This window comes from Colius striatus, chromosome 6, assembly GCF_028858725.1.
Source record: "Colius striatus isolate bColStr4 chromosome 6, bColStr4.1.hap1, whole genome shotgun sequence".
NCBI classification, from domain to species: domain Eukaryota; kingdom Metazoa; phylum Chordata; class Aves; order Coliiformes; family Coliidae; genus Colius; species Colius striatus.
Window position 1 is genome coordinate 34,615,731 of NC_084764.1, and position 139,251 is coordinate 34,754,981.

General features: G+C 53.5%; 4 protein-coding genes across 10 annotated transcripts in view; 2 read left to right on the forward strand and 2 right to left on the reverse strand.

The window, feature by feature from the left end:
* Positions 1-4,296: 4,296 nt before the first annotated feature.
* On the forward strand, positions 4,297-10,106 carry ABHD12B (abhydrolase domain containing 12B). Its single transcript, XM_061998834.1, has 13 exons — positions 4,297-4,418; positions 5,955-6,082; positions 6,567-6,669; positions 6,753-6,872; positions 7,439-7,469; positions 7,616-7,661; positions 7,766-7,895; positions 8,124-8,164; positions 8,432-8,511; positions 8,599-8,681; positions 9,272-9,350; positions 9,493-9,617; positions 9,987-10,106. The coding sequence occupies exons 1-13, from the start codon at positions 4,297-4,299 to the stop codon at positions 10,006-10,008; spliced, it is 1,110 nt and encodes a 369-aa protein (XP_061854818.1). The 3' UTR covers positions 10,009-10,106.
* Positions 10,107-10,425: 319 nt separating this feature from the next.
* PYGL (glycogen phosphorylase L) lies at positions 10,426-24,645 on the reverse strand. The gene is made up of 21 exons (XM_061998347.1): positions 24,504-24,645; positions 23,707-23,959; positions 22,336-22,437; positions 19,766-19,844; positions 19,434-19,537; positions 18,367-18,498; positions 17,880-17,991; positions 17,256-17,338; positions 16,180-16,323; positions 15,920-16,012; positions 15,523-15,669; positions 14,828-14,991; positions 14,615-14,729; positions 13,588-13,689; positions 13,362-13,509; positions 13,180-13,238; positions 12,798-12,939; positions 12,444-12,651; positions 12,230-12,364; positions 11,603-11,669; positions 10,426-10,825 (listed from the first exon to the last, which is right to left on the reverse strand). Exons 2-21 carry the CDS (start codon positions 23,947-23,949, stop codon positions 10,637-10,639), a joined length of 2,568 nt encoding a protein of 855 aa, XP_061854331.1. The 5' UTR covers positions 23,950-23,959; positions 24,504-24,645; the 3' UTR covers positions 10,426-10,636.
* Positions 24,646-26,977: 2,332 nt separating this feature from the next.
* TRIM9 (tripartite motif containing 9) lies at positions 26,978-95,267 on the reverse strand. Of its 7 annotated transcripts, XM_061997726.1 has the most exons (13): positions 94,381-95,267; positions 56,489-56,584; positions 55,907-56,029; positions 46,390-46,500; positions 45,862-46,015; positions 43,780-43,937; positions 41,696-41,834; positions 35,538-35,726; positions 32,996-33,037; positions 32,342-32,365; positions 31,066-31,369; positions 30,022-30,184; positions 26,978-28,034 (listed from the first exon to the last, which is right to left on the reverse strand). In XM_061997726.1, exons 1-13 carry the CDS (start codon positions 95,194-95,196, stop codon positions 27,972-27,974), a joined length of 2,382 nt encoding a protein of 793 aa, XP_061853710.1. In that variant the 5' UTR covers positions 95,197-95,267; the 3' UTR covers positions 26,978-27,971. The 7 variants fall into 7 exon arrangements, with proteins under 7 accessions (XP_061853710.1, XP_061853711.1, XP_061853705.1 ...); XM_061997727.1 differs by lacking the exons at positions 32,342-32,365; positions 32,996-33,037 and having other exon boundaries at positions 43,780-43,925; XM_061997721.1 differs by lacking the exons at positions 32,342-32,365; positions 32,996-33,037; positions 35,538-35,726 and having other exon boundaries at positions 43,780-43,925.
* Positions 95,268-132,293: 37,026 nt separating this feature from the next.
* TMX1 (thioredoxin related transmembrane protein 1) overlaps positions 132,294-139,251 on the forward strand; it is a 7,026-nt gene continuing 68 nt past the window's right edge. The window contains exons 1-8 of the mRNA XM_061998647.1: positions 132,294-132,478; positions 132,597-132,712; positions 133,457-133,502; positions 133,996-134,124; positions 136,454-136,499; positions 136,582-136,683; positions 138,157-138,226; positions 138,936-139,251. The exon at positions 138,936-139,251 is cut by the window's right edge and continues 68 nt beyond it. Of these exons, the coding sequence (XP_061854631.1) occupies positions 132,321-132,478; positions 132,597-132,712; positions 133,457-133,502; positions 133,996-134,124; positions 136,454-136,499; positions 136,582-136,683; positions 138,157-138,226; positions 138,936-139,114 (846 nt within the window). The 5' untranslated portion in view covers positions 132,294-132,320 and the 3' untranslated portion in view covers positions 139,115-139,251. The remainder of the gene's footprint in view (positions 132,479-132,596; positions 132,713-133,456; positions 133,503-133,995; positions 134,125-136,453; positions 136,500-136,581; positions 136,684-138,156; positions 138,227-138,935) is intronic.

The window sequence follows — 139,251 nt, forward strand, 5'->3', positions numbered from 1 at the left end:
ACAGCACTGTGTCACCCCACTGTCCCCTGCCGTGCGTACACGGCATCCTGTCTCCCTGCCATCCTGGGGCCTGTTGGGTTGGCATCCTCCTCCCGGGGCTCCCTTGCATCGTCGAGGGCCATATGCTGTGCCTCATGGCACTCAGCCCTCTCCTCACCCCAGCACCCACGGCAGCTCAGCACACCGACCCACCTGTGCCCCCCATTTTCTGGATGAGGGACACACAACTGAGGATCAGCCGGGGGGGGGGGGGGGGGGATGCGGGGTGCTGACACACCAACCACGGGCACCAGCAAAACTCAAACCCTTACTTAGACCTCGGCAGCCTCAATTAGAGGCTGGAGCCATCAGCCGCCCACGCTCCTGCTCGGCGCCGGCAGGCACAGCCTGAGTGGCAGGGAGCCAGCAGTCCCCAAGGGTTGTGGCTTCTCTGGTGGCTAACAAGGGGTTCAACTCACTGCAATCTGCTCTCGCACAAGTACTTGGGCTCATTTTGCTGCTCTTTGTGTGTGTGTGTGTGAAAATACTAGGGATGTAATAATTTTTAAGCCCTCTTCCCTTTTTTAAGGAGACTCTGAAATTGGTCTGTAGGTTCAAATTATTTGTGGGGGAGGAGTAAGGCAGACACAAAAGCCCCACAGCCAGATGTACAACGGGTTGCATAAGCCTTCCCTCGACAGCAAGCTGGGCTTAAAACCCCATGAGATCCTGCAGCGGAGACAGGGGCTGATTTGCCCCGCAGTCCCACGGGCTGTGACAGGGACACCCCGGACAGCAGACATGAGCTAAAAAAGTAGAGTAAAATATTCACCCCTCTGCAGCAGCCGGGGTAGCTCTGTCGCCCGAGTGCCCCGGCTCAGCGTGGCACTGCCGGCTGCCTCCGTGCCAGGGCTGTGGCAGAGCTGAGCGAGTCCCTCAGCATCCAGCAAAGCCCCGTTTAGGGATGGAGCCGTGTCCTCAGAACACCAGAGGGGAGGAAAGGTAGTATTAAAGGCAAGGGGGCTTTGGTGAAGAGGTTTTGCTGGACAGATGTTAGCAGCCACGGCTTTGTGCTGAGGGAGAGCTTTTTGTTTGGGGTTTTAACATTTGCCATTTTTCTCCAACGCATTCTTCTGCTCTGACACTCACTGAGGGGTTTTCTTTTCTTTCTCTCTTCCCGCATTTGCTTTTTCAGCCCCGGTTCAAACACTTTTTCACCGTGTATTATGTCAAAGTTGAAACCATCTGGTGCTTTGTTTTGTTTCGAGCTCGGCGAGTGCCAGGACCTTTATCCCCCCACCACCACCCTCCTCCTCGCCGCGACATCACCAGTGCCTCACTAATCCAGGCAACAACCCCGAAAAATCTCCCTTCTCACCCAACAAAGCGACTCGGCGCACGTTCAAAGAATCATAGATTCATAGCCAGGTGGGTGATGGGGACACGCAGCAAGCTCGATGTCCCCACGTCCCCAGCCAGCCCCCCGGGATGTGCAGACCCCCGACTCGGCAGGGCCAGGCTGTATTCCTGCAGCACAAATTCCTGACTCATTTTTAGGAGCGGCTGTTAGCAAAGGCATCCCGATTTTATTTTTTCCCCCCTTTTCCCGTAGGAGGAAAGCGTGTTTCTAGGAGCCACAGAGCCCTGCCAGACATGGATCCCGACAGCCTATTTTTGGAGCCCCCTTCCAGCAAGCAGCTGCATTTGAGGGTGGCATTCGCAGCGAGCGCCTTCCGAGCGAGCTCGGCGGAAGGAAACCTCTGCTCGCCCACACCATCACGTGTGACACACACCAAAATAAAGAGAGACATGTGAGAGAATCTGGGACTGCTGGACATTTAACTGCCTCCCACTGCCGGGCCGGGGGCTGCCCCAGAGCCACCCAAAAATGGGGTCAGCGGCCGCAGGCGCCTGCGCAGGCAGGGGGTGACCCGTCTGTGAGGCCATGGGTGCCCGATCCCTGCAGAAACACCGTCCTGGCGCGGCTCTCGCTGCCCTGTCACGCTTTCCTTCCCTTTTTCCCATGCACAATGGGGGGCTTTGTTCTGCCGGGCGAGGAAAGGTCTGTGCAGGAAAGGTCCGGCTGCAGTCTGGGGAGCTGGAGGGGGGGGAACCGAAGGCCGTTTCTGCCTCCTGCGGGTCTCCTGCTGCGCTGTGCCGGGCGAGACACCCTTAAGCCCGGCGACTGGCCGGGCCGGGGAAAAGCAAAGCCAGAAACCAGCATAAAAATTAGCCAAAAAAGCAACGAAACCATAAAAAACCAAAAATCAAAACAAAAAAACAAAGGGAGCATTCAGGACAAGACGCCTTAGGAAAAATCACCCGGAAAAATCCCCTCCTCTCTCAGCAGGGGAGGGGAGAAGTTTGTCCTGAAATAAGCCCAAACTTTGACATATTTCTGGTGAGACAATGGCGAGCGCAGTGACGTCGCAGCCGTGCGGTGCCTCCGGGCTGCGGCTCGCGTCTGCCACCGCACGTCCAGCCCTCGCTCTGCAAGTCGCGTTCCCGTCACCGCCGCTCGGGCCTGATCCTGCGCTCCCACCCTTTCGCCTCCAGGACTTTCCCCTCAAGCCCAGAGGACTCTCCTATTTGCGATGTTTGCTGCGCCGGCTCCTTACTGCAAGACGTATTTGCGCACCTGCTCCGTCCCGGTAGGCACACGGCATCGCGGATGCGTCTGCTGTAACTCTGTACCGACGCCCTCCGAGGCCAACTGTCGCCGAAAATCGTAACCAAGACTCTTCAAACCAAATGGTCAAAGTCTTCAAACCAAACTCTCCAAGCCAAGACAGTTTAAAAAGCTGCCATTGGTTTATTGCCGCGCTGGATGCGTGGGGGATCCCTCATTATATACACGAAGAAAATGAATATTCATAGGAACCAGATGCTAATACATCGCGAAACGCCTCCACGCAAGGGTACTGCATTTGGGGAAAGGTCTCTGGTGGTCGTTTGAGGTAGGCTTTAACTCAGTTTGTCCACACATGGTCACAACTCACATGCAATTGGTGCAGTTTGTGCCGTTCTCTCTCGGTCGGCAGCAGCAGGACGCTCAGCACTGGCTGGCACCCACCCACATTGCCAGACTTGCTTATCCTGCTTGCACAAAATTAACACCAACGGGGTCTTTCCTTCCTTTCCTTGTATAGTAACTACACAACAGGGGTCTGTTTCTCATGAAGAACTGCTTATGTGTCAAAGGGGATCTGTTCTCCCATTCTTTGTGTCTTTGCAACCATCACCGCTGAATCCCACAGGCAGCGTGGGCTGCACCTTGATCATCCCTCTGGGCAGCAAAGCAGAGGCTCTGGGGACCATCTCTCCCAACGTCTTCATGGCAACACACTGCTGTGTGCCCTGTCACCAGCACCCAGTGGGAGCAGGGCAAAAATAGGAATGGAAAACCTGACCGATCTGCCGGTGGCTTCTGCTGTCCCCCTGCCCCTGTGGCATGAGAAGAGCAGTCTCCGGGTGGCTTGTGTCACCTTATTGCAACATCTGCTGACGGGGAACGTGCAAGCTGCTCGCTCACAGCCCCGGTTTGACAGGACCTGTTTGAATTTGCATGCGGGGCGGGCACAGACCCAATCTGCATTCAGCACAGCGATTCACGTAGGTGCACGGGAGCGTCCTGCCAGATCAAACACCCACCATGTGTGCTGGAGGGGTGCAGAACCACATACCCAGCTCCTGTCTTGTGCAAGCAGCTCCATGTTCTGCCTTGCCTGGCCCTGGGGCTCGGCTAAAATGGAAAGGGCTCAAGAAAAGAGTAGTGAAGGTCGTGCTTTGGGGGGCGGGTGAAGTAAGAGCAGCTCAAAACGCCAGCGTGGGATGAGAGGGCTCGCTCCAGTCCCTCCCATAGAGCCCTTGCAGGCCCCGTTGGCAAACAGGGCATCGCATGCGATGGCCCAGCCGCGTGTGCTCACATGCAAGCAGCACGTCCCCCTGCGCCTGGGCGAGTTTCACGGGGAAATGCCGGTGCAACGGGGATATCCCTTTCCCGGTGGGAAGTTTCAGCCTGGAAAGTCCCCCCCGCCGCAGCCGCAGATGGAGGGAGGGGAGCGGGGACGCCCCAGCAGGTTCCGCCCTCGCAGCTGAAGCCAAGCGCCGGGTTTAAACCTTTTCTCTGTGATTTGTGAGTTGTTGTTTTGCACACACACACGGACACCCCCCACAGCCCCCGCACCGGCGGCCCCCGAGACGGAGCGGGGTGGGCGTGGCTTGCCGGAGCGGGGCGCTGCTATTGGCGGGCGTGGGGCGGGGCGGGGCCTGGCGGGGCGGGCGCGGCGGCGGCGGCGGCGGCGGGCGGCGGTGGCCATGCGGCGGCGCGGCGAGCGGGGCGGCGGCGGCGATGGCCAGGGCCGCGGCGATGGCCAGGGCCGCGGCGATGGCGGCAGTGGCCGAGCGGAGGGCAAGCCCGGTGCGGCCCAGCGGGAGCGGTGAGTGAGCACCCACGGCTGCAGCTCGCAGGGCCGCGGTCGCCGGGGCCGTGTCCCCATCCCTCTGCGGTGTCCGAGACCCCCGTCCCCCCTGCCGTGGCCACGCTGTGTCCCCCGGCCGTGGCTCCTGGCTCGCTGCGTCACCGCCGGTGCCGGGGCCGTGCGTCCCTGCCGAGCCGTCATCCCGCCTGTGCCCCGGTCCCCACGCCGTGGCTTCGGCACCTTGCCGGGGCTGTGACCCGTGCGTGTCCCCTCCCCGGCCCCGGCCGTGCCATCCTGCCACAGCCTTGATCCTCTACCACAGCCGTGTCTCCGTGTCACCCTGCCACAGTTGTGATCCGACACCACGGCCGTGTCTCCCACCCCCAGTCACGATTCTGTGGCTGTGTCCCTGTCACCTTGCTGTCCCCACGAAGACGTGCTGGCTGGCAGAGGTGCCCCTTGATGGGCACATCTGCTGGCCCAGCCAGTAGTGCTCACCTGCAGCAGGCATTGTGCAAGCGAGTGTGAGCCATGCACCCCTGCACTTCAATATTTAGGTGTAGGCCAAGAGCAGCACCTAATAATTACCTGTGGCATTACTCCTGGTGTACAGCGGGACTGCTCAGACCAGTGTCTCAGGGGGTAACGGGTTCAAAGAGCTCCCTGTGGCCCCAGCATGGCTTGTGCCACCCTGCACCTCCTGGCTGCCTTGGCATCCCCTGTGCAGCCCTTTCGCAGCACTCTCCAGGGCAGGCAACAAACTAAATCCACTTCTGCAGGAGTGACGGGTGATACCCAGCACAGGCTGGCAGGGAGTGAGCAGTACCTGGATCCCTGTCAGAAACCTCTGCCCTAAATCCCTCACCACCCAAACTAGTTTCCGCATCACCCGATACTGTCAGCTCATGAGAGACATTGGTGCAGGGCAATCTGCAGCTCTGGGCTTTCCCTTCTCCCTTGGAGGCTGGGGCTGGCCAGTGGGCAGAGAGCAGGGGCTGGCTGCATGCATCCTCCAGCCCTTTGGAGCAGGATGCTGTCAGAGGTGGTACACTCCCCACCCTGTGCTGGTGGCTGTAGGGACATCACTCTGGGGACCAGTTTCTCCTGTGGTGCTGTTGGGTCCCCAAGCCCCTTTCCCAGCTTTCCTCCTTGCCCCACAGGCTTGGGACACTTCCCATGCCTGTGTCCCGTCAGCTCAGGGTGTTGCCACAGAGTATCGCTTGCTCCTTATTGCCGGTTTGGCTTGCAGCTCCCGGCCCTGGCGCGTGCCCTGCCCTTTGCTGCCTGTCAGCATCCCGTGGGAGGCTGCGGGGTAATCGGATTGTGGCCTCTCCTGCTGTTGTGTCACCCTGGGGCTCCTCTGACACCTCGGCTCCATTCCCAAAACCCAGATATGACTCCGGTGTGGGGAACCAGTTGCTGATCCCAGGGAGACACAACTGGCAGCTGCAGGGGAAAAGCTACTGAATCCAGCCATCATGATGAGGCTGGAAATGGGGACCCCAAAGCCCTTGAGGTGGGAGGGCATGTGCTAAGGAGGTGCTTTCCTTGCAGGAGCTGGCTGGCCTGGTGCCCTGGCTTGCGCACACTCTTCCTGGAGCTGCTCCTCCTCTACTTCTCCGTGCCCTTCTTCATCCGCCTCTTCCCAGTCCTGCTCAACAAATTCGTCTTCCTGAATTTCTGTGAGTGCCCTGAGGCTGTTCCAACCAGGAGAGCCTCCCCAGTAGGGATTCAGCAGGCAGGGGGCTGGTGGGGGGGGATGATGTCCCAAAATGCGTGTGAGGCTGCAGCCAGCACCTGAGTGGCACCAGGACAGCACCCATCCAACCTCTTCCTCTTGCTGTGGGCCTGCAGAGGAGCCATGAGGACCTTTCCCGCTGGCGCCTCGCATTTTGCAAGCTGTAGTAACACCAGCCCTACTTACTGCCTGAAGTTGCAACACATCTGGGCATGCACAGCGTCAGCAGGGCTAGAAATCTGGGTGGGAGGAGGTGGCAGAGGGGTGTGCTCACCCCCCAGCTCCCCCAGCCTGCTGCAGCACGGCCCTTGGCTTCTGGGGAAATCGTTTAAAAACCCCACAAACGTGTTGCTTTGGAGAAGTGGATAAAAGCAGCTGGGGCTGAGGGTTCTGGGGTTGCCCCGTGTGATGGCTGCGATTTCTATCAGTGGCCTTCCCCTTCTTCGTGGACCTACGGCGGCCAGAGCTGCTGCTGAACAACACCATCAGCCTGTACCTCAACACCGAGCCGGACGTCACCGTCGGCATCTGGTAAGCGGGGCAGCCCCGGGGGGCACAGCTGCACTGAACCCTGTGGAACTCCCCCAGGGTAACCCCTCTCTGCCCCTCCCCAGGCACATGGTGCCAGGCAGCAGAGCGGCTGAGGCGCAGGGCAAGGACCAGCTCTGGTACGAGGAGGCACTTGCTGACGCTCACCCTGTGATCATCTACCTGCACGGCAACGGGGGCACCAGGCGAGTACCCATGGCTGCTGCTGCAGGACTGGGGCCACACAATCACAGAATCATTTTGACTGGAAAAGCCCTTTAAGCTCCTGGAGTCCAAGCCCTCCCCTCACCCTGCCCAACCCACCACTAACCCATGGCCTCAGCACCTCAGCTCCACGGCTTTGCAATAGCTCCAGGGATGGGGACTCCCCCACCTCCCTGGGCAGCCTGGCATAGGGGCTGACAACCCTCCCAGGGATAAAGCTCTTCCTCAGCTCCAATTTAAACCTGCCCTGGGGCAACTTGAGCCCATTTCCCCTTGTCCTTGCATGTGTGTACCTTTCTAGGGGAGAGAGCTGGCAAACTGTGCAGCAGCCAGCAGTGCTGCAGGGCCAGGGCTGCTGCAGCAGTGTCTGACCCCATGGATGGAGGAAACATTGAGTTTAAGGCGAATGTGAAACCTCACCCAGCACAGACCATACAGCTCACCCCTCCTGGGAAAAGTCCACCCTGGTCCCTCGCCTGAGCCAGTGCAGGGGGGGAGGGTTCCTTTGGGGTCCCTCCCTGAGCTCTAACCTTGTTTTTCCCATCAGAGCTGCGAGCCACCGCATCCAGTTCTTGAAGGTAAGTGATCTGCAGGGAGGCCAAGACTTGCCAGCAGGAGTGAGGCTCACACTGGCTTACTGTGGGCAGAGTGAGCCTGGCCACACTGGGGGACCAGAGGTACCTCCCTTACCCCAGGATGTAACGCAGTGCCACTTCTCTGACAGGCCATGGGAGCTGCTGACTTCCACATCCTGGCCCTCGACTACAGAGGTAAAGTCTGCCCCTTGCTGAGTGACCCCCCTGAGACCAGCACCCCCCCGCCCTGGGACCAGTGTCCCCCTGCAGGTCACGACACTGAGCCACGTGCCCTGCAGGCTACGGGGACTCCAGTGGGTACCCCACGGAGAGCGGCTTCACCACGGACGTCCTGGCACTCTATGACTGGGCCAAAGCACGGAGTGGGAACAGCAGCATCCTCTTCTGGGGACACTCATTAGGGACAGGGTAGGTGTGGGGTTGGGTGAGGGGAGAATGCCCTGTGAGTGCCTACTCCAGAGCTCACAGCCGTTCCTGAGGCCGCTGCTACCCAGGGATGGACCAAAGGGTTGGGGCAGTTCCTTGGTGGAGGCACCTGCAAAGCAAAACCCAGCAGACAAGGGTGGTCTGAGGGTGCTGTGCCCCCAGTGGAGACATTGTGGTTGCTCCCCCTCACTGTCACCTCTCTTCTGGCAGGATTGCCACGAACGTGGCAAGGAAATTGCAGGAGGAACGAGGTAAGGGTGGCCCCATGCAGAGTCTTCCCAGGGCTCTGCACGTCCTTGGACAGATTTGGGGGGCCACAGAGGAGCTGAGGAGCCCCAAACGCTCTCTACTCGAGCATCAGGCTTGAGCCCTACAGTGGGAACAAGCATCTGTCCTCATCCCCCTTAGTGGGATGGGGACATCTTGGCTGCTGCCTGGGCAGGGAGCGAGGCAGCAGCTCCAGGCAGGAAGGGACAGTCCCTCTTCAGCCATTCCTGCTCCCTCCACTCTACCCTCAGGGGTCCAAGTTGATGCTGTCATCCTGGAATCCCCCTACACCAACATCCGTGAGGCGGCCGCTCACGTCCCTGTCACCAAGGTGAGCCCAGGGGCTGTCCCCTGTCAGCAGAAGGGTGCAGCAATCAAAGTCACTGCTTACCACCCTCACAAACTTTGTCCTTGGCAGATTTACCGGCAGCTCCCAGGTTTTGAGTACCTCATCTTGGACTCACTAGCCCATGCCAACATGTTCTTCACCAGTGATGAGAAGTGAGTGCCTGTAGGGAAGGGGCGCAGCTGTCCACATGGGGCTGGGGGCTGATGCTGGCACCGCCTGGCTCAGGAGGGACGGGTTGGATATGTGCAATCCCTGTGCCTTTAGCTGTGTTTGCCCAGCTTACTCATGCTTTAAAAGTCTTTTTTATGTGCAGAACTTCAGATACCAATATTCCTACTGAGCAAAGTCCACAAGCCAACATCCTTTTGGTTTTGGAGGGAGTCCCGCCTGTGCTGCGATGGGGGCGGGGGGGTGGTCCTTCCCCTTCCCTCTTTGTGGGTGCCTTTGCTAAAGCCACCTGGATCATGGGTGCTTTTGGAGCCTGAGCACTCTGTGTCAGGGGTTTAAGGTTATTGGTCCTTCCCTATCCCTCTTTGTGGGTGCCTTTGCTGAAAGGCAGCTGGTGCTTTTGAAGCCTGAGCAAGTAGCATGGGTATCACCCTGGGTCAGTTCAGCTGCCCTTTGCCATTGCTGGGCTGAGCTGGGGTCAGGGTTGCTGGTAGGAGATTAGGAGCACCCAGGGAGGCTTCTGCAGGTCTGTCAGCTCCAGGTGGACCCTTGACCCTGTGCTTGCTGCCCGCAGTGTGAAGGTGCTGAGCTGCCCGCTCCTCATCCTGCATGCGGAAGATGATGCTGTGCTGCCTGTGCACATGGGCCGTAAGGTGGGAACCCATCCACCCCTGCTGGTCTTTAAGGGAGGTGGGCACTGGTTTAGCACGTTTGGGGGGAAGGGGAGGGAGGGGGGTTGGCTGGTCCCAGGGGTGCCCTGGGCATGCCACTAACCACACTCTCACCCTGTGGCAGCTGTTTGAGGTGGCACACAATGCCTACAAGGACAAAACCAAGGTGAAGCTGATTACCTTTCCTGAAAAGCTTGGCCTGGGCCATGACTACATCTCATTCAACCCAGAGCTGCCCACCCTGGTGAAGTAAGTGCCGCTCTGCAGAAATGGGGCGGGTGGGCACAAAATGAGCCTTGTCCTCTTCTTCCACGGGGCATCCTCCCCTGCTGCAACCATGCAGGTGCCTTCCCCTTACTGTTTCCCCTCCCTCTGGTGCTTGCTGGCATCAAGGTTTGAGGTCCAGCTGCTCCTCTGCTCCCAAGCCTGCCCTCAACCCAGGTGTCACAGGGAGGCGGCCCTAGGGACAGCCCCCGGCTCCTCTTTGCCCTGGTTGCAGAGGTGCAGCTTTTCTCTGATCCCAGCTCAGACCCACACATGCAGGGATCAGAAATCAGGCTCAGGCAGCACAGGAGGGTCAGTGAGACAGCGTTAAGGGTTTATTGTGTCTTGTTGCAGAGACTTCCTGAACATGAAGTGACAGCAGCTGCTGAGAGCAGCAACCAGGAGCACCAGGACTACCCCTCGTGGCACTGAACTAGTAAAGTAAGAAAGTAATAAAAACTACTGAGAAACGTTCTAATTGGCTCCCTGGCTTGAGGATTCTGCAGGTGCCTTGGGGGATGGAGACACTGCTGCAATCCAGGTGCTGCTCCTGGGCTGCCACCACACAAGTTGTGACCAGAGGCATCAACTGGGGCAGGGGTGGGGGCACAAACTGCAAACACCCCGTACTCCCGCCTAGTTTACCCCAGCACTGATGCTACAGGACTGGCACGCGCTGCACCCCAAGTCCCGCTTCAGCACGGCCTGCAAGGGCTGCCCACCCTGTCCCACACCCAGCCCCCTCTCTCTGCATCAGCCTTGCTGCAAGCGAGCCCAGTCCCTAATTTTAGGCTTCAGCAAGTAGCCCCTTGGACTCCAAGGGCACTTTTATTTTTAGCACCTATGCAAACCACAGCGTGCCGTGGTGGTGGTTTCACTTTCTGCACAACGCTCAGGTGATAAAAATCCCTCCCCCCCTTCTCCCCATGGATAGGAAAGGCAGCAGCAGCACCACAGAGGCCGCAGAGCAGAGCCAGTTGCCCCATGCCCTTGGCGCCGTGGCCCTAGGCCGCGGAGCCGTTGGGGGTCGTGTCCTCGGCCACGTCGCGGGGCTCGTTGGGTGGCGGGATCTTCAGGTCGGAGGGTTCCACGTGCCAGATGTCCCGCGCGTACTCCTTGATGGTGCGGTCGCTGGAGAACTTGCCGGCCGCCGCGATGTTCCTGATCACCATCTTGGTCCAGGCCTTGGAGTTCTGTGGAGAGAAGGGTGGGATGGTGTGGCTAGAGGCTCGTGCCCATGGGCGCCAAGGTGGTGGGGAAGGCTGCTTCCAACCAGGGGCCCTCTGCAGAAGCAGAGCCTGGAGCCTCCTCAGCAGGAGCAGGGCAGGGATTGTCCCCCTGTGCTGGGCCCTGGTGAGGCTGCAGCTCGAGTGCTGTGTTCAGTGTTGGGCCCCTCACTGCCAGAGGGACACTGAGGGGCTGCAGCGTGTCCAGAGCCGGGCAGCGGAGCTGGGGAAGGGGCTGGAGCACAAGTGTGCTGGGGAGCAGCTGAGGGAATGGGGGTGTTCAGCCTGGAGAAGAGGAGGCTGAGGACAGACATGAGCACTCTCTGCAACTCCCTGGAAGGGAGCTGTAGTGAGGTGGGGATCAGTCTCTATTCCCCACAAGTGACAGGATAAGAGGAAATGGGCTCAAGTTGCCCCAGGGGAGGTTTAGATTGGAGCTGAGGAAGAACTTTTTCCCTGAGAGGGTTGTCAGCCCCTGTGCCAGGCTGCCCAGGGAGGTGGGGGAGTCCCCATCCCTGCAGCTATTGCACAGCCATGGAGCTGAGGTGCTGAGGGCCATGGGTGGGCTGGGCAGGGTGTGGGGAGGGCTTGGACTCCAGCTTCTTAAAGGGCTTTTCCAACCAAAACGATTCTATGATTCTATGAACCCATCTGTGCACAGAACCATCAGGCCCCTTCTCTGGGATGACGGGATGTTGTGGCCTCAGCACAGCTCCCCTTCCTCGTCCCCAGGCTGCCACTCACCAGGTACAGCTCGCTGACCTTCTCCTGGCATTTGACGTAAGCCTCGTAGTCTGCAAAAACTTTAAACCTGTAGCAGTGAAAAAAGGGGGAGTCAGTGGCACCAGAAATAGGTGGCAGTGGCTGTGGCTCACGGGGCTCGGGCTGCCAAATTTGGGACTTCCTTCAACACAAACACTGCAGACATTCATCCTCCCCCAGCCCTATTGATACAGAGCCCTGCAAGCGCATGGGTGCTGGCTGGGTGCCCTGGGAGGGCAGTTCTGCATCATCTCCCCAGGAAAACATTTCCCCAGTGCAAAACCCCATAGCCCTTGGCTGCTCTGGCCAGGAAAAACCCTTGAGATCCATAAAAGCATATATCATCTGGCAAGGCCAAGCACTCAAACGTGGCCCGGCCTTAATGTAACCCCAGGGTTTAATGCAGTGAGCATGGTGTGCTGCGTGTGGAGAGCGTTTTGTACTCGTGGAGCATCAGTTGCTCAGCCCCGTGCATGACACCAAGGCCAGAAACTGGGCTCTGATCAGCTAAAGGGTGGGTGGCTGGTGCAAGGGGGCTAGAGTTTGATGGAGAGACCCAACCCAGGGGATGGCTGGCATCCCAGGCCTCACCAGCATCCCAGGCCTCACCGGTCATGGTGGAAGAGCATGTTGATCACATCTTTGAAGAGGTCAGGCTCATTGGGGGAGAAGAAACCACTCTTGATCTGGTCAATGGCTTGCTTCAGCTCAGGGAGTCGCTCATAGAACTCCTGGGCATTGTATCTGGCAGGGAGAGGTTGAGGTGAGCTGGTGCTGCTCCAGCTGCCTGCAGTGGTACCCCTGCAGCACCTCCAGCCCTCACCCTTCCCTGTCCAGCTCCGTGACATCCTCCACCCTCATGCCAAAGATGAACAGGTTCTCCTCTCCAGCCTCCTCAGCCATTTCCACGTTGGCTCCATCCATGGTGCCGATGGTCAGGGCCCCGTTCAGCATGAACTTCATGTTCCCTGTGCCCGACGCCTCGGTGCCCGCTGTGGAGATCTGCTCCGACAGGTCGGTAGCGGGGATCACTGCCAACAAAACATGGACATGAGGGGCTCGTGGTGCACAGCTCTGGGTCTGCAGCGTGCCAAAGGATGCCAGATCTGCTGGCTCACAGCGATGGAGACATGGGCTGGTGGTGTCCCCTCCCCAGAGCAGGGCCCTCATGGGCTACCTTTCTCTGCCAGCGAGACCCTGTAGTTCTCCAGGAAGATGACCTTCAGCTTGCTCCCCACAGCTGGGTCGTTGTTCACCACCTGAGCCACAGCATTAATGAGCTTGATGATCATTTTAGCCATGTGATATCCTGGGGCAGCCTAGGAAAAAGGCCACGGTTGAGCCTGGAGGTGGCAGGGGCAGGCGAGGAGCACTCACTCTGCCCTGCTCCCATCACCTCACCCAACTCATGTGCTGTGCCACCAAGTTTCTGGGGGCTTGCGTGACCATAGGCAAGAACCGCTACCTCAGGGCTTCCCAGAGGGTTTTGGGGACACACCTACACCCAAGTCTCCTGGGGCATTTTCAAGGACTTCCTCAAAGTGCTTGACCCAACCTACCTTGCCCCCAATGATCACCGTTCTCGGCACAAACAGCCTCATGGGATCCCTCCTGATGCCTGCAGAAGACAGCAGTGGGGTGTCACCCTCAGTGTGGTGTCACAGAGCTGCAGTCCCAGGGCACTGGGATGCTGGTGTCCCCCCAGGGCAGCCCTGTGCCCTGGGGGCAAGCAGTGCCTTACGGTTGTACATGGTGATGATGTGCAGGCAGTTCATCAGCTGACGCTTGTACTCGTGGATCCTCTTCACGTGCACGTCGAACATGGAGGAAGGGTTGATCTTCACTTTGTACTCCTTCTCCAGGTACAGCGCGAACTTCACCTTGTTCTCCTGGGTGGGGGCAGGGAGTGTGTCAGCCCCCAGCCCCTGCTCCCCTTGACCACCCCTCACCCTGCCACCACCCCTCACCTGCTTCACTTTGGCAACCTCCCGGATGAACAGGTCGTCGTCCACAAACTCGTGCAGCTTTGTCAGTTGGCTCAGGTCCCGCACATAGTCCTCCCCTATTTTCTGCAACAGGAGCACAGGCAGGAGCTGACCCTGGGCCAGGGGTGGCTGCTGTCCTCAGGCATTCTGTGCCCACTCAGCAAAGCCAATGGTGCCCGGCGCAGGAGCAGAGTGCTCGAGTGAGATGCAAACACGAGCTTGAAGGCCAGGGTCACACCAACCCCAGGCAACGCTCCAGCCTGGGCCAGAGGGGCTGGAAAGCTTCCCATTGGAAAGGACCTGGGGGTGTTGGTGACAGTGGCTGAACATGAGCCAGCAGTGCACCCAGGTGGCCAAGCAGGCCAATGGCATCCTGGCTTGTGTCAGCACTGGTGTGGCAGCAGGCCCAGGGCAGTGACTGTCCCGCTGTGCTGGGCCCTGGGCAGGCTGCAGCTCGAGTGCTGTGTTGAGTGTTGGGCCCCTCACTGCCGGAGGGACACTGAGGGGCTGCAGCGTGTCCAGAGCCGGGCATAGAGCTGGGGAAGGGGCTGGAGCACAAGTGTGATGGGGAGCAGCTGAGGGAGCTGCCTGGAGAAGAGGAGGCTGAGGGGAGACATGAGCACTCCCTGCAACTCCCTGAAAGGGAGCTGTAGTGAGGTGGGGGTTGAGTGACCAAATGAAAGGAAATGGGCGCAAGTTGCCCCAGGGGAGGTTTAGATTGGAGCTGAGGAAGAGCTTTTTCCCTGAGAGGGTTGTCAGCCCCTGTGCCAGGCTGCCCAGGGAGGTGGGGGAGTCCCCATCCCTGGAGCTATTGCAGAGCCGTGGAGCTGAGGTGCTGAGGGCCGTGGGTTAGTGGTGGGCTGGGCAGGGTGTGGGGAGGGCTTGGATTAAAAAGGCCTTTTCCAGACGAAATGATTGTGATTCTGTGATTTAGAGGATGCAGACAGGTGAGGCTGGAACAACATCCCTGGGGCTGCCTCCCAGGCAGCAGCTCCCCCCACGCCGTTACCTCTGCAATGAGCTCTGCCAGCCCTGGGTTGCAGAGCAGGAGCCAGCGCCGTGGGGTGATGCCGTTGGTCTTGTTCTGAAACTTCTCTGGCTCCAGCGCTGCGAAGTCCTTGAAGCTGTGAGGATGAGGAGGGGACAGCTTCAGGCTCAGTTACCCAACACCTCTGCATGCCGAGGCCGAGCCTCCCTCGCCCACCTCCCTCCTCACGCTTACACCTGAGTCTTGACTATCTCGGAGTGGATCTTGGCCACGCCGTTGATGGCGTGGGAGCCCACGATGCAGAGATGGGCCATGTTGATCCTCTTGCTGCCTCCTTCCTCTATCAGGGACATCCTCCGCAGCCGGTCCACGTCGTCAGGGAAGAGGGAGGCGATGTGCTGTGGGCAGAGACGGGAGAGGTGGTGGGCCCTGACAGCACTGAGGGGTGTCCCACCCGATGGCTCCCAGCAAGGGGACCGCTGCATTCAACACCAGCCAGAGCTGTGGCTTTTACCCTATTGACAGTGCAACCCCCCTCTAAAGGGTCTCTTTCCCCAGCACGGATGGGGACAGGAGCCCAGGCCCTGGTGGAGAGGGGCTGTGGGCACATACTTGGCCAGTGGAGCCATTTCAGTGAAAGCCTCATGCTGCCAGAGCAGCAGACCAAACCACCACCTCCTGTCCTGTCTCCAATCTCATCCTTTTCCAGGATGAATCTAGCACTTAGGGAGCAAGGAAATGCCAGCAGGCAAGTCCCTGGAGCAATGGGTGAAGTCTTTGAAGTAGCCACCAACTGCAGGATGGCAACAGATCGATGGGAAGGGCTTTCCCACACACCAGCCTCCCAAAATAGTGGCCAGAACTACTAACGCATGCCATCCCCATCCTCCTCTCCAGAGAGGGCTCCTGCGCTGCCCCAAGGCACTTACATCCAGGTGTTTCTGGTTGATCTCATAGATGATCTGCAGGTGTCTGGGCAGCAGCTTCTCCACCAGGTCCACGGGCCAACGCTCCAGGGCCTCGGGGAGCACGGTGTGGTTGGTGTAGGCGAAGGTTCGCTTGGTGATGTCCCAGGCCTGTTGGGGGGAGAGGCTGCAGGTAGCCCTGGGTGGCTGCCTGCACCCACAAATGGTCCTCCCACCGTGATCAGTAGCACCCTGGTGCAGCACAGCCCAGCTGGCTCCTCCAAGTCCGCGCTGGTTAAACCCAACCTGACTGCTCCACTCCTCCCAGCTACAAAACTTGTCCCCCAGCTCCTCTGCAGCGGGTCAACGGGATGGTGGGTGCGAGCAGAGGGGACCCAGGGGCCAGGTCAGACGTCCCTACCTTGTTCCACGGCAGCTTCTCGATGTCCACAAAAATCCTCATCAGCTCTGGGATGGCCATGGCAGGGTGAGTGTCGTTGAGCTGGATGGCAACCTGTGTGGCACAGGGGGACGTGTGGAGACACATGGGCATCCCACTGCCTGAGCCAGCCCGGCACAGGGCCCCCCAAAGCCCCACGGGACCCTTCCAGCCCTGGGTGTGCATCTGGGAGACAGCAAAACGAGCTCTGTGGTGCACATCAGAGCAACCCTGGCTTGTACCTGGTCTGGGAAGGAATCGAACACGGTCCGGACACTTTCCATGCTCCCGAATTTGGACGCTTTGAAGCGGCGTATGATGTCCTGGAGGGTGGCAGCCACCACAAAGTACTCCTGCTTCAGCCGTAGCTCCTTCCCCTCAAAGAACTGCAAACAGAGGAGCAGCAGGATCACCCCGTGCTGCCCAGGCACGCGGGGGCCAGAGGAGCCGCACCTGCCCGGGGCTCCACAGCGGCACACGGCCCCCACACAGCACAGCCTGAGCCCCTGGTGCCTCCCTCTTTGGCAACAGCACAAACCCTGACATCTCACTTCCCAACTTTCAGCCCAGGGGGCTTGAGATGTGCTCCTCCTGAGCACTGCAGAAAGCTGCTCTCCCCAGTGCCCTGGTTTGAAAATTTTGGCTGCAAAAAACAAAGATGCTGGGGCAATGGGAAGAAAGGCCAGAGGGGCTGATCAGCTGTTTCTAAGACAAAAATGAAAAGCATTTGTTTGTGTAGCACAGAAACATCAACCCACTGGCACGTGAGAGAGGGTCTGCAACCTCACCACTGCAGGTGGGGTGCTCCCAGGTTCGCTCTCCAAGCTGGCATAGGATCAAATGGGGAAAAACCCATCAGGGCCTGCCCAAAACAGGCTGCAGAGTAAGGAGAGACACCCTTCATCACCTCTCCCAGCTCCACGGCTCGTTTGTGGCTGGGGAAGAGCTGCATGTCCCACTGTGCTGCAGCACAGCAAGGACACCCCCAGCAAGAGGTCGGGATGCCAAGGGCCATGTGAGGCACAGTCTCTGGTGCTGGGCTGCAGGGGACAAGCAGGACAATGCTAGCAGTGTTCACCAGTTTGCATTCCTATTATATCTGGCAACTCAAGGAACATTTCTGCAGCAGGATGTGCTCATTCCCACTCCCTCCTCTTTACCCTGCTGAACAGATTTGCCCAGGGCAGACTCATCCGTGCTGCAGCCCCAAGAACAGGCAGCAACCCCCATCCAAGCACTACAGGCAGCTTAAAACACAACTACAGGATCTCTGCAGCTTCTCAAAAACAGGGCCAGCCCCAAGTGCCTCGTGCCTTACATTGTCATTGGGGTACAGAACACGGGAGATGTTCTCTGCCAGGTTCCTGTCCAGCACGGCCTGGATGTAGTCTCCAACATTGACTGGGGAGAAACACAGAATCATAAATAATAGAATCACAGGATCATTTCAGTTGGAAAAGCCCTTTAAACTCCTGGAGTCCAAGCCCTCCCCTCACCCCGCCCAACCCACCACTAACCCATGGCCCTCAGCACCTCAGCTCCACGGCTGTGCAACAGCTCCAGGGATGGGGACTCTCCCAGCTCCCTGGGCAGCCTGGCACAGGGGCTGACAACCCTCTCAGGGAAAAAGTTCTTCCTCAGCTCCACTCTAAACCTCCCCTGGGGCAACTTGAGGTTGTTTCCTCTTGTCCTGTCACTTGTTACTGGGGAGGGGAGAAGAGATCAACCCCTGTCCTAGACACTGCCTCCTGTCAGGGACTTCAGAGAGTGCTCATGTCTCCCCTCAGCCTCCTCTTCTCGGGCTGAACACCCTCAGCTCCCTCAGCTGCTCCCCATCACACTTGTGCTCCAGCCCCCTCCCCAGCTTCACGGAGCTGAGGGAGGTGAGCATGGGCCTCCCCTCTGCCCTGTGCCACTCAGCACCCCGCCAGCAGCCACTTACAGTCCCGCAGGTTGAAGTCATTGGGTGCCCGGGCTGACCACAGGCGCATGGTGTTGACGGTGTTGTTCATGTACCCGGGCACAGGGGTATCGTAGGGCAGCGCCAGCACCACCTGGGACAGCGGGAGGGCAGCTGGAGCCGGGCCGTGCCCTGGCTGCTGTCCCCCTGCCCTCCCATCCCACAGACCCTCCCACTCAGGGTACATCCACCTTCACAGAGGGGCACACATGGGGATGTGCTCAGCACCCCCAGCCCCTGCCTCAGAGACCCCAGCTCTGTCAGGGGATGGAAAAAGGCTTGTGAGGGTCAGGAGCAGCTTAATTTAAGCGGCCATGCCGGGGTGTGCATTGCACACAGACCTGCTAGAGGGGCTTCTGGGTATTTCATAAGGTCAGCTGTAGAACTGGAGCAGCAAAACCTGTCCCCAGCCCAGCAAGAGCCTCCTGGGTGATGGGACAGGCAGAACAAGGGGGCTCCCAGCCCGTACCTGGGTGTCGACCCACTTGGTGCCAGTGTCCGTGTGCTCCACTCGGCCGTAGAAGTGGACGGGCAGCATGTACTCGGGCCGGGCCTTCTCCCAGGGGTTGCCGTGCCGCAGCCAGTCATCAGCTTCTTCCACCTACCAGAGGGTGACAGCAGTGAGGGGGCCACCGAGCCCCAGAGACCTCCCCCAGCCATGAGAGGCTCTGGCTGCTCAGAATCACAGCATCCCAGCACAGTGTGGGTGGAAAGGGCCCTGCAGAGCTCATCCAGCCCAACCCCCTGCTAAAGCAGCTTCCCCTCCATCAGGGGGCACAGGAACGTGTCCAGGCTGGTTTGGAAACCTCCTGAGAAGGAGCCTCCACACCCTCCCTGGGCAGCCTGGGCTCCCTCACCTCAACAACAAAGGAGTTTCTCCTTGTGTTAAAGCAGAACTTTTTGTGTTCCAGCTTGTGTTCATCACCCCTTCTCCTGTCACTGGGCACCACAGAACAAAGACTGGCCCCATCCTCTTGACACCCACCCTTTAGGTGTTTGCGTTGGTCCCTCTGGGTATTTGGGGTTATCTCCCACCAAGGGTTTTGCTGACACACACTACATTTTCCACTACATTTCCAAAGCAGCCTCTTCCCCATTGTTGCAACCCAGGTGTCAAGCAGCAGCTGGGGGCTGGGGGTCTGGACCTGCCCACACCATCCCCAGACCACTTCAGTGACATCACCCCTAGTCTGCAGGGACATGACCTCCCAAGGAGAGCATCTGTGAACCTCTGCAAGGGACTGCTGGGGCACAGGGTGCCAGAGAGGTGGAAGCACTGACCTCTGCTCCTCCAGCAGCCCAGAAGGGGGCCCTGCTGCCAGCGGGGATAGGGCTCCGCTCCCCTCCCAGTCAACCCTTACACCAGGCTGGCTCCCACAGCCAGGAGGGAGGAGGAGCACGGCTCTGGCTCCAGCATTCTCCAAGCTGAGAGAGTGTCCCTGCACCCTGACCTGGGCCTGATGTGAGGTAGGGGGTGACGCTGGGGGCTGCTGCTGTGCTGAGGGGAGGTGAGGGGCCACGTGTCTCCATCTGTACCTGCCACCCATCCCGGATCTTCTGGTTGAAGATGCCGTACTCATAGCGGATGCCATAGCCGTAAGCTGCCAGCCCCAGCGTGGCCATCGAGTCGAGGAAGCAGGCTGCCGGGGACAGAGGAGGAGGGCAGTGAGCTCCACAAGCAGCCAGCCTGCAGGGACACGAGCCAGGGCTGGCAGCCACTGCTCGCTCCCTGGCCACCCAGCACCTCTCACCCTGTGCCAGAAAGACTGAGGCAACAACCCCCTCCCCAGGGTTTAGATACCCCTGCAGTGGATGCGAAGCTGTGCCGCACCACCTAGGCAATCAGACTGTTTGGGGGGCTCACTCACCAGCCAGCCTGCCCAGCCCGCCGTTGCCGAGTCCTGCATCCTCCTCGATCTCCTCCAGCTCTTCCATGTCCAGCCCCAGCTACAGAGGAGGAAAAGGTGATGGGCTGGAGGCTGTGGGGGTGCCCAGAGCTAGCACACATACCCCAGGGATGCTGCCTGTGCCCCCCACTGCTGTCCTCCAGGCAGGTAGGCTCCAGGAGAGGTGGAAAGGCACCCAACTCTGCAAGACCCACCCCTGCGGGTGAGACGTGGCGATTTGTACCCTCTGCCTCTCCACTGCTGCTCCACAGCACGGCAGGGACTGGCTCTGGCATTGAAAGTCACTCTACCAGCCCTTAGAAGGAACACTCGTGCCCTTGATCTTGCCCTACACAAGCTCCTGGGGATGGGGGACACCCAGCCATAACCAGGGTGCTGCTCTTGTGGTCCTGGTGTTCATTACTGGGCCCGTTCCCTCTCTCCATGCACCAGCCCCATGGCTGCAGCCCCACAGGGGCTGGTCCCATCTCCCAGCACTCCCATCCCTCCGGCTCCAGGCATCAACAGAGACGCCCAGAGAAGCAGCTACATCACTTTTACAAGGAAATTTAAAGTTTCCAGCCTGGAAGGCTGTGGGAGGAAGAAATTTTGTCTATGCAAAACTCCTCGGGAAGCTCAGCAGAAAGGACAGTGCCTTGCCAGGGCTGAGCCATCGTCTCCCATGGAAACCTCTTGGTTCAGTGTCCCCCTGACTCCCATGGCCACGGTAAGCAGGGACAACCCTGGTGCCTCAGCTCTCAATTGCACTGGCAGCCCTGAATGCCTACAGAAATATTTTAAGTGTTTTAAAGCATTATTTATAAATAACCTCATGCCTTCTGCACCCCAAGCCTACAACCAGGCAGCAGAGAATCCCAGAATGGTGGGGGTTGGAAGGGCCCTGCAGAGCTCATCCAGCTAAAGCAGGTTTCCCTCGATCGGGGGGCACAGGAACGTGTCCAGATGGTTTTGGAAACCTCCTGAGAAGGAGCCTACAGATCCTCCCTGGACAGTCTGGGCCAGGGCTCCCTCACCTCAACAACAAAGGGGTTTCTTCTCCTGTTCCAGTGGAACTTCCTCTGTTCCAGCTTGTGCCCATTACTCCTTGTCCTGTCACTAGACACTGTAGAAAACAGTGTCACCCCATCCTCTTGACACCCACCCTTTAGGTACTTTTAAGTATTGTTGAGATCCCCCTCAGCTTTCTCCAGGCTGAGCAGCCCCATGTCCTGCAGCCTTTCCTCATCACAGAGACGTTCCAGTCCTCTAATCACCTCGGTAGCCCTGAGGCAACTCAGGTGCTTCCCCTTCCCTCCCCGCTGAGCTGCTGTCCTCATTGCAAGGTCAACAGATAAAAAATTGAAAAAATCACCCCAAACCCTAAAAATAAGTTCCTCTCCTCTGAATGTGTTTGCTCGAGAGCTGCTGTGGCTGTTGCGCAACCGCGTGCGATGGTGTCGGTCACGAGCGCAGTGAGTGCGGGGTGAGAGGGGAAGGAGGCACCCAAAAACCTCTGACGACCTGAGTGCCACGCAGTGCCAGCACCAGGCTGGGGTTGAGTTAGGCCAAGGTTATATTCCCCTCTGCTATTAATGGCTTCATATACAGAACCAGGAGCTTCCTGGCTGGACCCTTCATCCCATCGACGTTCAGCAACGATGTGCTGCAGCCCTCAGACAGCCCAGACTGGCTGCCAGCACTGGCTGTGGCCTTGGGCCTGATGAGAGCAGGTTCTGGAGTAGCATTTATCCACTAAGGCATTGTCTGCAGCTCAAAGAGCAGTTTGCTGCCAGTGTGGTAAAACAGAGTCATCTCCACAAGCCAGAGGGCCCTCCCTATACGGATCCTCATATGCCCCCTGGAATCACAGCATCCCATCATGGTGGGGGTTGGAAGGGCCCTGCAGAGCTCATCCAGCCCAACCCTCTGCTAAAGCAGGTTCCCCTCCATCAGGTGGGTTTGGAAACCTCTCAAACATGCCCAGGTAGGTTTGGAAACCTCCCAAGAAGGAGCCTCCACACCCTCCCCGGGCAGCCTGGGCCAGGGCTCCCTCACCTCAACACCAAACAAGTTTCTCCTTGTGTTTAAGTGGAACTTTTTGTATTCCAGCTTGTGTTCATTACTTCTTGTTTTGCCACTGGGCACTACAGAAAAAAGTGTTGCCTCATCCTCCTGACATTCTCACTTTAAGTACTTGTGTGTGTGGTTGCTCCTCAGCCTTCTCTTCTCCAGACTGAACAGCACCGTTTCTGCAGCCTTTCTTCATAAGGTAGATGTTTCAGTCCCCTGATCATCTTGGTGGCCCTGTGCTGGCCTCTCTCCAGCAGTTCCCTGTCTCTCTTGAGCTGGGGAGCCCAGAACTGGACTCCAGATGAGGCCTCACCAGGGCAGAGGGGAAGGAGAACCTGCCTCAACCTGCTGCCCACACTCTTATTGATGTATCCCTGTATGACATTGGTCTTCTTGCCCACGAGGGCACATTGCTGGCTCGTGTTCAGTTTGTTATCAACCAGGACTCCCCGATCTCCCTCCACAGAAGGTGGGATGCTCACCTGGTAAACAGCTTCATCGCAGGCATTCTGCAGCCCCAGGTTAATCATGGTGTTCTGCAGCGTCCGCCCCATATAAAACTCTAAGGAGAGGTAGTAAATCCTCTGAAAGAGAAAAGCACCTGGGGTCACCTTATCTGGGGCCAGAGAAGGTTCCCCAGCACCCCAGAAGCTGCTATCAGGTGTTATCTCGAAGCAAGAGGGGAAAAAAACCCTGACTCTGAACAGAGCAGGGTGGTTTGCGTTGGGGATTGGGGTGGGGGCTCCTTGGGGCCCTGCAGCCCCCCTCCATGGCCATTTCCCAAGCTGGGACGAACGCAGCGCTGAGGTTTGGTTTGGACAAGCCCCAGCGCCCGGTCCGGGAGCGGGGACAGCTCCAGGAAGCTCACCCCGAGCACGCGGGTGGCTGCAGCGGTACAAAGTTAAACTTTACAGAGCAGACGTTTGCTCACGTCACCCCGAGCTGCCGAGCCACCGCAAAACCCAACGAGCAGCCAGGGCCACGGCAGCCACGGGGACACCGGCTTCCTCTGCCCTCCCCGGGGAGCCTGCGTGTGCTGCCTGGCTCCCAGCAGAGCTGGCAGCGGACGGCACCCGGCACGGCTCGGCCGTCGAGCAGAGTGCCCAGACCCGAGCCCTGCAAGAGCCTCATCGGGTTTTTTTCCCTCATCCCTGCACAACACGGACAGGGAGGGTTGTTTAGCTATCGGGGGCTGGCACGGTTCCAGCGAGGTGCTGACAGAGCCACCCTGGGCAGGGAGCAAATTGGAAGCGACAAGGCTGCCCAGGTGTCAGGAGGGGATTACGGCTTAACCCGCAGCCGCAGCCCCGCGCCGCCGCGAGCCGGTGCAGGCAGCCGGCGCCACGCACACTCCCGCACTAACCAGCTCTTCCGCGCTCGGCATCGCCCAGTTTACTCTAAACAAGCCCTGCCTTCGGGTTCGTTTCAGCCCATCGGCTAACTCACCCTAGAAGGCTACGCAGCTGCTTTTGGCAGCGCCCACGCCAGCGCCGCGGGACAACAATCGCCGTTCCCATGCCCCGCGCTCAGCTCCCGGCCCCGCCGCGCTCTGTTTGTTTTGCAAAGCAAAGGACAGTGGCCTCCTTTGGTAAAGTCCAGTCCCTCCGCCCGGCAAAGTGTGGGGGAACATCCCTAAACCCGAGAAAAAAAACCAGCCCCCACTTCTCTACATTCTTCTGGCGCAGTCGCGGAGGGAGGGTTTGCAGCCCGGGGGTTACGACGGCCGCACACGTCCCCCCTCTCCCACGCCGGCTGTAACGTGGGACCCACTGCGGGAGAGCCGAGGGGAGGGTCCCAGCGCCCTCCACCCCCATCCCGCACGATGGGGTCCTCCCCGCACCCCTCGCTCTCACCTTGGGGTCCTTCTCGTAGTAGTACTGCTGGGTGCGGATCCAGCGTCCCACCAAGTGGTCCCGCACCGTGTGGGCCAGGGCGAAGTAGTAGTCGCGGGGGGTGGCCACGTTGCGGTCCTTGACCAGGGTGAAGTGCAGGTGGCGGTTGAAGCCCCGCTTCAGCTCGGCCACGCTCTCGGCACCCACGATCCCGCGGATGCTGATCTGCTTCCGACGCTCCTGGTCCGACAGCGGCCGCGACATGCCGGCGGGGCTGCGGAACGGCGAGGGGACGGCAGTGCCAACGCCGCGGCTGTCCCCGGACACCCCCCGGCCGCCACGGCCGCGGCGGGGCCGAGCGCCGGCCCCGGGCTCCGCCTCCGCGCCGCCCCACGCGGGGCCCCTCCCGCACGGGGCCGGGGCGACCGGCGCAAATGGCGGCTGCGTGGCCGACGGGGAAAGTGACCCCGGGCCCCAGCGCACCCCGCACCCACCCTCCCCTGCGCCCCCTCTCCGGCACCTTCCCCGGCACCCTCTCCCTTGCACCCCCGCGCACGCCCTCCTCTTGCATCCCCTCCCCCGCAACCCCTCCCTTCACCCCTTCACCTCCTCCCCTGCACCCTTTCTCCTACTCCCCCCTTTCCTCCGCACCTCCTCACCCACATCCCTTCTCCTACACCCCTACACGCTCCCCTCTCCTGCACCCCCCCCGCACTCCCTCCCCTGCAACACCCCTCTTAACCCCTTCACTGCCTCCCCTGCACCCTCCTGCTCCCCCGCTGCCCTCCCCCTTCAGCCGTGTCCTCTCGCTTCCTCACTTTTCCCTGCCCGCTCCGCAGTCCCTCTGGAAATGGCGTGGGATCTCCGCCGGTGGCTCGCTGGTGGCTTGCTGCCTGTTCGCCCGGCCCTGCCGTGCCCTGCCCTGCCTCCTGCCTCTGGTTCCTCCCCAGGGCGAGAGGAGCTGATCTGAGCGTACAACGCAACAGCTCTTCCTCTTCCTCCAGCCGTGCCTGCGCTGCTTTGCCAGACGTGCCTTCTCCCTGCCCGCCTCTACGGAGCTAAAGCAGATGCAGCCGAAGGGCAGGACAGCCCCGAGGGTAGATGGGCCACCCGTGCTCCTGGAGTTGCCACCCGCACTGTCACCCTGGCTGCGGTCGAGCAGGATCAGGCCCCAGGCTCAGCCGGGTCTGGGCAAAGGGCTGCAGTGGCTCCCCAGAGGCTCAGGAGACAGCTCAAACAGCACATGTGCAATGTGAGGGAAAAACCAAATGGGAGTATGACCCATCTTCCTGATCTTTGACAGGGTAAATAGTAGGATTAGTCTCTGGGTGAAAGCCTGGGCATGGTTTCCTTGACAGCAGATGGCAGACAGAGCAGAGAGGGGCTCGGTGCCTAGAATCATAGAGTCATTTCAGTTGGAAAAGCCCTTTGAGCTCCTTGAGTCCAAGCACTCCCCTCACCCTGCCCAGCCCACCACTAACCCATGGCCTCAGCACCTCAGCTCCACGGCTGTGCAATAGCTCCAGGGATGGGGACTCCCCCACCTCCCTGGGCAGCCTGGCACAGGGGCTGACAACCCTCTCAGGGAAAAAGCTCTTCCTCAGCTCCAATCTAAACCTGCCCTGGGGCACAAACGGAGTCCTAGAGCAGGTATTTCATGTGCAAGATCCTGCAGGTGGAAATAGCGGCCGTGTGAGTGCTCCATGCCAAGTGCTCAGAGGCCACGGCGTGTGGGGCAGAGCCCCGGGAGTTTGGGCAGCGCGAGGCCTCCAGGGCGATTAGGGGTGAGGTGCAGCAGCCGAGCAGCTCTGCTCTCACCCCTGGGGCCTGTCCTCAGGTGGTGAGTGTCCCCCAGCCCTGGGTTGTTGCCTCTTCCCATCTGCATGGCTGCGAGGCTGGATTTTATGTGCTATAGAGGATGCAATTTCCAGTGTCCCGGGTTCCCTGGGCACGTCCCCTCTCAGGAAAGGACGAGCATCGATCGTTTTGAGGCACAAATGCGCTCAGTGCAGCGCATTAGCGCTTGTGCTTTAGCTCTGGACCTGGGCCCATGCTGAGCTCAGAGGCTCCTGAAGCACTCTGAGAAAAGGAGGAACAGGTGCCAATATCCCAACAGCCAGCCCTTCCCGGGCCCCTGGCAGCACCATCCCTGCCTTCCCCTTGGAAATGGCCCCGTCATCACTCATCGCTTAAGTGTTTGCCTCTACTTCTGGACGAAAGATTCCCCCAGCGGATTTTAATATTGCCAGTGCCGAGCTTTTTCCCTCCTTGCCATCTCCTGATTTCCCTCATTTTCTCTCTCATCCCCACCTGGTCCTGGCCACCATCTCATCCCAGCTGGGGCTCTGGGCAGGGGGCTGATGTTGGAGTGGCTGTGCTGGGCTGGAAGCAGTGGCTTGTCCTCCTGCGGAGATACTCTGTATGCATTCCTCCCTCCCACCAGACGCCATCTCTCCTTCCTTACCTCTCATCTCCTCGGCACCCATGACTATCCCTCAGCCCCCACAGCTCCCCTGATGACGGCTGCAGGCCCCCATGTTTCCAGGGCCTGGAAAAAGGCCAGGCTCTTGCTTCCAGTGATGGGGACAGCGAGGGCTGTGCAGCTGTGCGAGTGCAGTGACCCGCAGCGGGGGGATGAGCTGGGAGCCGAGGGAAGCGGCCGTGGCGGCGCAGAGATGCTCCGGAAGCTCTGCTTTTCTCTCATAAAAGTCCTTTATTAGAACAGCAAACATGACACTTCTCTTCAGTACAGCGGCCGTATGCAGCTACCATCGCGGCACGGGGGGACGATGTCTTACAATCACTGGGAGGCTAATAAGCACCATGGACATCCTAAAGAAGGTGGTGGGAAGGGCAGAGAGGGGAGCCCCGGGTGAGCCGGCCACGGGGGCTCCTCGAGGATTCACCAAGGAGCTGCTCGGCGTTGGCCCGCAACGCGGCTCTCCTGCAGCGGAGAGAAGCTCCTCGGGGGGAGTCAACGAGATAGCACCCATCCAATAAATTAGGTAAACTTCATACTAGAGCAACGAGGGAAGGAACGGAACCGTCCTAAGAGGAGGGCACGCTGGGAGGGAACGGGCTATTTACACTTGGCTTCCTGCTGGTCCGGCTCTCCTGCGGCATCCCACCCGTGGCAGCCCACAGCGGGGGCCAGGAGCCGCGGCTCTGGGGCCGGGCCTGGCCCGCTGGCGTTGGCCCCAGCCCCACGGATACCCCCAGCCCCGCCGGTGCCCTCCACTCTGCCGACGATGCCCCCAGCCCCGGCAGGCGCGCCAGGAGACGGCGAGGGGCGGAAAAGCCAAGCGTGGGGACGCGCACATGCAGGTGCCCTCGGCACAGGAACAGGGCCTCCCACTCCCATCCGCCTCTGAATCACCAGCCAGCCCGGGCGGGGGGTGGGAGCCGAGGGAGGGGGAACCGCTGCCAGCAGCAGCCGCCTGTTCCTGAGTGCGTGGCGGGGCTGTGGGCAGCTCTCCTTCATCCCCATCATCCTCATCCCGTCCATCCGCGGGCTCCCCGTCAGACCCTCGCTGCAGGGTGAGTTCCCCGGTGCAGGGAAGGACGCTATGGGGCGGTAGTTAAGGCTAAGCTTTGTACGACGACTCTACAAAAATAAACACTCATCTCCAAGGAGCTGGGCGAGGGCTCTCGGCGTATGGCTGTGGCTGTGAGGGTCTGGGGGCGAGCACTCAGCACCTCGGCACCAGGCCAAGCACCCAGGGACAGGGTGACCGGCCCCGTGCCCCACCGCCCCGCCACGGAAATGCCTCAGGGAGACAGGGCACAGGGCCAGGCGTTTTGGTAGGGACGTGGAGACTGACTGGTAATCCAGGACCCACCTCTACACGCCACTGAGGACGCTCTGCAAGAAAGGCCACGGGGGAAAGAAATATCCTGCGAAGTAATGGGGCTGGTGGGGGGGAAAGCTTTCCCCACGGCGGGCGTCCCTCCTGGGCAGGCCCCGCGGGAGGGGAAAGCGCTCTGACACAACTGCCCTCCGCCCCAAAGCCCAACCCAAATCGGGAAACCCAAACCTAAAAGCGGACACAGAGGAACATCTCAGGCTACCTAGGTACTTCATCAGCCAAAAAGAGCTAAACAGCGAAGCGCACACACACGGGACAGCGCGGGAGGGCCCCGAGCCGGGCCCTGCCTCCCTGCTTTGCCTCCCCGTCCCTGGGCGGTGGCCAGGCAGGGGCCGCTGGCCCGGCGGCCGCCCCGGCCCGCGGCAGGGAACGGGCTGGCTCCCCTCGGCCACAGAAGAGGCGGCTGCTGCAGGAGGAGCCTCAGGGCATGGCGGAGCGTGAGGCGTAGAACTCGGGGACAGGCAGTCCGGTGTGCAGGGTCACCTGCAATGAGAGACACAGGGCTCAGGCTGCGGACAGCCCACGGCACGGCAGCAGCCATGCTGTGCCCGAGCAGGGCAAAAACAGTGCCTGGGGAGGGGCGGGAGAGATGCTGTGGGGAGCCCATTGCTCCTCCTGCCCCACTGTGCGTTCCTCCACCACAGCAGGGCCTGGCAGAGGCTGTAGCCAGGACCATGGTGGTGAATCAGAGAATCACTTTGGTTGGAAAAGCCCTTTAAGCTCCTGGAGTCCAAGCCCTCCCCTCACCCTGCCAAGCCCACCACTAACCCATGGCCCTCAGCACCTCAGCTCCATGGCTTTGCAATAGCCCCAGGGATGGGGACTCCCCCACCTCCCCGGGCAGCCTGGCAGAAGGGCTGACAACCCTCTCAGGGAAAAAGCTCTTCCTCAGCTCCAATCTAAGCCTCCCCTGGGGCAACTTGAGCCCATTTCCTCTTGTCCCATCACTCATTACTTGGGAAAAGTGCAAGGTGCTGGAGCAGGGCCATGCTATGGTACGCAGGAGTGCTCAAGTGCAACCTTTAATGGTCCCTTCTGCCCGAGCCATGTTGGTTCTACAAACATGGGGAGTGAGGCAACACAGGGACAAAGGGAAAGTGAAAGTAATACTGGAGACTTGGTGCTCACTGGGTCAGAGAAAGCCATGGGATAGGGGCAGGTGCTACTTGTACAGAATGTCAGGGCAAGAACGGGCTGGTCCTGCAAACACTGACTGTGAGGTGCACATGGGGGGGTCCGGTCCCCTCCATAGGTACTTTAGGAGGAAAGCACAATCCCTTATTTTACTGGAAGAGCAGTATTTTCCCCTTCCAATACAGATTTATACAAAACTTTGTCTGAAATGTGATTATTTCCCTCCTGTTTTTTAGTGACTTGCACCTTTGAAGAAGGATCATGAATGGCTTGCACTCATTAGCAGCCTTTTGTCAGCATCCCACAAGACTTCTGTGTTGTTGGGGGATTTAAGCTCTGCCTTGCCCAGAGAACTGTCAGAAAGCTGAGAGGCTCTAGAGACACACTTGTCTGTTAGGGCTGCGTGGAAGATTGTGGTGAGAATTAATCCCAGAACAGGATGTTTTCACCACACCAAATGAATATAGCAACCTCTAAACCCAGCGCAGACAAGATGTGCTTCTTGAATGTTTCCTAATTAGACACCGGGACGCTCTGGGTTTGGGACGGTACCGACCAACCTCTGCTCCAGTGCTGTTGGAAAACTGGTCACCAGCTTGGTCCTGGAGCACAGCACATCCTAATGCATGTTCTCTAATTTACAGAGGCCACTTAGTGCCTCTGCCCTTGCTCAGAGGTGATGCCTTTGGCACCCACTGCAGAAGACCACCTGAGGTCACTTGTTACGTGCCACAGGTCTGAGGATGTGCCTGGGCACCTGTGCAGTGCTGGAGGTGCAAGCGGTGCTGGATGTGCCAAAGGCAGGCCTGGGCAATGTGGGAGAGTCACTGAGGGAGAGGAGAGCGAGGAAGGGATGAGTGAGAAGATGAAAATACCAGCTAGGCCCAGGGAGCCACTGCTTAGTGATGGTCAGGAGAGCTGAGAGCTTGGGAGAGAGGGAGAGAAGAGGGGTTTTTAACACCCCAGAGGAAAACTGGCTTGAAAAGGTGCCCTTCTCCCCGGTGAGGCTCCTGTCTGGGTCCTGGGAGAGCTCTAAGAGCTGGTGGGGCTCTTGCGGGGCAGCACTGCGACAGGGAGTTGTCAGAGCCCATCAGGCAGGGAGGGCTGGAGAACCCCAGCGTGTTCCGAGGGAGGAACCTGGGCTGAGGAGCCAGCGCCAGTAGCCGTGGCTGCAGGAAGGGTTTACGGACTTATAGGTGGTTTAGGGTGCAAGTTCAGCTCTTTCCCTGTGGCATGAGAGCCCTCTCTGCTCCACAAAGTCCCCGTGCTTCTGAGCAGCCACACATACCACAGTGGCAGCAGCTTCAGAGCGGGTCTGCCTCGTCAAAGCACATACCTGCACGTTCCTGTTGAGGCTGACGGCGGGGAAGAAGAGACCCTCCAGGTTCTCAAAGGCGACAGGCCCTTGCTGGTCCTCGTTGATGGAGAATGTCAAGGTCCTCCTGGTCAAATCCAGCAGCACTCCCACCGTGGCACCTTTTGTTATCCCGCCCTCGGTTCTGCGGGGGAGTGAAAAGATCAGAGCATCTCTGGGGCTCTGTCCCTCCTGCTCCTGGCTCAGGGTTCAGGCTGTGACCTGCACTCATCCCAACCATGCTCAAGAGTCCCCAGGCACCTCCTCCTCAAGAGCTGCTCTCTGCTGGCTGTGATGTTCCCAAAGCCAAAGTTACCTGACAGAGCAGCCACAGCAACACAGCCACAGGGCAATGCAAGGGGCTTGGGGAGCAAAAGGTCCACTTCAAAACAGGACACGGGGTAATGGCTATTTGAAATGCCCCAGAGGAAAGAGGGTGCATTTAGATGAAATGTAAGGAAGTTCTTCCCTGTGAGGGAAGACGCTGCCCAACGCAAGTTAGATCCCATGGGCAGGTTAGATGGGGCTTGGAGCAACCTGGTCTGGTGGAAAGTGTCCCTGCACATAGCAGGAGGTTGGAAGGAGGTGAGCTTTAAGGTCCCTTCCAACCTGAACCATTCTGGGATTCTATGAAAACCTGCTGACCTATCAGGGAATGGCCTTTGAAGTGGCAGGAAAGTGGCACCAGGCTCTCCCCAAACCACCAAAACCTTGAAAGCTGCCAGCTCTGTTGGCCTCCAGGGAAAGCAAGCAGCAGCTGTGGCACAGGGATAAAGGCAAACACTTATTTTCTTGTTGCACGAGCTGCAAGGCCTCAGATGTCACGGGAAGTGCAGATAAAGAGTGGGAAGGGTCAGCACAGAAAGAGCTGGGAAACGCCGGAGCCAGGTAGAACTGGGGAGGCAGGGACTGTCTGGGGCAAGGGCACATCCTCCGACAGAGGCGATAAGGTGGGTGTCTGCAGTGCCACTGCAAAAGCCACGGGCTGTGGTCTCTGAGGGGAAGGCCCTGCTCCAGACCACGTACCTGTTGGTGTGCGAATTGTTGTGCATGAACCAGCTCCGGTTATTGTCCACGTACATGGCCCAGGCCTTGTCGTCCTTGCCCAGCATGGCATCCTTGAGGACATCAATGCGTGCCACGCCGAAGGCCGGGTCGGGGTGGTTATCGTAACGATCGATCGACAGCTCCCAGTAATGGAGCCCTTTGGAAAAGCCCGTTTTCCCCAGCACAACCCTGTCATCATAGCTGTTGCAGGTGACAGTCAGGTTGTCATTAGAAAAGATGATGTCAGCGTGGGCAGAGGAAGGATCGAAAGAAAACCAAGCAACTGGAACACACAAACAACAGGGGGTTAGTGTGGCCGGAGCACGGCCGGCGGCGAGCAGCGAGGCCAGCGCATGCCGCATGCAGGGCCGAGGCACGGCGGGGTCGGGCTGGGGCAGCACGGGGCGGGCAGGCAGCGCGGCCCAGGGGCTGATGGCTCATGGAGGTGGGCACCTTCCAGCACGGAGGGATGCTGCTGCCACAGCCTGCCAGCCTGGCGCGGGTTTACGGACGGGATTCGGAGGAGTTTTGCTCTCGCTGCTCCCTGCTGCCTGTCTGTGTCCATCCCTCCCACCGTCTGAGCTCAGGAGCCCACGGGATCCTCACAATCCCTGGCCCCAGCCGCAGGGGACATGCGATCCCGGCCAGGCCTCCGGGCTCTAGCGAACATCGCTCACTTTTACGACTAAGGGTTACTCATGCAAGCAACACACTGCAGGCTCAGGCCCAGCGCGGGGAAGGGGACGGAGGATTAGCAGCTACACTCTGTGTGCGCGTCTGAGGGCGGGCAGTCCTGGGAACCAAAAGCACACACTAAGGCCTACATCGGCACAGATGCCACGTCGCACCGAGAGACCTCCCTGCGGAGCAGCCAGCCAGACGTAAGACAAGAGCTAACTCGTGGGAAGGCTGGAACAGGGCCCCAAAACCTCCACGACTCGCGACGGCTGCTGCTTTCAACACACGGCACTCGGTTACTGCGAATCTGACAGACACAGCGGCACGTCCTCGACAACACAGAGGCTTTCACAAGCCACCAGCCCGGTTCCCCAGGTGGTTTTCTCCAGCGGTCACTGACAACGTGAAGTGACACATCCACAACAACACCACTCTGCCACGCCTGCGGGAGGAGACTCGGCTTGAAAAACGAAACACTCGGGTGAGCTTTGTCGATGGATTTATTGGAGGGTTCCACGAGACAGCTCACATGCACGCGGGCGCCCGCTGCCGCCGCCCGGAGCGGCTGCTTCCGTACCTGCCACCATTTTTTTAATGTCAACTGTGGTCATTCCCAGGGCAAGGCATGCAGGAGAGAAAACAGCACGTGAAGGTGGGTAAAGAAAGGAAGGAGAGACGATTATCTGCTCGCCCGCTTCTCTGGCGAGCGCACGGGCCTTTTGGGGTGTGGTGGAAAAGTGGGGAGAGGCTGGGTGTGAGCATGAGGTGGGAGCTGCCCTCAGGGGGGAACCCCACAGGGATGGGCTCAGGGATCCTTCTCCCAGGGGCCTTGTGGTCAGTCTGATGGGGGTGAGCCAGCAGGTCCCACCAGTTAGTTGCCGAGGGGCTAATCACTCCCTCGACATTTGGAGCAGCTTTAACAAACTGGGATATATATTGCTTTGAGAAGGAGGATCGATTCTTAATTACAGGGACAATTCCAGAGCACTGAGTTCGGGCTTCTCTTTAAAACCATCCAGGGGAGAAAACCTGAAAATGCCTTTACATCATATGGCAACCACCATTCCTCCTCCGAGTTTGCTTACTGCTGTGACAGCCGAGAGCCCTGCAAGGAGGGTACGTGCAAGAAATGCTGCTCAGCCACCAAAGAAAAGGTAAGGACTCAAATACAGAAGAACAAAGGATGAGCATCGTGGAAAAGGTGCCAGTTAATGGTAATAAAGATACTTGCCTAATTGAGAGTAAGGCGTTCCTTGTGTCTCAAAATTGCATCCTACAAAGAGATACTACATTTCACACATCACAGCTAAGACATAGCAACCACCTGACAAAGACTGAGGAGCACTGACCCATTCCCTAAGCATCCAGCCAGGCACGGGAGGCCTGATTCATTAACAGCCAGGGAGCATGGAGAGGGGACACAGATACAACCCATGACTTTGAGGGCCATTTGGTGAGTCTCACCTCTGGGATGCGTGGAGTATCTGCTCTTTTCTGGACAGAGCATCAAATCTGGTTCCGAACTGCTTCTGATGCCAAATCATTGCACTTTCCTCCAGAAAACACTGGGAATTTTACCCTTGGGGGAATTTCTAGGCTGCTTGGTAAATATGCTCTAGATTGACCCTCAGATGCCCAGTGAACAGGGAGTGACTCGGTCTCTTTAGGATCAACAACCCCAGTTGCTACAGCCTGGTGCCCTTTGGGTGCTGGGGAGTGTCTGAGGGGGTGACATGAGCACTCTGCAACTCCCTGACAGGAGGTTGTAGCAAGGTAGTGGTCAGTCTCTTCTCTACAGCAATGAATGCTAGGACATGAGGAAATGGGCTCAAGTTGCCCCAGGGGAGGCTTAGATTGGAGCTGAGGAAGAACTTTTTCCCTGAGAGGGTTGTCAGCCCTGTGCCAGGCTGCCCAGGGAGGTGGGGGAGTCCCCATCCCTGCAGCTATTGCACAGCCGTGGAGCTGAGGTGCTGAGGGCCATGGGTTAGTGGTGGGCTGGGCAGGGTGAGGGGAGGGCTTGGACTCCAGGAGCTTAAAGGGCTTTTCCAACCAAAACGATTCTATGATCCTATGCTTTGAATGTAGCTGCACAGGCAGAGTGTGTTGGGGTGCCCTTCATCCTCCTGTGACCAGGCTGTGCCTGACTACTGCCCACAAACACCTCCTGGGAGCTCGACTGCGGCCAGACACTGATCTGGGAGCTTATCCTGATCCAGGAGCTTATCCTTAGACAGGAGCTTGTCCTTGCCAGGAGGACAGGGCAACATGTTGGCACTGCACGGGAGGGCATTTGTCAAGGGTGCTGCATTTTAAGGAAACCCCTGTCTAACTCTGTGACTGGTTTTCAGCTCTCCTCTGGCGAGGGAGCAGGTTTTTTGCGCTGCTGACATGTGTGCTGATGGGAAAGCAACCCATGATGCTCCATGCACCTCCCCAGGCTGTTTTAATGAATCACACCACGTGCCCCTCTTCAAAAAAGTGTCTTTCAAAGTCTCTGCACATCACTGTGAAGCAAGTTCACCAGACTGCAAACAGCACGGACACACGGGCACGGCCAGGCCCCCGTTTTGCCCTGTCCCCCCCAACCCTAAGCACAGGGGTCTGTACTGCACACACAGGTCCTGCTCACGGCCAGGGTGGTAGGTCTGGGACTGGACACAACGTTAAGAAACACCCGTCACAAAACAGAGTAGAAGCCATTAGTGCACAGCGGTACGATGGGAAAGAAAGCCATAAAAAGCAGAAAGAAACGAAAGTTGCAGGGCCCTCAGTTATTGTGGCACAGGTCATGCTGCAGCATTCCTCATGCCAGGGTTAGGGGATGGAAACCAAACAATCGGGGGCCCCCATTCTTCCTGGGCTTACACCAGAGGAATTACTCCACTGGAGCCCAAAGAGTGGTGTAAATCCAGAGCGGCGGAAGAATCAGGGCCCAGGATCTTTAGCAACAAAGGATGTGCAAAGATTGGTTAGAAAACAGCTCTGGGAGACGCACTGTGCCAGTGGCTGCCTGACACTGCCTGTGGCCCACCGTGGCCCGCCAGGACCGGGCACGAGGAGCCCGGTGAAGCGCCTGCAGGCACTGCCCAGCAGCAGGGGCAGCACGGGAGGGCTGTCCTCTGCCCTGCCCTGCAGAAAACCAGGCCTCCAGATGGTCACGTCTGGTCTGCCAAAAAAGCCAAGCCCCATGCTCAAAGCTGAGCCCACATGGTCAGGGGCTTCGGGAGCCAGACTGTGAGGGGTCTGTGAGCTGGCCTGGCCGGGGCCGTGCTCGCAGCGAGACTCGCTTTGTTCTTCAGAGGGGTCTGAATGGAGCAAAGTGATTTCACAGAACAAACCTCACAGCAGAGGTTTCTGGTTCTGTGTTTACTGGTCATATTGGGGCAGCAAACCATTGAGATGTCCCCATAGGTTTCTCCCAGGGAGGGTCTGTTCTTCCGACTGGACACGAGATCAATGCAAACGAGAGACGGGGGATCCGCTCGGAATGGTTCAGCTGTGCCAGGAGCAGCATCCACATAAGGAGTTACTGTGCTGCTCTGTCACCCCACACCTAAAGCGACCCAGGCTGGCACGTACAGATGGAAACAACACGAGAACTGCACCAACCAAAGTCCCTCTGCGGCAGGAGCAGGGCACTGACAGACAGAAGGAGCTCCCTCTGCCACCCGCATGTCATGGGCAAAACAAACACAGCGGAACAAAACAAACAGAGACTTTGGAGATGCCCAGAAGCACAGATCAAGAGGCAATGCCAGAGGCACTCGGCTCACCGGCTGAATTCAGGGACTGTAAAGAAGAATGCAAGCTGAGCTGGTGGGCCGAAGATCTTAGCTCAAAGTAGGATCTCCCCGAGAAGCTGGGTTGTAGGTTAAGGGTGGAGGAGAAAGGACTCATTCTACGAAGCTGCGATCTTTCCAAAGGCACTGGAAAAGGGAGGCTCTGTTCTTCTGACTGCGTGTCTAAACGTAAGATCAATGCAAACTAGAGATCAGAACTGGGGGTGTGCTGGCTGCCATCGCTCCGGGGCCCGAGCCCAGACTGCGGCGCAGAGCGCAGATCCATGCTGGCCTGCACGACGCAGAGCTGCCTGGAGCCGTGCAGCCCAGAGAAGCCCCTCTGGGACAGCCTCAGGGGACACCTTTGCATCTTCCAGAACGTGCCTGTGCCAGCTCGACAGGTCCAAACTGCTTTTTGTCTTTCCAGCGAGTGCTGCACCTCTGCATGGGAGCGCGCCTGGACAAAGGCACACAGTCCCACGCACACTCCCCAGCCTCCTTCCTGCACTCTCATCCCTGGCTGGTCCTTGTGCACAGTGATTAGTGTAAAACAACTGTGTGCAGTAATTATTGTGCACAATGATTAGGGGAGTAAAAAACAGGTGTTTGGTAACGCTGGCAGGCATTTTGCGGGGCTGGACTAAGCTCTATCACCCTAAGGACCACCAAGCACCCACCTTACTCAAAGGTTGTTCGGGATGTTGTGTTCTTGGTGTCCCTTTGTACCTGTCAAAACACATCTGAGCCTTACAGTAAGAATTTAACTCATGTGATTCACAGCAACACGTCAGAGTAGAGGGAACCTCTCGAGCCATTGGTTCCCTGCTGTCACAGACGGTCACCTCCTGCAACCTCCTCCCTGGCCTTGTCAAGGGATATGTTGGCAGGGAAATGTAGGATCCACCATCCTCCACACATTCAAATCAGATAAACTGCAGCCCCAGCCTTTGTGCCTCAGCTGTGAGTGCAAACTGAGCTGGAAAGCACGTTAACACAGATCAAAGGGAGCCTTTCTTTGCACAGGGGGTTGTAACTTCTGCACTTCGTTGCTGCATGAGGCTGTGGAAGGAAAGAGCGTCAGTGGGTTCAGGCACAGCTTAAACTATTGCACAACAGCTCCACACACTCAGCTCACAGTTAGGGAGGGATGTGCCCATCTACCACAAGTGAGAGGAACTATTACCAAGAGTAGCCAGGCTCCCAGCTCTCCTTGACTGGCATCTTATGTTCCTATAGCTCCTTGTAGCCTGTCTCCCCTTGTGCTGTTCACCCAGCCCTGGCTGCTGCTGAGGGTCATTCCATGGCTAGTAAGGAGCCCCAGATGAAGAATTGGGCGTGCAAGAAGAGAAAAGCTTCTGGTGCTGGAGTAAGCTGGGGAAGGTGGTGCCCAAGCCCCTTTGCCTCATCCCCAGGGTGGCAAAGGTGGGCTGGCAGCAGCTGCTTGTGGTGTTGGCAGAGTTGGACAAGTTACCGTGGGAGAGGGGAAAGGAGGGCACAGAGTGTGAAAATGCATGTGTCCCACCCTTATCCTCTGATCCTAGGCTGTGTCTCACCAAGGAAACAAGAAGCACAAAGCAGACTTGCCTTGAAACTCTGCAGCCACTTCTAAAACTGGAGACTCAGTGGAGACTGAGAAGGAGGAGCAGAGACACAGCTCTTCCCCTGCACTGGCTCTTGGTGCCTGGCTGCAGGCATCCAGGAGAGCATGGCTGAAGGCATGAAGCAGCCCAAAGGAAGGGCAGACAGACACCTGGGGAAGGGTGAGAAAGAAGCAGCAGGTTTTGGCAGGAGGAAGGTCGAACCTCTGCACCAGCCAGGAGAGCAGACCTGGGCCTGGGGAGTAGGCAGGGATAGCGCCCTCCAGCACTGCTGAGCTCCTCCATCTCCATCTGGAGAGAGATGGCCCCTCATCCTTCCATCCAGCCTGCTGGAGAGCCCATGGAAGCAAACAACACTGGAGGGACTTGGAAGACATTTCAGAGATTAGAGGACTGCAGCATCTCTCTGAGGAGGAAAGGTTGCAAGCCCTGAGGCTATTTAGCCTGGAGAAGAGAGGGCTGATGGGGGACCTCACCAATGCTGAGAAATACCCAAAGGGTGGGTGTCAGGAGGATGGGGCCAGTCTTTGTTCTGTGGTGCCCAGTGCCAGGACAAGGAGTAAAAGGCACAAGCTGAGACACAGAAAGTTCCACTTAAACACAAGGAAAAGCTTCTTTGGTTCTGAGGTGAGGGAGCCCTGGCCCAGGCTGCCCAGGGAGGGTGTGGAGGCTCCTTCTCAGGAGGTTTCCCAACCTGCCTGGACATGTTCCTGTGCCCCCTATCGAGAGGAATCTGCTTTAGCAGGGCTGGATGAGCTCTGCAGGGCCCTTCCAATCCCCACCATTCGGGGATTCTGTGAAAAGCAACCCAGCAGCCACTCACAGAATCACAGAAAGTTAAGGGTTGGAAGGGACCTTGAAAGATCATCCAGTCCAACCCTGTTGCCAGAGCAGGCCACCTCGAGTAGGTCACACGGGAACTTGTCCAGATGGGAGGTCTTCTCCTCTGATCCTTCCAATCCTGTGTTAGGTGTCACTTCCTGGGAGCAGCTGTCTGCATGGGAGTGTGACTGTTGGAGTAGAGTCTTTGCAAAGCCTCTCAGAGGCTGCTCTTGCTGCAGCAAGGCTGTGGGTAAGGAGAGGTGGCAATGTGCTGGGAGGAAAACAAGACAGGGTCCTGCAGTCAGCACAAGATTGGCCAGAAAACCTGCTGGATGAAGAAAGAGGAAGAGAGATGGAGCTGCCCAGCCCAGGGAGGAGGAGGCTGGGGGACCCTGAGGTCTCCCAGGGGTGAGGACAGATAAGTGGTGCTGCCACTGGCCAAGGTTTTTAAGCTGCCTGTGCCTTGGGACAGGGTCTTTCTTCCAGACTGATTTCCAAGCCTTCAGCTGAACTTCATGCAGGTGCTGAAGAGACAGAGAGATTAAGACAGGCCATGCCTGGCAGTGCCTTGGAGCCTGCAGTAATGGCCCTGGAACACACTGTCTAAGGTGTGACAGGGCAAGAGGTACTCCCAGTGCTGCTGTGAAACAGCCTGACCCCAGCTAGGGAGAGGGCCCAGTCCAGTTAATTGCAAGGGCTGCAATGGACATAAGATGTGTTCCAGCTAATGTACATTACCCCTTGTCTTATCACTGGACACCACAGAAAAAAAGGGATGCCCCATCCTCCTGACATTCACCCTTAGGTACTTATAAGTGTTGATGAGATCCCCTCTCAGCCTTCTCTTTTCCAGGCTGAAGTCTCAGGTCCTGCAGCCTTTCCTCATAAGGATGATGCTCCAGTCCCCTGATCATCTTGGTAGCCCTGCACTGGACTCTCTCCAGCAGTTCCCTGCCTCACCAGGGCAGAGTAGAGGGGGAGCAGAACCTCCCTTGACCTGCTGCCCACACTCTTAATTACTCCCAGAATGCCAAAGGCAGAAGCAAGATCTCAGTTAACTTCCACAGACTGTGGATAAGCATCTCTATGCCATGACTAGCACCCAGCTTTTAACTCACATCCTCTAAGCAGAATTCCTCATACCCAGTGATAGCAGGACAGCCATGTTCACAGAGGTGTTCTCTTCATATCGAGCTCATCTCTTCTTTTGTCCTCTCTTCTTGCACAAACACTTTGCAGCAAGCTGCAGAACATGGCTGATGGGCAAAGCTGAGCCTGCTTCACACAAAACAGCCCTTAAAGGCCTGATGCTGCTGGAAGGGCCAGAAATAAAAGCTGTGATGTGCAAGGCAGACGTATTCAACAAGTCACTCAGATATCTGGAAGCTGCACAGAGATGTAATTTATTTCACTTTTGAGTCCAAGAGCTCAGACAGTCTCAAAGAGCAGAAAATGCTCCAGGCCTATTTCTTCCTTTCCTTTGTGCTGGGATAATAAATGTAAAAGCCCACTCAGTGAAAAGGCTGAATGCAGCAAACTTCCAGCCGATGGCAGAAGAGTGAAAGGTCTGTTTGCTGGCACGGAGAGAGGCACCAGCCCCAAGTACAGCCTGGCCTGATGCTTCCTCAGCTATGTTCTCCCAGGTTCCTTCGTATTTGGCAGCTGTGCAATAGCTGAGCTTGGCTTGACAGTGAGAAGACCTATGAGACGAAAGCAGAGCTGGAAAGATCATAGTGTTCCTGGTTGGGATGATTTAAAGCCCAACTGGTTTTGGTGAGGAAACTGCACCTCAAATGGGGCTTAGGAGACACAAATGTGAGGAGAAGTCAAAGCTCTGCTAGCTCCTGCAAAGGCTGGTGATGTGGGGAGGTGATGTGGGTGAGAACTGTTGTCCTTCAGGCTTTGGGGATGGCCCTGCCCACCCAGTGTGGGGCTGGATCTGGGGTGTCCCATCTCTGCATCTCCAGAGGAATGCTGCAGCTTCCTCAGTGCTGGTGCCCAGCTTTGTAAACAGGCACATAGCCCTCAGATGGATGTGTCAAGGCCTCTGTGGCTTGTGATTTGAAGTTTCTTCCTCTTGTAAGAGAAAGATTTACCATAGGTTTGCTCTTCACTCTACCTGTCACATGTGAATCTTATTCCTTACCACCCTTCTCCTGCCCACACATCCACACCTGCTACATGCTCTTTCTGAGCTGGAACAGTTATTTCCTGCAGATGTGTGCAGGCAAGCAAGTGAAAACACCCTGAATGGCCTTGCTCAGCTTTTGACTTCTATTATTTCAACAGAGCCCCCTTTTCCTTCCTGCTTGAGCAAAGCCACCAGAGGTGCTCTGTGGTGAGAAGGCTCTCACCCTCCTTCTGCCTCACCAGCAGCCCCACGAGCTGAGTGTGTTCCCTCCTGACCCTAGACTGCAGCTGCTGGCAGCAGCTGTGGCTGCAGGAACATGCTGCTGTTCTCCAGCATGGCTTGGAAAGAGAGATTTTAGTCTAGGAGCAAGGAAAAGGGATTCCACAGAGCATGGTAAACTCCCCAGGAGGGATTTCTGTCTTGGGTGACAGGTGTGCTGGTGGGGGCTGATCTCTTCCTCCACAGCTGCTGCTTCTGACTCCCGCCTTGGTCCTCAGAGCTGGCCTTGGTCCTCTCGCCTGCATGTCAGAAGCAAACTATTTTTCCATGACAGATTAAGTGCCTGGTGTGACAAATGTACTTAAAGTCAGGGGGGAGGCTCAACCTGCAAGGGGGTGTTTAATATTCTACCTGAGCGTCTGCCAGTGCAGGAGGGGTGATGCAGATGATGTGCTGCGGCTGCTGCACACTCCTGGGCCTGCAAGGACAGCCCTGGGGCTCCACACTCCCTCTGCTCTCCATTGGGCACTGCCAGGGGCTGGAGGACATGTGGTGTGGCCATGGTGTTGTGTAGCCATGCACAGCCCTCAGCACATTTGCTTTTAAGTGGAATTAATGAAAAAACACCTTGGCTTCCCTTTTTGTCACACAAAACCCTGCTGCAACCACATTTTAAATACCTCTCTGCAGGCTGCCTCTGACTGTACCTCCCCAAAGAACACCTTCTGCAAAGGAAAGGGGTGAGTGAGAGATTCTGGCACTGGTCAAGGGTCATGAGATGCCATCCACCCACCCACCAGCACTGCAGGGACTGCTGAGGCACTGGAGGAGCAGGGGGGCAGTTCCCTGCTGCAGGGACTGCTGAGGCACTGGAGGAGCAGGGGGGCAGCTCCCTGCTGCAGGGACTGCTGAGGCACTGGAGGAGCAGGGGGGCAGCTCCCTGCTGCAGGGACTGCTGAGGCACTGGAGGAGCAGGGGGGCAGCTCCCTGCTGCAGGGACTGCTGAGGCACTGGAGGAGCAGGGGGGCAGCTCCCTGCTGCAGGGACTGCTGAGGCACTGGAGGAGCAGGGGGGCAGCTCCCTGCTGCAGGGACTGCTGAGGCACTGGAGGAGCAGGGGGGCAGCTCCCTGCTGCAGGGACTGCTGAGGCACTGGAGGAGCAGGGGGGCAGCTCCCTGCTGCAGGGACTGCTGAGGCACTGGAGGAGCAGGGGGGCAGCTCCCTGCTGCAGGGACTGCTGAGGCACTGGAGGAGCAGGGGGGCAGCTCCCTGCTGCAGGGACTGCTGAGGCACTGGAGGAGCAGGGGGGCAGCTCCCTGCTGCTGTGCTAAGCTGGGGGGCCCCAGGCTGCCACGAGTGCTTGGGGCCGTGCTGCTCCTTACCCTCGGATGTCTGCAGGACCAGGGTCTTGCTGTAGGGGCTGACTCCTGATTTGTTGAAGGCTTTGACACGGGCGCTGTACGTGCTGTTGAAGTGAAGCCCATCCACCGTGCACATGGTCTCCTTGCCCACATACACCTCCTGCAAAGCAAAGACCAATCAGTGCCCAGAGCACTGCCAGGGGAGGGAGAGCAGCTCCTGGTGTTGTGACACACAGGGTCCAGCCACGCTCACAGGGCACACTTATGGGCACTGAGCATAGTCAGAGCAGAGCAAAATGACCCTTTGACTTGCTCCCTGATGATACTCTGGGCTGCATCAAAAGCAGCGTGGCCAGTAGGTCAAAGGAGATTCTCTCTCTCTACTCTGCTCTGGTGAGACCCAACCTGGAGTGCTGCATCCAGCTCTGGGACCCTTAGCACAGGGATGACCTGTGCTGGTTGGAATGAGTCCAGAGGAGGCCATGAAGATGACCTGAGGGCTGGAGCCCCTCTCCTGTGCAGACAGGCTGAGAGAGTTGGGCTTGTTCAGCCTGGAGAAGAGAAGACTCTGTAAGATCTTACTGCAGTCCTTCAGTACCTAAAAGGGGGACAGACTTTTTAGCAGGGCCTGTAGTGATAGGACAAGAGGTATTAATTTAAAACTAAAGAAGGGTTGATTCAGACTAGATAGAAGGAAGATATTTTTCACAATGAGGGTGGTGAGGCCCTGGCACATCCCAGCCCCTTCCCACTGCTGGCAGGATAAGACTGGTGGGCTGGGGAGTTGCCTTCACCTTACTGGAGTGGCTGTGCTGAGCCTTGCTTTCCCTAAAACCAACCTCCTGCTCCCTTCTCTCTCCAGATCCCATGAATGTCACCTCCTTCTGCCTTGACTCTGTGCTGGCTCCTGCCTGCCTGTGTTTCCTTGTGGCTGCACTCAGGCAATGCAGTGGGCTGGTGCCTGTGCCTGCTCTCGGTGGCTGTGAACACGCCACGATAACGATCAGCATGCCGAGTCGGAGAAAAAGCATGTTTAATTGTGTCATTACAGCAATTTAAAGTCCCTCAGGCCTTAAACACCTCTGCTTGCTGGCAGCTGGCAAACCCATGAGTCTTTCATGGCAATTAGCATACCTTGCATGAAATGTTTAGCCACCTAAAATGATGGAGCTCCAAAAGTGTTCTTTGCATTTGCCAGTCCTATTGGTGACTGCAAAGGAATTTCCATTCCCTCAAATAACTCCTCCTTCAGAAGAGCCTGCAGCTTGTATGCACCATCAGCTTCCCTGGGCACCTCAGCAGTGAGTCTCTTGTCTCCAGGGAAAGAGAGGACTTGGGGATGTGTGGCTGGAAAGCTGTCCAGTGAAAAGTGAGGGTGTTAATTGACAATGGCTGAACATGAGCCAGCAGTGTGCCCAGGTGGCCAAGAAGGCCAATGGCATCCTGGCTTGTGTCAGCACTGGTGTGGCAGCAGGAGCAGGCCAGGGATTGTCCCCCTGTGCTGGGCCCTGGTGAGGACAGAAACTCGAGTGCTGTGTTCAGGGTTGGGCCCCTCACTGCCAGAGGGACACTGAGGGGCTGCAGTGTGTCCAGAGCCAGGCAGCGGAGCTGGGGAAGGGGCTGGAGCACAAGTGTGATGGGGAGCAGCTGAGGGAATGGGGGTGTTCAGCCTGGAGAAGAGGAGGCTGAGAGGAGACAGGAGCACTCTCTGCAACTATGTGACAGGAGGCTGTGGTGAGGTGGGAGTTAGTCTCTTCTCCCAAGTAATGAATGATAGGACAAGAGGAAATGGGCTCAAGTTGCCTCAGGGGAGGTTTAGATTGGAGCTGAGGAAGAGCTTTTTCCCTGAGAGGGCTGTCAGCCCCTGTGCCAGGCTGCCCAGGGAGGTAGGGGAGTCCCCATCCCTGGAGCTATTACAAAGCCGTGGAGCTGAGGTGCTGAGGGCCATGGGTTAGTGGTGGGCTGGGCAGGGTGAGAGGAGGGCTTGGATTCAATGTGAATGTCTTTTCCAGCCAATGCTTCTCTGATTATATGACTTGCAGAATGTCTGGGCTGCCAGGGGTAACACCCTGCTGCCAGGACTGGTTTTATGCCCCTGAACCTACCCGGAACTGGCCGCCGTTGCCATCATCGAGCTCCAGGATGTAGCCTTCCACCTGCACCGTTGACAAGGGGGGCTGCTTCCAGGACAGGGTGGCACTGTTGTTGTGGGTGCAACACTCCTCGAGCTGCAGGATCGGGGGGGCCGGCACTGGGGACGAAACTAAACACAAGTTAGTGTAACCCTGGCTGCCAGCACCAGAGAGGAGGAGTGGGAGGAAGGCCACAGCACACACGCTTCAGCCAGAGCATTTCTTGCCTTCCCTGCAAAGCCAGTGTGGCACGAGGGATGAAACTGTCATCTTGTGGGTGTGAGGTAGGGAAGAAGCACCACCAAACTGGCCCAGGCTGCCCAGAGAGGTGGTGGAGTCAAACCAAAACCCTGGAGAGTGTTAACAATAAGAGACAGAGCAAATCCCAATCGCTGTTCTGCACCGAAGAAAAGTAAACCCAGGCAGACTTATTTCTGGTTACCCTTGTTGTTTTCAAGAAGCTAGCAAGCAATGAAACAAACAAACAAACAAATCAGTTATTTGAACTTTGAACTGGAATTACCTCACAAGCAGCAAGGTCTGTGCTTTGGGGTTTTCAGGAGTGCAATACAGATGCAGCGGCTTCAGTAGTGAACAGCCCAAGTCCATGTACTTTCAACCCACAAACAGGATCAGTTTGAGGTAAAAGATCTCACTAGTTCCCTGTGCTACCCAGCCTTGCTCATTTATTCTTTCTCAAAACATCAGGGTTCATCACTGGTGGGGTTGTTCCCAGCCCTGGAGGGATCCCAAAGCCGTGCAGCTGAGGGTCGTGGGTTAGTGGTGGGCTGGGCAGGGTGAGGGGAGGGCCTGGACTCCAGGAGCATAAAAAGGCTTTTCCAACTAAAATGACTCTATGACATTCCTCCACCCCACAGCCTGGTGAAGCTGAGATTTCCCCAGAGCTTTTCTACTTTCTTCCTGTTTTCTAATGAATTTTGGTGAACTACAGCAGCACAACAATGTACTGCTACAAATCCTTCTGGACTCTTCCCAGCAGCCAGTCCCAAGCCTGGGACACCCTCCCACACTCTCTGCAGAGCTGCCTCCAGCAGTGAGCCTGCAGCCCTTATCTCCAAGCCAGTAGCATGCACACTTTTCCATCCAACAAATCCACTGCAACAAAACAAATGATGCTGGAGCATCAGAGACGAGCCTTGGGGTCTCAACAAGGAGTGTCTCATCTTTTTGCCATGTCTGTCCTCAAAGGGGAAGCACAAACTGTGAGACCTGATGAAGAGATGAGTGTGTGTCTCAACAATGCTAAGTGTCATGGAATGATTGCCCTTGACCTGCCAAAAAAGACTCAGGGTCCTTCCACACTGTTCCAAGCAGAGCATCCACTCTGGGCTTCCTGTGGGACCCCAGGGCTGCCCCTCCATCAGCTCAGCCAGCAAACAGCCCTTGCTGCTGAACATCTCCCAGGGAGGCACAAGCACATTGCAGAGAGGTCCCCAAAGAAGAACCAGACATTCCTTGTTCTCAGCCCCTGCATGCTGCTGGAGCTGAGGCTGGGAGGCCATGCACCCTACAGCCTCCCACAGAGGAGACATGAAGGACTGGCAGCACTTTTTCTGCTCCCACTGCTGTATTTGGGCATCCACAGGTGTGTAATGCAGCCTTCTCCTGCTCTGATAGGCATGGAGAGGTGACAGCATGACTAACACATCCCCTGAGCAGGGATAGCCCTCCCAAACCTCAGCAGAGCTGCTCATCCTCCATCCTCAGCTTCACTGCCCAAAGTCTGACAAGAGCTAGTGAAAACCAAAAACAGTCCCCATCTCTGGAGCTCCTGGAGAGCTGTGCAGCTGAGGGCCATGGGTTAGTGGTGGGCTGGGCAGGGTGAGGGAAGGGCTTGGATTCAATGAGCTTGAAGAGTTTTTCTAATCAAAATGATTCTCTGATTCTAAAGCAGTGTTAGTCAAAAGCAAGCACCTGGCACCTTGATCTGGCATGCAGCTGCCCAGGGAGGCAGATAGGGTTCCAGACACACAGCAACAGGCATACCCCAGCAGGAGCAGAGAGGCTTTTGGAAGGCACTGGAAATACCCTTACCTTTCATCTGCACAAAGTCGAGCTGGTGGATGGACTGCAGCAGAGGGGCATTGTCGAGGTTCAGATCGAAGTCTGTGGTCATCCGGGGTGTGAGTGTCCCCTTTCCCCACTGGTCCTCAGTCAGGTGCACTCTCCTGATGAGAGCATCTGAGATCTGGTGGGAAGGAGCAGCCTCAGTTGTTAGATGGGCTGTGTGCTGTGCTCTGTCCCTACCCTGCCTTCCTCCTGCCCTCTGCCCCCCGGCTGCCCCTGACCGCCGAGCGCTGGGACATCACCCTGCTTCACAGCATCGTCCCCTGCTGCAGCCTCAGAGCGGCTCCCCAGCACCTTTGGGGAGTAAGACACACCCCTGGCCTGGTTCTGCCTCTGTCTTGCTGAGACTTGAGAGGCTGGTCCTGGATTTTATGGCTGGAAAAGCTGGAGCCACCATCCTCAGTGTAACTGCCCTGACCTGTTACCCCAGGGCCCTGGGCTCTGCAGTGCCCTCCCGCTCTCCTGGGAGCCCTGACGTGATGAGCTCTCACCAACCTGCAGGAAGCCACTGGGGTCGTTCTCCTTGATGACCTCCAGGCAATACTCCATCAGCCCCGTGGTCTGGCGCAGCTTGACCGTGCAGTGAGAGATCTGGTCCCGCACCACCTGCAACACAACAAGGAGAGCACCGTGCCTCAGAGTTTTGAGAGGCAGCACAGGGACAGGGGCAGGGCAACAAGAAAGCTGACAAAGACTCAAGGGAAGAGAAAAAGGCAGAACTGGCCAAGACTGCTACACCGAATTCCAGACCCTTGAAAACCTGGAGAACAGTAAGAATCCCAGAATCATTTCTGTTGGAAAAGGTCTTTAAATTCATTGAGTCCAAGCCCTCCACTCACCCTGCCCAGCCCACCACTAACCCATGGCCCTCAGCACCTCAGCTCCACGGCTTTGCAATAGCTCCAGGGATGGGGACTCCCCCACCTCCCTGGGCAGCCTGGCACAGGGCTGACAACCCTCTCAGGGAAAAAGTTCCTCCCAATCTGCAGTCTAACCATGAGCCAGCAATGTGCCCTTGTGGGCAAGAAGGCCAATGGCATCCTGGGAGGCATCAAGAAGAGTGAGTAGCAGGTCGAGGGAGGTTCTGTTCCATCTCAACTCTTCACTGGTGAGGCCTCATCTGGAGTCCCATGTCCAGTTCTGGGCTCCCCAGATCAAGAGAGGCAGGGAACTGCTGGAGAGAAGCCAGTGCAGGGCTACCAAGATGATAAATGGGCTGGAGCATCTTTCCTATGAGGAAAGGCTGAAGGAATTGGGGCTGTTCAGCCTGGAGAAGAGAAAGCTGAGGGAGGAGCTCAACACAATTATCTAAAGGGTGGGTGTCAGGAGGTTGGGTCAGCACTTTTTTCTGTTTTATCTAGTGACAGGACAAGGGGGAATGGGATGAAGCTGGAACACAAAAGGTTTCATTTAAACATAAGAAAAAACTACTTCCCTGTGGAGGTGAGGGAGCCCTGGCACAGGCTGCCCAGGGAGGGTGTGGAGGCTCCTTCTCTAGAGGTCTTCAAAACCCGCCTGGACATGTTCCTGTGTGATCTGATCTAGGTGGACCTGCTGTGACAGGGGGTTGGACTGGATGATCTCTAAAGGTCCCTTCCAACCCCTGCCATTCTGTGATTCTATGATTCTGTGAATCTAAACCTTCCCCAGTGCAACTTGAGGCCATTTCTTCTTGTCCTGTCATCCATTACTTGGGAGCAGAGACCAACTCCCTCCTCACCACAGCCTCCTGCCAGGGAGTTGCAGAGAGTGCTCCCGTCTCCCCTCAGCCTCCTCTTCTCTGGGAATCTCTCAGAAGCAGACAGTGCAGGTCTGCACCTGGTGCCAGCAGGATTTCTGTCCCAGGAGACTGGCAGAGCTGCTCAGGAAGAGGGATTTGATGCTTTAGAAGAATGTGTTCATGGCAGATAATTATTTTTCTCTGGAAGAGCTCTAAAGCTGTGGAAAGTCGTTCAGTAGGAGGAACAAAGCTGTTCAGCTCTACAGACCAAAGCCATTCAGCATATTACAGACAGGAAAGATGAGCTTTGCCTCAGCATCCGCAGCTGCAGCCCGATGGGAAGAGCTGCAGTAAGCAGCAATTGACAGTTCTGAAAGCTCCATTGTGCCCTCAGCACTGCAGCCAGTGAATCCCAGCATCCATGTGCCCACCACTCCATGGGCACAGCAGTGGAATGACCATCCTGGGCAGGGGAGCACCTCCTCTTCAGAGCATCCCTATGGGTTTGAGGGATAGGGAGGATGAAGCATGTGTCAGTCTCCTGCCATGAATGAAGCCAGGTTTCAAAGGGGGCAATGACTCCTGCAGAGCAAGCAATCACATCATGTGTTCTTTAATGATAATTTAATCATCTGTACTTAATCATCTAACTGCAGGTTGTAGTGAGGTGGGGGTTGGTTTCTTCTTCCCTCCCCAGTAATGAATGACAGGACAAGAAAAAATGGGCTCAAACTGCCCCAGGGGAGGTTTACATTGGAGCTGAGGAAGAACTTTTTCCCTGAGGGGGTTGTCAGCCCCTGTGCCAGGCTGCCCAGGGAGGTGGGGGAGTCCCCATCCCTGGAGCTATTGCAAAGCCGTGGAGCTGAGGTGCTGAGGGCCATGGGTGGGCTGGGCAGGGTGAGGGGAGGGCTTGGACTCCATGATCTCAAAGGTCAACTGAAATAAACAATTTTATGAGCCCATGGTTTCCAGGCTGTGGCAGAAGGAGGCTGAAGCAAGGCTGGGGCTGGAGAGAGGGCTGCAGGCAGCACACCCCATCTGCAGGGTGGAAAGGCAGCAGAGGGAGCTCCTGTATTGCTCCATGATCTGCAGAGGCTTGCAGAGATACTAGATGGCTCTGAGCCAGGGCTAGTGAGCAGCATGATTGGCACACACTGGTTTTGGCCTCAAAAGCTGTCATTAGAGGGAAGAGCTCATTCAATGCCAGTTTCTAACACTTGAGTGCACAGGAATGGCTCTGCACAGGGATGGAGCAGAGGCAACAGCTAGTCCTGGAGATGTGACTCCCATGCTGACCTTTTCTGAAAGTGTGGGCCAGCCCCTGAGCTTCCTCTCTTTGGGGACAGTTGGTCCTTCTGGGTGGGCAAAGCCTTGCAGCAACCTGCAGCTCTTGCCATGCAACACAAAGCAGCCCCTTGCATTCATATCATCCCTTCTGCCTACAGAGAGAGTGCTGGGGTTTGCTCTGCCCTTGCAAGGGCTGTGTGGGTGGTTTGGTCTCTCAGCTGCAGACCATGGTGTAACACTGAGTGTGAGATGAGCCCTAACCATGCTGGTAGAGCATATCCCAACTGCAGTGGCCAGGCCAGAGCAATGTTTTGCATTCCTTGCCTGCTGGGCTACTGATGGGCAAGTGGGTATCCCACCCTGAACTCCCACAGAGGCAACCCCCTTATTTCATGTGACACCCCCCTCTGGGGAAATGCACATACTGCCAGGAAGACAGTAAAGATGGGATTGGTAAAACAATCTTCTTATCTTCTTTGTAGCTTAAGCCTAAGTCTGGTTTGCCCAGGATAATGAATTTGAGCCCCTCCCTGCCCCAGTGATGCTTTTGAAGTATTACCAGCAGAGCTGCCATCTGCTCCTGCCAGCCAGACATGAGCCTCCAAGAAACAGCATTTTCTCAGTGAAGACAGCAGGGTGTCCCAGGACAACCCTGGACATGTTCCTGCTTCACCCAGCACCCTCTTGGCCAAGGGACGAGGCTACCAGCGAGGCAAGGGGACCTGCCACCACTCCTCCAGTGTCCATGGGACATCTGTGGGGCTTCCTGGCACTGCCTGGGAGGAGAGAGGTGGAGCAGAGAGATGCCACCTTGGCTTTGCCCCTCTACCCTGCCGGCTCCCTGGCAGCAGGGTGAGGCACAGCAGCTCCAGGCTGATTAATTACCAGGCTTCCTGCCTGATTATCCCTGCTAATAAAGGCTTGGTAGGGAGTGGAAGTGCTTGCTGCAGGCTGCCACTGAGGCTACACAAATCTTTATGCACGTGAGTGCTGAGATAGAAGAAATTACATTTAAATACAAGCTTTTTTCCTCCCCCATAAAGGTGGTGAAACATCAGAGCACAGAGGCTGTGCAGGGTGCAAGCCATTCAAACCCTGACTGGAAACAGCCCAGGCCAGCCTGCTCTAGGTGCTCTGAAGCTCCACCCAAAGCAGGGGCTGCAGCTCTGCCCTGGCCCACACCTTCAGCCCCAGCAATCCTGCCCTTCTGTAACTTCTCCTAGGATCCCCTTCAGGGCTCCAGCACCTATTCATCTGGAGAGCTAGAGCATGAAACAGGAGCTTGATTGCAGCATTTAGACAGCAAGCAAGCCAACAGCAGAAATCCACAACAAACACCAACAAACTTTACCACCAACAAACTTTTTTCAAGGCAAGAGGAGGAATCTCTAGTTGGGATCTTATGGAGCTCTGTGGCTTTACACCTTCTGCACTCCACACAAATGAGAGGCAGAAAGGAACAGTGAGATCCCATGAACTGCTTTGATTGGGGAAATGAAGGATGTTAAAAACAAGACATAAACATGCCCCACACCTTTGAAGGCAAGGGCTAAATCCAGCAGGGCCAGTGAAGCCAATTCCATTTGGCCTCCATAAGCCTCCTGCAGTTCTCATGAGGCATCAGGGATTTCCTGGGGTGCCTCAGCTCCCTCTTACCCCCAAACCCAAGAATGTTTTGATCAACCATGGAATTATCATAGAATGATTTGGGCAGGGACACGTTTCACCAGACCAGGTTGCTCCAAGCCTCATCCAATCCACCCTTGAACACTTCCAGGGATGGGGCAGCCATGAAGAGAGCTGAAAGAAATCAGGGAACTCCACAAGCCCATGCAAGCAAACAAGGCTGTGCTGGGCTGAGGGACAGCCTCAGGAGGCCTCAAAGGACTTGCAGCATCCACCAGATTGCCAGGAAAACCAGGCTGCCGTGAATTCTGCATGGAGGTAGACAGTTTACAAACCTCTCCTGGAACCATGTAGGTAACACGAAGTGGTGGCTTCTGATGGGTAAAAAGGCTATTGGGACAGCACGCTGGCTGAGCTGGCAAGAGGACTTGGGCAGCTCCAGGCATTTTGTTTGTGGTCATTTTTATCAAATGCTTCCCCCCCCCCCCCCCGCCACTTTTAGGTGCCAAAGGAGGTGACAGCCAGAATCTGGCTGCTAATTACAGCCTATAAAAAGGACTTCTGCTGTGCAAGCACAGCAGCTCATTACTACCTTAAAATAGGAGAGTTATTTCAAGAGCTTTTCTTCCCTGTAAGATGACATTAGCTGTAATTTGCATTTTAATGCCACTCCTAGAAGGCAGCAACATCTGCACTCATCTCTACTTTAATGTCTTCCTCACCTTCCTCCTCCTTTTCCTACTTGGCTGGAGAACTGGCTTTCCAGGCACTCAACCTCACCTGAACCCTGGCTCCTCAGCCCCATGAAGGGGGGTGTTATGGGGAGCAGCACTGCCAACCCAGAAGGAAAAATGCTGGGTGGAAAGATCTCTGGGTGAGATGCCAATGATTTGACTGTGCTCAATTCCACAAGCATGTCCTCTGAGCAGAGCACTTCCAGGTGCATGTTTCCATGGTGATTTGCTTTTTGCTATTGGGAGAGGAGACTCAGGCAGGTGCTGGGAAAAGCAGAGTGATGCTGGTGGTGGCACACACTGGAGTGGCACATGCTCCTTCTGATTAAAAGCTCCAGCAAGCATGGGAAGGTGTGATATGAAGCCCTGGTCTCCAGCACAGAGAGAAGCACTGGAGAATGGGGCATGTGGACAGATGCTACAGAGGACAGACTTGATCCAGCTCTTCAATAAACAAGTGGAAAAAAGGAAACTCCACACAAGAGAAACAGGATGCAGACAGGAACAGTGAGACCCCATGAACTGCTTTGATTGGGGAAATGAAAGATGTTAAAAACAAGACATAAACATGCCCCACACCTTTGAAGGCAATGGCTAAATCCAGTGGGGCCAGTGAAGCCAATTCCATTTGGCCTCCATAAGCCTCCTGCAGTTCTCATGAGGCATCAGGGATTTCCGGGGGTGCCTCAGCTCCCTCTTACCCCCAAAACCAAGAATGTTTTGATCAATCATGGAATTATCATAGAATGATTTGGGCAGGGACAGACCAGGTTGCTCCAAGCCTCATCCAATCCACCCTTGAACACTCCCAGGGATGGGGCAGCCATGAAGAAGGCTGAAAGAAATCAGGGAACTCCTCAAACCTTTGACTCATACAAGCAAACAAGGCTGGGCTGGGCTGAGGGGCAGCCTCAGGAGGCCTCAAAGGACTTGCAAGCATTCACCAGATTGCCAGGAAAACCAGGCTGCCATGAATTCTGCATGGACAAAATACAAGGCATTCCCTGCAGCTGAACCCCAGCTCTGCAGAGCTCCTCATCCTCAGTGCCCAGCTCCAGTGCTGACACCATTCCCAAGGCTGTCAAACACCATGGCGGGGGAAAACCACGGCAGAGCGTGGAGGGATTTGGATGAGAAAGCAGCAGTCTGGTATCTGCATCTTTAGGAAACAGTGCACCTCATGATGAGCTGATCTGACCTGTGTATCCTGTCTGGACTATGTGTGCAGAAATGATCCTGTTTCTCATCCTTTCACCAGTGACCTAATCCAACAGGGGACACCTGTTCCCTCAGGCCTCCTGGAAAACCCTGGCTGCAACTAAAGAAGAGGCAAGGACCAGCTTTCATCTCTGAAGATCTGGATAGTAGCCCTTGGTGAGTGCTTCCTACATCATCAGCTCCCCTGGGAAATGTGAGAACCACTGTTTGACTGCAAGGGCTCTGCAGCCAAATCACCATGCTGAAATCACAAAGACAGCCTGTGACCTGAAGGCCAGAAGAAGGCCAGAATTGTCCACCACACTGCTGAGAGCTTAAAGGAGGTGCTTAGGACTGAGGAGAGACTTATTCCTGGGACAACACTGCAGGGAAGCCCCTATGTCCCCTGCTCAAACTGTCCTGTGCCATAGAGCATGGTAGACCAAGAGAGGTTCTCCTCCCCCTCTATTCTGCGCTGATCTGGAGTCCTGTGTCCAGTTGTGGGCTCCCCAGCTCAAGAGAGACAGGGAACTGCTGGAGAGAGGCCAGCGCAGGGCCACCAAGATGCTGAGGAGACTGGAGCATCTTCCTTATGAGGAAAGGCTGCAGGATGTGGGGCTGTTCAGCCTGGAGAAGAGAAGGCTGATGGGGCAACCTCATCAACACTCACAAATACCCAAAGGGTGGGTGTCAGGAGGATGAGGTAATACCTTTTTTTCCCTGTAGTGCCCAGTGCCAGGACAAAGGGTAACGGGCACAAGCTGGAACACAAGAAGTTCCACTTAAACACAAAGAGAAACTCCTTTGTTGTTGAGGTGAGGGAGCCCTGGCCCAGGCTGCCCAGGGAGGGTGTGGAGGCTCCTTCTCAGGAGGTTTCCAAACCCACCTGGACACGTTCCTGTGCCCCCTGATGGAGGGGAACCTGCTTTAGTAGGGGGTTGGGCTGGATGAGCTCTGCAGGGCCCTTCCCACCCCCAGAATTCTATGATTCTATGATCTTCCCTTGGGGAAGGCCATATTGGTCCTTTGAAACCCAGGGCCAGCAATGAGAAGCAGGACAGAGAGGTGTGGAGCAGGCAGCTGGCCCCACTGCTCCTGCAGATACTATTTTGTAAAGCCTGGGTACTAAATCTGAATCCAAGAGCAGGGGGAGAGAAATGTAAGAAATGTGTCCTCCCCGCTCTGGAGTAATTAGTGTTGGCCCACAGGCCAGCCCTGGATTTGTGCCTGCCTCCATGAAATATGTGTCAAGCCAAAGTAGGTCAGTCTGAAAGCCAAGTGGAGCCGAACTCCGGGCGCCACAGGGAATGGGAACCCGGGCTCTCTGCTGAAAGGTGCCTGTGGCCTTGTGCCAGCAGCAGCCTCTGTCCTCTGTGCCATGGCCTCGCTCCCACGGTGCCACAGGGTGCCATGATGGCCGACCTCCCAGCAGGCCGGAGGGGCAGCCACGGGGAGATGGGCTGCAGCCAGGGCACCGTGGCTCCATGCTGGCACCACAGCCACTCTATGGATCTGAAAGGACTCTGGGGTGGCACAGCTAAGCCTCCTCAGTACTCTGTCTGCTCATCTCCTCAGCTGATTTGCTCTGGGGACATGGCAGTGCCAAGAGGATGTGCAGGCCAGCCTAGCAGGCTCTGGACTGGTCTCTTGTGGGAAGGGGTGAAGCTGTCACCACAAGCCAGCAGCCAACATTGTCTTGTCCAAATGGGACCACTGTGGCCCCCTGGCCCTGCAGCAGGACGCACCATTGCTCCAAATTTGGTGCAGAGTGTGTGCCAGGGCTGGCACCAGGCAGGAGGAGTGGGGAGGTGAACCCTCTGCTGCAATCTCACATCCTGCACACCATCCTTCCCAACACTCTGGAAGGATTCCTGCTCCCACTGCAACACTTCCAGTGCTCCAGGGCCTTTGAGCAAGAGCTGGGGCCTTTGTTATCCTCCCTCAACCAGCCCCAAACTCAGGCAGCTGGGGGAATGTCCCAGCTGCTCTGGGCAGGACACTGCTCCTTTTCCATGGAGCTGCAGCTGCTGCCTTTGTCTGGGAGGGTGCAGCCCATGCAGCCGTGACCCAGGCAGCCCCTTCCCCTGGGGGATGGGACACAGGGGCACTGCTGGGGAAGGGGGCATCTGCCAGAGCCCTTCCTGCCCCTGCAGCTCCCTTACACTGGCATGGGGAGCTAAGAGCTCAGTCCTTTGGGGAGGGAAGCTCAAGGGCTGAAAGCCAAAAGCTGATTCTTCTTTTAAGTGCTGGGCCTGCCTAATGACACAGCCCAGCTGGTAAGAAGTGCAGGTGGGATGTACATGTGTTAAGGGGACAGGCTAGGATGTGGTAAGAGCAAGCTGTGGGATGTGGGTCCCTTCCTCCAGCCAAAAAGTGAAAGGCCTCTTGGGGTTGTGCTGAGCAGGGAAATTGCTTTGTGCTGCCTGGCTTTGTGGGAGCTTAATTAAGCATGCCCTAAAGGGGGAAAGAGAGCCCACCAGGCAGTGGGAGTCCTCTCTGTGCCTGGGAGCCAGGCAAGCAGCATGGCATGCCTGCTTGGGGTTGGGCTTTGTTGTAGGACCCTGACCACTGATGGGCTCTGTCTCACAAAGCTCCTATTGTCCATCTCCTGATGGAAAAAACTCACCAGCCCTCACACTGCCTCAGTCTGCAGGCAGGCTGCAGACTAGTGGCCTCCTCTCTCATTTTAGGCAGGCCCAGGGATCCCTTCAGGAGCCTCCCGGGTGGCCCAAGGCAAGACTAGGGGTGATGCAAGATGAGTCAGAGAAGAGACATAGTTGTTTCTATCAGAACACTGAAAGGTCCTTGGAAGAGGGACTCTGGAAGCACAAAGGGATGTTGGTGTGAACTGCCTCAACTGGTCCCTATCAGTGATGACCAGGGTGTAGATGCCTTGTCCAACAGATCCTGGGCACTGCTATACTCTCCTCACAGCTCCCAGGGGAGATTTGGCCCTTTGCTTCCCTTCTCAGCTCCAAAACAGCTGAAAAGACACAGTCCACTGACTGCAGGAATAATACAAGCCAGGAGCCCCTTTTCACAGCTGATCTCAATGCTCAGGTTGAGATCTGCACCTCAACTCCCCTAATGCCACCAATTCACCTCCCAGTGCAGCCACCACCCTGAGGCCATGAGGTGCTCAGTAAACAGTGAAAACTGAGCAATTCTTCCTGCCTGGTGACAAAAGTGGCATCCCATGACATCAGGTGTCCCAGAAGCTGAAGCCAGCAGAAGTTACAGGCACTCAGCATCCTGCAGGACCATGCTAGTAGTTTGGAAGCAACACGGGACATCGACAATGTGAAAAGCAAGAAGAGGGTCTCTCCAGTGACCTCCCTGTTCCTGCTGCAGCTTTATCCCAACAAAGAGCATCTCAGCCCTCATGCCCATCTGGTGCCTAGCCTGTACAAAGCCTTCTGACCACCTTAGTCAGTGGGTAAGGGCTCACCTTCAGCTTGTGCTCATGCTCCTTGTTGACCCGGGACAGCAGCTGAGCTTTCCTTCTGTTGAGGGCGTCGATGAGGGCATCACACTGGGCCACCAGACAGGCCTCAAACTCCACACTGTTCTCCTGTGGGGCAGAGCAGAGGAGGTCAGATCAGATCATCACAGCCTGGGGCACGTCTGCATTTCAGTTGGGAAACCTGATTTTCTTTAATGATCCCACCTGGGCCAATTTTATCCTTGCAGCTGCACCACTGCAACTCACAAACCCATTGTATTAGCATGTGGGACGCTTAAGCCCTTGGCTTGTGGCAAATGTGGTGGTGGCAGGTGAAGAACAAGTTTGCTCTCATCCTTGGATCTACCTTTGGCAGACATGGCTGGGCTCTGCTGTTCCCTCTATGATACAGGCAGCTTGGGAACAGCAGTTTTTGAGGAAGGCTGCAGGAGGGTAATGTGAAAAGTCAGGTGTAGGCTCCTTTGGGAGAGCACCCATGAAACCAAGGTGGGGAGATGGGACAGAGGATTGCAGAGAGCAGCTCATCCTGGTGGGAAGGGGCTGCTTCTCAGCCATGAGACACAGTACCTGGATCTGCTGCACCATATTGCGGAGCTGGACCAGGAACTCTTTTGCTTCCTTGGCTCTGTCTGACAACCCGTTCAGGGCCTGGGAAAGCTGGCTCTGCAGGGAGAGAAAGAGAGAGGTCATCTCCATATCCTGGACTCGTTCTTGTGCGGGAGGAGCTGATGTGTGTGTGACTGGGGCTGGGGCTGGACTGCAGCCCAGCACTGCCTTCCTGGGGTGTGCAGCCTTCAGCAACACACTGAGGTGTCCTTCTGCCCCTGCTGCCCCAAATGCAAGCAGAGGAAAAGGACGGTTAGCCATCATCACTCATGCCTTCACCTCCTCCCCAGGCTTCCCTCAATGATGAGGGACAAGCAACATCCACCCTGGGTCTCAAAGTGAACCTGTCACTGCCTCCTCTGGATCTGTGCTCTCTAGGGAGCCAGACACCTGACCCATGGCTGCTGAGGATGATCAGCAAAAGGGCACAGGTCAGGCCACCCAAATCAGACTGAAAATCTCCCAATCCCTTCTGAAAGCTCAGGTACATCAGGGTCCCTCATCACTACACCAAAATCTGACTGCTCCTCCCTGCTCTGGTGCTGGGGCGGGAGCGCACACCCCATCCTGCTCCAGCCTGTGCTGAGCTGAGCAGCATGACATGGCAATAATAATGACGATGGCTCGTGCTTTTGCATTTGCATGGCACTTTCCAAACATTAATGCTTCCTCTTTTGCTGTGATTTCAGTGAAGAGTTATTATCTCAAGAGCTGGGCAGATCACGCACGACAATTTGCCCCTTGGAGAGACTTTGCCTCTTTTGTGGGCTGTAAAATGCCAGCAAACACTGTGCAGGTTCTTTGCAGCAGACACAGAAGGGAGCCCAGAAGATGCTTGATGTCCCCAAGCCTCCAAAAAAACTAATGTGACCATCCCTCCTGTGATCAGGACATTGGCACTGAGCTGGCACCTGCCCTGCCATGCCATGCTCCCTCAGAGAGCAGAGTGAGGAGGGGCAGGAGTTGGGATGGGGAAGGGGGGGATGGTGCTGAGGGAGGTGAGGTTGCTGGAGCACAGCACCTGCTGAGATGGTGCTGGGCTGAAATCAAGGAAAACTAGAATTGCTATGGAAGATCCGAGGTGGCAAAGGAAGGGTGACCATTTAATGGCCCAGAAAACGACCCCACTGCTGCTTCCCCTGGAGATGTTAATGTAACCTGAGTGATTCCTGCATTTCCTTTGTCGTTTATCACTCTGGAGTCATTATGATGTGGAGCTAATCAGTGAATACATCTCTCACAAAAATGGGATTGCTAAGTCAGCTCAGCAGGTCTCCTCATCTCCCCTCCCTCCGCTCTCCAAGCCAGGGCTGGAGGAGAGCCAGGGCCAGAGCCCGAGTTGCTCCCCACGGTAGCCCCACACACCAAAGGGACACAATCACAGAAGCACAGACAGATGCCAGATTCTATGATTCTATGCCAGCCCAGCCCTGCCTCAGCCTCTCCACTGTGCCCCTGCAAAGCTCCCACTGCCCTGTCCCACACTCACCCTCTCCAGCGCACGCAAGGCTCCAGGCCTCCCAGACTTAGGAAGATGTCTGAAGCCCAGCAAGGTGGTTTGCTGAGAAATGAGCACCGTGGGGCCTTGGACTTCAATAATGCAGGTAATTAACAGAGAAAACCAGCAGGAATTTGTTGTGTTTAAAAGCTCCTCATCAAAATTGCTTACTCTGCCCTGGTGAAGCCTCATCTGGAGTCCTGTGTCATGTTCTGGGCTCCTCAGCTCAAAAGGGACAGGGAACTGCTGGAGAGAGGCCAGCACAGGGCCACCAAGATGATGAATGGACTGGAGCATCTTCCTTATGAGGAAAGGCTGCGGGATGTGGGGCTGTTCAGCCTGGAGAAGAGAAGGCTGAGGGGACACTTATAAATACTAAGGGTGAGTGTCAGCAGGATTGGGCAACACTTCTGTAGTGTCCAGTGCCAGGACGAGGGGTAATGGATGTAAGCTGGAACACAAAAAGTTCCACTTAAATACAAGGAGAAACTTGTTTGGTGTTGAGGTGAGGGAGCCCTGGCCCAGGCTGCCCAGGGAGGGTGTGGATGCTCCTTCTCAGGAGGTTTCCAAACCAGCCTGGACATGTTCCTGTGATGGAGGGGAACCTGCTTTAGCAGGGGCTGGGCTGGGTGAACTCTGGAGGTCCCTTCCCACCCCCACCATGCTGGGATCCTAAAAAATTGCAGCATGGTGGGTTTTTCCCTTTAATAAAGACTTTGGAAAGCTTTTTTTCCCCTATCGACATACATTTCAGAAAGAGGATCTTTATATCAGTATCACTCATTAATGTCTATAAATACATAAGGGGCAGGTGTCAGGAGGATGGAGCCAGGCTGTTCTCAGTGATGGCCAATGACAGGACAAGGGGCAATGGGTACAAGCTGGAATATAAGAGGTTCCAAAGAAACATAGGAAGAATTGCTTCCCTGTGAGGGTGAGGGAGCCCTGGCACAGGCTGCCCAGATGGGTTGTGGAGGCTCCTTCTCTGCAGACATTCCAAACCCACCTGGACGAGTTTCTGTGTGACCTACTCTAGGTGGCCCTGCTCTGGCAGGGGGGTTGCACTGGATGATCTTTTGAGGTTCCTTCCAACTCTTAACATTCTGTGTCTCTGTGATCACTCTTCTGAGGCTTCCCTAAGGGGAAAGCATTTTACATGTACACATAAAATCGAAGAAGAGCTCTGCAATGCCAGTGTGTACTGTTCACATGCAGCTCCTTCCCCCCTGACACCCCCAGACTCCCAGCACACTGGCACAGCAAGCTCTGGGCCTGTCCACAACAGCAAAAAGACAGTCCATCACTTTCAGAGCATCCTTACCCTCCCTCTTATGCTGCACTTCCCTGCTCAGCCCCAGCTGTTCTCAAGACCACCAATGCCTGCAGGTAAGGGGCATGAACTAGTCAGGAAACTATATTTTGACACAATGGCAAGGTTGGTGAAGTGCACACCCTGCCCCATCCTTGTCCCTGACATGGAGAATGGGGTGCTAACACCACTGTGCCCAGCTCACAGTGATTCAGAGTGAGAGCCAGCACTGCCTGTGCAAAGCTGCAGATGCCAGTTCCTATGTAAGGGTGGCCACAGGCTCCTCACTGGACACGGGAGCTCACAGGTTTGGTTTCCCATCAGCATGGGCTCTGTGCCCAGTTCCAGGAAGGATCCCCATCACGCTGAGCCCCTCCCAGAGAGGAGACACATTCCTGGACACATCTCCTTTGAAACAAACATCTGCCCAGACTCTTATGGCAAGAGTCATCTCCTGGCCATCCCAGCCAGCCCATTAAGCAAGGTTAATTAATGCTGTCTGACAGCAGAGCATGTAAGGGAATGTCAAGTGTATGTGCAGAGGGCAGAGACAGGATTCACAACCCTGTGCCACAGAAAAACAAAGTCCTCCTGGCTTCCTTTGTAATGTTAATATGTCAGAGGCTGCAGAGAGAAATTAAATGAGGGATTGGGTCTGTAAATTCTACAGGTACCTTCCACGACCCTTGGAGCAAACCCAGTCTGTCACCTTGGAGAAGGGTTTTAATCACCAGACCCAGAAGGCAGAGGCACAGGTTTCCCACAAGTGTGTGACCTACGTGGAGGGAGCAGGAGATGGGGGCTTGGGAGCAAGGAGTCAGGACCCCAAGCCTTGCCTCCAGATTGCAGGAAATAAGATGCAGATAATATTTCTGGCACAGCCTGGAGGGATTTCCCCTCCTGTGAAAATCTGAAATACTCCACTTGGCATCTCCATGTGGAAGCAAAATCTTTGGGGCCTCTTGGGGCTCGGAACCCCAGTCTGGGGACCACTGTTCCCCCTTTGCAGAGAAGGGGGTGGTGGATGGTGACCCAGCATCTTGCAGTGTGCAGTGGGCCAGCCAGCTTGCCATGCTGGCCCAAAGCAGAGTGTCCCCCTACTCAGCCAGCAAAGACAGGGGAATTAATGTGTGAAATGGAGAAAAATCCCATTTACAGCTGTCTAAAAACCAAGTGAATTTGTCCTTTGCAGCAAGCTGGCCTCTTTTTCAATGCTCTTTTTTCAAGGCAGTAAGAAGAGACCTCTGTAATTCACATTAGCATTAATGAGAGCTGAGCATTTAAATCTCTGTCCCCAGAGCACTTAGGAGAGAATCCATCCCCTCTTTGTGCTCACTAATAGCTCTGTAACCCTCCCTCTCTGGCACAGCTGACAAAGGGATTTCTATCACTCTGATTCTCCCAGAGCAGGGATGAGAGCACTTGGTGCAGAAAGCTGGTGCCTCAGTAGGGCTGAGCAGGCTCCAAGAAGCAGAGAAAAGCACCATTTTAAACTCTCCATCATCTCTCAGATGGAGCTGGTCTGGTTCTCCTCCTGTATGACCCAGCTGCCAGCAATGCAGCTCCTCTGGATCTACCCTGAGGTGAGGAGGGAGCTGGGCCTGTTACTTTTGGAGGTCCAACACATTTCAGCTCAGGAACCTTAAGAGTTTGGCATGGCTTTTGTGCAGGCTGTAAAACCCTCTCAGATTGCTCTTCCATAGAACTCTCCTGTCTCTTCATGGATCAACATATGGAAGATTTTACCATCCCCAAGGTCCTGCAGCAAAGAGCCATAGCTCTCTCACCCTGTGAAAGCCACCTCCTCTGGGCTGCTGCAGGCTATGCCAGCTTCAAAGGCCATTTGCACCTAAGATTTCAGGAGACTGCACCTCCTTACCTGTCACAGATTGATCAGGGGCTCCCTGTCACTCCAGGATTGTAACCTGACCTAAAAACAGCTCTCAGCCTTACACTGAGAGCCCTCCACCTGCTCTGACATCCTGAGTGTTGCAACAAGCCCATATCTTCTTCCAATCAAGACATCGTCCAACCAGTTCCTCTGCTCCATATGTCACCTTATGGAGGTAAAAAAAGAAGGGGAATAAACTTCAACAGGAAAAGATGCTGATCTCAGCTGTTCTGTTTGTTTAGTGGTGAGGCCCTGGCACAGGCTGCACACAGAGGCTGTGGCTGCCTCCTCCCTGGAAGTGTTGGGTGGGGCTTGGAGCAGCCTGGTCTGGTAGAAAGTATCCCTGCCCATGGCACAGGGGCTGGAACAAGATGAGCTTTAAGATCATTTCCAATCCAAACCATTCCATGATTCTATCCTTGAAAGGATGTGGAGCTGCCACAGATGCTGAAGTCATGTGCTTCTTTTAATTAAAACATAGGACCTACAGCCCTTGAATCTTGAGGTGAGCTTGCTGTATGTGATGCCTGACTAATTAAAATGGGATGTTTAATTAAAGCTTGCTTTCAGTCAGGAAGTTGATGAAGCTGAACTGCTGCTAATGGGCTTTCGGCTCCAGTCACAAGAACCTGACTTCTGGATTCAACACTGTCTCTGAGAAGAGAAACTGGGAGCTTTGCCTGGAGCTGCAGCCTGGGCTGAACCTGCCCCTTGAGACTCGAACCTGCACAGTGGGGTGAGAGGAGACAAGAGTGGGCAGTGCCATGTCCTGAGGTCCTGCAGGGGCTGGTCATCCTGGGAGATGGGCTACCATGGAGGGCTGGCTGTGCCCTGTGCTGCAAAGGAGCCCTGGAGAGGCTCCTCCGTAAGCCTGCACTCAGTAAGCATAAATGCCAAAATGAAATCGTGTCCTCACCCTGCTCCTTGCTCCTCCTTTGCCCACCTGACAATCACTCACTTGGCTTGGCATCTCTGCTATGGGCTGACTGCTAAAAACTGTAGGCACTGGAGCTGGTGAAGGGGCTGGAGAACAAGTGTGATGGGGAGCAGCTGAGGGAATGGAGGTGTTCAGCCTGGAGAAGAGGAGGCTGAGGGGAGACACGAGGACTCTCCAACTCCCTGACAGGAGGCTGTGGTGAGGTCAGAGTTTGTCTCTTCTCCCAAGTAATGAATGACAGGACAAGAGGGAATGAGCTCAAGTTGCCCCAAGGGATGTTTAGATTGGGGCTGAGGCAAGAACTTTTTCCCTGAGAGGGTTGTCAGCCCCTGTGCCAGGCTGCCCAGGGAGGTGGGGGAGTTCCCATCCCTGGGGTTATTGCAAAGCTGTGGAGCTGAGGTGCTGAGGACCGTGGGTTAGTGGTGGGCTGGGCAGGGTGAGGGGAGAGCTTGGACTCCATGAGCTTGAAGGGCTTTTCCAACCAAAATGATTCTGTGATTCTGTGAATTACCTTCCTCCCCAAACACTGTGCCGTGCTGCTGTTATGCCTTTGGCAGCAGTTCAGCTCAGGTTTTCCTGGCTTCCCATGAGAAGGACGTGCTCTCTGCAAATAATTTCACTGACTGAAGAGCCTCCACTGCTTGTGAGCAGGAGACACACACACAGAAGGAGCCAGGTTTGGGAGCAAAGCTCCTTGGTGCAAAGTGCAGGCTAGAAATGAAGCCCTAGGAACAGCTCCAGACACGAGGGGAAGCAAGGGATGGGAAAATGTAAACCATGAAGATCCAGCAGCCCCTGGGAAAGGAGCTGCATGCAGGGAGCAGCTGGGCTCTGTGATGCAGCTGCTCCTCTGCACCTGCGCAGCGGGCAGGCATCCGCACACAGCACTATCTCTGGGGCCATTCGTACAACCGAGTTCATCCCAGGGCCCCCGTGTCTCTGGAAGAGGCGGAGATGCCACTACACCTGCTGCTATTGACCCCAGAGCCTGCTGGCTCCCCCCAGGGGAAGCACACAGCTCTGTGCCACTGTGATGCCAGGAAGATCCCAGCCAGGGCCCGAGGAGGGAGAACACCTGAGATGGGGATGCTCCCACCTCCACAGGCCTGACACCCACCTGCAGCCCCAGAAGGATCCCCAGCCCTGGATAGAGCAGGGGTGAGTTACAGCCTTTTCAGTGCAAACTGGGAGGGACATGGGTGGATCTGGAATGCCCCTGGGTCCAAGCTGTCCTGGCTATATCAATCTGTGTGGAGCAGCAGAGCACCCAGCCCTTGATCCTCCTGCAGTGCTGAGAGTGCTCAGTGCCCAGGAGACACAAGACTGCTTTGTGCACAGGGAATTTTCCTCCTTCAGCTCCTCCTTTCTCTCATCTCCCACCCTTTTCCCTGTTCAGCAACACAGCAGCTTCACCTGTGCCACCCAAAGCTGGCAGGAGGAAGCCCCTCTCCAGAAGGGACTGTGGACCAGGACAGGATGGAGGCAGTGCAGAATTCAGCTGGGAGGGAAACCTCATGTCCCTTCTACCAGGCAGGCTGGCTATCTGCAGCCCTCCCACTAGCTGGGGGTGGCAATGCAGTAGATTTTGCCCCAGGCCAAGCCCCAAAGCAGGACTGCTGCTTGTCAGCTGGTAGGATTTTGCTAAAGCCACTTATTTTATGTTAGTGTTGATAACAGAACAGCAAAATGCAGCAATCACTGCTGCTCCCAGCAGTGTCAGAGCTGAAGCCCTTATCAGCTCAGCCAGGTTGTTCTTATTTATTCCTGCTCATCCCAAGTCATTGCCTATCAAAGTGAAATCTTGCCCATGGACACACAATAAGGAGCTGCTGCAGGGTTATGGGTGTTTGGTGGGTTTGGGGAGGGCTGGGCACGTCTGAGTCCCCAGGAGTAGCACCTGGGATGTTTCCATGGAGGGCAAAGCCCTAGGAGCTCAGCTTGGCTGCTGCAGACACAGGTGCCCCTGGGAGCCTGGCTGTGCCCAGGGTGGCTGCCTGCTGTGGCACTGCAAGTGTCTGCACCCCTTCATAGGCCCCAGGCTGTGGCTGTGGGATTGCTTGCCTCCTCAGGATCCCCATCCTACCACATCCTCTCCCCTGTGCTCCCTGGGAGATCATGATGGCAACAATCAGCCAGAGCTCAATCCCCTGAGCCCTGATGTGCTGTCACTGGGGTGCACAGATGGCCCCGGCTGCTGCCTTTGTTCACACAGACACTGGGGTAGTGTATTTCCTCAGCAGGCAGAAGTGATTCAAAGCCTCCAGCCTGGAAATGAAACAAGGATATATTCTTTTCAAGTGTGACCTTGCTAAAAACCCTTTCATTGCTTCCTACGTGTCTCTGGGATGCCCTGGCCTCAGGCAGGCAGGCTGCTTTGCCTCCTCCCAGCCTTGCTGTGGGCAATGCTGAATTCCTGCTGAGCTTAGAATCCCAGAACAGTGGGGTTGGAAGGGCCCTGCAGAGCTCATCCAGCTCAACCCCTTGCTAAAGTAGCCTCCCTTCCATCAGGGGGCACAGGGATGTGTCCAGGCAGGTTTGGAAACCTCTGAAGAAGGAGCCTCCACACCCTCCCTGGGCAGCCTGGGCCAGGGCTCCCTCACCTCAACAGTGAAAGAAATTTTTCCTTATGTTTAAATGGAACATCATTTCTATTATGTTTAAATGTTACATCACTGGATGTAACAGAAAAAAAGTGCTGCCCCAACTTCCTGACACCCACCACTTAGATATTTTTAAATATTAATGAGATTGCCCTGCAGTCTCCTCCAGGCTGAACAGCTGCAGTTCCTGCAGTCTTTCCTCATAAGGAAGATGCTCCAGTCCCCTGACCATCTTGGTGGCCCTGCACTGGCCTCTCTCCAGCCCTGTCTCTTTTGAACTGAGGAGCCCAGAACAGGACACAGGACTCCAGATGAGGTCTCACCAGGGCAGAGTAGAGGGGGAGCAGAACCTCCCTCGACTTGCTGCCCACACTCTTCTTGATGCCCCCCATGATGCCATTGGCCTTCTTGCCCATATTGATTTCTCACAGCCTGACAAGGGCCAGTTTTGCACACAGGTGTGGATCAGTTAATGTGTGGCAACATGCCTGCCTGTCTCTAGTCCTTGTAAACAAATACAAGAGCTATGTGATGTCCTGGGCTGCTCCTTGCTGACAGCTCCTTGCTGTGAGGAAGTGTTGAAGGTGCTCTGTCTTTGCTTTCATATAGGATATAGTCCTTGATTTGATTTTTAGGGAGAAGAAACGTAAGAGCCTAATAATAACCCTTTGATATTGTCCAATTAATTCCTGTTTTGCTTCATTAACACTCAACAACAAATCATGTTAGCTTTTCACTGGCAAAACCTAACACATATCCCTTTGAAATCAGAGACTGAAGCGCCAGCTCTATTGCAGAGATGCTGAGAAAAACATGACCTAAGCAAAGGTCTGCTGCCTGCCCACAGGCACACAGAGCTTGGGAAACAAGGTAAAGGTGAGAAACTATTTTTAAAAGGCCAGATATTGTGAGCTGATTGGTGTGGGTCTGCAGAGTGACTTGATGCTGAGGTCCACTCTCTCTATATTGCAGGGGGAGAGACACTTTGGACTCACTGTTGCCTGGACCTGCTCTAGCTGCACTGTATTAGGTGTGTTCCTGGAGTGCATCTTCCAGGCTGTGTCCCTGAGAGCAGCCCAGGTCCTGCAGCACACAGACCTCAGGGTGGAAATGCAGGTTGAGAGTATTGCAAAATCTGTGCTGCTGTCTTCACTGCAGACTGTTTCTGAGCTGAGCCATTCCCATGTCCTGGTCTGCCCAGGGAGGAGGGGAGTCCCCATCCCTGGAGCTATTGCAAAGCTGTGGAGCTGAGGGCCATGGGTTAGTGGTGGGTTGGGCAGGGTGAGGGGAGGGGTTGGACTCCATGAGCTTAAAGGGCTTTTGTAGCTCTAATGATTCTGTGATACTGATTGAGTCTGGCTTCCTCTGGGATCTGAAGGCTGTCAAGGCCATCAGCTTTGCTAGTGACTGGTTCATGCAAGTGAGACTGGAATAAATTCCTCCCCATTGTCCCTCATGGGGCAGCTCAGGGTGTGGCAGGCAGCAGAAACTGAGCTCCCAGTTCTAAAGCCTACAGCTAGTTGAGGCCCAAATGAGACCCTCTGGACACATCTCTTCCCCTCTGGAGCACTCACAGGGCGAAATTGGCACAGCCAGGCCTGCTGTAGATCTAAGGTCCGTCTTTTGGCATCAGTGCTCTCAGGAGCAGTATCTTGCCAACAGTGAAGGGTGGTGAAGCTGCACACTGGCCCTTGTGTTTTTATCGGTGCCTCTGCAACTCTGGGTCACTTTGCTGCTTCTACAATTGACAATCACCATCCCCAGCAAGTCTGAAGTAGCCCAGAACAGACACAAAGGGCAAAGCTACACATCTTTGCTGTGAGATGGCACTGAATTTGTAAAGCAATTGGAAAGAAGGCATCAACTAAAAGCAGTCTTTGTTCACTGTCTTCATCAGATACACGAACCCTGTCGCTGCTGGAGGCCAAGATGAGAGCTCAGGGAAGAGAGTTCCCCTCCTGTCTGCATTAGTGATGCTCAAGGCTTGACATAAGGCTGACTTCAGGCATCTGCACAGCCTGACTGCCCCAACAGCGAGGGCTCTGCCAAGGACAGGACCACCATCACCGTTCATCAGTGCTCTGGAGATCCTCCCACACACAGTTAAACAGCTCCCAGGGACACAACATGGGATTGGGCTCATTTCCAGCCTCACAGGTGTGTGCTAAGGAAGTGCTCTTTGGGCTGAGGTGATGAGCAGACATGATGGATGCAGACACCAGTGTGACACGTGGCTCTGTGTGGGATGTAATGAGGCTGATGGGAGGATGCAGAGATGCTTTGGCTGGAACTGAGGATCCTGGTGCAAGCCAGCCCATCAAGCAACAGCAGCACGTAGCTCCCTGTAATGACTGCTGCTGAGGAGTGCAATGGCTGATTGCTGTCCCCTGTAACCCAGCTGGGAGCACACTGATCCACACCTGCTACTGTGTGCCTGTGGCATTCCCACACTGCTCTGGAAGCACAGGGCTCATTTACTGTGTGTCAGTGCTGCTTCTGGAGATGAATGAGGCCGATGAGGGGCAGAGGACAGCTCACATCTGAGCAATGGCTGCTCCAGGCTCCCTGCCCTCCCCTGCAAGGCAGGTTCAGCAACATGCAGTGCTCTGACAAGGTGTGGAGGCTCCTTCTCTGGAGGCTTTCAAAACCCACCTGAACATTCCTGTATCCCTTGATGGAGGGGAACCTGCTTTGTCAGGAGGCTGGATGAGCTCTGGAGGGCCCTTCCCAGCCTCACCATTCTGTGATTCTATGAGAGTGTGGAAATGGCTGTAGCTGCCCCAGACCAGCACTTACAGCCATGTGTCCAGGCACATGGGCTGCCTCTTTGCTAGAGATGTAATTTACAGGCAGAAGTTGCACACAACTACACCCAGAGGAGATGGGAACACACCAGCTTAAATGACAGGACAAGAGCTAACGGGCACAAGCTGGAACACAGGAAGTTCCATTGGAAACTCCTTTGTTGCTGAGGTGAGGGAGCCCTGGCCCAGGCTGCCCAGGGAGGGTGTGGAGGCTCCTTCTCAGGCGGTTTCCAAACCCACCTGGACACGTTCCTGTGCCCCCTGATGGAGGGAACGTGCTTTAGCAGGGGGTTGGGCTGGATGAGCTCTGCAGGGCCCTTCCCACCCCCACCATGCTGGGATTCCATGATTTTATGATCTTGCACACGCTCTTCCTCTATTTGTGGAAAAGGAAGTTTAAGCACCTCTTGCTGTTGCTCAGCCCTTGGAGGAGGTGGAACAAACCCCTCTGTGGCAAAGGGCAGCCTTGTGAGCACTGTCACTGTGTCCACCAAGGCTGTTCCATGGGCTTCCACTGCACAACACACAGTGCCTGGGCCATGCCCTGCTCCTCTGGGGCTCACACCCACTAGAGACTAGAGCCCATTTCCCTCCTAGCTGGAGGAGCTGGGGGGGGTCAGCACGCATCCCCATGCCCTGGGCTGCCTCCTCTCCTCATCTGCAGAGGGGCATTGCCACCGGGCACGGCTTCCGCCCGCAGCTGCTGTGAGCACGGGCAGCGAGATGAAACGGGCAGAGCTGAATCCAATTACAGACATCCGGAAACAGGAGAGGAGATGGGAACGTGTCCAGGTTGCTGAGAGCTCTGGGTGCCCTCGTGCCAAGAGAAGAGAATCACAGAGGAGCAGGACAGCATGCATGGTCCTTGCACAGGGATCCTTTGGCCAAACAGTGGTGTCAGAATCTCCAGGTGAGAGCTGAGCACGATAGCAAGCAGCAGGGCTCAGCATCACACCACAGCCCTGTTAGCATGCCCAGGGCTTCGGCTCATTGCCCTGAGTGCGGCTCTGTGCTGTGTCTGTAGGAGCTCTCAAATGACAGAACAGAGCTGCACTGTGGCCTCCTGCTTGAGATCAGCAGATTGGGGATGAGCCCAGGTGGCAAAGGTCTTCCTTGGACAGAAATCAGTCAGAGGAAAGTTTTAGAGTACGTTTGTTGACCTCCTAACGTCCGTGGGGCTGTCTGCTGGAATCAGGCCTGTCCTGGACCAAGCCACAGATTTCCTTTCCCAAGAGATGACAAAGGGCACGACACATTGGAGACAGACTACTAAGTAAAAATAACCAGAAGATGAGGCTGTGCTGAAGGGAAACTGCAACAATTTGGCTTCTTGGTCCCTTGGAAAGTGAGATGCATGTCACCTAGAGCTGCTGTTCATGCTGCTTTCCTTTGCTACCTGTACCAGTGTAGAACCAGCTCTAAACGAGTACCCAGGAGGGAAACAGAGAGAGATGCCTTATTGACAGTTACCCACTGGTCTGCTGCACAGCCATCAAGGAAGTCACTGCACAGCAAATACTGAGAGTGATAACATTTGGCAGTGCAAGGTCATCAAGACAAACAACCTAGTTACAACCAGCCTCAGCAAGCACAGAGTTCAGCTTCTAGAGGAGCAGTCTGCAGGTCAGAAGCAACTGGCTCATCAGATGAAATTTTCCACTTCTTGGGCAACCACTGAAATAGCATTATTGTTGTTTTTAAAAGCAATAAACGAATGGCACAGCCTTCATTAAAGAGAAAGGCAATTAACAGAACCAGCCACTGCATTTCCTGAGAACGCCGCTTAGCAGCTCACCTCTAGGGCAGCTGACCCCTCCTTAGATCACTGCTTCTTGTGGCACTTTCCCTTTGCTCTGAATACGACTCTGAGCCCTGGATTCCCCTTCCCACTGTGCAGAAGATGTAAGGGAACAGGTGTTAGGTGCTCAACTTGTGTCCTGAGCTCCTGTAGTCTCCTCTTGACATTGGCCTGTTATCCCAAGTGCTGTCCTCTGAGAGGCAGTGGTCATGTCTCTAAATCATCCTCCCAGCAGCAGTAGAGCCCCACATCTCAAAGGAATGCTGGGCCAGTGAAGTGACACAGAGGTAAATTCCCAAGCAGATAGCTCCAGGGACAAACCAGTGCACATCAGAGGGACAAGAGGCCTGGAATTAAATAGGGAGCAGTGAAGGAGGCAGAACAAGAAAAAAAGGCAAATGGCTCAGGGGGAATGAACCCTGGGAGAGCATGGGCTCTCTTTAGGAGCTTTCAGGCATGCTGCAAAAGTAGGAGAACCGGGAGAAATGGGCTTAAACCCAGTATTTTAGTGAGTGATAAAGGAGCGTGCTGGCGTTGCATCCATTATGTTCTCCACTCTGTGCTGTGTGCAGGGAAGAGTGGGTCATGGCAGCTCCCCAGGCAATAGCTTGCTGACACATGGTGTTATCCTTAACAGAAGTGCTCTTGCTTGGCCTCATGTTGGCTGGAGGACTGGGCCAAACATCACTTACTTTCTCCATGAAGAAGAAACAAATCCTCTGGCTGTTGCTGTCTCACCAAAGAAAATCCCCACTACTCAGCACAGACAGAACCTGAGATACTCAAAACTAACTTACAAGAGCAGAAGTTGCTGAAAGGTGAAAGCCTGGCCATAGAACCCACAACACTGCTGTGACCAAGAGCAGCCTCCATTCTCTGAGAAAACTACTTTGGGATGTACAGGACTGCACCAGTAATCCCCTTCAAGAGAAGGTGCTTCTGTGCTCATCCCACAAGCTAATGGAAGGCCTCAGGAGAGGTATCAGAACCTCTTACGGAACTGAAGGCCACACATCCATCACAGGATTAGAGGTACAATCACTGTGTGATCAAGATGTGACTGTTGCTGTCCTGTGAGCTTGGCAGGCCAGGCATACATCAAGGCAAGGCCCCGTTTTCATAAACGGGAGGGAAAAGGCTCATTCAAGCCATGTGGCAAATGCAATGCTGGTTGTGGGAAAGGCTGGGGGGTGCTATGAACTGCCACCAAAGCTTTAGAGACAGAGAGGCAGTCTCTCTGCTTGATGGCAAACATCAAAGCAGGCCTCTGCATAATGCTCAGGGAACATCAAGCTATGGGCAAGCTTGTCAGCTGTTCCCAAGGACTCCCACGTGCCCATGACATGAAGAGCAGCGTGTCAAACAGTGATGGTGTCATGGCCAGTGTTAATCCTATACATGAAGCAGCAAAACCATCCTCCTCACAGTTTCTTTTACAACTCACTGCTGCAAAAGCATGAGTCAATCACCAGGGCTGCATCCTCCCTGAGACAAACCTCTCCAATTTTGGTCTGCATTTTCCTGGCAAGATCCTCTTGTATTTCTTGCAGAATTCCTTAACTCCCTCCTGTACACTATGAAAACATCCAGCAAACAGCCCATTTCCCACAGGCTGGACTCAGGTTTGTTGGCAGAGCCATTAGGATGGAGGTTCATTATCTTTCACAACAAAAAAGCAATGCAGCAGCAACCTGCTGCCATCCACCCAGCAAACACCCCCCAGGCCCACGCTCCACTTAAGTGCCACAGGGCTTGAGTCCATCCAGAAGAAAATGAGCTCCTGAGGAATGGCTACAAAATGCTCTTACTTATGCAGAACAAACAAACACCACGGGAAGGGCTGCCAGAAAAGATCAAGGAGCTTTAAACCACTTCCAATCAGGTCAGTAACAGTGAAAGGTTTGGGTCTGGTGAGGTTGGAACAGCACAAACTACCACTGCATTCTTACACTGAAAAACTCTGGGGGAACATGCCTGTAAAGGGTGAGGAAAGTCCCCCCAGGTAAACCCTGTCTCCTTAGATGCCATTTTTTTCCACGGTGCATGGAAAAACATGTAAGCAAAGACTCTAATTGTGATCTCATGGGCCAAGATCTGTGTCCTGTAGAGAACAAATCAGAACAGATCTGCCTGTAGTATGGATGCACAGGTGTGCAAAGCAAACAAGATGAGCAGCCTGCAGATCAAGCTGCCAGGGGATCAGTGCACCCGCTTTTTGGGGTACAGGCAGCAGGAGAGCACAGGGATGCTAGGCCACTGCTGTGTGTGAGCACCAAGCCTCTTCCCCTACGCAGTCATCCAGGCAGCACACGTAGTCCTGCCTTTCCCCAATACCCAGGAAGCTGCACACTGCAGATCTTACGCCTTCTGCCTTAAAACTGCGCTTCATCTCCCTTCCATCCAGTTTCTGCCTTCCCACTCAAACTGCCTCTGTGGCTCCTCCATCTCATTATTGCATTAAGTCTTTAAATCTGATTATTTTGTTTGGAGTTCAATTTAAACCCGATTAACTGCATAAACAGTGATTTCGAGCAGTCCCAGCCCAAACATAGGAGAAAGCAGGTGGAAAGCCCCATGGGGCAATGACTCCTTCTCCAGTGAGTGTACTGACCATGCTTTTGTCTTGTCCTACAGCCTTTAATAACCATCTGTGTGCTGTAGTCTGGCACAGTGGTAAACAGGCTTGACAGCTAGCCAACATCTTGACTTTGCTTTGACATTTAATTGCCCAGAAATGCAAACTGTATTGCACTCTGCAGCTCTGAGCTGTACTCACTGAGGCACTGAGGTAAAGGGATATACCTCATGGCTGGAGGAGAGCAGCAGCAGTCCCACCACAGAGGGAAGCTCAACGAAACTCCCTTCCTACTGAATGTGGACCTTATAAGGTGTCCAGGAGGCCGGGAGTCTGAGCCCTGCCCTACAACAGCTGACCAGAGCGGTGCTGGGCAAGTCCACATCTCCCATCTCCTGCCAGAGTAGATCAGAAAGCTCTGGGGCAGTTGAGTGGGTGAGTGCTTGGTCTAAAGAGGCCTCATGTGCTTCATACAAAGGTAATAGCACAACTTTCGACCAGCAGCAGCGTGAAGGCTGACACTAGAGAGGTCAGGCAGGCTTCTCAGGCCCTGTGTGTAGTCAGTCCTGTGCAGTACCTCACCGGCCACCTGAACCCAGCTGGCAGCACACCCTGCCCTTCAGAGATCCTAGGCCTCTGCCTCAGCAGCTGATTCTCATTTCACAGCCCTTTGCCTCCTTGGCTGCTGATCAAAACTGGGATTTTACAGAACATCAGCAAGCACTCCTGGGCTGAGCTGAAGGGAGGTTTTCAAAGGCACAGATGGAAAAAGGCACTGCAATCCCTCTGGCTACCTACCAACACATGGGCCTTCCCTCTAAGGGCGGGGAGGCACATCTAACCCCTCCCAGCCCCTCTGCAAAGCAGGGCTGCATCATGGCCTTGCAGCCAACCCATCTGCTGGCATTTCGTAATGAATCCTCCATGCTACAGCTTCTGAGGATTGGCTGGTGTACCTAAAACCTTCTCAGCTCTGGGCCCCTCACTGCCAGGGGGACACTGAGGGGCTGCAGCGTGTCCAGAGCCGGGCAGCGGAGCTGGGGAAGGGGCTGGAGCACAAGTGTGATGGGGAGCAGCTGAGGGAATGGGGGTGTTCAGCCTGGAGAAGAGGAGGCTGAGGGGAGACAGGAGCACTCTCTGCACCTCCCTGACAGGAGGTTGTGGTGGGGTCGGTGTCAGCCTCTGCTCCCCGAATACAAGTGACAGGACAAGAGGAAATGGGCTCAAGTTGCCCCAGGGCAGGTTTAGATTGGAGCTGAGGAAGAGCTTTTTCCCTGAGAGGGTTGTCAGCCCCTGTGCCAGGCTGCCCAGGGAGGTGGGGGAGTCCCCATCCCTGGAGCTATTGCAAAGCCATGGAGCTGAGGTGCTGAGGGCCATGGGTTAGTGGTGGGCTGGGCAGGGTGAGGAGAGGGCTTGGACTCCATAAACTTAAAGGGCTTTTCCAATCCTAATGATTCTGTGATTCTATGACTTATCTGCCCTTCCCAACAGAATTAGTGTAACAAAAGATATCTCCTCTCCCACTTAAATCTTACCTTGGGCACAGACAAGTCCTACAAAACTACAAAACTTGCTTTTCTGTGAATATTCCTTCTGGCTACTTGCTCTTAATCATCTGCCCCCGTGGAAAAGCAAGCTGCCGTGTACTGAAGTTAAACAACATCAAGGGTTGGACTAGATGACCTCTAAAGGTCCCTTCCAACCCAAAGCATTCTATGATTTGATGACTACAGCTCACAGTTGGTCTTTTCCATCATTCTCTCAAATTAAAACACTCTCAACCTCAGGTCTCTTTCCCAATCTGATACTCCCTGATGGGATACTGGCTAGTACATATTGAAGGAGATGGTATTTGGGGCTGTTAGCATTTATTCAGGTCATTGCCCATATGCCAAAACTCCCAACCATAAAGCCCACTCTGGGAGAAGCTACCCTTTAACCACCTTTCCATGGCTACAATTTCAGTGCCAAACTTCTTGCTGCATTCATGGAAATACAAAGCTTGCAGCAGCCTACTATAGGCTTTAAGACCATCACAATCTCCCTCTCCAACCTCCTCTTCTCCTCTCTGTGTATGCCCAGCAGCCATCCCAGCCACTCCCTGCCTGCTACCACAAAGGTTTGCCTCATGCCTGGGTGCCCCCCTCCATCCCTACCCTCCAGCTGACCTTCCCCTACATGCAGGATAGCTGACAGCATCCTTTTGGAGTGCTTCTTGGGCTTTCCTCTGAGGTCTTTGATCGACCATGCTGTGTACAGGACTCGACCAAACAAATCATTGTACATTATCATCTCTTTGGGGAAATACAGCACTACTTACTTAACCTGAGAATACACAGCAAACTCCTCTCTGCTCCTCTGATACAGTTTTAAGAGAATGTGGGTTTTTTTCTCAATGTTGCTCTTGGCTAGTGCTTCAAAGCTCATGTTTAACGCTGAGTGCCTGATGAGCACAGAAGCGAAACGCCGACTCTCCCGAGACGTTCTGTGTAACAAGGATGCCCAGACCCACCACTGAAACACACTTCAGGGATCTCAGCATTTCCAGCAGCAGTCCTGAGCTCTCCTTCACATCTCAGCAACGAACTGAGCCTCAGGCAATCCCTCCAAATGGCAGTGTCCTGTCACTGAAGTCAGCTTCACCCTAACACACTGTAGTAAGTGGGCTTCACCTTAACACACCAGGCTGCAAGGTGTGACTGCTGAGGAGCCATTCTGTCAGCATCCCTGAGCCCTTGCAGCAGAGCAGCTTTCCTAGGGACACTCAGAGGGCACAGCCAAAAAAGCCCACCTGACTTACCTGTTCTGTCCATGCCACCACTGCCTGCTCAGCACAGGCAGTGCCAGCGCTGCAGGATCTCTGCTTTGCTAGCAGTCACTGGCAGACAAGACTTCACTAGCAACAGAACATCAGCAAATTATTACTAATGTTATGCTTTCTGCTTTTACTAAGATTGTTGGTATCATGCTGCAGCAGGAAGAGGAGAGGGAAATGGAATCAAGATGCATATGTATTGATTGGGCCTTTCTGCTTCATTCCCTCCATCTCCAACATGATGGGAAACTGCTCTCTGGAGGCCACCACTTTGGCTGTTTACTTTCAGCCACGAGCCTCCTGCAGACTCCAGTCAGCACAGGTGAAACACAAGAAGCTTTGGGCAGTACCGAAGCATTTATGGGAAGCTGCAGGGAGTGGCAGCTGTAGGTCTGGCACTGCTACTTCTTGTCTCTAAAAAAGCAGAGGCCAGAGGAACTTGCCCCATGCTGAGTTTACTAGAGAAACTGTCTCCTTCAGTTATGGCTGCTTCTTCTGGGCAGAAGGCTGGACCCAAGCTCTCTGGGGTCACTTCCAATCTCAAGTTTTCTATGACCAAAACTGTATTGCTACTACAGAAAGAGCTTTTGCCTGTTGTGGACATCTCTGCCTGAGCAGAGATTGCTCCCACCTAAGTCACCTACCCTAGTCAGGTTTCAGTGTGGAGGCAAAGCAGCTCCAGGCTCTTCAGCAGAGCAAAGCCATGGGCAAATCTACCTCTATGTATCTGATTTCTTCAAGAGCAGCTCCTCTTTCCCCTATGGACAGAGGGAAGGCTCTGCAGGTAAGCACTATACTCCTGCTCTTTTAAACCTAAGACTGTTGCTGTAAGGGAGGGCTCCTTCTGCCCTTCAGGGAGAAGAGCAGGGGTGGGTGCAACAGAGATCAAAGGGCAGGTCCAAGGATCAGTATTTCTTATTTTCTTTGAAGCACCACTTTAGAAATCCTTCCCATCACCATGGATACTGGACAGCTGGGAAGGCACCACGCACCATGGCAGCAGCAGAGATGCTCGGGTGGATGCTGCCAGGAAAGCACTTAGAACAGAGCAAGGAAGCTCAGACCTCACCTCCAATGCAGGAAAAACCTCAGTGAATCCAGCCTTTCTCCTTTGTTAACTCCTTCCTCCAGGCACTGGAGTCTGAGCCCCTACATCTGGATCTAAGCTGGAAAGGGTTGGATTGGGGATTACTCCCAAACTGTGACTGTAATCAGATTGTATTTGGTGCTGCAGACACTCAGAAGGCCAATCTAGATTACAGTCTTCCAAACATGGAGGCAACAGGACTTATGGGGAAGGACAGAGATGGGAAAAGCATCTCATTCCTCGACTAAAAATAACCAAAAGTCCTGCTTCAGACAGGGAGCAGACCATGTATGTGTTAGACAGTCTATCCCTATCCTGTCTGTGCACAGGAGGCATTTCACAGGCCCCTTGTCTTCCTCTGTCTAGGTGCCAGAGATGATGGCCTGAGGCAAACAAGCTTGGCAATCCTCAGGCTCGCTAGAAGCCATTTGCTCCCAGCAGCAAGGCCAGACTGGTCAGCATTTCTCCAGTAAGCTCAGGACATGTTCCAGTGGCTACAGCACTTTGCTCCAGAGTCCATCAACTCAATCCCTTGGGACACACCATACTTTTTTACCTCTGGAGATGCCGAGCAGGAAGCAACTCTGGCACCAAGACATAGAAATCATCACCCCGAGGTTCCCAGGTCTCTACAGAGGATGCCATGGCAAAACAGCAGCTCTGTGGCTGTCCTGTTTGCTCAGGAGCAACAAAGAGGTAATGAGAGGCAGAAGATCCAGCCCTCTGGTCTCACTCGTTGGCTTGCAGGCCTATAATCCCTTTTGGAAGCAGGGTGATGTGGCAGAGCAAATGGCAAGGAGGAAGAACCAGCTGGTGGAAATGGTTTCATACCAAGTCCTCCAGTAAGTAGCCTGCCAAAGTGGTGGCCAGAGTGAAGGGCAGAGCAGCATGAATTCAGCAAGTGCAGGGATCTAAAATCTCTGAAGATTTCAACTTCCATCTCTCCCAACGCTCTCCAGGAACCAGCCCTTTGCAAACCCCACTCCCTTGAGCAAAGAAGGCATGCTTGAAGTGGCCTCTTGAGAGCCCACACTGAGGTTTTCATGGAAGATATACCAGAGAGGCAGAGCCTGACAAAAGCACTTGAAGGCAGTGTGAGATTACGAAGGGCGTAGGCAAGGCTGAGAGCCCTTACAGGGAGGGCTAAGCAAATGAACTGGATGGATGATGAGAAGATTGTAGGCCCATTAATAATAAAGGTGGAAGAATAAATCAATAATTCTGGAAGAGCTGAGATAATGAGTGCCTTTTAAAAACTCATTCTTTAATAAGAAAGGACGTGTGGCTAATTAGGAAGTAATGAAGAACTTGTCTGTGTGTCTACAGAGAGCGAGGAGGAGAGGGGGCTCCAGACCCAGAACTGAAGGATCTCCGAATCGCTGGGGCTGAGCAATACATCTCAGTGTCACCAGGAGAGCAGTTAATGGCCTCACTGAATCATTCATCATTATTTATGAAGAAGTGAAGAATCCAGGAAGTATTGGGATGGACTGGGAGGGGGGAATCATTCACATTTATTTCAGTAACAGTTTGGGGGTTTTTTTTAGAGGAAAGAAAGAAGTGCTCCCAAGATCTCAAAGAAAAACCAGCCTAAGGAGAAAAGGAGATACACACACAGTTGACCCAAGCCTTGCCAACCTCGTGCTCTGGAGGGCCTCAAGAGACTTGGCTTCTGTACGGACTTCAGATGTGTGGCTGGGATCCAAGCAGAGCCAGGTGGATGGAAAGCCAAGCCAGGGAGCTCACAGCAGTCAAAAGCAACAAAATCACACCGTGTGAAGGAGGAAATATCCCTGGATCAGCAAATGAGGCATTAGGAGTGGGAATCTAAACATCTCTAAGGTGTTTTTCAGGCCATAAAAGTGGATGAGAAATAGATGAGAGCTCCAGCCAAGAAGAACATGGGAAGACTCACATAGCAACCTCCTCCAACCAGCATGAAATGAAAAAGGAGGATTGGAAAATAGCAAAATGAGAAAAAACCTGAGGTGTGCAAGAGAGAGCTGTGCTTCTGCAGCATGGATCCAGCTCCCCTGCACACTGACAGGTACCTTTCAGCTGGGGTGAGAAGGGGCAACGACCACCAGAGAAACTGGGAGAGAGGGAGCCTGGCAGAGACAGGATAGAGGAGTGGGGGAATCTGGAGAGGGCAGGAAAATCAGGGTGACAGCAAGAGAGGGAAGTGAAGCCTCAGGGAAGACCAACAACCATGTTACTGCACAAGACTGGTTATGTGCTCACCATGTACAGTTTCCTTCAGCTGACAAGGACATCTTAAAAATCCAGATAAGCCTCACACTTGCTTCTGTGCTCGCTCTGCCCCAACAGACATCAGTCCTTTATCTTAAGCAGTGGCTGTGACCACTTTGCAGCTCCCTCATTCTGCTACTAAAATACAAACAGGTTTAATGTGGAATGAGAACTTGTTTAAACCCTTATAGACACACACGGGAATGAGGTAACTGATGTGCTGAGAAGCTTAAAAATCAGAGAACCTGCAGAGAAGAAAATGATGCTGAGGAATGGGGCCTCAAGATAAGAGCTGCCTCTCTCCTCCTCCACTCACTTTGTAGGAAAGGAGCTTCTAGGAGGCCAGGGAAGTAATCATAAACTCATAGAATGGTGGCGGGACTTTTAGACCTCATCCAGCCCAACCCCCTGCTAAAGCAGGTTCCCCTCCATCAGGGGGCACAGGAACGTGTCCAGGCGGGTTTGGAAACCTCCTGAGAAGGAGCCTCCACACCCTCCCTGGGCAGCCTGGGCCAGGGCTCCTCATCTCAACTGTAAAATAGTTTTTCCTTATGTTTAAGTGGAACTTTTTTTGTTTCAGCTTCTTTCCATTGCCCCTGGACCTGTCACTAGATACAACACAAAAAAGTGATGCCTCAACCTCCTGACATCCACCATTAATGTGGGAAATGCAGAAAGGCCTGAGAATATCAAGCAGCTTGTGAGAGCAAAATGACGGTCAGGAGTGACACAGACTGATGGTGCTGTCTCCTTGGGCTGTGACAGTCAAAGGAAGCCATGGGCTCCAAGGGGAAGGGCCAATTCCAAGCTGGTATCCCAGTCACAGGCAGGGCAGGAGGGATGCAGTATGGAAGATGCTGTGTCACCTCCAAACTGGGCCTCCTGGGGTCACTGGCCTTCAGGCTGCGTCACTCACCTGAGTGCTGACCTGCTTCTCTGTGTACCCCAAGGTAAATCAGCAAGGAAGACATGGGATGTGCATCCACACCTTGGGCTCTGACTTGCTGCTGTTGCTAGCTGTGGTAATGAAACCCAAATTTAGCTTGAGAGTTATCAAGGTAAAGGAGAAGGCATCCTAATTTAAATATGTAAGCAGAGATGGGGCAGGAGGGGAAATGAGAGACAGGTTGAGTTCACAGAAGGCACATCAAATGATCATCTTAAGTTGTAAGGTACCTTGTAAAGAGCAGCAGCTGAGATTAGCAGGAGGTATCTCCAATCTCAGACAAGGCTGTGCAGTATTTATACACACAAAAGCCCTTTTATGCCACAGAAGCACAAACACAGTTGCAAGTGATAAAATTTCATCTCTTCTATGGCAAAATCCTTCTTCCTTTAAGAAAAAGTCTCGGGAGACTTTGTGCAGTCTGTATTTGACAGGCAGTTGAGACCCCTCTCATCTGGCAGTGAGCAAAAGCCCTACTCTTTCCATTGAAGTGGTTTGCTTAAGACATTGGTTTAGCTTATGGGAAAAAGAAGTCTCCAGCAGCATGCCTGCCGAGGGTTTGAGACCCCTGGGGAGATGGCTGCTTTGCTAATATTTATCAGCTTAGCTTCAAGCCCAACGTTGAGCTGGCCAGTTTGCAGTAATGGTCCACAGCATCTCAAGATCTCTGTTATTCCAATCTCTAGCTCTTCATGAACTCCAACAAACATTAACGAGAGTGGGAGAGGATCACCTGGGTGTGGAAAGCAAACACACCACCACATGCTGGCAGGGGCTGGAAGCAGCTTCTTAAAATGCTCTTTGCTATCCCTGCTGCTGGGCTATGTGGAGGACCAACAGGAGAAGCAAATGTCAGGTGGGTTTCACTCCTCCTGCTACTTACTTCTGGTTTGATGCAGGAAAGGCCTCATCTGTAAGCAAAGAGTATCTGCTCAGGAGAAGGGGGCCCTGAGCAGCATCCTCTACATCTAGCACAGGGACTTCACCTAGCATGACAGTGCTTCAAGGTGCTCTGGCAGAAATTGGTTTAATCAGGTATGTTAATGTGGTGCTGGGGCTCCCATGGGTGTCTGAACATGTTCACCCCCTAGAGATGTATGAACAACAGACCTACTCTAGTGAGATTAGCCTAGTGCTCTGCCTGAGCTCATTAGCCCCGACTCCTAATTAGCTCCCAGGCAGTCAGCTTCAGTGTCCCTGCCTTGACCTCTCAGTTCCACAATCCATATGGTTAGGAGGAGCCTGGGTTTGTCCCACAGCCACTCCATGCTCTCCAGCCTGTCTCTACCCCCTAAAATCCTCACAGAGCAGCATGTCTGCTTGCCTTCACCTCTAGCACTGCTGGCTTCAAAGCACTAGCAAAGGGCTGTGATGGCTTCTCAGGACATCTTAGAAGGAATAAAGGACAAAGTCTCTGAACATAAATGTTACAGAAGACCAGCGTTTCTCATATAACGCTACAATGTGAAGTTTGGGCTTTTTCCAGTGGTACATTGAAAGGCAAGGAGGTGAGGGCCACAGCCTGTTCCTTTGGCTTGCAGCTTTGATCCTTGAAGATTTTGACTTACTGACTTACTTAAACATGTTTCTATTTAAACTTACAACCAATTTTGACTACAGAAGGGAAACTCAGCTTATTAAGCAAAGCTTGCCCAGGCCTGTCATCCCTTCTCTCAAGCACAGAAAGTGGGTTCACAAGGCTCTCAGCAAAGCAGCAGCAAAATGCAGTACCAGGAGCAAAGAGCATCATGGGCTCTGGAGCCATCACTGGGGTAAAGCCACCAAAGAGATATCTGTGTGCCACAGGACAAGCCCTTCAGAGGAGGGGTGTGCAGAGCTGGGGCCAAAATGCTTCTCAGTGGAATAAAAGACCCTTCTCCCCACCATCCACTCCTCCTCTGCCTGCCACATTCATATCCTATCATCTCCACATCCCTTGTCCAGGGCCAGGGATGTTACTAGTATTGAATTATGGACTGTATTACTTGCCACTCTGAACACATATGTTAAAAATAATCATCTCCATATCAACTCTGTCTCGGAACAAATCCCAGTGCTTTATTGCAGAGCTGTGCAGCCCTTGAAGCTATCTGCCTTTTAAAATACTCTCAGTAACAAAGAGGTAGATGAATGTATTTATGCACAGGCAGAACTGGGGATGTGGTAAGTTGTTACATAAACTGTTACATAAATTACCTAACAACGGCACATACATTTTCAGAGTCAAATCCCACCAACCTCAGGCGGAAGGAATAAATCACTTCAAGCTACCATGGTTATTCCTGAGAGCAGGGACCACTCTGCACAAATGAAAGAGGCAGAATCTGACCTCGAATTACACACTCCACACACGTTTGTGACATTACTTGCATTCAGAGATCTCTTGGCGCCTTCAAACTGGAACTGCAAATCAACTTGGAGACCCCAAACCACGTGAAACTGTCGTCCATTTAAACAAAATGACAGCACTGTAATATTGATTTAGTAAACATTTTGCCGAGGTTAAAAGCACTTCACAGAGATGGTCAGTAGGCACATCACTCTGCTCTGGATCCCTGGGAAGCACATTTATTAATAGGTGGTATATTATAGTGGAGTCTCACGCAGTGTAAACGAGCACAGCTCCCCCAAATGCGATGCTGCAGCACACACCTTGAACACACAGGACATCGGTCCTCTAAGCTTCCTTACATTTGATTTAAATCAAACCTATTTTGGAGCACATACAAGGCAAGTGGCTGTTTCCCTGGGTTCAGGAATCCTGCTGTGATGTCAGCTCTTCTGGAATGGATTACCCACTGGTGACTGTGTAAATACAGACTCTACTTCAATGTTTTTGGTTCTGGAAACCACATTCACCAGAAGGAAACTGTTCCGTGGCCTACCTGAATACAACTTTGAATAAATCACACTGCCTGGCACCCTTCAAATAGCCTTGGTGATCTCTGCTGGAAACCACCAGTCCACATGCTGGGTGAGGAAAAACTCCTGTATCTCACCCCTCCAATCCCAGCCTCTTGATTAGATTCATAAAATGGTTTTAGATGGAAGCTCAACTCATCTGTTTCCGGGCTAGCACCTTCTCTCTCATTTGATTGCTTTCTGCAGAAGGGAATTGCCACCAGTAAAACCCCAAAGAGCCCTGGCAGGGCTGGGATGATGAATCCCTCAGACGTGTGCTCCTGGCACATGGACTTCATTGGGTGGTGGGGTGGACCACTGCAGCGGTTTGGATCCGAGCGCTGGTCACAACGTGTGTCTGGAGCTGGGCAACCATCAAACCCTCCAGTTTGCAAGAGTATGTAGGTCAATCATTGGGTTTCTGTCAGCTCTCATCATAAGAAAAGAAAGGAGAGGAGACAAATCACTGTGGTCAATGGCATAATCTACACAAGGCATTAGCTGTTAACTTCTGCACATGTTGCCATTCCAGATCCATCTGGCATAAAACTGCTCAACCATTCTACAATCATAGAAACACAGAATGGTTTGGGTTGGAAAGGACCTTAAAAGGCCATGCAATGAGCAGGGACACTTTCCACCAGACCAGGTTGCTCCAAGCTTTATCCAACCGGCCCTTGAACACTTCCAGGGACGGGGCAGCCACAGCCTCTGTGGGCAGCCTGTGCCAGGACCTCACCATCCTCACTGTAAAAAAAAAAGCACCACTGCTCCTTGTCCGATTGCTACAGGCACTGCTAAAAAGTCTGTCCCTCCCTCCCAGATCTCTCTGAGGCCACAGGCTGGTTTGTAAACCCCAAAGCTCTCAGGCCTGACATGACTCATGACAACTGTAATGATTCACAGCTTTACTGAAGCCAGATCTGAGGCATATGGCAGGAAGGGCTTTTATCCTTCCATACACAGCCTGCTGCAGTCATGACATAAATTATTCCCCTAACTTTCCTTTTGATGCATCACAAGACAAACTGAGATGCCAAATGCTGAGAGCATGTGCTCCTGCAGAAAGACGATCTGTGCTAATTGCCACCGATGACCTTGCGCACCCTCATTCTCCTGATGCTGCCTCTGCTGAGCTGCAAATGACCCCAGGAACTGAAATGGCTCCATAAAGGTGTCCCACTCATCCTACTCCACAGAAGAAACATCATGTAATTGCAGGAGGTACTCCCTCAGGTCACAGTAGTGTCTGAGGTGGCTGTCTATTCCTCTCATCTCTAGAGGAGTCACAGGGAAAGGATCATGCTCAGGGAGGAAGACGTTGAAGTCAATGAATCTCTGTTGATTTACTCGGGTGCAAAACAGAGAAGGAACCTGGGGTAAAGAGCACTTTCTTACAAATCTGATCTCACCACTTCCAGTGCTTTCTGAGATCCTGAGCACAGCCAGACTTCACTTCCCAACAGTGCCCAGTCTCAGGTGAAGACTGACCTTGCAGCTACCAGCACTTAGGCAGCTACAAGACCCTGAAATCAAACCTGTGAGGCACGGGCTAAAAGCCAGCTAAAGCACAACACAGACAGCTCCACCAGCTTGGACATTTTTCCCATCACAATCTACTCATGTAGCTTTCAGGGTATCACCAAGGAGATGTAACTTGCCTCTTCCTGCTGAACTGCACCATGCTCATGCTCTCTATGCACCAAGAACAGCCCTATAACTGAACTAAATTTGTGTCCAGTTCTGAGCTCCTCAGCTCAAGAAAGACAGGGAACTGCTGGAGAGAGGCTGGAGGGGGGACTGGAGCATCTCTGTGAGGAGGAAAGGCTGCAGGACATGGGGCTGTACAGCCTGGAGAAGAGAGGGCTGAGGGGGAATCTCATTAACACTTACAAGTACCTAAAAGGTAGTTGACAGGAGGATGGGGCCAGCCTTTTTTGTGTTGTGCCCAGTGATAGGACAAGGGGTAATGGGCACAAGCTGAAAGAGAGTTCCACTTGAACATGAGTTAAAACATATTTGTTGTTGAGGTGAGGGAGCCCTGGCCCAGGCTGCACAGGGAGGGTGTGGAGGCTCCTTCTCAGGTGGTTTCCAAACCCACCTGGACACGTTCCTGTGCCCCCTGATCGAGGGGAATCTGCTTTAGTAGGGGGTTGGGCTGGATGAGCTCTGCAGGACCCTTCCCACCATGCTGGGATTCCTTGAAAATATGTTTTGCTCAAGCACAAATAGAGTTGTTTCAAAACAAAATCCACCTGCACTGGTTCTCACCTGGAACCAGGTGACTCACTTGAATCATAAAATGGCTCTAGCTCAATCACAAAGAGTGACCAAATGAGGCCTCAGGCTCATCAGGCAGAGCTCCTTACACTCCCTCCATCACTAGGGGAAGGAGGCATAGACCCAGACTCCTGAGAACAGTGAGGAAAGGAGTCAGACTGAGCCCTACTAAATAGCACTCTACTGTGCCTGGACATGGGAAAAGAGAATGCAGCAAAGAGCATGGGGTGGGATCCTACCTCTTCTCCCTGCCCTCCTCTCCCCTTTCTTCCCTGCAACAGATGCTTTCCTCCAGGCTTCACACAACCATGAGGCATCTCAGCAGCAGAGCAGTGTGGTGGCCTTCCTCTGCCACCTACTAACCACTGACAGCTCGGCAAGGGATTGTGCATCAGGCCAACCAACCACATCTGGCACCTCTACCTAAAGCAAATACTTGGAGCACGGCAACACGAGCCAGATACCCACTGCAGCAGGCAGGTGGTCAGCTTGCAACTTGGCAGGGTCTGCCCAGAGACATGGTTAAGTCACCTGCCAGCCAGAAACGGAGGAAGGATCCTCCTCAAAGCTGCTCAGTGTGTTCTTCGCCATCTGACAACCTGGCGCCACGGTGGGAAATCAATAGAGAGCCCAAACATTGTCCAAGTCACAGATGGATCGACTGCTGGGTCATCTGCTTGGTAGCTCCAGAGCCACAGCACGACACACATAGTCAATACGATCAAATAACCTTCTTGCCCTTTGATCTGGGCTGTCATCTGTCATTAGGAGAGCAGAGGGGGAGGTGCAGTGCTCAGCTCCCCTCCATCCTGCCGAGCAGCTAGAGGGCAAAATTTGACACAAAACCACAACTGTTTGTGGTTACAGGATTGATTTTTTTTTAGCCAGTAACAAATTTTAACTGCTGTGTTCTGGGGGAGGTGAGAAATCATCTCATAGGTGAGAAACTGTGTCTGTGCGCTTGCTGTGATTCACTGAGCTGTGGGCTGGTGGTGGCACAGACCTAAGCAGATGCCCTCAGGTCCTCAATCCCACAGAATTCAATGTCAAGATGGAAGAAATGTTGCTACAGGATGGATACAGGACAACATCAGCCACATCTAAGCTGCAGAGCTGAGTGGGCTTTATGGAACAGTGCAACTTGAACCACTACTGCTGCTCCTCCTAGAAAAGTCCCTCACAAAGAGCTGGCTGGATTAAAAATGGCCTAAGAAATCACAGAATCATTTTGGTTGGAAAAGCTCTCTAAACTCCTCGAGTCCAAGCCCTCCCCTCACCCTGCCCAGCCCACCACTAACCCATGGCCCTCAGCACCTCAGCTCCATGGCTTTGCAATAGCTCCAGGGATGGGGACACCCCCACCTCCCTGGGCAGTCTGTTCCAGCACTTAACAGCCCTTTCAGTGTAAAAAAGATCCTCCTAAAAAGAAAGACAGAGGCAGTCAACTGAACTACAAAGGAGCACCAACTGAACTACAAAGGAGCACCAATTCCGGGACATGCAGAGGCATTCTGACTGCATCTTCAGACAACACGACTAGAGACTTCAGCAGCTTTGCCATGAACGTAGAAGCTTGTTTGACATTTCTACCTTGTGCTGAGCCAAAGAAAGAGTGCTGTGTTCCAGGGCACCAGTGGCATCTGTCCCCGAGCCAAGGGCTGCCACCGGCTCTCACCCAACACACAGTTAATCCGACGCCGTTTGCACACTGAGGGCTCCTGCGGGTTTACCACTTGAGATGCCTCAACTCAAGAAAGCATTTCAGTCATGCCACTAAATCTCTGTGACTTCAATTTAAGCCTGAGCATGTCTGGAAGTGCTTTCCCAGGGAGGGAAGCTGATGCTCTCATTCTGCCCTTGATGGGATTTCGCCCAACCCTGACACAGTTACCCCTCTGCATTGTTGGAAGCTCTCAGCACATCCCCACCTGGAGCATGGTCATGAATTTGTGTTGCTGGGCTGGAGGCAGGGAGCTGGGCTAAACATGCATTTCTAAGAGGCAGCTTTGGACAAGCTAGGGCAGAGCGAGGCAGGGCAAAGAACAGAATTATTTGCTCAGGAGTATGAGGCAAATCCATAGCATGCAGAACTTATCCTCAGTCACAGCCATGAGCACACCTCTTCTTTTTCCAGCATCCCTGGGGAAATGCTGCCGTAGCTCCCTTCCTCACTGCAGTGTAAACAGCCTGAGCTACACTTGTAGCATCTTCCCACTCCTCCCCTGCTTCAGGCTGAATCACAGGGTGCTTTGGCTAACACAGCCTGGCTCTGCCAGGAGTAGGGGGCAAAGTAACACCAGCTCTGACCCCAAAGCAGTACGTCTGTGTCTTGAAATCAATAAACACACCTTGTAAGAAACAATCCACTTCAAAGCTTGACATGACTACCCCCTCCTCCCAGCTTTACATACTCCAAAAGACAGATCATGGCATACAATTAGAGCAACCTGTTTGAAAAGGTATGCTTTCCTAACAACACCCTGGAGTCAAAACCAGACTTTCGAGTCTGCCTTTACAGACAGAAAGGTCTTTCCCAAGCAGAAAGTCCACTGGCACAGCAAAGCCCCAGAGACACTGGGCAGTCAATATAGTGATTGTGGGGCCAGAAGCAGCAATTCTTTTCATCACAGAGTCGTTGATCATGCCTGCAAAGGTCAAGAGGTGAAGTGCAGGGAGGAGGGAAGTGGTGAAGTTAAAAGAATGAGTGAATTAATGCCTCTTGAATCGAGGAACATTGGTTATCTCGGAGGACAGAGGGATTTCATCAGAGAAGACCCTGAGAGCTGCAGGTGGAAAGCAGCTGCAGTTCCACAGCAAAGGCTTAAACAAGCAATGCTATGGATGCATTATGCACCCTCCAGCTAACAGCACAGCCATAAGCCCTTGCTAATTCACACACATGAAATAATCCTGCCACAGGGCACCACAAGAAGGGAACTGACAGCACAAGTCCAGACAGGCCAGCCAGGGCAATGGGGAAAAATGGAACTAAACACAAGGGTCTGACCCCCAGAAAAGAAGAAAAAGGGATCACTGATTGAAAGACAGGCCACGGTTCCAGGCTGCAAGCAAATAACTGATATTTGTTTAGGTATTACACCTCTTCTCTAAGCCTAGAGCATCAGCCCCAGTGTGGGCAGCCAGGCTGGGATCTCCACATGAGGCAAACCAAGCTGCAAACACCATCTTCCACTCAAATAGCTCAGTGTTGCTGCCTCTGCTTCAGCAGAGCCCTGCTCATTCACATCAGCTGGGGATCCAGCCCCGGCTCCAGCCCACAGCACTTCAGGCAACCAACTGCATGCCTTATTAACATCCTGTTTCCATCATTTTCAAATCTATCAACCAATATAAGGTTAGTATAGGGGAAGGGGTAATTAACACTGATGGGAAATCCTTCCACTGTTAGGTCCCTTCCACTGTTAGAATCCCTTCTGTGCTACAGCACTGAGTGTGCACCTAATAATACCCCAGTATTTCTGGAACACAGGGAATTTAATGGACAATCAAATGCAAAAAAGGTAACCCAAAACCTAGTCCACGCTGTGCTGTGGTTTGGCATCACCCCCCAGAACCAAGGATCTCACTTTCTCTTGCCTGTTGCTACAGCCAGGTGCTGGCTCATAAAAACGTCAAGATCTCAGACAGAGACTCTGCTCTTAGCAGAAGAGTTGAGCCTCCATCGAGCTCTTCCAGTCAGCTCCAGGTCAGGCTGTCCCCAAAAGCTGCACCCATTTCTGAAGGCAAAATGCCTGTTAGTTCAAACTGTCAACACTTTCCTTTGAACAGGAAAGCTTTGACATGCTGTTCTCAGCTCTGGTCTCTGTTGCATTACAAACATGTTTACTCCTTGCATTCACCAGGGAGGTGCCCCTGGTATGGTGAGAGTTAGGCCCAATTTCTGTATACATACATCTATCTCCTCATTAGAATACCTTTCCCTCTCATGATTTCCCTCTGATGCCTCATTCAATATGCCACCCCTCAACAGCAGTCCCAGAGCACCAGGATACCAAACCATCCATCCTGTTTTCACAGGCTTTTCAATTACAGCTTGAATTGTCCAAAAGAAACCTGGAAACTTTCATCCTGAGAGCTTTAGTACCATTGCTTTGCTCTTTGCAGTAACTGGGCTTCTGCCACATCAGCCTTTGCAGGTCCTTCTAGGACACCACCTGAGCTAAGGTCACCAGAGATTTATACCAGGAGCTCTCTTTGGCTTACACACTTGCTCTAAATAGGTATTTATCCAATTCTTCCCGGTAGGAAGATCTGAATGAACAGGGAATGAGCTGGCTTATTTATAAGCCAATTTAACAGGTAAAACGTGCACCACAGCCACACAGAACATCTCATCCCAAGAACAAACAAAGCGGGCACCAAGGCTGTCAGAAGAGCTGCTTTGAGAATTGGGGAGTTGCAGTGATTCAACTGTTGGTTTGGGGTTGTTTTTTAATTATGCTTTGATACAGCTGGGAAGAGCACATGCAATTCAAAAGCACTCTGCTTTAAATGAATATGGCTGTGAACCACACAAGTTAATCAAGGGCTGCAGAAAATTCCTTCAAACCTCAGGAAAGAAAAGGAAAAACATCTCCAAACAGCACATGTTGGAACTCTATGAAGTACACTGCAAGAATCCCCAATGGGATTTTTGTGGTCATATACCAACAGCTTCTGGAAAGTAACACCAAGCAAAGTCTTCCCTCTAAAACCATGAAGTTTTGGGTGGTGGTCTCTTTAGAAGAGTGGGAATAAGCAACAGAGAGCAACCCCATAAGACTCTTGAGAACGTGCTCCGCACAAAGATCCACCCTGCACTGCTGTCAGCATCCCCAGTGCATCTTGTGAAACCTGGTAAACAAACAGCACTGCTTTTCTCTCACCCTCATGTCATTTACTTAATACCAGCTGCAGTGTTTGCTCTGCTTGATGATTTTCCTGGGTTTTTTTTTAAGCTATGGATGTGGTGACAGAAGAATCTCTGGGAGACAAACTGCTACCTGCTGAAATTCCCACAAAAGAGAGACAAGGCTAGTCTGTGGGCTAATTTTTCTCCCATCTCAGCTATGATGTTTCTCCCCTGCACCACAGTAAACGCAGCCAGAAATACCAAGGCTGCAGGATCCTTCATTCATAAAGCAGCCAAGAGAAGAAAAAAAATGACCTGATACAACTGTGTGGGGAGAATAGAAAAGGATTGATAATTACAGAGTGCAGGAACCTTCTGGATGAAGACAGATCCTGCCAGACACCAGTCTGCATGTTGAGATGCTTCGAAAGGCTTTGGAGAGGCTGAACACAGATAGTGCAAGGCAGCCTTGCCCTGTCTGGTTGGTGTATTTTTGGCCTTCCTGCTGGATCTGATGAAGCTGCAGTGATTTACACTTGCTCCAAGATGGCCCTGGGCCCATTTCCATTCATAGATAACTAAGAGGAGATCTCCTGGCATCAAGTGCCACACAGGCTCCAAGAATGCCTCGTAGAACTTGCTGTACTGCACCACCTTTGATTAACATGAGATCCGTGGTTGGTCCTTAACTGCATGAAGTGCAGAGGAAAGAGCCACCTGACAGAAAGTTGGTTTGGAAATAACTGAATACGAGAAGGCAGCAGCATCTCTGGATCCTGGGCAGACACAAGCTGGTGTAAATCCATGGACTTCAGTGTCATTTCTTTGCTTATTCTAACTTCGAAGCATCTCAGTCTGTTTGCTACTCTCAGGTTTTGGCCACAGAAAAAATGGAGTGACAGGGAAGGCTGTTGGGCATTGCCAGAGAAGGACAGGCGAGACCCTGCTGCTGCAGATGGCAGTGAGATTTGGGAGGCCATTGAACCGAGGCTTGGGAAGGAACACTGCCTGCAGCAGGAAAAGACCAAAGATCATCCCTGCTTCTGGTTTTAGCAGCAAGTATTTTTCTTTGGAAATGTAAACTGACGTCTGTCCTACAGCAACTCCCTGGATACCTCTCCGGGCACCCTGGGCTGCAGGGCTTCCCACGGGCCCAACGGCTGCACAGTCACAAGGCCTCACGAAAATGACTCTCCACAGAAGTTTCTCTAGCAGCTACTAGGAAGGCTCAGCCAAGTGAGCTAATGAACAATGCTCTCTGCTGGTCCCTGTCTTGGCTCTGATACTCGCTGTCCCTAGGCAGAAGCTAAGAGGAACTAGCTGTGTTTTCAAGCCCCTATTCCACCCCTGACATTCAAGCCAACCAGAACAAAGTCATGCCTAGTGCACAGAAATCTTTGATTCTTAAAAGAAGAATCCCTCATCCCATCTGTGCTAGTGGCAGTCTGGATGAGCTGGGGTTTTGATAATACCTCTGCCAATTAGTCATTACAGCTGATTCAACAGAGCAATGTCAGTGCACAGGGTTGGTCTCTACTGCAGTCTGCAGATGCCTCAGGTGTTTGCAATCTGATGGCAGTTTGTGCCTTCAGCCTGGGCAATCCCATCCTGAGCAGTTAAATCCCACGTCAAAATATAACTGAGAGCACCTTCCACTGAAGTCAAGATCTATTTCTGCTTCACTACACAGGGAACTGGCCGCCCAAGCTGCTCTCTTTTCAGTGTCAAAGCAAAGCAGACAGTGGTCCCACCTCAATGTCTTGGTTTAAGGCGAAAGGAACATGAAAGAAACGTTTGTGGAGAAGAGAGGCAAAGCCCCATGAGCCCCTGTAAAGGAAACCCATGATCCCAACCCAAAGCAGAGGGAAGTTTCTTGCTCAATTGCCCAAAAAAGAGAGAAGAAGCTTGCACCAACATTCGCTGTGAGACCACCAAACCTCTTCAGCCTCTTCCCTTCTACAGTAAATCCAGGTTAATGTTTGCTCCAGTCAGGATACTGATCTCAAAGACATAAGGCATGACCCTTGCCAGGGAGTATGTCCAGCTACAGAGTGAGAAGTATCAGAGACTCTGCAGAGGACAACCAGGTACAACAGCGCTGGGCAATAACCCAACACCCTACAATAGATGGGCAGGGATAACCACCTACATCCCTGTCTCTCCACTGCCTACCCAGAAAGCTTTCAAACCTGCTTAAAAGCTACTACCAGAAACCATGAGCTTCTAGGAGGCCTTTCCAATGTGCACTGGAAAGGGTGAAATGTTTTTAAGCCAGAGCTTGATTAGCTGATGGATGGGATTTCAGACCGGGTTGCCTGACCCTGGAGGTCCTTTCCAGGCTGTTTGTATATGTATGTATGTATCTATCTACCTTTAAAAAACAGTTAGCAAGCTGCTGAGCCTACACTCACCACACATTTCCCAGCAAAGGCAAGGAGGACTTGAATGCACAAAGAATAAATGATTCAGCTCCATCTTGTGTTTCTGCTTTTGACATGCCAAGCAGCACTCCAGCTCGTCAGGATAAAATCCAGGCAGCTGCAATATATGAACAAAACTGGGGCAACTCAGATTAAAAAAAAACCCCAAACACTTTGCTCTATGTGTCTCTGAATATCTGCCCCTCTCCCAACTGCTGTCCTGAAAGGAAGATCGGAAGGAAGTGGATTTCCCACGATCTGTGTCCTAACTCTCTGAATTATGCTTGATTGTGCCTCAGCACAGATTATCTGCGAGAGCCACACAATCAGTGCTCTGTCAGAGGAAAGCAGGAATTGGGGCAGTTCCCAAAGAGGTCTGTAAAAAGCCCTTTGGTGTCCTTTCCCCAGCGAAGCCCTGCTGTACTTAGCAGCCATTGCCTGGGGCCCAGCAATCACCTACTGACGCGTGAATGCTGCTTTCCAGAACAACAGCTCATCAAGGCACTCTGGGGTCACCACAGACTGCAAGGAGAATCACAGCCTCTTGGGGTCAGAAACAAAGAGCACAAATGTATCCCAAAGAGTATTTTGCATTGACAGGTGTAATCATGGAGAAGTCAAAAGCTGACAGCTCTCTCCTTCCCTAGGACCTGCAGGTACTCATTGCAACCACTCACCACAGCAAAGAGACCAGGCAAAAAGGGAGAGTTATCCTTCCTGCGTTTGCCTTGCTACCAGAAGCCTGGCCCCTCAAAAAGTGACACCCAGATGCTTTTGCAAGAGGTTCACTTCTCAAATCCACAAGTGGTTTGTCTGCTAATGGTCAGCCCCAACCAGGATGAAGCCCGCAATGTCAGTAGCCTCTCCCCTTGATTCAGATTCCCCTTGGCATCTGCAGCAGTGCTTCTGAAATCCTTCCTTCAATTCAACCACACTGCTGCAAGTGACTCAGGCTCTTTTCCCTCCCCTAACAGCAAACATGAGCAAACAGCACCAACTCCCTGTGTTATGGTACTCCAAAAGCCATTTTGGCTACCTGCAGAAACGCAGGCACACTCCAGGCAGGTGTGACTTCACTCTCTGATTTCCAGACTTTTAGAGAATTGCATGAAAATGATCATTTCAAACCATGTTACAGTTGCCTGCCTGTTAGCTACACCTATGAAATACTGCATTGCTAAAGCTCTCCCCTATTCAAAGGTGCTTTGGAAGAATAGCTAAGCATTCAAGCAAGAATGAGCTGTCCTAATCAAGAACACAAGGACTGAACCTGAAGTATGTGACTACTTCAAGTTGTTCAAGGTGCTCATGTATGTACCTAAGTGCATGCCTTGCTGTACCTGCATCGAAGCAGGAAGGGGAAGCTAAAACCTTATGAAAAGGCTTGATACTCATTAGATTTCTCCTGTTTTGGAGAACATTGAGGGATGGTTCCAGCTCTGCTCCTGCTCTGTGTCAGCACAGACCAAATGGGTTCATCCCCCACCAAGAGCTGAGCCAGGAGGACCAGACTCTGGAGAAGAGGCTGCTCTTCCTGGATTTTGTAACAGACAAGAGGAGTAAGATGCTCACAGCATCCGACAGCTCCTGCCATTCTCACATGCCAGTGAAGAAGAGCCTCCATGCTCATGCAAGCACAACAGCAGTTACCTGTGCCACGGGGCACCCTAGCAGCCCAGCACCTGCTAGGAGCAATGACTGTACCCCACGTGTAAGGACAGGGGCATGAAGCACCAAAACTGCTCTAGCACGTGGGCTTTATAAGAGCACGGGAAAGCTAGGGAATTGCTCCTGCTCCTTCAAAAAGGGGGCAGGGCAAACCTTTTCCAGCAGCAACAGGCATCACTGTACCCTTTTACCTCACACTGCAACATAAAGTGGTTGCCGCTCTTCTCCCAGTCCTCTCAAGAGGTGTCATGACACATGACGGCCAGTCCCTGCACTCACTCGCTGACCCAACACAGAGCCATGTGCCACCATGCGTCCCCACAGAGCACAACACGGACCACAAAACGTGACGTTCCTAGAAAGCCCCTTTCGAAACGTGGGTCACACACCTCCCCAGCATCTTGCCACAAGTCTCCTCACCTGCTCCTGCCTGCTGGAGCAGGGGATAATTATTTCAATGCCCATCCCCTTGTGCCCTGTCTGCCCACGTCCCATTCACTTCTGCCCCAGTTCCTTCGGTGAGGAGGTCAGTGGCACAAGGAGGGAGGCAGCGGGGCGGATGGAGTTAGCCTGAAGCTAATGACAGCTGCCTCCGTGCCTCAAGCGCTGGGACTCTCTCCTCCAGCGAGGACGCGTTTGGGAGTGAGTACGCTGCCGAGGAGCTGATCAGTATTCAGCGAAAGGCTCAGCTACTGCGCTGCGGTCCCGCCTCCTCCCAGTGACTCGGTGTGCAGGAGGCAGCCGCCTTTCCTCAGCACCCCGCGCCGCGGCCCCGGCCGCCCGCACGGCGCATTTCACGCCTCCCTCCAGCCAAAAGCCTCGCTGCCCGTCGCTCGCCCGGCTCCGCAGCGCGGGTGTCCCTGCGCCAATCCACCCCAGGTCGCCACCCGCAGGCCCCGCCAGCTCCTCCGGCACAGCCTTGGCTCACGGGGGCCAGCCGCCACGACTTGAGGACCCACGGGGAGCACCACCTGCCCCATGGCAGCCTCCCCACGCCACAGGAGCAACTCTCCTCCCAAGCTAAGGGAGGAGCCCCGGTGTGGGTGCGGGCGGGTGGCGATGCTCCCACCCTGCCCAGCGTGACAACTCACAAGCAAGGGTGCAAAATGCAGCCCAGGCGCAGGTGGGGGTGGGTGGCGACGCTCCCACCCTGCCAGCTGCGTGCAGGACACTGTGCTGGACGAGTGACTCGCCACAGCCTTCCCCCGAATGCGGGTCTCACCTTATGGAGCTTCCACATGGCACCCAGCGCCTTGACTTCGTGGCTGGAGTGCTTGCCCTCCTCCAGGCACTGGTAGCAGACGGGGCTCTTGCACTGCACGCAGTACATGCTGTGGTTCTCCAGCTCGTGGTCGGTGCAGGTGGAGATCTTGCGGGGGCTGAGGCGGCGGCTGACGCGGCCCTGGGCCGGCGGGACCAGGCGGTGCTTGGCCAGCGGTCCCCGCGGCGGGTGGCACCGCAGGCGGCACGGATCGCAGTAGAAGACATCGCACTGTTCGCACATGACGGCCGCTTCCTTGGGCGCCTTCTCGCAGAGCTGGCAGCGCAGGGCCGCCGCCCGGCCTTGCTGGTAGCGGTCGATGACCCCTTCCAGCAGGCGGTTGCGGGGGAAGCCCCGCAGCCCGCGCTCGTCCAGCACCAGGCTGCGGTGGCACTGCGGGCAGGTGAGGCAGGCGTTGCGCGGCGGCGGCGGCGGCGCCAGGGCGGCGGGAGGCGGCGGGGCGGCCGGCGGGAAGACGCGGACGCCGTTCGGGGACTTCTGGCAAGGGGTGGTGGGAGCGCTGGCGAAGCCGCCGTAAGAACCGTAGCCGCTGTCCGCCTCGCTGTACAGGCTCATCTTGTCCAGGTCCAGGTAGTCATAGTCGGAGACGGCCGAGCCCGAGGCGCGGCGGCTCTGCGGCGATTCCGACTCCGGCGTCTGCACCAGGATGTTGCGGGCGCACGCCTGGCACAGGTTGTGGGAGCAGGGCAGGATGATGGGCTCCCGGTAAAAGGAGCCGCACACCGGGCATTTCAGCTCCTCTTCCATCTCTTCCATAAGGGAGGGAAGGCGGCGGAGCGGCGGCGGCCGCGGCAGAGCCAGAGGAGCCACCCGCACCGCACGGCACCGCAGCTCCCCGCTCCGACTGCCGCCCGCCCGCCGCCGCTGCGCCCCGCCCCGCGCCTCGCCATTGGCCCGCCGCCGCGGGGGAGGCGGGATGCGCCTTGTGATTGGCTCCGTCGCCTGCCCGTCTGCCCCGGCTCCGCCCCCCTCCCGCCCCCGTTCCCGCCGGCGGCGTTGCGGGGGTCGATGCTCAGGGCTGAGGCGGGGGGCTGCGGGTTGGTGCCGGAGCGCGGATCTGCCCTCGCAACTGCCCCGGCTGCCCCGCCGTGGTTTCCCGCAGCCTCGGCTGGCACCGGGGTACGTCCCCATTGCCGCCGGCTTCCTTCCCGGGCAGCCTGCCCCAGCCCCGAGGGTGCCCCCCAAGATGGCGGCGACCCTCGAGCCCGCCGCCCGGCCGTGTCCGCAGGACCGCAGCTTGGCCGTGCGGGGCCTCGCTGCCGGCAGGAGGAGGCCTGGTGGTGTCCGTCTGTGGGAGTCCCGCGAGGTCGGCGGCCGCAGGGTGGTTTGCAGCCGCTCTCCTGTTGGGCTTTTCGGGGGAGTCAGTGAGAGAGGCTCAGCTGCCCTGAGGCTGGATGGAGTTCCGAGTCCAACATGAGAGTATTTGAGCGTTTTGCAGAGGATGAGTGTGGCACAGGCTTGAGGGGACTCCACTGCAGTTGCCTCTCTGATGGCACAGGCAGGTGATCTGCCGAGGGTCTGGGTCATGAGGCCGTAGGGGTAATTGTTGGAACAACCACATGTACCACATGCATTTATTAATGCAGCAGATTAACAGTCATATGGCTTCCTATTAACCACAACAAGAAGGCAACTGCCTTGCTACACAGGCTCTCAGGAGTCCCTGAGCCTGGGACTCCCCCGTGGAGTGCTGCTTCCCCATGGGACAGCGGGGAGGGAGCCCAGCATGTGTCCCAAGGCTGGGCTTGTCACCCTGGCTCTGCTTCAAAGGTCGTCTAAGGTCTCCGAAATATCCTGGCAACTTGCAGTACAGCACAGCAGTTCCTTTTCACCCAGTGGGAAAATGACTTGGAATGTGTGTGTAGTTTCTCTCCCTTCCCTCTCTCTGTGCAGGCGTTTGGGGCTGCCCCTTGGTGCAGTTGCACTGTGCCTCCCACAGCCGTGTCCTGTGGGAGGGAAGCCGTGAATGTGGGAGCCTAGAGGCAGAGGGTCCAGCTTAGGGTTTGAAACTGGAGCTGAGAGGGGTCTAAAGAGCGATGGCTTCCAGTCCTCTATGTGGGACACTGGGCCCTAGCCCAAAGGAAAGAATGAGCCCTTGTCACCATAAACAGACACTCACTAAGGGTGTGAGGAGAGTGACGTGGGGATCCTGATGCTCAGCAGCTGAGCCGTGGTGTGACACAGAGGGGCTTGGTAGCAAAAGTGAGGAAACTGAGGCAGGTTCACAGCAACCTCCCAGTAACTGTGGGAGAGCAAGGGCTGGGTGCTGACAGGCCACTATGAGAGTCTGGCTAGTCTGGGGTCAAGCTTAAGCTGGAGCTCCAAGGGCTTAGGCAGAGGCGTGGCAGAGCCCCCAGGGAGGCTCATCAGGGCTATGAAGTGCCTTCAGAGCCCTGACACAGCATGTGTCAGTCCCCACTGGTGGGGATAATCTCTGCAGTGCCTGGACAACAAGGGACAGTCACTGGTGTGCCCTGCTCTGCCTGCCTGGACGTGCACATCCAGATTGCAGGGGGCCGATGTGGGTCCTCCTACCCCAGAAGTCAACGTATTCATCTGAAGTCACAGAATCAGAGAATCACAGAACGGTGGAGGTTGGAAGGGCCCAGAGATCATCTAATCCAACTCCTCTGCTAAAGCAGGTTCCTCTCCATCGGAGGCACAGGAATGTGTCCATTGGGGGCTTTGGAAACCTCTCGAGAAGGAGCCTCCACACCCTCCCTGGGCAGCCTGAGCCAGGGCTCCCTCACCTCAACAGGGAAATAGTTCTTCCTTGTGTGCCAGTGGTACTTCTTGTGTTCCAGCCTGTGTCTGTTAGCCCTTGTCTTGTCACTGGACATTACAGAAAAAAAGCGTTGCCCCATCCTTTTGCCATGCAGCTTTTAAACACTTGTAAGTGCTGATGAAGTTCCCCCTCAGCCTTCTCTTCTCCAGGCTGAACAGCCCCAGGTCTCACAGCCCTTCCTCATAAGAAGAAGAGATAGCCAAGGCACATATGCATGGAAATGTCTGTCTGTCCCCTACTTGGGGACTGTATGCCCTGACACAGGGCTACCTGCTCACTTCTTGAGGAGCTGTTTGTGGCTGAGCTACACTGTTTGTCTGAGTGCTGGGCAGATGAAAGGGATGTGGTGGCAGTGGCTGCATGCTGAGCCTGTCCCTCTGTGGGGCCAGGGGTGAGTGCTGAGCCTGAGCTGCGGTGTTGTGGAGATGGGAAGCGGGACCCTGTGGGAGCAGAGCACCGCTCCTAAAGTGCTGTTTGTCAGGTCCTGGAGAGGTTCAGGTGGGATTTATCAGCCTGAGCCCCAAAAGGCCCAACTCTTCCAGGCATAACTCTGGGCAGGGGCACTGAGGGGCTCAGTCCTTCCCAGAATCCCCAAGCAGGTATGATTTCAAGCCCCCACATTGGTATTCAGAAGGGAGAGAAGCCTAAGAGCTGAGACACAGAGGAAGGCACCACCATTTCTCAGCCTGATAAGGAGGGACAAGTGATAAGAAGAGGACTTTCTGATTGTTTCTCTCTCCTATTCCATGCAGGGGGTGCTTTATACTTCCCTTTCTGCTTCTCCAGGCTCCTGCTGGCCTCATATCAATCACTGACACCGTGCCTTCCCCTGGACTCTGCTCAGAGTCCCTCATTTGCTCCCTTTCAGCGTCTGCTCAGAGTTGGTCATTTTTTTCCCTGCTCTCATTCCTCTTGTTGCCCTTCTGCCGAAGAAAAGCCATCATTCCTTGCGTGCCCTACCTCGTTTCCCGTGGCCATTTTTCACTCTGACAGCTCTATGACGCCCTTTCTGCCGTTAGTGATATGCTGATCATGTCAATAAGCAGAAAGAGGGAAAAGCCCCACAAAGAGGAAGGCAGCCAGTGCATTTGGAAGCAGCCCTCAGTCATAAACATTTAGGGGTTTTCTCCTTGGCGTGGCAGCTTACAGCTTTGCTCTCATCTCAGCCAGAGGTGAGCATCCCTGTGCTCTGCCTGGGCATTATTTACAGTTGTCAGCCCAGTTGCTGCCCTGAGAGCTCTGCAGCCACCAACCTGTAATAATTACCTGACCCAGCTTCGACATTCATTTGTGTGATGTTGCTATGATCAGCGATTACAAGTTAAAAGCCATCTTGTTCTAAGCTGGCTCTTGCTTTCCTCACCTGCCTCTTGCTAGGAGCCTCAGCTTTTGAAAGCAGCCCCAGCTCTTGCTGCAGGAACCTCTGTTTCTGCTCTGGGGGATGTGGAAGGCACCGCTGGGCTGAGATAAAGGAAAGTTGTTGAGACTCCGTGTAAGTGCTGTTGCATCATTTTGGTGATTCCTAGTAATAACTAAGACTGTTATCAACCATCACCAGCAGATACCGACAGGAGAGAAGTGGGGTGGTGAGTGATGCTGTTTGAGTTGCCTGTGGTGTGTCACCCCCCAAAAAAAAGATCACCACACCACTGCAGTTCTGTTAAACTGGTCAGAGAACTGTGGGAACTGGGGTGTGACACAAGGGTTGGAGGTAGCTTGTGGTTTGGGACCCGCTCCCACATCTCTCAGCAGCCTCCATCCCAGGCACCTCCTTTGCTTCATGGTCTGTGTCTGCTGCGTGGCATCGCTGAGTTGATCCTTGAGAAATAAGATTATGGGGAAAGAGAAGATGCGAAGATGTCACGAGGGCCACAAGGGACCAGAAGTCAAAAGCAGAGGAAGGGTGGAGAGCACAGGAGCCCCCAGCTCCCCTGTTCCCTGGCAGGATGGAGGAAAGGATTGGGGTAACAGCACTGGGGGCTGGGGGGATGAATCAGGTGCAACGTTCTGGAGTTATCTTGGGGAAGGGAAAATCCTCATCACAAACCAGGACAAAACATCTGAACCTCTGCATTTCCCCATGGCAATTCTGCAGTGTTTTGTTTTGTGAACTGCCCATGTGAGGAAGCTGTGGGTGATGGTGACACAAAGGTAGAGGTGGCAGCTGGGAGCAGGGCCCAGGCAGTGTGCTTTCTGGGGACTGCAGAGCTCCTGGCCAGGACACTGGGCACAGAGGGCTGGGAATCCTACCTGGGATGCAGGGGCTGCTGCTTCCCTTTTAACAACTAAATTTTTTCTTCTTTCTAATGCTACCTTGATGACAAATAACCTAAACTTCACTTGCTTTGGGCAACAGCGGTTTCTTCACCCTCCACCGCTTTGTGTTTACACCCGTGTCTGCACAAACACACGTCTGACGCAGAATTTGCTGCTGAGATCCCCACCAGCAAAAGGATTACAGGAGAGAAGGAAGGAGGGACTTAGGAAATCAATAGCATTCCCATCTTAGACTGGAGTGAGGAGCAGTGGGACACGAAGCTGAAGGCTGTCTATCGCTAATTAATCTGCCAGCACCATCCCTGCGATGCCGATCAATCTCCATCAGCCGGGCAGGGAGGGGGCCAGCCCGGATCTCCCTGCAGTGGGGCTCTCAGCAGGTGATGGATTGTCTGGCTCCCACCTTCACTCCCCCATAGCACACAGGGTCCGTAGGGCTGGGGTGGGATTTCAAGGGGAGAGGTGGACTGGGCAGCCACTAGCGTGCCGGGAAGGTGAGTTTAGGTTGATTTATGAGGCCTTGAGCAGGGCTAGAGCTAATAAATAAGAGAGGAATGAGCCGAGACAAAGAGCTCTGCATTCTTCTTTATTCATTGCACTCCTGGAACACCTTGAAGAGATAAATAAGAGAGTGGAGGAGGGCTCCTCTCCTGAGAGGAGGGGGCTGGGATGTGGCAGGGGCATCCCAGAGGCAACTATGTGCTGCTGGAGAAGCCTCAGGTATCTGATACAAGCAGATGATCGTTCACTACCACATGGGAAACCTGCTGCAGGCTCTGGAAATGTATTCTCTTTTGCCTTGAGGTACCATGTGTGGTGCCTCATCAGCTGCACTGGGCCTCTCCAGCCCCTGGTACAGGAACACTTGCGTTCCCCTCTGTCTACTGGAAACATCTTGGTGGGTGCAGCCAAGGGATTAGAGCTGCCTTTTTATGACTTTAACACATTGGCAGCTCATAATTCATCCCGTGCTCAACCAATACACTGTGATCCTCCTTCTCCTCAGTCATTTTGAATGGATGAGCTCTTGGCTGACAGCAAAAATCCTTGTTTGTTAGTCCCTGCGTGCATGCATAACCTTGAAATCCTTATCCCTGTGCCATTGAAGTCCCCTGGGTCATTCAGAGTATTCAGCATCTGCTGAGGTGACCCTCATCTTTGGCACCAAGACCATCAGCAGAAATGCTGGTGAGCTGTCTAGCAGGGTCACTGGCCTGAAGCTCCCAGGATTTCGGCACTATCTGCCTCCCAGATCAACTTCCAGAGCTTCTTACCGATTGTATCATTTGCTACAAGAACAGCTTTGGGTGTACTGAAGAAGCTTACAAGTTGAAACCACCTCTCATTTGTGTCTGAGGTCCGTTCTTTTCAAAGAAAACTGCCAAATTATCATGGATGATTGTTCATTGAACCCAGATGGCAGCTTTGCCCATTTTCTCTCACTGTTGCTTAACATGAGGGATGAAAGAAATACTTTGTGCTTGTAGCCAGACCTTTAAGGCTTTGAATATTTTGGTGCCCAGTTCACAAGAATCCATCTCCCCTTGCCCAGGACAAGTGGGTTTCCGCCTCTCAGAGCCTGCTGCAGTCTGAAGGCTGTTCCTAGCCCTGTTGCCTCACCTCTGTCAGCAAACAGCAGCTTCCCAGGACAGTGATGAGGGTTCCTGGGCCTGGATGGATTTTGGAAGCTAAAGGAGAGCTTCCCAAAGGCAAAACACTCCAAGGCAGGCTTTTTTCCTGTTGTGTAGGAGACAGACAAAGTTACTGGGCGGCAGTGACTGAGATCCTCCTCCCGTCCCTAGGTGATGGCATGAGCGCCATCACACCACAGAATTTTAACTCCTATTTCAAACAACACTCATCCAGCCACAGGAGATTTGCCCATTTTTTGACCTTGGAGGTGAATTGTCATAGTGAGGAGTCTTTCCATTGACCTCAGTGGGTTCTGAGTCAGGAGCCACTTGAATCACAGTCGCTGTCAGCATCTCTCTGCTTCCCTCTCTCCTCTGCTTCCCAAACAGTGACACTCAGGGCTTGTTTGGCTGATGAGCAACATCTCTACACTTGTGTGCCTGACACACTGAGAACCTTATTTGTTGCCACCCACAGAGGGTGTTAAATAAAGCCCTGGTCTGTAACTGCTTCTGAGGAACCCACGGAGGTGGCTGAGGCGGCTGCTCGCTCTGGGCAGCTGAGTCTTTGTTGTGGAGGCAGGGCCCTGAGAAACACTGATGAGAACATTAACAGTGTAACCATTTTAAATACTTAATGATATTTTTTCCCTTTAACAGGCTTTAATTACAGCCACTGAGCACATACTTTCCTTCTTAAACCCAGCACTTCAGCAGTAGCACAGGGTGAGGGTACAAACCCAAACGCTGAGAGCTCTTATCCTCAGAAGGCTTTTCTCCAGCAGTGGCCATGGGCACTGCTGAGGGCTGAGCCCCAGGGTGTCAGTACCTCTCCATCACCTCTTGAGATCATCCCCTGGAATCAGCTTCTGAAAATAAGATGACAAACTTGCTCCAGCAAGTAACTCCTTTGCTGTCATACGACAGGGTCTGGGGAGGGCTGTGAGAGAGCAGCTGCGTGCTTAATGGATGCCTCAGAGCGAGGTGTTTTGAGGAAGCTGTAAATCTAACTTTGCTGATTACTTTCTCAGGTGACATCATTCATTCATTATTTACTTATTTTTAAAAACTTTGGGGAGATGATGAAAAACTTCTGATTTCAATCAGGAGAGAGCAGAAGCTGTTGCTAATACCTGGGAGGAGCAAAGTGGGTGTAAATGGTGCTGCTCCTTTGGCCATTGCCTTTGTATGCTGCTCACTTACTCATCTGCCCTGAGATTAATGTCCCTCTTCTCTGGCCTCTGACTCATTTTCAGAGGACAGCAATATAAAACTCATCCCACCAGAAAAAATCTATCCTTCCTCCTCCAGGCTGGGTTTTCTTCTTCCTCTTTTCTCTGCTGCCCAAAGGCTCAGCTGCAGCACATGAATGGTTTGGGAGATGTGCTGAGGGTGTGATATTCCCTACATCTTCAAGCATTGAAAAGAAAACTCTCTCTGACCAAAAATTATTGGTCTCACAAACAAACCCAGTTTGCTTTAAGCATAAAAGGGTCCTGCCATGGGGAACCTTAACACATGCAGAGCCCTCACAGGGGGTTCCTGCCAATTCCAATGGATTTTGGCTACTCTGAAGCCATCTGTTTGGTTCTCCAGCGGCATTCTGAATGGTAGAGATACATGTACAGCACTCAGAGGCTCAGTGTGTTCCAGCTCAGCCCATCCAACACTGGCACAGCACTTGTGCTCCAGCCCCTTCCCCAGCTCCGCTGCCCGGCTCTGGACACGCTGCAGCCCCTCAGTGTCCCTCTGGCAGTGAGGGGCCCAACCCTGAACACAGCCCTTGAGCTGCAGCCTCACCAGGGCCCAGCACAGGGGCACAATCACTGCCCTGGGCCTGCTGTCACACTGTTTATTATCCAAGCCAGGATGTCATTGCCCTCTTGGCCCCTTGGGCACACTGCTGGCTCATGTTCAGCTGCTGTCACCAACCCCCACGGGCACTTTCCCTCCATCAGCTTTCCAGCCCCTCTGCCCAGCCTGTGGCAATGCCTGGGGTTGGTGTGGCCCAAGTACAGGACCCAGCCATGGGCCTTGTTGAAACTTGTCCCATTGCCCGTGTCCCACCGCTCCAGCCTGACCCTCTGAGCAGAGCATTCACCATAATCTAAACCCATTCACACTCTACTAACCTCTGCAGTACAGTCTGCTTCATTGAGATATCTAATAAGTGCAATTTGATATGCTAATGAGTGCCTGCCTTCCCCCAGGCAGGGGCAGAGCCTTCAGGAGCAGCTTCCCCACGAGCGAGCCGCGTGACGGCTGCTGTCTGCTCCATCCTCCTTCTGCCCATCGCGGCTCATGGCTCACAGCTTTGGGAAAATCAGCTGAAAAGTTTGTGGCTGTATCAAGTGGGAGGCCAAAATCGAATGTATAGCTGAGGCTGGTGCAGATTTCTTCTCGCTGCCGTAGCAACTAAACTATACTAAAAATAAGAAGTGTTCCCATAAATGTCAAAACACCCCATGCTGCCGTGACGTAGGGACTATCTGACCTGAAAGCTGCAGTCGTTATGCAACGATGCTTAACTTTACAGTAATTGCAGGGGGGAAATCGTCTCCAGGTTAGGTGTTTTGCATAACTTTGGCAGCCAATCTGCTTCCCCTGCATCCTTTGGTGTTTCTGGGCTTAAGGTGGTCGCTGGCTGCTCAGCTGTTCAGTGGCTGCTGAGGCGTGTTACACGAGGAGCTCGTGAGATCGGTGCCACTGTCCATCTTCTCTGAGTAACCACTAAATAAAACCTTTATCTGGGGCTTGGTAAAAGCTGAGCTTTTGGGAACTCTGCCTTTGCATGTGGCAGCACCATGTGGCCTTGGCCAGCCTACCTGCAGGGAGGAGCCCATGAGCATGCAAGGTGCAAGGTGTGTTTGAGCTGCTCGCTCCCAGATGTGCAGATACCTCACCAGATGTACCCCACAGCAAGAGGTACCCTTGTCTGCTGCCTCTGTCCAAGGACTCAATTCATCTCTTCCTAAATAAGGCAACTGAGATAAGGCAGGGGCCTGGGGAGACTTGCTGAGGTGTAGATGTCTTCATGGTGGACATCTAATGTTAGGTGTAATGATGTAGATGGGCTGATACCCTTGTGCTGAGTTTTCTTTAAGTGGCCTTTGGATGAAGCCCACAGCTCCAAGACACCCACACTGCTTCAGAGACCACACAAGAGGCTGGAGTTGTCTCTGCCAAGGTCACTGTGTCCCACCATGGCAGTTTGCTGAGGCTCATGCTGCTGTGTGCTGTCCTTTCCAAGAGAGCTGGTATAAGAGATGAGTCCTCACCAGAAGGAAGACAAGGGTGAAGAGGCAGGGTGTCCTGGGCAGGTGCTGTGAGAGACAGCACTCTCCCTGAGGCCATCCAGCCTCAGATCCTGAGTCATTCTCAAGCCTGGCAGGAAAAAGCTGACCTGACCTGACTATGGTAGCCAGATCCCAGCAGAGGCAATAAGGAGATGGAACATCCCACCCCGTGGTGGTGTGATACCCACCCTGGCACTGCTGCTGTGCTGGTGCTGTGTCTGACCCTCCATGTGCCTCCACGCAAACGGGGCAGGCAGGAGAGCTTGCTCAGAGGGGCTTGGATAGGCTTGGGAGGCCTGCTTGTCTCATAGCTGTTCCTTTTCCAGCAGCTGTAAGGGCCTGTTCATGGAGCCAACAGGTCCTAAACTGGAGGCTGCAGGAAGGGCAGCAGCAGGCAGACCCTTCACCCTTCCCGTTGGAGCCAGGGTGGCCGTCTGAGCTCCAGCCCTGGGTGGGATTGGTGGCACTGGTCCCACGCTCACCCTCCACAGAGGAATCGCTGCTTCCAGCTCTTCAGCAAGTCCCCTTCTCCTCCCGCCACGGATGCCGCGGCGTGGGTGTTCCCACAGGCCTGTTGCCATGCAGTGACACACTCAGATGAATCAAAGAGGCGGTGGAAGCGCTTGGGAGATGTGAGGGAAGCAAACCAGCCGTGTTCCCAGCCCTGACAGCCCACTCCTCACGAAGACTCACCTCTGGCTGGCAAAGCCACATTTTTGAATCTCAGGAAAAGGGCAACAGGGTGGGAGGACACAGAGAGAACCAGCAGCTCCTCCCAGGTGGCAGCTGGGCACAGGAAGGATGCTGGAATGCCATCCAGCCCACCAACGTGTGCCCATGGGTGGCCAGCGCTACTGCTGTGACACACCATCACTACCTCCTGCTTCAAAACAAGTCACAAATCTTGCTGTTGGAGTGTTACCTCAAGCCACCTCCACATTCCCCATGCATTTAGGGGATCCAGCACGCAGGCAGCCAGCCCAGCCTCAGGGCTGGGAGGAGATGTGCATCCCATCTGGTTCAGACATGGTGAGAGCAGATGCTGGAGTAGGTGAACGGTTGATCTGTGCAGGAGAGGATGTGGAAAGAAAATATCTCATGGGACATGTTATTTGATTCACCATCTCAATGGAGGCTGCACTGTCCTCACTGTACCTGCTCTGGGACAGCTGACACTTCCTGGAGTGTCCTTGCTGCCCTGGCAATGCAGCAGGGTTTTATGGAAGAAGAGATGTCTAAACACCTTGCCTGGGGCATTTCTCTGAGCAGATACACCTCAAGGCCTTGTGACTGTAGCCAAGAGCTGGCAAGGGGATACTACCTGGCATTGCAGGTGTAACTAGGTGGACAGATGGTGGTGGTGCAGTGGATGTGGTTTATCTTGATGTCAGTAAAGCATTTGACACCGTCTCCCACAGCATCCTCACAGCAAAACTGAGAAGGTGTGGGCTGGATGCTCAGGTAGTGAGGTGGGTTGTTAACAGGCTGAAAGGAAGAAGTAGTGATCAGTGGGACAGGGTCTAGTTGGAGGCCTGTATCTAGTGGAGTCTCTCAGGGGTAGGTGCTGGGACTAGTACTGTTCAGTGTATTCATTAATGACTTTGAAGAGGGAATAGAGGCACTGTCAGCAAGTTTGCTGATGATACTAAACTAGGGGGAGTGGCTGACACCCCAGAAGGCTGTGCTGCCATTCAACGAGATCTGGATAGGCTGGAGAGTTGGGCAGGAAGAGCTCTAATGAAATTCAACAAGGGCAAGTGTAGAGTCTTGCATCTGGGAAAGAATAACCCATATACCAGTACAGGTTGGGGAATGAACTGTTAGAGAGTAGGACAGGGGAAAGGGACCTGGGGATCCTGGTGGGTAGCAGGATTAGCATGACCCAGCAATGTGCCCTCGTGGCCAAGAAGGCCAATGGCATCCTGGGGTGTATGAGAAGGGTTGTGTGCAGTAGGTCAAGAGAGGTTCTCCTCCCCCTCTACTCTGCCCTCATGAGACCACATCTGGAATATTGTGTCCAGTTCTGGGCCCCTCAGATCAAGAAGGACAGGGAGCTGCTGGAGAGTTCAGCACAGGGCCACCAAGGTGACGAAGGGAGTGGAGCATCTCCCTTTTGATGAAAGGCTGAGGGAGCTGGGGCTCTTCAGCTTGGAGGAGACTGAGAAGTGACCTCATTAATGCTTACAAATATGAAAAGGGTGGGTGTCAGGAGGATGGAGCCAGGCTGTTCTCAGAGATGTGCAATGATGGGACAAGGGGCAATGGGTACAAGCTGGAACATAAGAGATTCCAAAGGAACACAAGGAATAACTTCTTCCCTGTTGAGGTGAGGGAGCCCTGGCCCAGGCTGCCCAGGGAGGGTGTGGAGGCTCCTTCCTTGGAGGTCTTCAAGACCCACCTGGACACGTTCCTGTGTGACCTGATCTAGATGGACCTGCTTCTGCAGAGGGCTTGGACTGGATGATCTCTAAAGATCATCCCTTGGTCCCTTCCAACCCCTATCATACTATGATTCTATGATACAGAAGTGTCACCCCATCCTCCTGAGACCCATCCTTTAGGTACTTGTGTTGATGAGGTCCCTCCTTAGTCTCTTTTCTAGAGCAGCCTTCCATACCCATGGAGGAGTCACCACTCTCCATGAGCCTCCTTTCTTTTATAAAATCCTCAAGCCCAGTGACCAGGCTCTGAAGGGCACCTTGTGACTGGCTCTGCCTTTCCTCGCTGCCCTTTCAGAGCCTCTCTGGAGATGGCACTGCTGCTGGGCACCCATCCTTGCCAGGACTGTATTGGCATTACACTCTGAGAGCTGTTTTGGCGAAGCAATCAGCTGAGCTGCCCTGAAGTCTGTCTTGCACCAGCAGCCTGGGGAAGGGCAAATGAGGATGGAAAGAGCCATGTGTGGGAATTAAAATGAGCACCAGTGAGATCTCTGCCACATTTCTTTGCCTGCACATTAAAGCTCCCCATGTCTGCCTGCAATTTTCCCATGAAAAGTAATTTCTCCTATAAATACAGTGAGTCAGAGATGCTTGCAAAGTGCTGTGTGGAAGGGCTTTCTTACTGCTGGGCTCATCTCTGTAAAAGGCAAATGTTTTATTTATTCCTTACTTGGACAAAGACTTCTCTTTATCATGTATTGTTTCCTGCTACTGCTCTGTGAGTCAGAGCACCTTGTACAGATGCTGTAAGGTTGTGTCATGCTATAGCTGGTTATTTATGTAAGGGTAGATAATTATAGCTGTTAATTGGGTATTAATGAATTGTTTGCAGTCCTCAAGCAGCTTTCTTGATGCACAAAGGCAGAACTACAACTGCAGTGAGCACCAGGAGAGAAGTTCCTCACCAAAGCTACTAAGGGCTGAAGAGTCACTCTGAAATTTGGATTATAATGGCCTAGTTTGAAAGGCAGTGTAAGGGTGCCTGGAGCCACTGATCCCACCAAAGGGCTCACACGGCTCCCTTGGCTGGGCAGCTATGCCACTTACAGGCTGAGGGGCTGCTGGTAGTCCACAGGCAAGCTGGTCAGTGTGATGGGCATGTGAGAGGCAGCAGCAGGCAAGGGCAGCAGGATTGCAGCTGCATTGCAGAGACACACCATTCCCTGCCCCAGCTCCTGGCAGCCCTCTTTAGGGTTATTTTGAATTCTAAGGCTTTTCAGATGCATCTGCAGTAGCTCTTCTCTTTGCTGCCATGGGATGTAACAAACCTTCTTCAGTTTTGGTCTATTACAGAATCCCAGAATGGTGGGGGTGGGAAGGGCCCTGCAGAGCTCATCCAGCCCAACCCCCTGCTAAAGCAGGTTCCCCTCCATCAGGGGGCACAGGAACGTGTCCAGGCAGGTTTGGAAACCTCCCGAGAAGGAGCCTCCACACCCTCCCTGGGCAGCCTGGGCCAGGGCTCCCTCACCTCAACAACAAAGGAGTTTCTCCTTGTGTTTAAGAGGAACCTTTTGTGTTTCAGCTTGTGTCTGTTACCCCTTGTCCTGTCAATGGATGCTACAGACAAACGACCTGTCCCAACCCCCTTACATACACCCTTTTACGTACTTGTCAGTGTTGTTGAGGTCCCTTCTCTTCTCCAGACTAAACAGCCCCAGGTCCTGCAGCCTTTCCTCATACTGGAGAGGTGCTTCAGACTCCTCAGCATCTTGGTGGTCCTGCACCGGCCTCTCTCCAGCACTTCCCTGTCTTTCCTGAGCTGGGGAGCCCTGAACTGGACACAGGACTCCAGATGAGGCCTCACCAGGGCTGAGTAGAGGGGGAGCACAACCTCCCTTGACCTGCTGCCCACACTCTTCTTGATGCCCCCCAGGATGCCATTGGCCTTCTTGCCCACGAGGGCACATTGCTGGCTCATGTTCAGTTTATTATCAACCAGCACTCCCAGGTCTCTCTCCTGGAGCTGCTCTCTAGCAGGTCACCCCCAGCCTGTCCTGGTGCACGGGGCTGTTCCTTCCCAGATCCAGGACTCTGCACTTGCCCTTGGTGAACCTTGGGAGGTTCCTCTCTGTCCAACCCTCAAGCCAATCAAGATCAACTGCTCAGATGAGCAGTGAGACTTCTCTTAGCTTGCATGATTTCCCCCCACCGTTGGGTGGTTAGTGAAGTGTGGGGCATGTGCCATAAATGATCCGTTCCTTCCCCTCTTCTCTCTGCTGACATTTGCCTCCTGGCCATAATAATATGCATTTTCCCCGTGGATGTTCCTCATGCTTCTGTGTTTGGGATATTCCATGCCCCAGGATGAAGCTGGTGAGGGCAGAGGTGGGTTCCCCCCACAGGAACATAAGCCCAGGAGTGTGGCATGGAGATATCTCTGCCAGCTGCCTACTCTCCCTGGAGGTGACACAGCCAGCTCAGGACCAACACAGACCTCTTCCATCAGTACCACTTGGAGATACTGAAATCTGCTGTGATCAGCTTGGGAAAGAGTTTCCAGTGTGGGAACACAGCCAAGAGTCCCCAGTGTGCCCATCACCCCACATCAGTGCAAGGCTCAGCGAAGCAGCTGTGGAACACCCATCAACAGGGATCCTGGAGAGCCTGTTTTTAGCTGCAAATGGCAGAACTGCAGAGATGTCATTGCTTCATCCAGATGGGGCTAAATTCTCCTGAACTGTGTCAGAGTAGACAACAAAGATCTCAAGTGCTCTGATGCTATTCTCTGACTGTCTTCCTCTCAGTCATTTTGTCTGCCCACCGCCTGCTCCTCCCCCTGGCAAACCTCTGCCTCTACATACAGGTGTAGCTGCAGCAGCCCCCAAAGAGGGGAGAAAGGGAGCTGGAAGACACTTCTGCCTTCCCTTTGGGCCTCATCTCATATCAATTGCTCTGATGGCAGCTGTTTGCACTGAGCCTTGCAGCACAACAGGATCATCACACCCCCTCCTGCACTCCCCACTGCCCCATGGGGTCTTTCTGCTCCATCCCATCCCTTCCTCAGCCCTCACCACATCACATCTGAGCCCACAGCCTCCATGGAGTCTTCAAGGAAACATCTCAGTTCATATTCAAGTCCTAGAATCAGCAGAGAAGGTCCTTTGGAGGAGGGTGACTCTGCTCTGCCCTGTGCTTTTCCCCTATATGTTGGCTGTGGAGCACTGCTGGAGGAGCCCTCAGCCCAGGATCCAGATACAGCACCGATGGCCACTCTTTTGTTCCTACTTGCACACTCCTCTCATCCAAGAGCACCCTTCCATGAAAGCCATTCCCTTGTGCCACCTCAGCAGCAGCAGATGCTGCTGGGGTTTCACATCAGTCCGTTGCAGATGGAATAATTTGACCTCCAGATTTCTCAGTGAAGTCAACTCAGAGGCTGCAATTTCCTTTCAGATGCCTTGAGTTCCTGCATAATTTTCAATTCACTCTCCCTTTGTGGGTGATGAATAGGGAAGGGTGTTCTCCATCAAAGATAGTTTATTAAAATGCAAATCAGCTGCAGGCTGAAGGTCCATCTGAGCACTACAAACCACGTGCATCAGTAGAGGATATTAAATTTGGCCTCAAAAAGAACTGAGGAGCAGAATTTCTTTTTCTGGGAGGAGCCAACATTATGCTCCATCACAAACACTGCCCACCTCCTCCCACTGAGAGATCAGTGGCATCACTCCAGAATCCAGGCAGCCAGAGATGACATTTCCTAGGGCAGCTCTCTTGTGGAGTCACAGAGTGGTTTAGGGTGGAAATGTCCTTTAAGCTCATCAAGTCCAACTGTTCCCAGAGCACTGCCACAACCACCACTAACCTGTGTCCCTCAGCTCCAGGGCTACATGGCTTTGGAATCCCTCCAGGAATGGGACCTGGGGCTGTTCAGCCTGGAGAAGACAGGGGATCTCTTTAACACAAGTATTTCAAAGGTGTTTGTCAAGAGAATGAGGTGGCACTTTTTTCTGTTGTCTCAATTGCCAGGACAAGGGGTAATGGGCACAAGCTGGGACACAAAAAGTTGCACTGGAACAGAAAGAGAAACTCCTTTGGTGTTGAGATGAGGGAGCCCTGGCCCAGGCTGCCCAGGGAGGGTGTGGAGGCTCCTTCTTGGGAGGTTTCCAAACCCACCCGGACACGTTCCTGTGCCCCCTGATGGAGGGGAACCTGCTTTAGCAGGGGGTTGGGCTGGATGAGCTCTGCAGGGCCCTTCCCACCCTCACCAGCCTGGGATTCCTTGATCTGCCCCCCAGCACCTCCCATAGCTGTCTGCAGCCCCGTCTGCAGCAGCGACGGCAGCCTGAGCAGATTGCTCTGTGCTGATGCAGATGGGTGACAGGATCAGCCCTGGGGACAGCGTGGCCATCATCAGAGACAAGTTGCTATTAGAGACATCCAGACCTCTGGAGCCAAGCTTTTATCCTTTGGAGGAGAAAGGCTGTGAACAGGGCCCCATGGGGACTCTTAGGCAACAGCAAAGCCAAGCCTCATGCCCAAGGCCTGTGGATAACCCGTCCTCATGCAAAGCCGTGACTCACACCTGCAGGCACGCTGCTGGGGGCACCCAGGCTGTCAGCCATGCCTGGACCCCTTCCTATTACTTCTAGCTGGGTGAAACTACATGGAAAAGAGTGTGAAATTAAGAAGGTCTTGTCTCACACCTAGGGATCCCGTTAAAGGATCTGACAGGTTTCCAAACCCGTCTGGACACGTTCCTGTGCCCGCTGATGGAGGGGAGCCTGCTTTAGCAGGGGGTTGGGCTGGATGAGCTCTGCAGGGCCCCTCCCACCCCCACCAGCCTGTGACTGTGTGATGGGGACTCCATCATGACCCTGGGCAGCCTGTGCCAGAGCCTGAGGTCTGTCTCTCGAAAAGTTCAGCCAGACCAGGCCAGACACTTTTGAGGAGGAACAAAAAGCAAAAATATTGCTTAAATTACCAGGTTAATTTGTCAGTAAAAACTGTCAGTGACAGTAAAATGTTGCAAAGTTCACAAGATCCCTTTCTTGAATGTGTCAGGAGATTTGGGAGCCCCAGCCCTGCCTGTGGGCTCTGTGCCACCCGGGCTGGGCTCCTCTGCACACCTGACCACACCTGAAACACCACTGGCCTGACACACTGAACAGGGCTCTCTCGAGCTGAGCAGAGAGACTCTGAACACCCCAGACTTCATACATTTGTGTTTGGGCTACAAAGCATCTCCAGGGGCTGCAGGGGAGGGTGGACAAGTACGTGGAAGAGGACTCCCCGGAGACTTTCTAATCTTGTATCAATGGCACGTGCTTGTGCTGGGCAGGGGTGGTGTCTGGGAAGGTCTGGGAGGGATGTTCTCACTGCACAGCTCATGTCTCCCATGTGACACAGAGCCTTGGAGCTGCTTCTTGGCAGGATGCTCTTGCTGAAGGGGTGATTTTCCCCTCTGGCTCCTGATCTCAGCAGTCCTCCAGTGAAACACCCCAGAGCACCCATCCCAGATGAATGGTGGCCACCAAGCCTGGTCCCTGCTGCTGTAGTTGATGGCAAAGGCTTCAGGGCAAGCATGCTAACTGACATGCCCTGGGGTGTCCCAGACACCCCATGTGTCACCCACTGCCACCCAAACACAGTCCCACTCCTTGGGCTTAGGGACAGGAGGCCTACCTCTTCCTTGTCACGCAGGCAAGGCAGAACTCATCCCCTACAGCCTGGGGGATTCAAACATTGAGGGAGCTTATGGATACTCTGGATTCAGGAACACAGGATGCAAAGGGTGGGCAGGTCTCCTCCCCACCCATGGATAAAGCTGCCAAGCAGTTTTGACACCCGACAGGCTGAGCAAGGAGAGAGAATAGCCATGGATTAAGGAGCTGCTGGTGATGATGAGAAGGGAGGGAGTGAGGGAAGCACTGCAGAGCGCAGAGAGGAGCAGGCTGCAGATTCAGTTTTCTTAGAACCATCAAATGGTTTTGGTTGGAAAAGTCCTTTAAGCTCATGGAGTCCAAGCCCTCCCCTCACCCTGCCCAGCCCACCACTAACCCATGGCCCTCAGCACCTCAGCTCCACGGCTGTGCAATAGCTCCAGGAATGGGGACTCCCCCACCTCCCTGGGCAGCCTGGCACAGGGGCTGACAGCCCTCTCAGGGAAAAAGTTCTTCCTAATCTCCTCTTCCTTAACCAGCTCTACTTTTAAACTCCAAACAGAGGGCTGCACAGTGGAATCACCACACACAGCCCTGACTCCTGCTGCCCCTCTGGCCACCAGCAAGGCAGGAGTGAGTGCAGGGGGGCTACCCTGTGTGGCCACTGCCCTCAAAGCCTTCCAGCACCCAGGCCATGACAGAGGGCAGAAGCTGGATAAGCTCAGGTCTTTTGTGGGGATGCAGCGAGGGCCTTGCCCACAGGGACATCCTCAGCTCCTGTGGTCCCCAGGGATGTGTGTCACTTGTTGATGGATGTTCCTGCGGCCATCTGCAGCCGGGGAGGCCGAAGCCGTGACCAGAATCTATCCAGGTTGCCATGGCAGCAGGGAAAGAAAACCTTCAAAAAAGGGGGAAAAAAAGTATGGGAGAACGGATCTCCAAAGAAACAAAATGCCAAGAGCATCTCAGTGCCCACTCAGAGCTGGGGAAGCTTCCTGGTGCCATGGGACACCATGGGTAAGCAAAAGCTGAGCTGCCAGCAGCTGCAGCCCTGACTGTGTGCCGTTCAGCGACAGCAACAGCACCCAGGGCCAGCCAGGTCACCAGCAGCACCCCAGGCACACAGAGCAGAGGGGATGGGGGAAAGCAGTAATGGGATGAGGAAGCCAGGAGCAGTGTTAGTGGTACTTCACTCTGCCTGGGGGCAAAAAAAGCCCCTTAGAGCCTTGTGAGGTGCTGGGTTGAGGTAGAGGTGCTGCCACAGCCCATGTAGTCAGAGAGGGCCTTTTCTTACATCTGAAGATCCATCAGTGTTTCCTTGTCCCATCCTGATCGCTCGTGCCCTGTGCTGGAGCCCCGAGACCACAGAAGCAGCACTTATCCCTGGCTCAGGGATGTCCAGCTGCTGCAGAAGCCCCTGAAAGCAGGTTTGTTCTTGGGATTTTCTGAGGTCCACACAGACTAAACCAACTTGTTCTAATTCTATCCCTTTTCCTTTGTAAGTTGATTTTTTTTACAGTCCTATTCTCCACACCCCTCTGCTCCCAACTGGCACTAAGGAACAAACACAAGTCCCCAAACCTTTCATTTTCCTGGCATCTTATCAGCCCTTTTGCATTGTATGGTTGTGGCAAGTGGGTGGCTGAAGCTTCTGTAGAAATTATACCCTTTTTGCTTTCCTGGAAAGAGCCTTCGATGTTTCTCTCCTAAAAATCAAAGCCAAAAGTATGAGTTGTGGACAAGAACCTTCAGAGCTAAGAAGAGTGTCAAGCATGTCTTGCCCTGCCAGGATCAGGCCCATGGTTGGCTGGTGCTCTCCTTTCAGCCAGGAGACAGCCCTACCTTGCCTGCTGAACTCATGGGTGCTTACACACATAGCTTCTTGTCTGTGAGCCTGAAGTCACTGTGGAGCAGACGTGGAAGATCAATAGGGGTACCAACATGCTGATGGGATTGGAACATCTCTCTGAGGAGGAAAGGCTGTGAGACTTGGGGCTGTCCAGCCTGGAGAAGGCTGAGGGGGGCCCTTCTCAATGCTAATAAATACCTAAAGGGTGGGTGTTGAGAGGATGGGGCCAGTCTTTTTTCTGTAGTGCCCAGAGTGGCCCAACAAGGGGTAATGGGCACAAGCTGGAACCCAAAAAGTTCCTCTTAAACACAAGAAAAAGCTTCTTTGATGTGGAGGTGAGGGAGCCCTGTCCCAGGCTGCCCAGGGAGGGTGTGGAGGCTCCTTCTCGGGAGGTTTCCAAAACCACCTGGACACGTTCCTGTGCCCCCTGATTGAGGGGAATCTGCTTTAGCAGGGGGCTGGGCTGGGTGAACTCTGCAGGGCCCTTCCAACCTGCACCACTCTTATGATTGTATGAAGATGGCTCCTGCCAAGCTCCCCTCCAAACCGGCTGTTGCAGAGGGAAACAAGTCAACTTCCAAAGGTTTCAAGCATGAGGTAGGTGCTCCCTTCCCCTAAGACTTGGCAGTGAGGACGTGCAACACTCCTGCTTGCCCCTCTACACTCTTACCAAGCTCCTCACATCCCACCACAGTGCAGGGTCGGGGGGGACGTGGGGCAGGGGGCAGCCAGGGGACACAGAGGGGCTGAGGGCTGCGTTGCATAAGCCATGCGGATACCGGAGGATGCGCTCCCGAGCTGCAAAGGATAAAAATATCCAGGGAATGTGTGTGGCTCTGACTAAGGCACTGCCAAAATAGAAGAGTGCGCAAATCCCTTTTTAGCTGCTTTTGCTGAGCCTCCTGCCTTTCTCCTGTGGGCTCCTACCTGCAGATGGCTGGTGGGTTGATGTCTCGCAGCCCTCCTCACCCCCTCTCACCGTGGATGTGGTCCCTGTGTGCTACCTGTGTCCAGGCAGGTGGTTTTCTTGCTGGGATGTTGCTTTGCACTCACAGGAGTGGGTGGGCATAAAGAGTGAGGTTAAGATATCACCTTGCTTGAATTAATAAATTACTTGTAAAAGTGTTTTGATTTAGAAAGTATTCAGCTTGGGGTGAACTAGATGTGCCGTTTCCTACGTGCTGGTTATGGTCCCCTGGCCTGGGGGCAGAGCTGCAATATTCACACTGTAAATCCTTCCCTTGTAGGATGTTAAAATGAAATCCCATTTTCTGGATGCTTTTCTGTTTGAAATCAAGTCCTCTGAGTCTGCTGCTGCCTGATTCGGCCATTGGATGAATTCTGCCATCCCTGCACATGGAATCCCAGAATGGCTTGGGGTGGAAGAAGCCTTTAAAGCTCATCTCACACCAACCCCCTGCCATGGGCAGAGACACCTTCCACTAGCCCAGGTTGCTCCAAGCCCCATCCAACCTGCCCTTGAACACTTCCAGGGATGGGGCAGCCACAGCCTCTGTGGGCAACCTGTGCAAGGGCCTCACCACCCTCACAGGGAAGAACTTCCTCCTTACATCTCATGTCTATCTTCCCTCTTTCAGTTTAAACCATTACTCCTCATCCTGTCACTCAGCCCTCACTGGAGAGGAACCTGCCAGAAGAATGAAGGGGAACTGAGCAGTGACCATGACCCTTTTCCTTTTTCATGAGCCCCATGGGGAGTCACTGCAAGAAGGACAAGCTGAGAGAGGACAGCACCACTCCTGCCACCCCACCAGGACAGGGAAGGGCCGGTGCTGTGGCACCCACCTCTGCAAAAGGGAGTTAGCCAGTCTGGTAGGAGGCTCAGCCATGCAGGACACACGGGAAACAGATGATTAATGCTTTAGTATCCCACAATAAGTCTCTGTCACCCTGTGGTTCCACACGCTTCTGCTGACAACAACAAAACACGCGCGTCGTTAACGGCTTCTTAAAATTCATTGGGAGCTGCCACTGCAGGCTGCTCAAATAGAGGCTGCTCTTGATGCTAAGCCAAATAATTTTGAGTTTTTCATCCCAGTGATCATGTAAACAAACTGTCAGACATCCAGATGAAGGCATGGAGAAATATCCCCGGACTGTAACAGTGACGGGGCTCGGCATATATTAATTTACTAATCTGATTGTCATGAATAAATTAAGTGACAGTGTTAAAAGTATGTTCTCTGGGCCTGTCTTCTACTATATTAAGATGTGATGATTTTGCATCTTTGGCTGCATGCAAAGAGAGATGTGTCTCAGTGGTCAAATGAACCAAGGCCAGATATACACAGCCTGTTATTTTCAGATCTGTAGGTCTCAACGTGTGGGGTTGTACACTGGTGTCTGCTCCCTGTTGAGAAGCATTAGGGAAACAGCTGTGCAAACAGAGCACTGATTTAAGCGGTGGCTTTGTAGCTCTCTCCCTCTGATGTGGGACCATTTTCTGTTGGAAAATACATATCCTAGGTTTTAAGGCAGAGGCATCATGCTGTGCAGCAGTTTTGATCTGCCAAACATGGCCTGATGATGGCCAGAGGTTCTGCAAGGGAAGAATGTTGCCCCCAGAGCACCAGGAGTGACCATGGGATGGAGAGTTTATCCCATCCCCTGGCAATCTGCTGCAGTGATTCAGTGCCTTCTGATAAAAATGGGCATCTTATTTCCAGCTGGATTTTTTCAGACTTGAGCTTCTAGCCGCCAGGCATCATTATGCACTGTTTTTATTAGATCAAAAAGGTCTCCAACGCATAGCTCTTTCCCCTGGGAATGGCACAGTGAGATTGCACTGCCTCTGCATTGTCTGATGGCAGGTGTATTAAACTGTTTTCCTTTGAATTTTCCAACAGTTCTCTTCTAGGGGCTCCTTTTGGAAGACCTCTACTGCCAAATATCACCAAAGGGGTGATAACGTCAGTGGAACAGTCGTGCTGTTCAACACATGGTCCATGCAATTCATGCCACAAACTATCATAGAATCACAGAATGGTGGGGGTTGGAAGGGACCTGTAAAGATTATCTAGTCCAACTTCCCTGCTCAAGCCTAGATTGGGTCACACAGGAGTGTGTCCAGGAGGGTTTGGAAACCTACCAAGAAGGAGCCTCCACACCCTCCCTGGGCAGCCTGGGCCAGGGCTCCCTCACCTCAACAACAAAGGAGTTTCTCCTCCTGTTTCAGTGGCACTTCCCATGTTCCAGCTTGTGTTTGTTTCCCCTTGTCCTGTCACTGGACACTACAGAGAAAAGACTGGCCCCATTCTCCTGACAAACACCTTTTAAATACTTGTAAGTGTTGACGAGATCCCCCCTCAGCCTTCTCTTCTCGAGGCTGAACAGCTCCAGTTCCCGCAGCCTTTCCTCATAAGGAAGATGCTCCAGTCCCCTCAGCATCTTGGTAGCCCTGTGCTGGCCTTTTCCAGCAGTTCCTTGTCCCTCTTGAGCTGGGGAGCCCAGAACTGGACACAGGACTCCAGATGAGGCCTCACCAGGGCAGAGTAGAGGGGGAGCAGAACCTCCCTCGACCTGCTGCCCACACTCTTCTTTATTCCCCTCAGGATGCCATTGGCCTTCTTGCCCACAAGGGCACATTGCTGGCTCATGGTTATTTGCTGCTCACCAGCACTCCCAGGTCTCTCTCCTGGAGCTGCTCTCCAGCAGGTCAGTCCCAGCCTGTCCTGGTGCAGGGGGTTGTTCCTCCTCAGGTGCAGGACTCTGCACTTTACCTTAGTGGACTTAAGAGGATGCTGTTACCGCAGGATCATAGAATGGTTTGGGTTGCAAGGGGGTCTTAAAGATTATTTTCAACATAAGTGATTTATCCCCTGGATGTTCTCCCAGCACTTGCATGTTTTCTCATCTGCATGTGGTTTGTCTGCATGTAAAGTCTCAAGAAGTCACCGTGTCTCCCTAAGTTTTGGCTTTCCCAAAGGCCTTTGGCAAGGATTCCCCTAGATTTGCTCTGCATTGCTCTCTGGGTATATAGTGCACTGGGGAGGTACTGTGCTCAGCCATTGCCTCTCCTATCGCAGGCACTGCACATACCATGCTGAGACCCGGGCACAGTGCTCCAGCAGTGGCTCGGAGCCCAGATTTCTTCAAAGTCTCCTCCCGGCTTCAATGTGTTGCCTCTTGGCAGCTGGAATCCAGCCCCAGCTCCCCATCCCATCTGTCTCACAGTGGGGAGGGAGCTCTGCAGGAGGGAGTCTGTCTGCCTGCCTCAGCTGCAATGGCATGTGGGCAGGTGGAAGGGACAGGGACAGGCACGGGGTCCTACCACAGCACAGGAGAGCCAGCCCAAGGCTACGGTGTGGCTCTACCCTGCTGTGTCAGGGCACTGGGCATCCACAGGCCCCTTCAGCCCCAGTAACAGAGACATGGCCCTTTGTCTCTGGGTTGCTTCTGCCAAGTGTTAAAAATGGTCTTGGGCAGCCCAAGCTTCATCTAAATCACTAAAATCCCCCAGGCAGCACTTTCCCAAGGTTGGCCCTGCTTCCCTCTGCACCAGCCATGCTCCCAGAAGCGAGCCCTGGCTCCTCAAGGACACTGTCCTCGCAGCACTGCCTTTGAGGTGAAATGAATTGTCTGTCTCCCCTGGCGCCATGGGGTTTGCAAAGCTCCTGCTGGCTGCCAGCTGGCTGGGCACAGGGTTCCTGTTTGCCCACTGGCCCCTGGCCATGGCGATGCACAGGGCCTCCCTGGCAGCCTGGGGGGAGGGAGTGAATCCAGGATGGGAACCCGGCTGTGCCAGAGCTGAGCTCCCTGCTGCCTTCCTGGGGTCAGCTCTGGGAGAGAAAGGGGCTCAGGCACAGAGGCTCTGCAAGGAAGAGAGAGGATGGGCAATGAAGCTGGGGAAGGGGCTGGAGCACAAATCTGATGAGAAGCAGCTGAGGGTGTTGATCCTGGAGAAGAGGAGGCTGAGGGGAGACGTGAGCACTCTCTGCAACTCCCTTGAAAGGACACTATGGTGGGGTCGGTGTCAGCCTCTGCTCCCCAGTTACAAGTGACAGGACAAGAGGAAATGGGCTCTCGATGCTCCAGGGGAGGTTTAGATTGGAGCTGAGGAAGAACTTTTTCCCTGAGAGGGTTGTCAGCCCCTGTGCCAGGCTGCCCAGGGAGGTGGGGGAGTGCCCATCCCTGGAGCTATTGCACAGCCGTGGAGCTGAGGTGCTGAGGGCCGTGGGTTAGTGGTGGGCTGGGCAGGGTGAGGGGAGGGCTTGGACTCCATGAGCTTAAAGGGCTTTTCCAATTAAAATGATTCAATTATTCTATTATTCCATGATTCTATGACCAGTGTGGCCTGGGGACATACAGAGCAGAGACCAACCTCCCTCAGTGCCTTTTCTTCATCCACAACCATCTGCCTGGGCTGTGGGCAAAGGATGTAGGTGAGAAGGCAGCTCTGGACTGATTCTCCTCTGGCTGTACCCTTGCAGCAGAGATGTGGAGCTGGCTTCTGGACCATTATCTTCAGTAGCCACTGTGCAGCCTGTCTTTCTCACCCCTTCTTGGACTCATTTATGTCTTGGGCCTCAGTTGGTTAATGATGCAATGTCAGTGAGGTGCCTTTGTCATCCTGGTTCGATGTGAGCCCAGAGAGGTCCAGGAGGACAGAAAAGCAGCACAAGCACCTGCTGCAGCAAGGCCTCTGTGAACACATTGGGGATCAACACATTGTCCCTGTCAGCACAGCCAGCACCTGGATAGCAGAGGCTCCTATTAGTGCCTTTCACCCACTGCACTGCTGGTCAGTTCTCACCAGAAAGAAATGAGGTATAAAGGCAAACTGAGATTTCTCAGTTGATTAAACCTATTGATTGAAATGATGATTCAAATCACTAACTTGGGTTTGGTTTATTTCATCTGTCCCCAACTCAAGTGGTGTCTCAGTCTTAAATGGAGTTTCCCTTCTGTTTCCAGTGTTTCTGTCCTTGGCAGCACTGCTCAGCCACCCCTGGATCCTGACTGCTGCTGAAAGGATTTCTGTCACACCCAGCCTGAAAGGTCACCTCATAATGGCAGCTGCATCTCTCTTTCACTTGGGCTTTTGTTTTGGTTCTGTGAGTTTTTCATAACGTGGCATTTTCCTCTGTGATTGAAGAGCCTTAAAAGCAAAAGGGAGAGGAGATGGCACAGGCAGAGATGCACTGTTGATCAAATCACAATGACAAAATCCTACTCAAGCCCCAGCCAGAACTGTGGGTGTTCCCTGAGTGTCCTAAAATTACCTTCACCTCTTTTCCCTTGATGGCAGCAGCTCAGCCCACGTCCCCAAAACCACTAAGCTCTGGGGAGACCTCAGAGAGGAGTTTGGGTCTGATCCCACCTCTGCTGCTGACACACATCTTGTGTACATACCCTTCCTATGCTCCTTCTCCCATCATTCATTCCTATAGACTAGAGACCTCTGTGTTCCCAATGCTGGACATGCCAGCCCTCCACGGAGCAGCCCTCTGCCCTCCACGGAGCAGCTGTCCAGCCACAAGCTGCGAAGAGCCCTGTCACTCAACCAGGACAGGAAGGGCACGCTGCGCCCAGGAGTGCCACCACACCTGAGGCACAGCCCTGGAAAGCCCTCTGGCCACTGCACAAATCACATTACAGCCTCTCCCCTGCTCTCTTCCCTTTCTTGGAGCAGAGCCATGAGTATCTGGGCCTTGTGGCCACGTTGACCCCACACTCCTGCTCTCCCGTGCAGGGAAGTGCCCCTGCTTGGCTCCCTGTTGCAGAGATATGTAAATGGGTCCATCAGCCAGAGCTGCTGCTCTCTGGCATCACCTCCTCTTCAAAAGCACAAGGACAATCAGCATAATGACTTCGTTTACAGTGGAAATCCAATTACTGCAGGGAAGCGTTTCATTAGGGTGGATTTCCTCTGCGGCTGCCAGCCGTGAGGCGCTCGGCTGCCGAGCTGCGGGCTCGCCAGGGCTGCCTCAGCACAGGGCACAGGCCACACGTGGAGGGGACAAGGTGTGCAAAGCAGGATGTGGCACCACAGCCATGGCCCTGGGCTCTGCTCCTCTGGGCTCAGCTCCCTGAGCTGTTCCCACAGCCGTGTCCCACCTGGCTCCACTCCCCTTCTCGTTCCCGTGATGTCCAGCTGTGATCCCACTTCCAGCCTCCTCTGCATCTGCTTGCAGGGGGGTTGCTCCCATGCCAGACCTGGGTTCTGCAGGGGTGATGAGCACGGAACCCACAGGAAGCAGAGCAGCTCTGCCCAGAAACCCTTTGAACCTCTCTGGGGACACGGTTCACCCCTCTTTGTAGCAGCCCTGAGGGAACAGAGGCTGACTTGCTGCCCACTGTGTCTGTCCTTTCTTTCCCAGCCCCTGTAAATCTGGCTGGGTAGGGCAGGCCTGGCCTTCCCTTCCTGCAGCAAACCTGTGGTGGTTTGGTTCTCCAGTAAAACATCCTTCAGCTGTACCCCTTATTATGCACTTGAGCTACTGGGATTTTGCTGCTGGCTTGTACCTGTTATGGGCTGTGTGAAATTGGTCCTTTCACAGAGTTTGGTAGGTTCAGTTCTGATCCACACTGTACTTCTGCTGACACACACCAAACGTGGCAGGAACAAGACATTACTTTTTTGACCTCTGATTTAGATGCTTTGACAGAAACCCCTGGGTCCCACTTTCCCTGTGTCCAATGTTTGACCTTCAGAGTCTCCTCCATCACTCTCACCTCCTGCTCTGGCAGAGTGGGGGTCCCACACTCAGTAGCAGCACACTGGCTTACTGTGTCTCACTGTGTGCCCCAGACTTTGCCTTTGAATGGCAAACAAGTTCCCTGGCACTTTTCAAACCAATTCTGCAGCAGAGATGAGACCTAAAGGATGTGTGTCAAGAAGATGGGGCCAGACTTTGTTCTGTGGTGCCGAGTGACAGGACAAGGGGTAATGGGCACAAGCTGGAACACAAGGAGTTCCACTTAAACAGGAGGAGAAACTTGTTTGTTGTTGAGGTGAGGGAGCCCTGGCCCAGGCTGCCCAGGGAGGGTGTGAAGGCTCCTTCTCAGGAGGTTTCCAAACCCGCCTGGACACATTGCTGTGCCCCCTGATCGTGGGGAACCTGCTTTAGCAGGGGGTTGGGCTGGATGAGCTCTGCAGGGCCCTTCCAACCCCCATCATGCTGGGATTCAATGTTTCTGTGATCTGTGTGACTGTGCTGCAGCCTCCTCAGCTCCCAATTCAATCCCTGTAGCTGTGCATCTCTGTTGGGGCTACACAAGAAGCTAGCTTGTGTCTGTGGGCGTCAGAGACCTGTTTGTTGCTTCCCAGCCCATCCTGCACCAGGACAACAACAACAAAAAACACTGGCAGTGCTCTCCAGAAGTGCCCAAGGAAATGTTTTAAGTGTGATAATCACCACCTCCCTGCCAGGTGTCTGATTCACCCTATGACATTTAGTTTTATTCAGCATATTCTGGTGTTTGTGATGATCACAGTGAATCTTCCTCATGCCCTCTGCCCTGATTTAGCAGATGAGCCCTATCAGAGACTTTCTCCTGGCCTAACCTTTCCTTTGGTATCTGCAGGTAAGAGGGTAGATGCTGGAGCAGACTCTAGGAGAGAAGCTTCTCTGAGAAGCGTGGTTTCTCGATTGGTTTCTCAATGACATTTTAAGGCAGAGGCAGGCAGGGATCTGTGGGTGAAGGAACATTTTGCATCAGCCTACACAGCAGTTACAGCATCCTCGGTAAGTAGTGTGTGGGCAAGTCGTGCATGGCTCTTCACAACAGAACTGTAGATATATATGCCAGAGAGAACACCCTCTGAGGCAAAGAGGACAGAGCTGTCATTACAGAATCATTGACTCAATTATTCCCTGCAAGCATATTAAAATGACTCTGGGTTTTTTTTTGTTGCAAAGGGATGAATAAATCCACATTTTGTTAGTGCAAAGAGGTTTGCATTTGAATTTGCAGGGGCCACGAAAGATCAGCCTGCTCTCGCACTGCAGGTAGTTGAGAGTAACCCCTCTGGCCCTCAGCAAGAGCACAGGCAGTGGAGGAAAGTGCAAGGTGACAAAAAAGACCTCCTGCAAGTCATCCAGTAAATCCATCCTGCTCACAGCCAGCCTGTCTCAGCGCCCTGGGTCTGGCTCCTCTGCGTGTACCTGCCGATTGTGTGGGGAGCTCTGCCTCTGGGATTGCAATTCCCAAAGCAGGAACAAAAAGGTAGTTACAAAAACAGTATGAGAGGTTTTCAGAAAACCTTTTGTGAGGTGTGTTAGAATGAGTGTGGCAAATGCACACCCATCATAGAAAAGCACTATCCACAAGCAAAAATTGGATTATAACATGTTTCCACAGCAAGAGGGTGAGTGGACAGCAGGAATGAAATTTCTACCACCCCTTCCCACCCTTTCCCACCACTTCCAACCACCCAGGAGCCCCACTCTGGGTTGCTGTCAGCAGAGGGAGGGATTGTTACAGCCACAGTCAGCAGGAAAGGAAGGCATGTCAGACAGTCTTTGTTGATGGAGTTTGCAGTTAGAGACTGGCTCTGGATGCTAAACTTGGGCTTTCTGTGGCTGTGAAAAGAAAATGCAAACAAGACAGTCCAGAATGAGGTCCAAACTCTCTAACTGCAGCTCAGGAGAGCAAAGATCCACCACCACAGGCCTGCACCAAAGCTACTCCCAGAAGGACTTTCTAGGGAAAGAAGTGGAGGAGAGGTGTAGAATGCAAAATCGTGCTGTGCTGCTCACACTCTGGTGAGCCTGATTCAGAGCTCACCGTGACAAGATATTTGGCTAGAGGAGGATGGTTCCTTCCAGAAGAACAGTTTTTGTTCTGTTGCCACACTACCACTGTGCTTCTCTTTTAGCTGGAAAATAGAAAAGTCACAGGAGAAATGTTCCCCTGTGCTCAAAGCTGATGACTTTGGGAGGGCTGTCTCCCTTGCTAGCCTCACCAGGGTCAGCAGTCTTATTCTCTGCCTCATTAGATGCTCTTGCTGCTATTTCTACACTGCTCTGCTTGATTTTTTTGATGCTAAGCCCTCCAGTTCAGATGTCATGTTTAAAGAATAAAAAATACCAACTTGATTTAAAACTCTTTTTCCAATTAACCAGCAGTGGGATCTCTGCCAGCAGCCAGGCAGCCCACCTCCTTCTGAAAGCGGAAACATGTCCTGCTTTCAAGGTGCCACAAGGCTATTTGTGGCACTGCCTGGCACAGTGGGGTCTGATCTCACAGCAAGGACATGACCAGACAGAGGATGGTATCAACACCCACACAGGGCAGGCTGAAGTAAATGAAAAAGATCTGTGGCCCTGTGGATATGCAGGAAATCAGGCTGTCTCTCCCTTTCCCCGTGGCCCTTCTGAGCTCAATATCCAGGAAGATAATCTAATCTGACCTCCTAATCCAATGTAATCTTCTGGGGTGTTGGGAACTGCATCTCACCAGCATTATCTGACAGCAGTGGGGTCACGGGCCTCTTACCCATTATCTTGTCTATCTGAAAGAATTCTTTCTGCCTTCAAAAGCAACGTGACTTCCTCACTGGCTACCTAGAATTACTCTGCCAGCCTCAGAGTGCAGTGAAAAGGCAGGTTGGATGTGCAAAGGCCACGCAAGACCAGGCCTGGGCTGCTCTCTGCTCCACGGGGAACATGGCCACAGTACTGGCCATGAGAAACGCTTCCTGGTTCTTGTGGCCTGGTTCCAGCTTCTCACGTTACACAGGCCTCGTGATAGAGACAACAGAAAGTACAGAGGTATCTTCCCTCGTCTCACAGAATTGTCAAGGATAGAAACTGGGCCCAAACTGGAATGCTTTTATCAGCTGAGTATGAGGAGTTGAATGCGGCCTGTTTTCTGTCTCACCCCAACGAGCCCTGTGCCTGTGGCATCTGCTGGAGCTCTCAAGTCAGTATGAGAATCCCTGCTCAGACCTTCCTCTTACAAAAGGGACATTGTATAGAAAAGCACTTTCAATACCATTTGCCCCCGTGTATCTTAACTCTCAGGCAGGCTCCCGTGCTGGCCTCAGGGCCACAGGCTTCTTGTCACTAAAATGCAGCAGATGAGTTTTGATCAGCACAACATTCACCATCTTCCGGAACAGAGAGCAATGTTTATAGAATCATAGAATGGTAGGGGTTGGAAGGGACCTTTAGAGATCATCTAGTCCAACTTGCCTGCAGAAGCAGGGTCACCTAGATCAGGTTGCCTAGGAACATGTCCAGGCGGGTCTTGAAGCCCTCCAAGGAAGGAGCCTCCACAACCCCTTAGTTTAGACTGGTGCTGAGAGATGTAAAACCAGCAGGGATTTACATCAGTATCATTCTGGAGGAGATGAATACTTGGAGGGCCGGAGATGGCCATTTGATGTTGAGTTTTCAAGGCAGTACTTGTCCCAGCTGTATCTCTGTACACATGTGCTTTGCTCTATACTCTCTGGTTTGTGTATCTTTTGCAGTGAAATGCTATCAGCAGCAACTGGCTGCCCAATGTTTCCCACTGCAAGCCCCTGCTTTCAGGCTCTTCTCATTTTCCTGAGCTGAAATCTCATCTGCCACCTAGCTGCCTCAGAACAAATATTCTGGAAGGTTTCTGCTAAAATCATGACTGAGCAGCAGGTTGAGACAGAAGCTAGGGAGCAAGAGGTTTGCCTGAGGCAATGCTTATTCTCATTCTCACCTGTGCTTCTCTGAAGTTGTCTCACTCTTGCCCAGTTTTGATCAGAAACTGGGAATTTGGTAGTTGAGCCACCCTTGCTTGGGGAATATGCCTTTTGCAAGTCCTGCCAAAGCCTGCCAAACCGTGGCTGCACGATGCTCTTGTGAGAACACGTATGAGGATGGAAGAAGGAGGATCTAATCCAGCAGCTGTTATGGCATGGCCCTGTGTTCCAAATAGCAGTCTGAAAATGAGCTGGCTCCCACACAGCTTTCCTTGCTGTGCCTCTGGCTGGGGGCAGACATACTCTTTGTGAAGAACCAAAAGAGCAGCATGAGAGATCAGCCCCAGAGGAAATGAGTAATCCTGATCCAGAGCAGGGGAAGGAGGGCAGCAGCACACAGGGGAGAGGGCTGAGGACAGGTTGCTTTTTAAGTACATGAATGTTGAATTCCCTCGGTAAGGGAATTCTTCTTGTACACAGAGAGTCAGGCAGAGGTCTGGAGGAAAAGAAGGACGTTCCTGGCATCCATTCTGGACAGCTTGGATGTGAAGGGCAGAAGGAAAAATGGAAACTGTTGGAGCAGGACATGGATCTCTGGCATGATGCTAATTATTCTTTAGGTGTGACAGACTGTGCTGCGGGGGGAGAGCCAGAAGATGGCACGATGCTAGGGAGAGAGCTGAGAGTAGGTTAGAAGGAAATCAAGGGATGAGATGGGCTGGGTAAAAGGAGGGTTTGGGAAGAGAGGTGGACAGGGGGACAGCTACTGGCACTTGGTCAGTTTATCAGCTGTTCTTCCCTTAAGTGTCAAATGTGGAACTAGAAGAAACACAGCTCTGAGGAGTTCAGGGTGTTAGGAAAGACAGCAGAGGCGTTTATGCAGTAGAACCAATGAAAGTAGCTCAATTCACACTCCCTGGTCCACCAGAGCTCTCTGAGCTCCACTGACAGGACAGGAGCTTTGACACTTCTCCCTACATGTGTCCTGATCCCAAACCAATCCTACTCAGGAGCCCCCAGAGACATTGCCAGACCAAAAAGGGAGATCAGAAGATGAAACTAACCAGGGCCACAAGGCAGCCTTGCAAGTGAAGAGAGAGATGAACCCTTGACGGAGCACAATCTCTTTGACACAGCATTTAATAGTAAAACAGACATAAACCCTATTTCAGAACAGCGCCCCAAAGAGTTAAAGCAAATGAATAAACATGGAAGACAATATTAATTGTCTGAAACACAATCTGTTTGACTTTTGGTTTGCAAAGACCTCTCCACTTTAGTTCCCATGGTAACTGTTGTGCAAAGCCACACTTTCCTGAACCAGCTCCATGGAGTTTAAAGCAATTTTGTAATCCAATCAAATGCAAGGAAGAGAATTTGTTTCTGCGTGGAGAAACTGCTACCTAATGAGCAAACAGTGGCTGGGAGAGGCCAGTCTTACAATTATGACCCTGGAGAGACACTTAATTACTGAATAATTAGCAGCTACTGGAGTTTCTTAGCACATAGAGGAAAGGCTGATGGATAGTGGTTGCGAGAAGGGCTGTTGGAACTCCGAGGCCTTCCAAGCAGTGTTCTGAAGCAGGGGGCAGCCAACCTTGCTGCACATTTCATTTTCACTTGCTGGCATTGCATAACAGCAGAGACTGGGAAAATTTTTGCTTGTACCAAAGCTGAAGCTCTCCAGAAACCAAACTCCTACCACAGGGTCTTCTGGACCCTCGGAGCCTGTGCTGAGGTAGCTCAGGTATGTAGGATAGGACTAGGCTGTCGGATGGGCACTGGGGCTTCTCTGAGCCCAGTTCCCTGTGGAAGGGATGAGGTTCTGCTAATCCTCCCCATGAAAGCCACATTCACGGGCACCAAAACTCAGTCTGGCTTCTGGGAGGTCAGTAGCACCCTCTGTGGGCTTTGGTTTAGGCAGGTAGGGTTGAATTATTTCCCCTGTTTTTTCTGTAGGAGGAAGCATTGACGCATGGATCGTCTTCCTGGAATGAAACCCAAAGGTATGGAAAAGTAATTAGTTCTTGACTTTAATTCTTCTAACATTGCAGCCCAGAAAACTGTTCTGAGTGGAATTCTAAATGCCAGCTTTCCCAACAGGCCAAAGACAGAAAACAGCCTGATAATTTAGGCAGGATCAGTTTTCCTTCCTTCAGCAGTAGAAAATGTAGCCCGTGTCCTGGCTGGGACCTTCAAGGTCAGCCTGATTTCACCTTGAGCTTTAGGACAATGACTTCATGTCTCCCGCCTCGTATGATTACACACAGGAAAGCTCTCTGCATAATCTCTTGGCATTTCATAAATGCAGGCTCTATAAATGAGGTCAGGGCTCTGATGCCATCCCTCATCCAGGAACTGCAGAGCTCGGTCAGTGTTTTGAAATAACTACCTGGCCAACTGTCTCCAAATGGTCCTTCATAAGGTCAGCCCCAGGAGGGCAGACTCTGTGCTCCTACAGCTCAGGCTGGTTTAACTGTTCAGCTCATCATCAGGATGTGTAAAGGTACTTGAAAAAAGAAAAACCACTTAAAACCAGAACTGGCTCAATTCGTTCACATTTCAGATAGGGATGAACCAATATTCTGAAAGAAAAAAAGGAAAAGAGGGGGTAAAATTGTGTGGATTGTTTTGTTTAATGTTTGTGACCACTTACAGAACTGTCTGAATCAGGATAATTTGTTCATCTCCGTGGCTTTCACTTTGGGGAAAGTGTTGACACATTCAAACGTTTTGGTCTTTGCTTGGTTTTTTTTTTTGCCTCACTTTCAGCTCAAAAGAAAACCCAAAGGAAGCAGAGTCTTTCTACTCCCACTGCCTCCTGTGGGATCTGATTTTCTCAGGCACAGATGTCATCAAGAAAAGGAAGATTTCTTGATTACACAGGCGTTTTTTTTGCCTGATCTTCTCTCATCCTGTATCAAAACCAAACATCTCTGTGGGCAGGAGAATGTATCTGCCTTGTTTGCTGGGCTCCCTGCCTCACAGCTGAATGTCCCCTTGTTTGACAAGTGTTCTTGCTCACTGAAGCTTTCCCTGTGGGCAAAATACTCCTATTTCCTTTTCCTCTGTCAAACAATAAGTTGGGCTCGTGTTTCAGCCTCTTTCTGTGCACCAGTAGGACTCACTCTCTCTAAGTGGAAAATTCTTTTGATGAAATTTGGTATTTTTTGAACCCCAACCTTGGCCAAAATGATGAGCAGTATGGTGGTTGTGTGTTTGGGGGGAAGGACTGTAGATTGACCACAAAATCTCCTTTACCTCAGCTCCTGAGAAAAAATAACCTAAAAAAACACGAGTAAGACTATTACCAGACAAGCAAAAAGCTCTCTGCCTTCACACCTTGAAAGATGACAGGGTGTCCCTTGCAGGGGAATCAGGTCATTTCTAACCCAAGAGGATTTTGTTCCGAACCTTCAGTCTCTTCTCCGTTTAGGATCAGTCTCAACTCTGCCGCCGTGTGGCTGTGCAGGGAGAGAACGTGAAAAAAAATCTAACGGGAAAAATGAACTCACCAGTGCAGAATCTGAACACTAGCACAGCACCACTGGCAGGCAGGACCACGCGTTTTTCTCACTCCTGGAAGCGAGGAGCTGCAGGCAAACTCTGCAAACAGAACGTTAAGGATATGTAATTAAACTAGTTTAACATATATTGGTCTACAATTTAACTCCTGCCACCTGTGCAGGGAAAGAGCGGTGCCTAGAAGCCTGAGGATCTCTAAATTCAGGGCTAAGCAGAGTGGTACAGTGCCAGGATGGTCTTGGAGGTACCTCAAGTTGATCGAGAAGAGATTCATGGGGCTGGCTCTGCAGCCTCCTGAGCTTAAGATATCTTGCATTGCTTCTGTGAAGGAGGATCAAACCTGTAAGGAAGTATGAGGGGCTGGGGTGGCTAATGGGTTAAACCAGTGCTGTGCCTCCACACTCTGCACATATTCAAAAGGAGGAAGGGAAAAGGGGTAGCATTAGGAGAGGTGTCATTTTCTAAGGTCACTTGGTATCATCTTGTGTTTATTTAGTCATTAAATCCCTGTATTCTGTTGTGAACTTTGAAAGACAAGGCAGACATTTCTCCAGACAGCTCAGGAGGGCTGAAATGAATAGGCTGGAGGAAGAATGCATAAAAGGTAATATGGTGAAGGCTTTCTTGTTTTCAAATGCCTCAAAACTGTACAAAGAAACAAGAAAATGTCAGTGTAACAGTAACAGAGACAAAAAGTTATTCACAACAGTCCTTGCTCTTAAAATAACTACCAGAAGCAAGCCAAGGAGGTATGAAGGCATACTTTTCAGGGTCTTTAAAGCTCTTTCCATAGAGAGCCTGGTGTATCTTTGAAGCTACCCTTTATTTACAGTGAATGTCTACCAGCTCCTTTCTGCTTGAGCCTGGCAGCATTAAATGGCAGAATCATTTTTTCTTGCCTCAGAGTTCCACATGTGGCACTTTCAGGCAGCACTCAGTCCTGTGGTGTCATCTAAAGGCTCGGCTGCAATTATAGAATCCTTTTAGTTGGAAAACCCCTTCAAGCTCATGGAGCCCAACCCATCCCCTCACCCGGCCCAGCCCACCACTAACCCATGGCCTCAGCACCTCAGCTCCACGGCTGCACAATAGCTGCAGGGATGGGGACTCCCCCACCTCCCTGGGCAGCCTGGCACAGGGGCTGACAACCCTCTCAGGGAAAAAGTTCTTCTTCAGCTTCAGTCTAAACCTCCCCTGGCACAACTTGAGGCTGTTTCCTCTTGTCCTATCACTCGCTACTTGGGAGCAGAGACCAACCCCCACCTCACTACAGCCTCCTGTCAGGGAGCTGTAGGGACTGTTGCCTGTACGCTGTCACATTGTTTTTCTCTTTTGTTAACCTGCACGTGGATGAAATCAAATTCATCCTCCATGCAGTCATCTGTTTGGATGCACCGAGGAAAGGAACATGTAATTATCCTATCGTTCAGCATGAATAAAAAGTGGGATCACGCTTCTAGCCGCTCTCCCCAGGATGTAGATGAAAGCCACACAGCTTGGTAGTCACCCAACCTCCGCTCCACATGGTAACACAACACATTTGTTTATGCACTCGCTCTTCAACGCATCTTAAATTATCAGGATGTGTACTGCTACCCTGAAGAACCGAAGACAGCTCTTCACATCTCGTCTCATTACGGATGCAATGCAGAGGTATTCTTGGCTTATCAATAACAAATTTCACAAATTCATTTCTGGCTAAAACGGAACTGCAGTGAGCAGGGAGAGTGCTGCAGGCAGTGGTTTATTACCCAACTCTGAATCAACGAATAAAAAGCTTCATCAAGTCCTTAGTGTTCTTCTACTGAAAGGAACATACACACTGTACTGAAGAAAAGTTGCCAAAAATGAAAGAAAAAAACCCCAATCCCTAAGGCTGGTTTGGGTTTGGTTGGTTTGGGTTTTTTTCCCTGCACTGCTTTAGTGGCTGTTGCAGAGCCGCTCCCTCCACCTGCCAAGGTCCCTAAATTGTGGCATATGGTATTATGGCAAAAGCCCCATTGAAAGGTGCAGGGATCCAGGCAGAAAATGAGAGGTGACATTATCACAGCCACTCCTGACCAAGAAAACTTTGCCATACAGAAAACAATGAGAATATGGGGGAAAAAGGAGGCTCCTTCCCTTGGAAAGCTCAAGTTGCTGACAGACTGCAGAGAAACGATGTGGGATTTGTCTGTTCATGATGTTACCTCTTTCCTGCCTTTTGCTTGAGAACTTTCTGCCTTAAGTAACTACAGATATGGGAGGGGGAACCAGGGCTGGAGCAAGGGGAATCAGTCCTCGGGGACCACGACCTGCCCTGAGGGCACACAGCTCTCCCGTTTGGCAGGAGGCCGAGAGCAGGGCAACGCCTCAGCTGCAGGTGGCTGGTTTTGAGCCCGTGCAGCCATTTGCCGTCAGGGTGTGACAGGAGGCGAGCGCGCAGCGCGCACAGAGAGCAAGCAGCCTGCGCAGCCCCCTTGCTATGGAGATGAGGGGCTGCGCCGCGCTCCCTTCCCTCAGGGGCAGGCAGCGTTTGTTCCCCGCGCCGCTGGCAATGCTGGGAGCTCGGTCTGCCCGCAGAGCAGGCCGCCATCGGCCACCCCTCGCATCCCCCGCCGCCTGCGGGGAGCAGCGCGGCAGGGAGGCAGCGCGCGGGGGCGGGGCAGGGACAGGCGGCGGGAGGCCGACGGCGCTCCCCATTGGCCGAGCCCCCACAACTCGACGCGCTATAGGCTGCCGCGCCCCGCGAGCCCGCCCCCGCCCGCGCCCCTGTTTGTGCGCACGCGCGGCCGCCGGCCCCGCCCCTCCCCTCGTCGCTCGCGGGGCGCCGGCGCGCGGCGGGGCAAGATGGCGGCGGCGGGCTGGTACCGAGCGCTGCTGTGCCGGGCCCTGCTTTACCTCGTGCTGCCGGCCGGCGCGGCCGTGCAGGGGAAGCGGAGCCCAGTGAAGGTGCTGTCGGACGGCATGTGGCGGGAGCTGCTGCAGGGCGAGTGGATGGTGGAGTTGTGAGTCGGGAGGGGGTCGCTCGGGCTGCCGGGGCCCGGCGGGTCTCTCGGCGGCCCGCTCTGAGGCCGCGGGGGGACCGAGCGGTGCCGGTTAGTGACGGCCCTGTGCTGCCTCCAGCTATGCGCCTTGGTGCCCTGCCTGCCGGAACCTACAGCCCGAGTGGGAGAAGTTTGCCGAGTGGAGCGACGACCTGGAAGTGAACGTTGCCAAAGTGGATGTCACGGAGCAGCCGGGTGAGAGGCTGCGGGCGTTTGTCCGGGCGCTCCCGGCGCCTTCCCCCGGGCGAGCGTCGGCTGCAAGTGTGTGGGCTTTTAGGAAACGAGCAGAATGAATAGAGAATAACAGTGGTTTCTGTCGAAGGCAGATTGCTCTGGTCAGGTTGAACACGCAGGTTTTTCTTAGTAGTTAAAGGGAATAACAGCATTTCTCTGGAGAGTGACTTGGAGGATTTTAAGGAGATATTGGGCCTTACTTTTTAAGCATCACATAGAGCAAAATGTGGTTTCAGCCTTGTCTATAGTAGTACCTCTCATTGTTGGCAAAAGAGAGTGCAAGCAGCCTGGTCTCCCTCTGCTGAAGGTCACTTGTCTGAATTGCCCCCAAGTCTGTGTGGGGTCTGTAGAAATTACCTCCACTGTGCTGATACTTTTCTCCATAGTCACACATTCTAGGATATGAACTTGTGAAACTTGTCTCACTTGGATTATTTTCTGCAAACACTGGAAGTTGCAGATTTTTGGGAAAAGGGAGAACCTCTCATTCTGAAGAGACAAAACAGGCAAGCAGAAGAGTTATCCCCAGACATCTTTTTCCCTTTGGAGAAACTTTTTTTGTCCAGGGACCTTTCTTTTGTACTTTGTTATGCACAAATTTGATACCTGGGGAAGGAGCTCTTTTAAATTTTGGTGTATAACAGCATTTCTTTCCTTGAAAGAAATGAAAACCACTCCACTGAAAACCACTTTTTTTCCTTACAGGATTAAGCGGACGATTTGTTATAACAGCTCTTCCGACCATCTATCAGTAAGTGCAATGCAGCAGGATTCTTTTGAGGAGAGAGAACATGTTTTTTTCCTTTTTGTTTTTGCAGGAGCAAATGAATGACTTGTATGTGCTCTTTAAGAATGTTACTTTACACAGAGACAACCCGTCTCACCTGCTGTGACTCTGCAGAACTGCCAGATGATTTTCTTTTAATTGTCCCTTCAGGCCTTATTTATTCTGCCTCTTCATGAGTGATTCTGTTCTGCAATCAGGTCTCTGTAGGTTGATTGTGATGCAATTGTGTGGCAAGTGACATTAGGTTATATTTTTGTGGAATCACAACCTAAGGCTAGGCAAGGCTCTAGAAATACTTGTGTAGATTTTTTTGGAAACCGTTTTAGAGACAGTATCGTCTAAAGCCAAGTGAAAATAAACAACATAGGCAAGATGATGTAAGGGAAGATGCTGAGTGGAAACAAATGCTGCATGCTTGGACTGTCTAAAGTAAAGGCCTTTTTTGTTTGTTTTACAGCTGTAAAGATGGAGAGTTCAGGAGATACCAGGGTGCAAGAACTACAACTGATTTCATAAATTTCATCAATGACCAGGAGTGGAAATCTATTGAACCCGTTTCGTCGTGGTTTGGTCCTTCCTCTTTCCTGTGAGTTTTGGTGTGACTTCTGTAATAACAATAACTTCTGTTAAACATGTACACTTTGGGGAGGACATGTTGGGACAGGTCCTCAGGTGTGTCACATGCGGTGCTGCTTCCTTGTTAACAGCTCATGCAGCAGCCCTGTGCTGGCAGGAGGTGTGTGAAGGTGATGGGTGGGTGGGCATGCCTCCCTCCTCAGCTCTGGAAGGGTTGTGTGTGCGAGTGTAGCAGAGATGTCTTGAGCAAGGTTTACTTTAGGGCTTCGAATAGTTACAAGTGACTGTATTGTTTTGCTGAACTCTTGTAGGTTATCTACACTTGAAGCTTTTCTGTTGTTTACGCATAACTCTAGAAAATGAGCAATAAGAAATGGAAAATGATGTAGCAGTGTAGTTGTAAGATATGGACTGACCATTCAGTGAGATGTATCTGTTACAAAGCTAAAAGAGTGCAAGGGTGAAGGTTCCTTTGTTGAAGAAGTGGGGAGACTGTAATGTGAGAAGAAAAAGTGCTTTGGGGAGGTTTTTTTCTGGTTTTTTGGAGTTTGACGTGCTTCTACTTGTTGCTGCATGTGCTTTGTGGTGGTTTCAGAGCAGCTGAGTAACTGAGTGGTGAGGTATGTTGGGGGGTTACCATTGGTTAGGGCAAATGAGCCCAACTGTTCCTGGTTTTCCATCTGTGAGAGCAGTGGTGGCTGGAACACCTCTGTGCTAACTGTACTCCACAGTGTTCAGTTTATGAGGTGTTCTATTTTACAATTTTTTGTGGCTTTTCTGGGAAGCTCAGCATTGTTACTTTGTGTACTCACAGTGCCATTTGAGTCCTCCAACTGGGTGGTTGGTGTCCTACAAAGCCCACACCAGGGAATGTGTGAATCAAGGTGTTAATTTTAAGATTCAAATGTTTTCTGTTAGAAGTGTCCAGGAGCAGCTCTGTTTTTTGTGCCAGTTTGAAACAGTATGCAGGCTGCTTCTAGGGCTCACTCATTAGCAACATACATTGGCTCAATGTTTCCAATTCTCCTTCCCTTTGCAGATAGCAAATACTTACTGCTGAAGTGTCACAATGACAGGGAAATGTTGGAGTTGGCAGGATATACATGGCAGGCTGATGTTTCTCTCACTTGGATGTAAAATAGGGCTGAATTTCAGTGTCTGAACATCTCTCAGTTAAATAATCTGATGGGTTTTTAATAGGTTAATTTTTTGTTTAGATAAATTCTGCAGATGCTTAGTTCTTAGTATCCTGAATAGAGCTCCAGCTGGCTTCTCTTAGGCTCTTGGTGCAAATATAACAACATAAATGAAAGTAACTGAACTTCTTGTGTCAGCAGGTGCAAGTAAAGGAAGTGTATGAATTCCTAGCTGTCATTGTGCAAGCTGATGCTGGTATAGAAGGCAGTTTCATGTGAGAGTTTATTGAAGTGAGAGACAAAATGGAAGATAAAAATCAAAGCAGTTAAAAGGGAAACCAGACACAAGTAGAAATTCAACAAGAGCAAGTGCATCTGGGAAAGAATAATGCCAGGTACCAGTACAGGTTGGGGAATGAACTCACAGAGAGTAGGAGAGGGGAAAGGGACCTGGGAGTCGTGGTGGGTAGCAGGATGTACATGGACAGGCTGAACAGCAATATGCCTTCGTGGCCAAGAAGGCCAGTGGCATCCTGGGGTGTATGAGAAGGGTTGTGTGCAGTAGGTTGAGAGAGGTTGTCCTCCCCCTCTGCTCTGCCCTCATGAGACCACATCTGGAATATTTAGTCTAGTTCTGGGCCGCTCAGATCAAGAAGGACAGGGAGCTACTGGAGAGTTCAGCACAGGGCCACAAAGGTGACGGAGTGCAGCATCTCCCTTCCGATGAAGGGCTGAGGGAACTGGGGCTCTTCAGCTTGGAGGAGACTGAGAAGTGACCTCATTCATGTTTACAAATATGTAAAGGGTGGGTGTCAGGAGGATGGAGCCAGGCTGTTCTCAAAGATGTGCAATGATGGGACAAGGGACAATGGGTACAAGCTGGAACAGAAGAGGTTCCAAAGAAACACAAGGAAAAACTTCCACTGTTGAGGTGAGGGAGCCCTGGCACAGGCTGCCCAGATGGGTTGTGGAGTCTCTTTTTCTAAAGACATTCCAAACCCACCTGGACGAGTTACTGTGTGACCTACTCTACGTGGTCCTGCTCTGTCAGCGGGTTGGACTGGATGATCCTTCGAGGTCCCTTCCAACCCTTAAGATTCTGTGATTTTGAGACTGGAAAATGACCAGTCAGGCAAATCAGAAGACAGAGGTGTGTGACTGGCTTAGAGATGTTTTTAGTTACTCTTTTCTGTTTTCTTTCAGGATGAGCAGCATGTCAGCTTTCTTTCAGTTGTCCATGTGGATCAGGGTATGTGCTAAAATTTCTACTTTATCTAAACAGACTTGACATTCAGCTCTTCTTGAAGTGATTCTCTTCTGTTTTATTGCAGCACTGCCATGGTTATTTAACAGAAAACATGGGGATGCCAGTCTGGGGCTCATATGCTGTTTTTGCGTTGGCAACTCTATTCTCAGGACTGATACTGGGACTTGTAAGTGAAGCACTTGAAACAGATTGGCTTTGTATTACACTAATTGCTTCAGTCTGTAATTCCCGACCAGTTGTTCTCTAGGTATTCAGACCCCTGAGCTGGAAGACAGGAGTGGAGAGCAGAATGAAGCCCCCATAATCCCAAGTGAAGTGGTTAGTGGCCTGCTAGACCCCTTAGACACACACATGTCTGTGGGGCTGATGAAATCCATCCCAGGGCACTGAGGGAGCTGCTGGAGGTGCTCCCCAAGCTTCTTTCAATCATTTGTCAGTGGTCCTGGCTCACTGGGGAGGATCCTGTTGACCGAAAGGTAGCAAATGTGACACACATGTACAGGAAAGGCTAGAAGGAGAGTCTGTGGAACTGCAGGCCTCTTAGTGGAACCTTGGTGCCAGGGGAGGTTGTGGAGCAGGTGATCTGGAGTGCCATCACGTGGCATGTACAGGACAAACAGGTGGTTGGGCCTGGTCAGCACAGGTTTATGGAAGGCAGGTTCTACTGGAGTAACCTGATCTTCTGTGTCAGGATGACCCACGCAGTGGATGAAGGAAAGCCTGTGAGTGTTGTCTGCCTGGACTTTAGTAAAGCCTGGATCAATGGGCCTTGGCCATTACCTCATACCATACCAATGGTGTGAGGTTCAGTGAGTCCCAGGGCTGGATTGTGCACTTTGGCCACACCAACCCCAGGCAACACTCCAGGCTGGGGCAGAGGGGCTGGAAAGCTGCCCGGAGGGAAAAAACTCTGGGGACTTGAATAGCAGTGGCTGAAGAGCCAGCAGTGTGCCCAGGTGACCAAGAAGGCAAAGGGCATCCTGGCCTGTATCAGCACTGGTGTGGCAGCAGGACCAGGGCAGGGATTGTCCCCCTGTGCTGGGCCCTGGTGAGACTGCAACTCGAGTGCTGTGTTCAGTGTTGGACCCCTCACTGCCAGAGGGACACTGAGGGGCTGGAGTGTGGCCAGAGCCAGGGAAGGGACTAGAGCACAAGTGTGATGGGGAGCAACTGAGCGAGTTGGGGGTGTTGAGCCTGGAGAAGAGGAGGCTGAGAGGAGACATGAGCACTCTGCAACTCTCTGACAGGAGGCTGTGGCTGGGGTGGGTGGGGTGAAGCAGTCTCTGCTCTGCGGTTAGAAGTTACTCTCTCCTGTTGCGGTTACAACAGGATGAGAGGAAATGGCCTCAAGTTGTGCCAAGGGAAGTTTAAATTGGAGATGAGGGACAGTTTCATCCTCGAAAGGGCTGTCAGGCCCTCTCCCAGGCTGCCCAAGCTGATGATGGCAAGTCTCCATCCCTAGAAGGATCCCAAAGCCATGTGTCTGTGGGGCTGAGGGCCATGGGTTAGTGGTGGCCATGGCAGTGCTGAGGGTATGATTAGACTCCCTTTACTCCAAGGTCTTTTCCAACCTCAGCAATTCTGTGATTCTAGTGAGCAGGATGCTTGGGGGCTTAACTTGGTCTTTCTTTGGTTTCAGGTAATGGTGTTCCTAGCAGACTGCATTTGTCCATCCAAAAGGCACAGACCGCCGCAGTACCCTCATTCGAGTAAGCCCACTGTGTACTTCTAGTTCAGTGAAACTGTCTGGGAGATCTGATTTAAGAAATATTGGTCTGTAACTTGTGTCTGCAGCACATAAGGTTTAGTGTAGGAGTTTATACTTGTGATTGATGCTTTGCTTTACCTGCAGCTGTTTGCCCCTTAGGGTTTATAATGGGTTTGTATTTTGTGTTTAACTAAAGCTAAACAGTTATTTTTCAGAAATATTTTTGGGAGAAAACTGTTTCCACGGCATTTTCATACCTGTCAGATATGAATTCCATGTGTACAGAGAGATATGAAAGTTTGGAGTGGAGCTCTCTCTTGCTAAGCTGAAGGTTTATGTAAGTTTTAGGGGCAATGTGAGGATTAAAAGTGAATTTTCATTTGTGTGGCTAGCAGTCTGGATTCTTTCAAGGTAGGCTTAAAAAGCCATGGAAGAAAATCTGAATGCTGCTTTATGGTTTGTAGGAACCCAATTCTTTTTCTAAAAGCTGGCTACATGACCTTGTCTAGGTCGTTTGTAATCTGTTAATACTTGACCTGTGGGTAACTTCACGCAAACAAGTTGAAAATGGCACCAAATCCTCCCTAAGACAGCAGCCAGAGTGACTGACACTGGAAAGTGCTTCCTCAATGAGATTCATGTTAAAGTTGTAATAGTAATACATGGTTATGGTATTTATTTGTGTGTGCATGTTTTCTTCTCTGCTTAAGGAAAACTAGCTCCAGAGTCAGCTCAGCTGCTGAAAAAGCTGGATGAAGAGCAAGAAGCAGATGAGGAAGATACCTCAGTTGATGAAACAGAGGGCAGAGAGGCGTCCGAGAGAAACTCGTCGCCTAGTGCTGTGCGGCAGCGCCCAGTGAACCCTGCTGCTGCAGTGGAGAAGTCTTAGTTTAGTTGTTTGGGTTTAACTTTTTCATCTGAGTGTTCCTGTTGTTTTGAAATATTAAACCTGGAGTATGAATGGAGACCACTGTGTGCTCTGAATGCCCTTCCAGTGGTGGTCTAGTGGGATTGCCTTAAATGCTC

Coding starts and splice junctions, on each gene's coding strand:
- ABHD12B (XM_061998834.1), top strand. CDS start 4,297: ATGCGGCGGCGCGGCGAGCGGGGCGGCGGCGGCGATGGCCAGGGCCGC. Junction 7,470..7,615: donor ACCGCATCCAGTTCTTGAAG/GTAAGTGATCTG, acceptor CTTCTCTGACAG/GCCATGGGAGCTGCTGACTT. Junction 7,662..7,765: donor CCTGGCCCTCGACTACAGAG/GTAAAGTCTGCC, acceptor CGTGCCCTGCAG/GCTACGGGGACTCCAGTGGG.
- TRIM9 (XM_061997726.1), bottom strand. CDS start 95,196: ATGGAAGAGATGGAAGAGGAGCTGAAATGCCCGGTGTGCGGCTCCTTT. Junction 56,030..56,488: donor ATATGGTGCAGCAGATCCAG/GTACTGTGTCTC, acceptor TCTGCCCCACAG/GAGAACAGTGTGGAGTTTGA. Junction 33,038..35,537: donor ACAGTCCCTGAATTCAGCCG/GTGAGCCGAGTG, acceptor ATCTCTTTGTAG/GATGCAATTTTGAGACACAA.
- PYGL (XM_061998347.1), bottom strand. CDS start 23,949: ATGTCGCGGCCGCTGTCGGACCAGGAGCGTCGGAAGCAGATCAGCATC. Junction 17,992..18,366: donor CCAAGTGGGTCGACACCCAG/GTACGGGCTGGG, acceptor CCGCTGTCCCAG/GTGGTGCTGGCGCTGCCCTA. Junction 15,670..15,919: donor AGAAGCTGCCGTGGAACAAG/GTAGGGACGTCT, acceptor TCCCCCCAACAG/GCCTGGGACATCACCAAGCG.